Source organism: Salmo salar, chromosome 09 (genome assembly GCF_965601325.2).
Source record: "Salmo salar chromosome 09, fSalSal1, whole genome shotgun sequence".
In the NCBI taxonomy this organism is placed as follows: Eukaryota; Metazoa; Chordata; class Actinopteri; order Salmoniformes; family Salmonidae; genus Salmo; species Salmo salar.
Genome location: NC_138299.1, coordinates 29,004,867 through 29,127,814, shown reverse-complemented (window position 1 = coordinate 29,127,814; position 122,948 = coordinate 29,004,867). Strand labels below are relative to the sequence as shown.

The 122,948-nt window shown below is 42.5% G+C and overlaps 1 long non-coding RNA gene and 1 pseudogene across 1 annotated transcript; both read right to left on the bottom strand.

Annotated features, from left to right (window-relative positions):
• Positions 1–5,232: 5,232 nt before the first annotated feature.
• Positions 5,233–10,170, bottom strand: LOC145858009 (uncharacterized). The gene is made up of 2 exons (XR_014378737.1): positions 9,990–10,170; positions 5,233–6,271 (listed from the first exon to the last, which is right to left on the bottom strand). It is a non-coding gene; the product is annotated as an uncharacterized LOC145858009 (long non-coding RNA).
• Positions 10,171–11,570: 1,400 nt separating this feature from the next.
• Positions 11,571–62,851, bottom strand: LOC106611103 (CDAN1-interacting nuclease 1-like; annotated as a pseudogene).
• Positions 62,852–122,948: the final 60,097 nt, after the last annotated feature.

Below are 122,948 nucleotides of genomic sequence, written 5' to 3'. Positions count from 1 at the left end.
TTCACCACTGCCACAATATCCCAACCTGCATCCCACTGACTACACGCAGCCTAAATAGTAAATACTTAAAATGCCATTCGTAATCTATGGGTGAGAGGAAACATGCATCAGAATTATGTTGTGGAAAAGGAGAGAAAACTAACGATGGGGTTTTCTGTTTCAGGGGGAAATCACATTAATAACTAGCAGGCTAATGTTGAGGACTTTTTGCGCTTGGCCGCTTTTTTGAATCAGAGCCGATTTCTTTACACTCCAGTGGCGCTTGTCTTCTTAAAACTGAGAGACAGATTGAGCTCTCCCCCTCCTCCTCTCTAAAACTTAATGAATTACATTTTTGTAATTAGTTAAATAGCATAGCTAAAGGGGGCAGAATTGGAAATAGAAAACTGCAGTGCAATGGTCATGCAGTGCAATGGTCATTCTAGTCGGTGCGTTGGGGAAATAGAAGGGGATTTGCACGTGTGAGTGGAGAATGAATAAAGCCCAATAAAGGAAAAAAGCTGGGAGTTTAGTTAAGCCGCGAGGTGCAGCTCAAGCCTTTATATTTGAATAAGTTTACATTTAATTAAGCCAGCCTAGGGCCGGACGATCTGATATTTCCTCATTAGGTTGCCTTCCCCAACGCTGAGCGTTACATGGGCTTAAAGGTTGTCAACATTTGACCAGTTTTCCACTGAAATATTCACGGTTTGTAGCTCGAGGATTTAACTCAGCAAATAAATCTAGCCTCATTCGGCGGAACTAACAGGCGCACAAATGTTTATAATTCGTCGTCCCTAACTTGCCTTTATGTATAATTCTTACACTTATTTGAACAAAAAACCTTAGATACCTTGCGGGGAGCTTAGGGCAGCAAAGTGAGACATTTCATGAGAACTGTAAATAACAGAAGGGCTCTGGCAATGAAAGGAAGGGCGCTGCAGGAAAAAGGAGAGAGAGGGCAGTGGAGAGAGAGAGAGGGGATGAAGAGACAAGGAGAGAGGGAAAAAGGATGGAGGGCAGAGAGCAGGGACAAGCAGCAAGAGAGATTCCCCCATGTTTATCGAGTCGGCTACAAGCGGACGCCTGGGCACTGTGCTACAACATCATGGCGACCCCTTCTGGAAGAGAAAATAATGTGTTCACTTGGAATGCACTGAGCTGCGTCCTCCTTCTCCTTCCTCCCTAGACACGTATTCATTCTAACATTTTCAATTGGCCTACGCTATATTCATGCATTTAGTGATGGTATATCGAAAAGCTTACAACATATTGGAAATCCCTTGAAAATTATTTACTTGCAATTGTTTTTGCATATTCGCTCTTGAGAGTTCATAGTTTTTGCTATAGCCTAGTGGATTTTAAATTCAGGTGCTTGCTTTCATATTTTGCAGAGATCGGGAAAATAGCCTACATATAAATCACATATATCTTCCCGTGATTGATGATATATCATTAATTTGTAAAGCATTTCGATTTATGTTTGTTCCATAGTCCTCAACCACTATGCTATACGTTTTATGAAACGAATTATGAAACATTCACGAAGTTATTAGGTCTACATAACCAAAATGTCCAAAACAATGGTCAATACTGGCTTATCTGGTCTCAGCGTCCACAGCCAAGATGACCCTGTATATAGGTGACCCCTAAAGACTCTCAGCATCTATTTATACACAGGTATAGACCTCCTTATGCATGTATTAGGGGGCCATTGATGGTATAATCAATAAAAATGGATTTTAGGGTAAATATGTGAGCTCTAGGGACCCGTTGCGAGCTAGGCTTCTCGTTCCTTTGTGTATTCTAGTGAGGTTTCAAACACCATAACCAAGCCAAGCCATCTCTGCTCAGGACTGTCAGGCTTAAGAGTAAACAACACGGCTAAAGTCACACAGCAGTGAACCAGAAGCACCCTGCTCTGAGTAGCTAACGCGACGACTATTCATTTTATCCCACTTGAAGATTATGACTGAAAGAATGGAATCAGTAACCATTATCTTCTCGAATGGCAGTACAAACTGCGCCTTATTTTTCAAAACATAGTAATGGTGTATCCGAACAAGGAGAAAGGAAAAACAGATAGGAAGAGGGAGAGTCAGTGTCACTTTCAGGTGGATATGCCCAATCTGATTGATAGTTTACATGTCCTCTGCCCTTGAGGAACATATTGAAGAGGGAAACGTTAAAGGAGAGAAGGAATGTATTGATTTCAGTACTTTGTTAAATACACAACATTCAAATGAAAATAATAAACCATTATTATTATGGCTATTATTAGCTATTTTATTTGTTCTTTATTTTAATAAAAACATATATTGCAAAGCTTTAGCGTAGCGTTGAGTAAATAAAGATATTGTGCACTATGCTACTGCAGGAATTTAATTAATGGGCAATGACATTTAGTTTGATAATACATCACAGGAAAATATTAGTTTCTCCTAATTACCACAATAATTCACACTATAAACAGTGTAAACGCAGACTACACAAGGTTAGTTTGGGTATTCTTTGATGTCCAAGGTTTCTTGCTGCTCACTCTGCCGAAAAAAATGGTTAAAGAGACAGAAAATGTTAACTCAGCAGTTTATAGAACTCGATAACGAGATTTAACCCACACTTTCGAGACAAATATGGTCAAAATAGGAATGGCCACTTCGTTAACGACCCCACACAACCCCGGAAGAGAGTTAAGAAAATAATGCTTATTAATCAAATGTCCCGAAAAAGGAATGCATATTTAGAAAATACTGAGCATAAAATGTAAGATAGGCCTCATGAATTTAACATTTAATAAGATGCGTCTGATTTCAAAATTCGAAAGAAATTAAGATAACATAAAAATAGCTGCATATTACACACTGTAAAACACTATTTATTATAATCAATGCCTTAGAACTCATATTGCAGTGTATTTAATATTTGTATAATTTCAGTAATATGAAGGTTATGTCAATGAATTTATTTAGACATTTCCCACCCTAAATCAAAATGTCGACGCTGTCATTTAACTTGAGTGAGCTGGTCGCTAATTTGGGAAATCCACGTTTGTGGGTGTCTGACAAGTCGCCTCTAAACGTCAAATAATCGAAAATGCCAGGGCACGCATCCTCCCCAGCCTGCCAGGCTGTCTAATCTCAACGGAAATACTGTTACTTTGGGAGGTGGAAAAAGATATCAGCAGTAACCAGAAAAAAAAAATCCTGCACATTACTGTGTTCCCCCTCGGTGTATTTTTTTTAAACTTCCCTGGCCTGTCCATTTTCATTAATTGAACCGACTCAGTATGAATGTGCCACTATACGTCAGTCATCGATAATCAATAGCTTATTGAATCCATTCTGCAGCAGGTTAACTCTTCTCAGCCGAGAGAGCACCTGAATGAAAATGAGTATTTACACCATGTTATCACTAGTAAGCTTACTGTTAGGTCTAGTAACATCCATGTATCTAGCTACTGAAACACTTTCATGTAGGTGCTTTCCTTCATAGCTAATTCATGTCAAAGACAGAAAAACACCTAACTATGCAACAACTAACCTTTGTGTGTGTGTGTGTGTGTGTGTGTGTGTGTGTGTGTGTGTGTGTGAGAGAGTGTATGTGTGTGTGTGTGTGTGTGTGTGTGTGTGTGTGTGTGTGTGTGTGTGTGTGTGTGTGTCCACCAGTGTAGAGTGGGGGCAGAGGGAAGCAGGCAGGCGGAGGGCACAGATACACTACATTACCAAAGTATGTGGACATCTGCTCGTCGAACATCTCAATCCAAAATCATGTGCATTAATATGGAGTTGGTCCCCCCTTTGCTGCTATAACAGCCTCCAGTCTTCTGGGAAGGCTTTCCACTAGATGTTGGAATATTGCTGTGGGATCTTGGTTCCATTCAGCCACAAGAGCATTAGTGAGGTCGGGCACTGATGTTTGGCGATCAGGCCTGGCTCGCAGTCGTGTTCCAAATCATCCCAAAGGTGTTCAATGGGGTTGAGGACATGGCTCTGTGCAGGCCAGTCAAGTTCTTCCACACCGATCTCATCAAACCATTTCTGTATGGACCTCGCTTTCTGCATGGGGGCATTGTCATGTTGAAACAGGAAAGGGCCTTCCCCAAACTGTTGCCACAAAGTTGGAAGCACAGAATTGTCTAGAATGTCATGTATGCATGTATGCTGTAATGCTAAGATTTCCCTTCACTGGAACTAAGGAGCCTGAACCATGAAAAACAGCCCTATTTGGGAAGGTAGCGTTCTCCTGGCATCCACCAAATCCAGATTCGTCCATCGGACTGGCAGATGGTGAAGTGTGATTCATCACTCCAGAAAACACATTTCCACTGCTCCAGAGTCCAATGGTGGCGAGCTTTACACCACTCCAGCCGACGCTTTGCATTGCGCATGGTGATCTTAGGCTTGTGTGCTGCTGCTCGGCCATGGAAAACCATTTCATGAAGCTCCCAACAAACAAATATTGTGTAGACGTTGCTTCCAGAGGCAGTTTGGAACTCGATAGTGAGTGTTGCAACCAAGGACAGATGACACAATCGGCGGTCCCGTTCTGTGAGCTTGTGCGGCCTACCACTTTGAGGCTGAGCCGTTGCTGCTCCTAGACTTCCACTTCACAATAATAGCACTTACAGTTGATCGGGGCAGCTCTAGCAGGGCAGAAATGTGACGAACTGACTTGTTGGAAAGGTGGCATCCTACGACGGTTCCACATTGAAAGTCACTGAGCTATTCAGTAAGGCCATTCCACTGCCAATGTTTGTCTATGGAGATTGCATGACTGTGTGCTCAATTTTTATACACCTGTCAGCAACAGGTGTGGCTGAAATAGCAGAATACACTAATTTGAATGGGTGTCCACATACTTTTGTGTATATATTGTAGCAGGAGCCTGTTAGCAGTCAGAAGCTCCAGCGCTGAAAAGCAATAGTTGTAGTCAATATCTGTTTTAGCCCATCACCAGTAGCTGGTGGTAATAATTAGCAACAGTGGGATGTCCAAACTTTAATTACACAGACAATCATCCACAATGATAAAAAGCTTGATGAATGGCAAACAAGTCAGGCTTGTTTCTCAACTGCTGTCACTATCCAGATAGCTCTTATTTTTGGTGAAGAGAGAATATCTTATCTATGTCTAGGTACAGCAATACCTTGGGGACTGGGATCGTTGTGATACAGAGCGGCTGGGCCAATAGAAAGCCTGTTGTCTGGCTGTGGGGGAGGAAACGGAGGATGCCACTGGAGACAGGAAGTCTTCAGAATGTGAAAAGCACTTTATTGCAGCACACCTGAATGGCCCGGCTAGGGTTTCTCTCTAACCCACTGGGAACAGACCATTACAACTCTTTTACAACAGGGCCATGGGGTTTAAGTGAGCTGTGACATCTGAATAAGATTGCTACCGTAAAACTTTGATAAATATCCCTGGCGTTTATTTGCCTCAATCACTGAACACAAACAGCACTTATTAAAGACAGGCTTCTATTTGAGCCAGGCGTCTATTTCCTTAATGTGTTCAGCTTTTGCTCAATACAATTTTGAAAAGACTACCACACTTTTATTGTGACCAGTATGACCAGTATTAACATTATAATAACAAATCCATTGCAGATCAGACTTGCAAAGACAAGGCTGCCAATCACACACCCCAATTTCGTGCTTCAGCACTATTCTCTCACTCTTTGGCCCTTGTATCCCCCATAATTACAAGGATCACACCAGATAGACTTCAAATCAAATGAAATGTATTTATAAAGCCCTTCTTACATCAGCTGATATCTCAAAGTGCTGTACAGAAACCCAGCCTAAAACCCCAAACAGCAAGCAATGCAGGTGTAGAAGCACGGTGGCTAGGAAAAACTCCCTAGAAAGGCCAAAACCTAGGAAGAAACCTAGAGAGGAACCAGGCTATGAGGGGTGGCCAGTCCTCTTCTGGCTGTGCCAGGTGGAGATTATAACAGAACATGGCCAAGATGTTCAAATGTTCATAAATTACCAGCATGGTCAAATAATAATAATCACAGTAGTTGTCGAGGGTATAACAAGTCAGCACCTCAAGAGTAAATGTCAGTTGGCTTTTCATAGCCGATCATTGAGAGTATCTCTACCGCTCCTGCTGTCTCTAGAGAGTTGAAAACAACAGGTCTGGGACAGGTAGCACGTCCGGTGAACAGGTCAGGGTTCCATAGCCGCAGGCAGAACAGTTGAAACTGGACCAGCAGCATGGCTAGGTGGACTGGGGACAGCAAGGAGTCATCATGCCAGGTAGTCCTGGGGCATGGTCCTAGGGCTCAGGTCCTCCGAGAGAGAGAAAGAAAGAAAGAGAGAAAAAGAGAATTAGAGAGAGCATACTTAAATTCACACAGGACATAGGATAAGACAGGAGAAATACTCCAGATATAACAGACTGACCCTAGCCCCCTGACACATAAACTACTGCAGCATAAATACTGGAGGCTGAGACAGGAGGGGTAAGGAGACACTGTGCCCCATCTGATGATACCCCCGGACAGGGCCAAACAGTCAGGCTATAACCCCACCCACTTTGCCAAAGCAAAGCCCCCATACCACTAGAGGGATATCTTCAACCACCAACTTACCATCCTGAGACAAGGCCGAGTATAGCCCACAAAGATCTCCGCCACGGCACAACCCAAGGGTGGGCGCCAACCCAGACAGGAAGACCACGTCAGTGACTCAACCCACTCAATTGACGCACCCCTCCTAGGGATGGCATGGAAGAGCACCAGTAAGCCAGTGACTCAGCCCCTGTAATAGGGTTAGAGGCAGAGAATCCCAGTGGAGAGAGGGGAACCGGCCAGGCAGAGACAGCAAGGGCAGTTCGTTGCTCCAGAGCCTTTCCGTTCACCTTCACACTCCTGGGCCAGACTACACTCAATCATAGGACCTACTGAAGAGATGAGTCTTCAGTAAAGACTTAAAGGTTGAGACCGAGTCTGCGTCTCTCACATGGGTAGGCAGACCATTCCATAAAAATTGAGCTCTATAGGAGAAAGCCCTGCCTCCAGCTGTTTGCTTAGAAATTCTAGGGACAATTAGGAGGCCTGCGTCTTGTGACCGTAACGTACGTGTAGGTATGTACAGCAGGACCAAATCGGAAAGATAGGTAGGAGCAAGCCCATGTAATGCTTTGTAGGTTAGCAGTAAAACCTTGAAATCAGCCCTTGCCTTAACAGGAAGCCAGTGTAGGGAGGCTAGCACTGGAGTAATATGATGACATTTTTGGGTTCTAGTCAGGATTCTAGCAGACGTATTTAGCACTAACTGAAGTTTATTTAGTGCTTTATCCGGGTAGCTGGAAAGAAGAGCATTGCAGTAGTCCAACCTAGAAGTAACAAAAGCATGGATACATTTTTCTGCATAATTTTTGGACAGAAAGTTTCTGATTTTTGCAATGTTACGTAGATGGAAAAAAGCTGTCCTTGAAACAGTCTTGATATGTTCTTCAAAAGAGAGATCAGGGTCCAGAGCAACGCTGAGGTCCTTCACAGTTTTATTTGAGACGACTGTACAACCATCAAGATTAATTGTCAGATTCAACAGAAGATCTCTTTGTTTCTTGGGACCTAGAACAAGCATCTCTGTTTTGTCCGAGTTTAAAAGTAGAAAGTTTGCAGACATCTACTTCCTTATGTCTGAAACACAGGTTTCTAGCGAGGGCAATTTTGGGGCTTCACCATGTTTCATTGAAATGTACAGCTGTGTGTCATCCGCATAGCAGTGAAATTTAACATTATGTTTTTGAATGACATCCCCAAGAGGTAAAATATATAGTGAAAACAATAGTGGTCCTAAAACGGACCCTTGAGGAACACCAAAATGTACAGTTGATTTGTCAGAGGACAAACCATTCACGGAGACAAACTGATATCTTTCCGACAGATAAGATCTAAGCCAGGCCAGAACTTGTAAGTGTAGACCAATTTGGGTTTCCAATCTCTCCAAAAGAATGTGGTGATCGATGGTATCAAAAGCAGCACTAAGGTCTAGGAGCACGAGGACAGATGCAGAGCCTCAGTCTGACGCCATTAAAAGGTCATTTACCACTTTCACAAGTGCAGTCTCAGTGCTATAATGGGGTCTAAAACCAGACTGAAGCGCAACAGCTTTGGTACACATCTGGTGGATAGAGAGCTGTTTATTATGTTCAACATAGGAGGGCCAAGCACCGGAAGCATCTCTTTCAGTAGTTTAGTTGGAATAGGGTCCAGTATGCAGCTTGAAGGTTTAGAGGCCATGATTATTTTCATCATTGTGTCAAGAGATATAGTACTAAAACACTTTAGTGTCTCCCTTGATCCTAGGTCCTGGCAGAGTTGTGCAGACTCAGGACAACGGAGCTTTGGAGGAATACGCAGATTTAAAGAGGAGTCCATAATTTGCTTTCTAATGATCATGATCTTTTCCTCAAAGAAGTTCATGAATTTATTACTGCTGAAGTGAAAGCCATCCTCTCTTGGAGAATGCTGCTTTTTAGTTAGCTTTGCGACAGTATCAAAAATAAATTTAGGATTGTTCTTATTTTCCTCAATTAAGTTGGAAAAATAGGATGATCGAGCAGCAGTGAGGGCTCTTCGATACTGCACGGTACTGTCTTTCCAAGCTAGTCGGAAGACTTCCAGTTTGGTGTGGTGCCATTTCCGTTCCAATTTTCTGGAATCTTGCTTCAGAGCTCGTGTATTGTCTGTATAACAGGGAGCTAGTTTCTTATGACAAATCTTTTTAGTTTTTAGGGGTGCAACTGCATCTAGGGTATTGCGCAAGGTTAAATTGAGTTCTTCAGTTAGGTGGATTAACTGATTTTTGTCCCAGGAGGCCTGTAAACAGTAGCTATAAAAAGTGATTGAGTAGGCTGCATAGATTTCATGACTAGAAGCTCAGAAGACGAAAACAAGTTTTTTTTTTTTGTAAATTGAAATTTGCTATCATAAATGTTAGCAACACCTCCGCCTTTGCGGGATGCACGGGGGATATGGTCACTAGTGTAACCAGGAGGTGAGGCCTCATTTAACACAGTAAATTCATCAGGCTTAAGCCATGTTTCAGTCAGGCCAATCACATCAAGATTATGATCAGTGATTAGTTCATTGACTATAACTGCCTTTGAAGTGAGGGATCTAACATTAAGTAGCCCTATTTTGTGATGTGCGATATCACGATCTCTTTCAATAATGGCAGGAATGGAGGAGGTCTTTATTCTAGTGAGATTGCTAAAGTGAACACCGCCATGTTTAGTTTTGCCCAACCTAGGTCGGGCAAACGTAGACTTCAGTATTCCATGTTTGTCTAGGTCCCCAAGACATCGGGAGATGCCTTCAATACTGTCCACTAGTCAAGTTTATTTATCCTTAGCCATCTAGTTTTTTTCTGTTTTAACAATCTTAACCCTTACCTACTTTCCCTTCACCCACAAACGTTTGTGCCCCCCTGGACAAACGTAGAATATTTACCTACTTTCACTTCAACCCTAGACGAAATTGCCCCCATGGACAAATGTCGAATACTGAAGTGAGACCACGAGATCTTGTTGCGTGAGATCCATGCTGCTTCATCCATGGCAATGATGTTGCTATCCTTTTGTTACTTTACGCAATCTTTATGGTACTCACTGAAGTTCACTCATAAACGATTCATTTAGACCCGGGGTTTATTTGAAACAGGCGTTTATTATCTGAATTGTGTGCCGATGCCTGGTTATTAAAAGTGACAGGTGGCTATTTGAGACTGCGATTCATTGAAGTTTTACGGTACATCACGTCATTATTTGTCCATTGTTTACACGATCTGATATGTAAACAAACCAATATGTAGACATTATTAATGGTGAATCTTTTCATCTCAGCAACATGTCTTTTTAGGCCCGTAACTGTCCAACACAATCTGACATCATTGCATCTCTAAAAACGAACGCCATCATCAATGCCTCTGCAGAGTGACCTCCCATCAACTATAGTGGATCGAGGATGTGTTGGTGTGGAGGTGTATATTTACTTACCTGTCACATGGAACACAAGTACATGGCAGCCAGGTTGAATCCAGCGGTGTTGGAAGGTTCTGGGTGAAAATGAATTGTAAAAGTGACAAACTGCTCCCATTTCTCAGACGGGGAGCACAGGAGCCAACATGACGCTCACAGCCAAAGTTAATTGCTCGCCACGACCAGGCCCAACAAAATGCTCATAAAACATCACGAAAAAAACAAGTCCAACCCCTCATCCCTCCATTTCTCCACTCATCCGGCTAGCATCCTGCATAGCTCCATCGCTCCTCCATCCCTCCACCCCTGCCCTTCCACAATTTTCCAGGACAAAAATATTATGTTGCCTGTGGCAACAATTTAACAAAATAACCAATCACATCTGCCTTTTCAAACAGTTCCAAAAGAAGCAGGGGCAGTACATAATGGCGGGTCGTCTCATCTCAGTGTTGTTAGGATCTCAGGCCATGATTTATTACACACTGATAAATGATCATTGGGCTTGTTTTGACAAAAGCCGGGCAATGTATTTACGAATGAACTTGAGTGTGGTGCAGTATGCAGCATGTACAGAGAACCAGGCCCATTGCTGTCAGCAGCATTAGTGGGTTCCGATTGGGCTCCGTCTCAGGTCTGAGGCTATGCTCTGCACTCTCATCACTAATCACAGCCTGTGGTTGAGACAGCCCATAATATTACCACCCCCCTTCCCTGTCTCCATGGCCACCATCAGCATTAGCATCACTCCACCACCCCCTCCGCTCCGCCAGCTCCTAAGTACATTTATTTCATAATAACAAGCCAGTGACAGCTCTCATCAGGTCGGTGGCGCTCACAATCGGAGGGCTAGTGGGAGGGTGCACCAGCATTTGTTTTTCCTATATCAGATTCCACGCCCCCCCAAACCCCTCTCCCTCCACCTCCAATAATCACATTTTCCTACCTCTTTTAGAATGTCAGAAATACCTATACCCCACACACCCTACTTCCCCTCCCCTCCCCTCCCCATCACACCTGCTGTACCCCTGTTAGTGTTACACCCCCCTCCAGTGCATTGGCGTGGGCCGGTGGATGTCACCGAGCCTGGGCTGGACCCACGCTGGGAAGGGGAAATCACACAGTATCTGGGTCACCTCTGTCAGAGTCCAAATACCACTCAAGGGGTCTGACCTTTGAGATGGGCAATGCTGCAGCCTCCATGCAGTCTGTCTCTCTACCTCCCCTAACCCCTTCGTCTCCACCACCACCGCAAACAAACCCTCACTCCTTCCTCCACTCCACTCAAACCAACCCTCACTCCTTCTTCCACTCCACTCAAACCAACCCTCACTCCTTCTTCCACTCCACTTAAACCAACCCTCACTCCTTCCTCTACTCCACTTAAACCAACCCTCAGTCCTTCCTCCACTCCACTCAAAGACTGCTTTCTTTCTATCCTCTTCTACTTCTTTCATCAACATCAATACAATTTACAGCAAAGTGAATAAATCAAAGCCGACACGCAAATATAGCCACTGTAGATATGGCTCATGTATAGCCTATCAGCGTCACCCTGAAGAAGTTCATGGTCCTAAACGATGCCTACAGACACACAGCGTATCACGTCGCACACGGAGGAACCCCAAATATGTGCTTAGGATTTATTTGAAGCCATGGGTACACCTCAAGCACACTGTTTTTACAAATGGGCACATGAGTTAAAATGCAATACCTCACTTAGTAAGAATCCTCAGTCAACACCTTCCAACGTTCCAACATAGTATCCCCATCCCAGATATTTGGGTTTCCACCAACTGGCAGTCACTTTTAACGGGAAGTGACTTGTGTTACCAGAAGGGCTTAAACCGATACTCCATGCTGCTCATTTAAGGTCGTCACAGAATTTGGGATATTTGAGTGGCTTGCCGAGCGTTGGTAAGCCTAATGTTGAGGCGCATGCGATCTCCGGTCACGTCAGGAATCATTTTTGGAGGGCGATCAGCATCCCTCTGAAGTTCTCTCTCTCCCAAAGTTAAGGACTGCCTCTGCTTGTCCCACACTGCCAGTGAGTCATTCTACCCCCCTTTCAGTTTCAACCACTAGGCCTGGATGTGCTAGTTGTCCAGATTCCCTTCAAACACACACTGAAGCCCTTATCCTGTCAGTCAGAATTCCACCACACTGCCAATAAAAAAATCTTGCTTTTCCCATGATTCATTTTTGTTCTTTGAATCATAAACTTTGATTACTGTTACCGAACAAAAAATATGAAAAACAATGTGCTTAACATATCGGTTTCCACTTGAGGCCTGCGCAGAGAGAACCGATTCCCCTTGATGTTACTCGACCCATCTCCAAAACATGCGTTTAATCTGGGCCTGGCCAGTCTGAACTTTTATATATTTCCACCCGTCGGTGGATGTCTTCGTGGTGGGGAGAGGCTGAGCAGGCAGGGAGACTCCCATGGAAGAGAAAGATGATGCCTGGGGCAGATACAGGCCAGGGCTCCCTCACCATAAATAACCAAGACCTCTGAGAAAGTTGGTTTAGTTTTCTGAACGTCTGCTCTACTGGAAGGATCGAACTTATAGCTCTGGCATTTCATTTCATAAAAAGTGTAATAATTTCAGTATATAATACACAGCTAATGCAGAGGTGTTTACAGACCACTTTTACAAAAAAGTCCCTGAACCTCCACTCTATAGTTTTATAGATCACCAGTGTCAATGGATTGTATTTATAAACTGGATTGTATTGATATAGAGGCTTGTAATTACTCCACTCCAGACCATCCTTATTTGGAGAGCCGTTTCACTGCCCCATTGTTGTGACAAGAACAATGAATCTAAAAAGAGACAGCAGACAAGAGGAGGACAAGGAAAACACAAAATAAAGACGTCAACTTTCACAAAATCATCCGATGGAACCTTTTTCTAAATTTGCTCTCACATCACGGAAATCTCTCCAGCTGACGCATGGGTTGACCCAGAACCTTTGAAGTGGGTTTAAAAAAAATCCCTATTTGGTTTAGCATTGTGTGCAGAAAATAATTTATAAGGGTTGACCCCGGCTCCTCTATGTAAGACAGCCATCTTAGAAAACAATGGCAGGAAGGCTTGAAACCTGAGAGGAACTGAATCTGCTGTTGACACATTTTTTCTATCTTTATTCGCCACTCACTGAAATGTTCCCCCCTCTGTTCAGAAAAACCTTGTTTTTGTCTCTGAGAGGAGCCATAAAGTGATGTCTAAGCATTCCACGGCCCCAGCCATAAGGCAGTGTTTAACTGGACATTGGGGACAGTTGTTTTGTACCGGGGCTTGAGGTTGGAGCAGGGGGCTTGGTGCAGAGAGCCTGACTGACCCAGCCACGATCCCCTGGTCTCCTCATGGTGGGACCCAGGCCTAAATGGGAGCCAGCTAAAGGTTTAAGGGTAACACATGATGCAACACTTTACTGTTATCCCCCCCCCCCCTCACTCTTTCTTGTGCACACACACATATATCCCCCCAGTATGAGGGAAGTACAGGATTCTGACAAAACAGTCACCAGTAAAGTCAGTCAGGCTGAGGACCAGGTCAGGACTGGTCTGGGCATGATTAGGAGAGCAGAGAGAGAATACATTTTTTGATCTCACTCATATCCCACGGTGACCCTTCACTCAGAGGCCTGCTCCTCTCGATCTTTCAGCAGGACTGGACTTTAAGCAGTGTCAGTGGAGCTGAATCCTCAAACCTTGCACTGGCTGGTGAATTGGTGGCCATATGTATCACGTGCCTTGGTTTGATCTGCGTTCTTTGCACTGTGAAATTATATTTTAATGGGGAAATACTATGGCAAATTAAATAAAGAATACATTTAAAGGTTGTTTTATGAATGTATTTTGGGTTCAAGACTTCAAAAATAACTTTTACTCCAAGATGCTTCACGTACTGTACTGTATGCATTACTATTTTGGGTAAATGCACCCCACTCGCCACCCCCTTTTCTGTCTTCATACTCTTTTTCAGAGACGAGAAGGACCCCTTATTGGTAGTGAATATATATGCCTCTAAAAACATAATTCAACTTTACGCTGCTATCTCCACTGCTCCTGGCTCAGCTGTGTTTCTTCCATGAGGAGCTGTAAATAAAAGGATCTCTCTCAGGCTGGAAAGATGAGCAAAAGACAACGACACCTGGAGAGACTCAGCCACTCCATTGACATCAGGTGTCTGCATGTACCTAGACGTCTACACGGTTTGGTGCTGTTGCTCCAAGACCATTCTATCCCCTACAGGACATTCTGCACATGGAAGTGTGCTTTGTGTGAGTACCTGTTCTTAAACTTGGATAATATTTCATAATTCTAAATGTGTACAATCAGTGCATTCCATATGTTTTAGAATGACAAACAACAGGACTGAACATATAGTCCATAAGAGATTCAAATACACATGTTCACATTTATAAACCTGTTTGAGCGGGACAACACTCCTCCTATCAACGTGACATATCATAACATAAAGACAACATTTTCAAAACAAGAGGACAAGAGGTCAGAGAAAAGTCCCAAACCAATCAGAAGTGATCTGTTTGCCTCCTGCAGGGTGACTGTTTGCCCCCATTTTCCCCAAAACCCACCTCCCTTATCTGCCTATGGAGAGCAAAGGAGTGAGTGACGAGGGCCAGGGATCACTGTTTGGTAAGGGCATGTCCAGCCCTGGCCTAACTCTGTTCCTGTTCTCTTCCAGGGGCCTCTGGGGCCACGGTTGGGGCCACAGGCTGACCAGCACTAGGACAGACCTCCCAGCCTTGTTTTCGCACTGAGGTATGAGCCTGACTCTGGGCTGGCTGACGGAGAGAGAGAAAGGGGGAGGGGATGAGGGAGGTTCATCTGGAGTTCAGGGCAGATGTTTGCCAGTAGTCTCGCGCCGCAGGAAAGCTAAATTGCTTCCGGATCCACGTATTCACTTCTGCACTGCTCTGGGATACCCTTCCTTTCCCCCACCTCTCCCCCTGCCCTCTCCCCTCCCTCCCCTTGCTCAGGTCAGTGTCAGCCGGTCAGTCAGTCAGTTGTGACTGTGCTGGTCCCGTGGCAGAGGGTCACGATGTCAGAGGGGAAGCAGTCTTTGAGCAGAATGCCTCTGTCTTTCTGGGTGTCCAGCTCTTCAATGAAACCATGCCAGTAGATGATCAGTCCTGGACCAAACCTATGGAGGGGGAGAAGACAGAAATACATTAATGTTCATGTTATCAAAGCAAGGCAATCATCAACAGAACAGTGACATCATAGTGAGATACTAAAGTAGCTTTCAGATAGTTTTCCATCCAAATCCCATATGCTTATGGCTGTTTACTTTGGATTTGGGGAGCATGACATTTGCAGCAGAGACAGTGAATTAGAGAGTGAGAGATATAAAGGAGGAGATAAGCTCTCTGAGATGTACTCCTTTGATCCCTGTCCAGGAAACTTGTGCTGAATCAAACAAAAAGCTGCCGGTGCGATAAGATCCCACTGACACAGTGATATACACACCGGATCACCTTACAATGGCACTGAAATAACAATAATCATAGTAGGAACAAAGCCCCAGGCAGCCCCAGAAACCTATCTATCATGGGAAGGGTCCTGTACAGTGCACAGTGCCCAGCGAGAGTTCACAGGCGGCAGGTAGCCTAGCGGTTAGAGTGATGGGCCAGTAACAGAAAGGTTGCTAGTTTGAATCCCTGATCCGACAAGGAGAGAAATCTGTCGACGTGCTCCAGGGTGTCTCAGCGAGAGTGGGATATGCAAAAATGACATTTCCAATTCACACCTGCATGTTAAAACACACTTGTACACGTGTGAAATAGGACAAATATAAGAACACACAAAATTATTATTACAAACTAAACTGCACCACTAAAGCTAGCTAAGCTAGACCAGCTGTTTCATTTCCATGCTTGACTCCCCAGGTCCTGACAGAAAGACAGAAAGACACTTTGCCTTGGCTCACAGTGCTTCACTTCCCAGGCCCCGACAGACAGACAGACAGACAGACAGACAGAGACTTTGCCTTGACTCACAGTGCTTCACTCCCCAGGTCCAGACAGACAGACAGACAGACAGACAGACACTTTGCCTTGGCTCACAGTGCTTCACTCCTCAGGTCCAGACAGACAGATAGACACTTTGCCTTGGCTCACAGTGCTTCACTCCCCAGGTCCCGACAGGCAGACAGACAGCCAGACACTTTTCCTTGGCTCACAGTGCTTCACTCCCCAGGTCCCGACAGGCAGACAGACAGCCAGACACTTTTCCTTGGCTCACAGTGCTTCACTCCCCAGGTCCCGACAGGCAGACAGACAGCCAGATACTTTGCCTTGGCTCACAGTGCTTCACTCCCAAGGTCCCGACAGACAGACAGCCTGACACTTTGCCTTGGCTCACAGTGCTTCACTCCCCAGGTCCCGACAGACAGACAGACAGACAGACAGACAGACAGACAGACAGACAGACAGACAGACAGACAGACAGACACTTTGCCTTGGCTCACAGTGCTTCACTCCCCAGGTCCAGACAGACAGACAGACAGACACTTTGCCTTGGCTCACAGTCCCGACAGACAGATACTTTGCCTTGGCTCACAGTGCTTCACTCCCAAGGTCCCGACAGACAGACAGACAGCCTGACACTTTGCCTTGGCTCACAGTGCTTCACTCCCCAGGTCCCGACAGGCAGACAGACAGCCAGACACTTTTCTTGGCTCACAGTGCTTCACTCCCCAGGTCCTGACAGACAGACAGACAGCTAGACACTTTGCCTTGGCTCGCAGTGCTTCACTCTCCAGGTCCCGACAGGCAGACAGACAGCCAGATACTTTGCCTTGGCTCACAGTTATTCACTCCCAAGGTCCCGACAGACAGCCTGACACTTTGCCTTGGCTCACAGTGCTTCACTCCCCAGGTCCCGACAGACAGACAGACAGACAGACAGACAGACAGACAGACAGACAGACAGACGCAGACAGACAGACAGACAGACAGACAGACAGACAGACAGACAGACAGACAGACAGACAGACAGAGACTTTGCCTTGGCTCACAGTGCTTCACTCCCCAGGTCCCGACAGACAGACAGACAGACAGAGACTTTGCCTTGACTCACAGTGCTTCACTCCCCAGGTCCCGACAGACAGACAGACACTTTGCCTTGGCTCACAGTGCTTCACTCCCCAGGTCCCGACAGACAGACAGACAGACAGACAGACAGACAGACAGACAGACAGACAGACAGACAGACACTTTGCCTTGGCTCACAGTGCTTCACTCCCCAGGTCCAGACAGACAGACAGACAGCCACTTTGCCTTGGCTCACAGTCCCGACAGACAGATACTTTGCCTTGGCTCACAGTGCTTCACTCCCAAGGTCCCGACAGACAGACAGACAGCCTGACACTTTGCCTTGGCTCACAGTGCTTCACTACCCAGGTCCCGACAGGCAGACAGACAGCCAGACACTTTTCTTGGCTCACTGTGCTTCACTCCCCAGGTCCTGACAGACAGACAGACAGCTAGACACTTTGCCTTGACTCACAGTGCTTCACTCCCCAGGTCCCGACAGACAGACAGACACTTTGCCTTGGCTCACAGTGCTTCACTCCCAAGGTCCGGACAGACAGACAGACAGACAGACAGACAGACAGACAGACAGACAGACAGACAGACAGACAGACAGACAGACAGACAGACAGACAGACAGACAGACAGACAGACAGACAGACAGACAGACAGACAGACAGACAGACAGACAGACAGACAGACACTTTGCCTTGGCTCACAGTGTTGTTCTAAAGCAATATGAATAATAACGACTCGCCAAGCTGCCTAAGAAAAGTTAAGAAGTTCAGACAACATTCAAATGTAAGGTCTCTCTCTCTCTCTCTCTCTCTCTCTCTCTCTCTCTCTCTCTCTCTCTCTCTCTCTCTCTCTCTCTCTCTCTCTCTCTCTCTCTCTATATATATATATATATATATAGACTCCATCATATATCCTGAGCCCCATTAAAATGGCAGTTTTGCTGGAGAAGCACAGCGTTATTTCACTGCTTCTCCCTGACATGTGATAAATCATCTTTCAAGCTATTTATTACACCCCAAAGATCCGCCAGTAGCCCCCTCTGTGTAGCACAGATCATACCTATTCTTTGAACTCTAGCTGCCGTGCATAAAGTCATGTCACAGTTGAATTTCTGGGCTCGGGAGAGGAGCCCCCTTCGTGCACAAAAACAGATTGGGAGCGAACAGTGAAGTAAGGCTGTCTGGTTCCCGACACTCTATCCTCAGACAGTAAAGGGTGTTTTGGGGTCTCTGAAGACGTCTCTGAAGAGCCAGACAGGAAGCTGCACACAGGGGCTGCAGAGTGAGAACCAGGAAGTTCATAAAACCTTCATAAACTTGGAAGATTCCACGATCAATCACTAATCACAGCCTATTAGAAGTAACGACCACAACCAACACCGGTACATTAGAAGGATAGGAACATTCATGCTAAGTATAGTAGAGACTATAAGTTATGTCTGTGGTGATACTGTATGGGTTTGATCTTGGGGTTCTCTGGAGTGTTTGTGTGTGTTTTACATGTTATGTGTGTGGTGATCAGAGTTGGGATTACCGTAAATTCCGGACTATAAGCCGCAACTTTTTCCCAGGCTTTGAACATCACGGCTTAAACAATGACGCGGCTAATATATGGATTTTTCCCGCATTCAATTTTGTTTTTCTCCAAAAAAACACATTCTGTGACGTGCTCAGTTTTTTGCCGGCATGAAGCTTTCATTAGACCAATGAAATTGCCAAACGGATTAAGGTCAAACAACTTTTTTGTTTACTGTTTAGATTAAATCGAGCGCTCTCAAACTTCCCATCATTCTGATTACGGTAGTCATTTTGTCACCCTCATCATGGCAAAGACACGGAGAAATGCATATGATGCAGCTTTCAAGTTGAAGGCGATTGATCTGGCTATTGGAAAAGGAAATAGAGCTGCTGCACGGGAGCTTGGTCTTAATGAGTCGATGATAAGACGTTGGAAACAGCAGCGTGAGGAATTGACTCAGTGCAAAAAGACAACTAAAGCTTACTGCTAATTTTTTATTTTTTGTTACAAGCCGTGTTTCGTTAAAGCCTATTTATTTTTGTTACAAGCCGTGTTTCGTTAAAGCCTGTGTAAAGTTAATTTGTTTCAATGTACCGGTAGGCACCTGCGGCTTATAGACATGTGCGGCTTATTTATGTTCAAAATAATATATATTTTTTAAATTCAGGCTTATATTCAGGTGCGCTTAATAGTCCGGAAATTACGGTAGTTACTTGGAAAAGTAATAATCCTTGTTACATTTAACAAAAGTAACATGTTACTTTACAATACTACTTTGTGTGTAAAGTAACGCGTTATATTTAAGCAATAAACCAGAGGGAGTGTGGTATATGGCCAATATACTACGGCTAAGTTCTTAGGATACAGCCCTTAGCCGTGTTATATTGACCATATACTACAAACCCCTGAGGTACCTTACTGCTATTATAAACTGGTTACCAACGTAATTAGAAGAGTAAAAATACAGTTTTTGTCATACCCGTGGTATACGGTGGTATAAATCTCACCATTTGTTTGACTGTTGGAGGGAGCAAGGCGAGCCACACCCGCTCTACCAAAGACAGGCTACTTACTAACTCAGGTTGGATCACTAGTTCCTCCTTTCATCTGTGGGGGTTCTTTCCTGTGCTCGTCTACACGTGCTGCACTATATATATGAGCTGCTTAATTAGCCATATATACAGTAAGCCAGACTTTTCATTCAAAATCTTTCTCTCGAGCCGCAAGTTCTGGTTATAGACCGCACGTACACGGACCCATAAATATGTATAGAGGGCACACTTGCCACTAGACGGGAAAGCCCTCTATATGGGCTTTGCTATCTCAGAAGCGATCAATGGCAAAGATCAGAGGTGCGCCCTCTATACATTTCTATGGACAGCAGCTGTCATGACATTTCTTCGAACAGCCTTTCTCCGCTCGCTTAAGAACTAAATGAGGAAACAAGTTGAAATCGGATCATGGAAACACGCACCCGGTAGAGACATGATTCTGAAAGTAAAGCGTTGTTTGACTAAGTAAATATTACCCAACATTCCTTCTGTACCACGTTAACCCCAATACTGGTGGTGATACTGTATAGGTGTGATTATGAATCTTCTTGTTGACCTTTGACATGTGCATGACAACAAGGCATCTTGACGATGTAAATAACCACAACCTGCAGCGGTAGTCAGGTGTCATGACTTCAGCCTTCAGCTACATGTTCAAGGAATGCATGTATGATGTATCCCACCTGACATGTACAGTACAGTACACACACATACAGTACACACACACATACAGTACACACATACAGTACACACATACAGTACACACACATACAGTACACACATACAGTACACACACATACATGTACACACACATACAGTACACACACATACATGTACACACACATACATGTACACACATATACAGTACATACAGTACACACACATACAGTACACACACATACAGTACACACACATACAGTACATACAGTACACACACATACAGTACACACACATACAGTACACACACATACAGTACATACAGTACACACACATACAGTACACACACATACAGTACACACACACACCCTCCCTCTTCCTGTACCAGCCCCTAAAATCAGTACATACTCCTGCACCACCGTCCTGCATTCCCTGTTTTACAGTGTGTGATTTACGGCCTTGTATCTGTGAGCGAACAAATTGAGAAAGACCACAGATGCACACTGCAAGTTCACCGCAAAGTCACATACACAGGCCTCCATTTCCCTCTCATATCTCAACCAGCCACTGTACGGGCCACAACTCTTTTTATGGAAATGTTATGGAAACAAAACCTAAACATTTACATTAGATGACTTTGGAAAAGGGGTTATGCTCCTCTTTCCTGTACAATATGTATTCCTTGCTTGGGAAGGGGGTGGGGTGAGGGAGGAGACGGGGAACGGTTGGTAGAGGCAACCTTCTGAAAAGGTTAAAACTGTACATCAACAGATAAGGTGTACAGCGGCGAACGATACATCAAGGCCCTGGCTTGTCAGGGGAGGCCAGGCACAAATTGAAACAAGCTAAATTATAAACACAGGGGAAGTAGTGTCACCATACTGTAAAGAAAATAAATGGGCTTTGAATCCTACTCTGAATAAATAAGAGTCAATAATAGTGGGGGACCAGTAAAATCACAGAGCAAGGCCTAGTCCTAGCACATTAACACTGGTGCTGACAGAGGATAGGTGGTGAGGTAAGCAAAGGGTCAAGGGTCGTAAGGTGGGGTTGAAGTTAAGCAAGTAAGGTTGGATAGCACAAAGGGATCCAAATATTTTCATTGGACCAAATCAAAAGAAACAGAAAACTGTTGTAAACGTATAAACCATAAAAACTTCCTCTAAAAGGAGTCTGGTGATGAATTAGAAACCAATTTGAGCCTCTAGTTTTTCTGTAATTGTGGCTTATTATGTGGGCTGGTTCTCTCCTTAACCTAGCGGGTGCGTATTATACTCCGCTCAAGGGAAAGTCTGCCATCTTCCAATAAACCCCTACTGCCTAACGAGTTTGTGAAATTGTTTGTGAAATGTAGCTAATTTCAGCAAGTGGACGAGTCGGAAAAGGCGAAGATTGAGGCTGCCAGGCGCGCTGTCTGTCATTAGTGCTAACGGTTCTCTCTTAAAGCAGGTGCCATGCTGCTTAGAACGACAGCTTAATGAGAGCACGGCACTCAGGAACAAAAAAGACCAAAATGGAGGTGTACAGAGTACTATTAGCACTGCCTGCCACACACAGTTACACACACAGTTACACACACAGTTACACACACAGGCACATGCACACAGGCACATATAATAGCACGGACACATAACACACATGAATACTAACACACACACAATCGTAGCATAATTAAAATACAAATTGTAGTCCTACACAGTGTCAGTTTCAGCCTCTCCTCAGTAGCTCTAATAGAAAGTTAAAGAAATCTGTCTTTTATTTCTCAGTTCTCATCAGCACAGTGAGCACACACTCTGTGAATGTCCCTGGATGTCAGAGAGCAAGGCCTATATTTCAGCATTTAACATTCCAAAAGAAAAAAAGGTCAAGGTTCATTTGATGTGTCAAGAACAGTGAGACGGTGCTCTGAAAAATCTGGACAAGAAAACAACATTTATTCAACACTATTTTATTTATAAATTACTGCTGCAGTGTAAATGAAATGGAGACAAAATTACCCCTGACGTTACCACACCTTTACCTAATTCTACATCAAAATCGAAACCTATTCAACAAATGGCCCTGCAATGATTCTCTCCATAAAGACGTCTTTGTTCGCAGGTCCATACGTCGGGTCGCAAGGTAAACTGGTAAAGACACAGGGATTATTTTATTTTTCTCTTTCCCCTGAAATACAGGTCTAGAACCTGCTCAACCACTTCAGAGAAAGAGTGAGAGACTAACTAAGGCAAAGACAGAGAGAACAGGGGGGACAGAGGTAGAGAGAGAGAGAGAGAGAATGAGAAAGAAAGGTAGAGAGAGGTAGAGGTTGCAATAGAGAGATGGCCAGCCAGGTCCTAGCTGTCACAGCCATGGTCAGTTGTTGCTGTGGGTGGCTGATTAATAGCTGTTTATTTATAGGGCTTGAACTGGGTTGCAGGAGGTGGTGGGGGAGGGGGGGGGGGGCACTCAAGGCCTGCAAGCGAGCCGATACGGCCTGCATCTGTCTGTACATACTGCCTGCATATTTCAATGGCCCAGTTTGGAAGCCTGCCTGCGTCAGCCAGCCCGATGATAAGCACAGTACTGATAAAAAAGGCCCTTCCGCCAGCCTATCCACAGGACATTTAGGGCTGATTCTGCCAATTGAGGTGGCCTCCAACAAAGCAGGCGGTAAATAAAAAGCCCCCCCCCCCCCCACGTCCTGCTGCCCGACTGTTCATAAATAACACAAGGTGAACAGAACAGTCAGCCAACCACCAGCCTGGTTATTAACATCACTGCAACTAAGAATAGAACATAACACAACACAAATCACCTCTTCTCTCCTCTTCCTCCCTCCTTTATGCTGCTGGAAACGTTCAATTCCACCCAGGTATATAAAATACAAGGTGGCCATAGCCAACGATCAGCCTCCAAATGAACCCCACGAACTTATGCAAGCACCGCAATTAAGGCGGAATAGAGGGTAATAAAGTATAAAACATCTTCCGCCAGGTGTAACTCTCCTAGATGTTTTTATGCCTCTCTCTCCCTTGGTGTCGATGGGGTTTGGAAATGGGACGTGACACGGGTGTGGATCTTTTTCTTCTATGGCTGTTGGTGGTGGAGAGGGGGATGGAGGGATGAAAGGGTCATTTATGCCCACCGGCGCAGGATGCCAAAAGGAGCGACGGAGATTAGAGGGGATTATGGAGTTTTATCAGGAAACCACACAAACCTCTGACCCCTGCCCTGGGCCCTCTGACCCTGCCTGTCATTGGTCAAAGCTCTGCTCATGCTCTATAGCAGGGGTCTCCAACCTTTTCTAGCATTGAGATCTACGTAAAAAAAAAAAAGACATGACGTGATTTGACTATTTTTTTTCTAGCTTTCAAACAGGCCCATTCTTCTCTTCTCCCTTGTAACTCTCCCCGGGTCCTTAGTGTACCAGAGAAAGTAGAGCACCATGATCTGTCAATATACCTGGTCAAATAATGACTACTAAACAACTCTATGGGGGAACCCTATAAAATCTATCTTTTTCCAAAATGATGCTTTACATTTTCCAAATTATGTTCTCAGTTCTCTTTTTTCCTCCTTGTATATATTTTTCGTTTTTCACTCTGAAAATTACAATTGTTCATAGACAAACAACGAAATTCGATGTTCTGAGTCCATGTCAATGGTTAAATTACAACAGAGACAATTTCTTTAGGTGTGGAGGAAAACTAACAAATAGCTTTTTGAGTGCAATTCTCCTTTAATTGTGCATCTAGCCCTTTAACTTCTTTAGCATACTGGTTATTGTTCGGAATTACGGATGACTGACGTGCCCAAAGTAAACTGCCTGTTACTCAGGCCCAGAAGCTAGGATATGCATATAATTGGTAGCATTGAATAGAAAACACTCTGAAGGTTCTAAAACTGTTAACAATAATGTCTGTGAGTATAACAGAACTGATATGGCAGGCAGAAACCCAAGGAAAATCCATCTGGATTTTTTTTGGTTTGAGGTCACAGGCCATTTCAATGCTAGCCTATGGGATATAGAAATAGATAGGACCCAGATTGCAGTTCCTATGGCTTCCACTAGATGTCAAAATGAGCAAGTAGTTTTTCCAAGGTGTCTCTAATTAGAAAAGCAGTCTTGTTAGCGCGTGAATGAGGTGCACGCTCTTCGTTATTTATCTACCCTATTGAACATACTATTCTCCGTCTTAAATATGATCATTTATTTAGATATTAGAGTACCTGAGGATTAACCTGTTTAGGATAGGGGGCAGTATTTTCACGGCCGGATAAAAAACGTACCCGATTTAATCTGGTTATTAATCCTGTCCAGAAATTAGAATATGCATATAATTATTTTATTTGGATATAAAACACCCTAAAGTTTCTAAAACTGTTTGAATGGTGTCTGTGAGTATAACAGAACTCATATGGCAGGCCAAAACCTGAGAAGATTCCATACAGGAAGCGCCCTCTCTGACCATTTCTTGTCCTTCTATAGCCTCTTTATGGAAAATAGAGGATCTCTGCTGTAACGTGACATTTTCTAAGGCTCCCATAGGCTCTCAGAAGGCGCCAGAATGGGGAATGATGACTCTGCGGTCCCTGGGCGAAAAACAGTAGCGCATTTGGAAAGTGGTCGATCTGAGAACAATGACACGGGTGCGCGCGTGCATGTGAAGAATCCATTTTACATTTTCAGTGTTTGAACGAAAACAAGGTCTCCCGGTCGGAATATTATCGCTATTTTACGAGAAAATCGCATAAAAATTGATTTTAAACAGCGTTTGACATGCTTCGAAGTACGGTAATGGAATATTTTGAATTTTTTTGTCACGATATGCGCCAGTGCATCACCCTTCAGATAGTGTCTTGAACGCAAGAACAAACGCAGCTATTTGGATATAGCTATGGATTATTTGGAACCAAAACAACATTGGGTGTTGAAGTAGAAGTCCTGGGAGTGCTTTCTGACGAAGAACAGCAAAGGTAATCCAATTTTTCTTATAGTAAATCTGAGTTTGGTGAGTGCCAAACTTGGTGGGTGTCAAAATAGCTAGCCATGATGGCCGGGCTATCTACTCAGAATATTGCAAAATGTGCTTTCACCGAAAAGCTATTTTAAAATCGGACACCGCGATTGCATAAAGGAGTTCTGTATCTATAATTCTTAAAATACTTGTTATGTTTTTTGTGAACGTTTATCGTGAGTAATTTAGTAAATTCACTGGAAGTTTTCGGTGGGTATGCTAGTTCTGAACGTCACATGCTAATGTAAAAAGCTGGTTTTTGATATAAATATGAACTTGATTGAACAAAACATGCATGTATTGTATAACATAATGTCCTAGGAGTGTCATCTGATGAAGATCATCAAAGGTTAGTGCTGCATTAGCTGTGGTTTTGGTTTTTGTGACATTATATGCTAGCTTGAAAAATGGGTGTGTGATTATTTCTGGCTGGGTACTCTCCTGACATAATCTAATGTTTTGCTTTCGTTGTAAAGCCTTTTTGAAATCGGACAATGTGGTTAGATAAAGGAGAGTCTTGTCTTTAAAATGGTGTAAAATAGTCATATGTTTGAAAAATTGAAGTTTTTGGATTTTTGAGGAGTTTGTAATTCGCGCCACGCTCTATCATTGGATATTGGCGAGGTGTTCCGCTAGCGGAACATCTAGATCTAAGAGGTTAATTAGAAACATCGTTTGACTTGTTTGAACAAACTTTACCGGTAACTTTTTGGATTCGTTTGTATGCATGTTGAACGAGTGGATTACTGAGATCATTGGCGCCAACTAAACAGACGTTTTTGGATATAAAGAAGGACTTTATCGAACAAAATGACCATTCATTGTGTAGCTGGGACCCTTGGGATTGCAAACAGAGGAAGATCTTCAAAGGTAAATGATTTATTGAATCGCTATTTGTGATTAATGTGACGCCTGTGCTGGTTGAAAAAGTATTTTGATGTGGTGTGCTGTCCTCAGATAATCGCATGGTATGCTTTCGCCGTAAAGCCTTTTTGAAATCTGACAACTCGGTTGGATTAACAAGAAGTTAAACTTTTAAATGATGTATGACACTTGTATTTTCATGAATAATTAATATTACGATTTTTGTATTTTGAATTTTGCGCTCTGCAATTTCACTGGATGTTGTCGTAGGTGTCCCACTAGCAGTTCATGCACACATTGTGCGTCTAGCGCGTGAGGAATGTGCCGTCAAATGTGTTGGTCTAGCAATGGTTATGTACTGCTGCTGCTCATTTCATGGCAAATATTAAATGATAGACATAAATGATGTACTTGCTCATGGTATACTTCTGCCAGGTAAGCCTACTTTGCAGTTAACATTTAATTGAGAAGGTTTTGGGGAAAGGGTTTGTCAACCCACCAGATGGTTATCACATCAACTGGCTACACGGAGTGATGGACAAATGCAGGAGTGATAGACAAAACATTTGCACAGACGGGCAATATTGCTGGAAATTAATTGGCAGATATGGTGTTAGGTTTGGCTTTTTAAGCCAATAGTGGCTAACCAGTGGCGGGATAATGTAAATGTTTCATTGATTAGATAATATCTGGGAGCCGGATACTTATAAGATTTGTTTATAACAGTTTGCGATGGAACACATGTCAAATTGCATATACTTTCGGAGGTTCCACATAAAGTAGGTGAGCTGCCAGCTACTGGTAGCACGCGCTAGACCTTTTGGAGACCCCTGCTCTATAGCCTCAAACACATGAAACATGGTTGACCCCAAAAAACAATCATGTCCCGTAAGCAAACAACCTCATTACCTTACCACGTTCCGACAGCCAGGATCCCACTTCTGACAGAAAAAACACTCAAGACCTCCTTTTATCCTTACACAAATCTAAACCCGCTATCTGCTTTAACTCTAGAACCCCTCCCTGTCCTCTCACACTCCCACTGCACTATCACCTTCCTAAAACTGTCATCTTCCCACCAGCCCATCACCATGTTGAACCCTAGGCCACTTATAGACCCCTACCACCCCTCACAACCCTATCACCTTCCTAAAAGAATCGCACTTCTGACACCAACTAGCTGCGTGTTCTAATATGATCACCTTCCACAACCCTAAAGCCTATCAAGCAGCTGTATTGATAACCTGCTTAATACACGGAGAGTACAGAGGCTCATCTTCAGTCCACTCTGGATGTTATAATTGTATCAAACTGCTAAAGCTCATTACCCTGCTCTGGTGTATTAATCACTTGGCCTCTATGGGTGAGAGTGGGACTAAGACATGTAATGACCAGCAGGCCAGGCATGTCTGTGATAACTGAGATGGAGGGCCAGATTTAGACTTCTCATCTAGTAAAGCTGGCACGGTGCTAGCTGGGGAGAAGTGGATGGAGGTGGAGCTCCTTCAGTGGATGATCGTAATGATGATGATTCTATGAGGTTTATTAATGGATACACAGGACCTGTCTGCCTATGGATGAGAGCCCTAATGACCACTGCATGAAATCATGTGCAAAACGAACGCATATTCCTATAGATGTGTTTTCTGCAGTATGGATGGTGCAGTGGAAAACCATACTATACTGTAGCTGTACTTTCCGACCGTTTGTGAGTTGTTTCAGGAAACTAGGCGTATGTCGCACGTCACTACTTCACAGGAGCAACATACATTTTTTTTATCAAAATGCGTTTTTTGGCAGAAATGCCTTCTGGAACATGTGAATTTTCATGTGCCTTAATAACAAACTTGTATTCCATCCATAAAAATAAATTAAATTGTTAAATTATGAGCCTAGTTGGTTTAGCCATGGAAAAATACAGGAACCTTCCAACTAGCCATGATTGGCTGAGATAGTGTATGGGCTGGACATGCCGGGAGATGAGTTTGGATTGGTCTGCCATGTAGCATGCTTCTGTCTAGAATGTGAGCTGTTCAGTATGTGTTGACAGTCCTTTCTATCGCGCTGTTTTTTTTAAAGATATAACGTTAGCCATCGAGAACTACAAAAGTGTTGCTACTTTTCTCAACAACATTGTTGGTGTGAATTTAGCAGGCGCTGTCGACAGATCAGCAGGAAAAAGGGATGGGCTGCACACGCCACGGTCAGTGTGAACCTGAGTGACTTGACACAAAGCTGGCCAAACAAGATGTAGCTACAAACAAAATGGAGTTCAACGGTTCCAGTCTGCCGTGAAGTGTTCATCCATGTACACGGGTAAGAGTCTAGCTACATTTTCCAGATAAAAGTGTCTAATTTTGTAATTTTTATTGCAAGTTAAAACATACTGTTTGTTAGCCAGCAAATGTTCGCTTGCTGGCTCATTAGATAACGTTACGTGTATGATCTGTGTAGTAATATTATTTGAATCAGAAATATATTTGCATTGCTAGTTATAGCCTAATGTTAGCTAGTAAACATTGTACCTAGAATGTTTATATTAATCTACCTGCAGATTCATGCTACAGCTAGGACATTGTTTGTTTTGGTAGTAGTATGAGTTGGAGTTATGCCAGTTCATTGTTTAGGTAGCTAGCTACCTAGCTAACTACCTATCTGAACAAAAGACTCCACTTCGGCCGGATTATTGCATGACCCATCAAATTAGCAGGTGTGTCTGGGGCTGATTACGGCCATGTCTAGACATGGATAGTGGATAGTGACCCATCCACTTAGCTAGATGTGGGTGAGGGGTGGTTATAACATTTCCTTCACAACCCATCATTTTAGACAACTGTGTCGGGTAAGCGTCGTCTAATAACGATAAAATATTTATCAAATATTTGTATCTGGACACTTTCTGTTTTTGAAATTGCTACAAATCAAGTATGCAAGTACTATGACTGTACCGTTTACTGTCACATGACTTGACGCTGGAGAGACGAAGCAGGTCAAACATTTAATGAGGAACGGACATGGAACGAGACAGGAACAGCGTCAGCATACAAGAAAACAAAGACATAAAACAATCAATGCATCAGCAGGGAACAGAGCAGGGAAACTGACAAATATAGGGGAGGTAATAAACAGATGATAAGTGAGTCCAGGTGAGTCCAATATTGCTGAAGCGCGTGACGAGGGAAGGCAGGTGTGCGTAATTGATGGCAGGAGTGCGTGATGCAGGGCAGCCTGGCGCCCTCAAGAGCCAGGGGAGGGAAGAGTGGGAGCAGACGTGACAGTTTACACCTTCTGTATCCTGTGCATGTGACAAATACACTTGGATGTGTGTTTACCACATGGCCTCACATGTGAATCCTTAGAGATGGGTGGAGCTAAGGCTTAAGAGGATGTGAATGATGCTGAATGGGTGTAGACAAAGAAGAGCTCTCTAGTAGGTGTACCAAAACATTCAAGGGCCATTTTCTCAAAAGTGGGGTTACAAGTTTATCGACTTTCAAAGCAGAATTACTTTCCCATTGTTCCTCAACTGCAGTGTATGATATGCAATTTCCTAGCTCTGAGTCTCTACTTTAATCCAATGTAAAAAACACAATTTCAAATGTTGCTACATTTGGTGTGTTAGCGCAGCATATCATGCTTACCAAACATAGTCAAGAGGTCTCAGTGCATGTTTAATGCTTAGTGCGACCATTAACTCAGCACGTACTCAACCTCAAGTAGAGTCGCATATCAGGGTGACCAGTGTGTGTGTGTGTGTGTGGGTCGGATCATTCTCAGATCTGCTGCGTTACGGTCCGATGCGCTCTGACACACACTCCGCTGTTTTGGCTGCGGAGCAAAACCAAACAACTGGCGGTCTGGCCCTGGTCCTGGCTGGTTTGTGTTCAGAGCAGCAGGGCCGGCCCTAAAAACACCGTCATACAACAACCTACCATGATGTTTTCATCAACTACAAAAAAGAAAGCACAAAGCACTCAAGCTGCTGGGCTGTAGCTACAGCACAGACCTTCATCCATCCACTGTTGCTGCACCTTCATCCATCTCTTTCCCGCTCCCTCGCCCTTTCCATCTTTCTCTATTCATCTCTCTCTCGGTCTCTCTTTTCATCGCTCTGTTCTCCTCACCCTCAGTCACTGGATCAAGTGTCAGGTGACTTAGAGTTCTGATCTTTCCCAGGGATGTGTTCCCCATCACCTCTGAATGGCTCTCTACATCACCAGAATGGACCAACCCCCTCCATTATGACATGCTCAGTAGGAATTCATTAGGAGATGATGCGTTTAAATTGCATTTTATTACAGGACCTCATTTTGTTCCATGAATGGTGTCTCATGTAACAAAGCCAGGACCAATTTAATCTGTGTGCCGGAGTGTTGTTTTATTGAACACACACTTAAATTTTGTGTTGAGTGTCAGTATTTTACTTATTCATAAATTTGTAATATTCAATAACATCAAGTATGAAAACAGAAGACGAATATGCCTTTAAAAAAAGCTGTTTTCAGACAAGGCCTGTTAAGCTCCAAAACCAAACACAGACCCTTGTGCTAACTGTGAGATGTATACAGTCCCCCCTTGGCTCTTTGATGAATCCCCATGTCTCTAAGCCCCGCTCAGAGACAGGAAGTGTCCCGTGGTACAGGCTGGGGAGCGCTGCAGACAGAGAGGAGGATGACAGTGTCAGGGGAATACACACTCCTTTAACCTGTTATTGTGAACTCCCAGCAGCCCCGGACGATAATTACCACCCCTCTCTGGGGAAACCCAGTGAAAGGGCGTCCATTTTGTGTCAGCTCTGCTGTGCTCCGGCACAGCGCTAGGTCCCGGCCCTAATCCTGCCCTTAACCCTGCCTTCTAATGTGCTTTCAATTTGGGATGAGCCCCCTCTACAGCTACGGCCCTAATCAACAACAGTTTGGACTGTAACCCAATCTGGCCCTGCTGGGGCTGCCTGGGCACCACACCACTGATGGCTCCAACAGAGGAAAGTAGGTAACTGTGTGTGTGTGTCTGTGTGTGTGTGTGTGTGTGTGTGTGTGTGTGGGGGGTGCAGAGAGGGTATAGGTGTGTGTATATGAGGTTATATGGCTGTGTGCGTACTTGCATGTGTGTGTGTCCTCTACCTCCCACTAATCTGCAGAGATAAACACACAGCGTCCATGGTCTAGCCCTGGTCTGGTCTCAGAGGGCCTGACCTGACCTCGTGCTGCTGATAGGAACTCAAGACAAATCACACACATGGAATAGATCTATCCGCCTTAGCCTCACCACGCCACTCACTCAGCTTGCTTTGGATGTTTGCATTTCCTTCCTTGCCTGTGAAACAATATGCACAATACACAGAGCTTAAAGGGATACCTCGGGATTTTGGCAATAAGGCCCTTTATCTACATCCCCAGATGAACTTGTGGATACAATTTTTATGTTTCCAGTATGAAGGTAGTTTGAGGTAGTTTTGTGAGCCATTGCTTACTAGCGTAAGTGCAAAGACTGGATGTCTATGGCTATCTACTAGCATTTATTTACATTTTGTGTTGAGTAAAAAGGTCAGTATTTTACTTAATCATGCTTGAAGATTATCTATAAAAAATGGTATCCAGGAGTTCATGTGACTCTGGGGAAGTAGATAAAGGGCCTCATTGACAAAATCCCGAACTATCCCTTTAAGCCCCCTGTCAGACCAGCATCAAGGTAAGCGTGTCACATATTCAATCCCCCTCTGTTGCTTCCATGAAGGCTGAATCAATAGCAGCATATAGGGAGGTGTGAATGTTTGTTGTCTGGAGGCCCAGAGGCCTTTCCATCTCTGAGAAAGGGGAACCCAAAATTAGAGTGCAGCCCTCCTAGAGTCTCCCTGGGAGAAACCAGGCCTGGCTTTCGTCCTAGTCAGCACCTTTGGAAGTGCACAATCGCGTTACCACTACTAAATCAACATGTCAGCACTCAGCCATCTGAACTTCTCCTTCCAGCCCCTATTGCTTACAGCTATTCCACACAGCTAATGAATTGGTGCTGCGAGCAAGCCCATTTCTGAGACGAAAAAGAGAAGGAGAGAGAGAGAGAGAGAGAGAGAGAGAGAGAGAGAGAGAGAGAGAGAGAGAGAGAGAGAGAGAGAGAGAGAGAGAGAGAGAGAGAGAGAGAGAGAGAGAGAGAGAGAGAGAGAGGTAGAGGTTGCAATAGAGAGATGGCCAGCCAGGTCCTAGCTGAGAGAGAGAGAAAAGAAAAAGGGGACTTCTTCTTCAACCGTTTCTTCGACAGATATTCTAGAGTGGTATCATCCATCCACTCCTTGACAGTAAGCTTTGGAACGTGGTCTAGTCTGGCTAGCTTCGAAAGGAGTTAGCAGTCAGCCCAGATTCTGCACAGAACCACCATGCTAAGTGTCAACCCTCGTCTCTGGTTCCATGTGGGACAGGCCCGGTTTAGGTTGGGTAGCCTGGGTATTTAGAGACTGACGATGCAGGGCGAAATGTCTACAGAAAGTAGTCTGCTTACTCTGCACTGTGTTTACATTCCTGTGGGGTCATTTTAGCCCCAGGGAGAGGAGGCCAGGGGGCTACATGTCGCTGGGTCTCTCCAGCGGTCGGCGAACTGGCGGAACATGGACATGTGGGTGGCACACACACACACACACACACACACACACACACACACACACACACACACACACACACACACACACACACACACACACACACACACACACACACACAGAGGCTCAAACACACCGGGACGCACACACACACTGGCGCACACACACACACCTCCAGCAGACAAGCCACAGAAAGTACTCCAATGTCAGTGGCTTAGCCAAATCAATGATTTACCTTAAATAGCAACCTGATACATATTATCTACAATAACAAAAGTTTAAATATTACAAAGACATTCTAAGAGATAACTTCATTAAACAAATATATGTTCATGTCCACTTTGTAAAAGGATGGTGGCCACTCCATGTAGGTTAACTTTGAGCCAGTTGGACCTGAGGTCATCAGGATGGATGCAGCACTAGCCCAGAAGAGAGAGCAGGCCTGGGAGTAGTCCAAGCACAACTCTCCATTAGCGATGGGCTACATGGGATACCACCAGTGTTTTCTCTGATGATCAGGGGTGCAAATCAAATTTCATTGTAGTTTTAAAAAATTTGCTAAGAAAACAAAACAAAGATCCCTATACAAGCAACTCCAGGGGTTTCTGTCTGTGCGTCAGTCCGTGTGTGTGCTGGGATTTGCCCTTTTTATTATTCCCAGACCTGTCCCTTCAAAGGGCCACAGACAGACAGACAGAGAGAGAGAGACAGAGAGACAGAGAGAGAGAGAGAGCGTGCGCAAGGGAAGGAAAGAGGGAGGCTCCTCGACCTGGACCCAGCAAAACTAATTAGGCGAGGACTGGAAGTTAAATACTCCACTACATGTAATGAAAGATCGAGAGAGGGAGAAAGAAGGGGGACATCCAAGGGTCAGGCAGACGCCAAAACAGTGGTCCTTTGGCAATCTGGTATTGATTTTCACTGGTTTGGAGATGGTGGGGGGAGGGAGAGAGAGAGAGAGAGAGAGAGAGGAAGGTCTGAGGGTCTAGAGAGTTGTCAACCTGACAGTTTAACCCTTTTGGAAAGAAGGAAAAACAAACAGTGGGATCTCCGGGGATGACAGTGTTGATCTGTCATAGCGATGACACCACACAGCAAAGCACCCCAAACACACAATTCTCACAGAGGGGACAGGAGGGGGGCAGTTTAAGACATACAGAAGCACATTCCCTGACTGGAAGGATAGGGAGCTCTCTGGCCAAGACCTGGCAACCAAAGCTTGCTCACAGTTCATGTGTGGAAAGTCCTTCATTTCTATGGCTAAAAGACTAACATACTAAAGCAGCGCACCAAGCTTTGGTAAGTGCCAAATATGTAATCTTGTGGAATTAAATACAGGCATTGCTTTGGTGCAGTGTTCAGACATTGACATTGATATATGTTGATGATAACTTACTAGCTCCAAGAAATGATGATTGTCAGTCCTGAGACAAAGATATTGCATCCTACGTACTGCTCTATGGTCACTGTGTCCTCACTTGGTAGAGCATGGTGCATGCAACGCTAGGGTTGTGGGTTTGATTCCCATGGGGGACCAGTACCCACGGCTCCTGAGTGGTGCAGTGATCTTAGGCACTGCATCTCAGTGCAAGAGGTGTCACTATAGTCCCTGGTTTGATTCCAGGCTGTATCACATCCGGCTGTGATTAGGAGTCCCATAGGGGGGCACACAATTGGCCCAGCGTCGTCCAGGGTAGGTGTCACTGTAAATAAGAATTTGTTCTTAACTGATTTGCCTGGTTAGTAAAATAAATAAAAAGTATGAAAACATATGCACACTACTCTAAGTTGCTCTGGATTGGGTCTGCTAAATTACTAAAATGTAAATGTATGGGATCACTGGTGATATTATCTTAATGGTAGAGGACACTGCCTTTATCTCCAACCATGGGTGGCCAACCATTACCCCTACACACGAACACACACCCATTCCCCTCTCCCCTCCTCTTTCGCCTGTCTCTCTCTCTCTTTAAGGCCACTGCCCCAAGCGTCTTGACTCGTGTTCCTCAACATTTGAAAACGCTGGAGCCCTTTTCCACTTCAAATTCCCCCATCGGCCTGTCAGGATGCCAAAGGGGACTCCATTAGGCCAGCCAAGCCCAAAGCCCCTATCCCCTATCCCCCCCCCCCCCCACCGGCCACTACACGTGATAGAGGCTGTCTACATCAAATTAGAGCAGCCTCTATTGTCACTAGTACCATTTGGGAAGGCGCCATCATGAAAGATGTTACGGGGTCCCTCACTTGTCACTAGTTGTCAGACGGATGGGGAGTTTGGATACACATAGCTGACAGGTAATCTTAATGTCTTCAATTATCCCAATTAAGCCTGTCATAAACAATTCGATAAGTGCTCGACCAACACACACACATACACAAAGACACACAGACACACACAGAGGTCTGGGTGATATTTGAGAAGTGTAATGGGTATATCAGCGAGCGAGAGGACTAACAGTTGGCATGTCTTTTGTCTCACTGCAGTGTGTGTGTCCCCTACCCCTCTTTCTGGTTCAGCTGTGCACTGTTGGCTCCTACCTGGTCTCTTCAAATTGTACCATCTCCTTTCATTAGCACATAGCCGGGTGAGAATCTGAAGGGCCGTGACAACATTCATTTGAGAGGAGTGGGAGCAGATTGCCTGAAGCAGGTGCTATAAGGGAGATAAAACAAAAGTGGTCTGTGTGTGTGTGTGTGTGTGTGTGTGTGTGTGTGTGTGTGTGTGTGTGTGTGTGTGTGTGTGTGTGTGTGTGTGTGTGTGTGTGTGTGTGTGTGTGTGTGTGTGTGTGTGTGTGTGTGTACAGGGGAGGTTTTTTCTCATGGTCTTCACATTCTGTGATTTCCTTTGCTGAGCTAAATTAGTAATGACAAAAAGGTGCTTTGTAAAAACAATAGGGAGGAGAGAAACCGGCTCAGTGCACCACTTGGAGCATTTACGAAGCTCTGGCGAAATCTAAATATTGTTTCTAGCATGACTAAACAGGCCAACGCCTTCAGCCGTGGAGGACGTGCGATAGCTGGCCCTGTTTGATTTAGTCTGTTCTTCCTCTAGTACAAAATCTTATCACGACACAACGTCAACACCCACGCCATCCCAACATGTTTTCCCTTCTGTTTTTCAATCATTTATTTGTACTCCGTATCAAGTCTTTTCTATCCATCACGTGATGTGGGGCCCATTTAGTGAAGTGAGCAACGACGTTAGGTTTGAGACAGAACAATCAACAGAGGTAAGGCCAACCTCACTATTTGAACAGGACAGCCTTGATCCGATCTGCAAAGACGGACCCGGGGTGATGAAACACAACAAATCAAAGAAATACTATAATACTCCTATATATTCCTTATATATAGGAATATATAATTTATTTAATTAAATTGGACAGAAAAGACAGTATTGGTAGCGGAGAATGAGAACTAAGCTCAACCTAAAACATGAAAGTGAAAACATCAAAGCAGGTGAATGTATGATGAATAAACCAGGGAGAAACTGCTGACCGTTTTCCTTTAAGATCTGTGATGGACACCCGTCTCCACCTTCCTGACCCCTCACCTCAAGTGATGGCTGAAACTGCATTTTGCTCACGTAAAAAAGAGAGTGAAAGAAAGAGAGGACCCGTCACCAGGAAGTTGTAATAGGAAATTGCTCTTGGCAACTATTTGTTCAAGAGCACAACAATTTTTAATTTTTTTTTATTTTTTTTATGGCAACACAGCAAGCCCACATTGGAAAACAGGGCAGGTCCCCTTAATGAGTAATCTATTTCAAAGCAGTCGTGTCTGGGCTTGACAGTTTACTGAGAGGCTTGAAGAACTGGTAATTACCAGTGTTACGGGGCAATTAATGCATATTACACTGCGGCACTCATGGCGGCGACTGTCAGCTCCCCAATAAAAATGAGCACTCTTCAGCTAAAGGGTGACATTAATTGGGCCTTTAATGATTATGCAGAGGAACCAAGCCAAAGAGAAACAAAACAGGAGACTCGCTCTGACTTCAGGAGCGGGATGGAAATTGGACCTAAAATTAGATTAATTGCTGTTTTTTGTTTTTTTGTTAACGAGGAGAAGGGAAGAAAAGGGTTGAAATTATAGGGTGCAGAGTGCAAGGGCTGCTCATCTTCGAGATGACAATTCTTCGATTCATTATTTGATATATTCTGTATGTTAAGACGGGAGAGGAGGACAATGGAGGCTCATTTATGGTTTGTTTGTCTTGGGCTTGGTTTGTGGTGAAAGGCAAGAACAGGCACTGATAGGATGTGTAGGGGAATCTTTCTCTCTAGAACCATCCAGACACTACAGTAATGATAGTGCACATAAAGATTGTGAACATCAATGGAACCTGTACAGATATCCTATTTTTTATTATGAAAGAGACCATGTAATGTAATGTAATGTAATGTAAGCCTTGGACCTAAAAAGCATCTTTCATTTTAGCAGAAACTTTTATCCAGAGCGATTTACAGGAGCAATTAGAGTTAAGTGCCTTATTCAAGGGCACAGACAGATTTTTCACCTACTGTCAGAGATTCGAACCAACAACCTTTGGGTTACTGGCCCAACATTCTTAACTGCTAGGCTACCTGCCGCCTTCCACTTAACGCAGGCCATAAATACATTAACAAACCCTTTCACCAAAAGTAAATCTGCCAAATTGTTGGCTCCCTCTCAAGAAATGTTGGTTTTCATAAAGATAACAAGCACGTACAAACCACATGAACTAAATTAATGTTGTTTAAGCTCTGCATGTACTGTACACCACCTGAATATGCAAAACTCCAAATCACAAAAATATCAGCATGCAAAACATGTAGTAATTTTTTGGGATATCCTTTCCACTTAAATATACGGTTAGAAATAGTGTGGCTCTGCCTCTGGCACTGTCACGCTGCACACTCACACTGTCATTGGGCCTGATAGAACTTCCCTGGTTCAAAGGGGCTCAACGCTGGAGAGGAGAATCAACAAATATTTGAATTGCAAAAACACATCATCTTTCGAAAGGGATAAAATTTGAGACAACTTCCCAGAGTTGGGAAGACCTACATTTCCCCCCAACCAACAAGCGAACCTCAGCAAACTGTAAAAAGTTGAAGAAAAAACATAATAACATAAAAAGGCTCCATAACATATTCAGCATAAGAACCCTCCTCGCTAATTTAGCGTATCCAAATTTGTGTAATGGGATGTGACATGTTAGAGAGGCTTGAGGAAAAAATATAATGTGAGGAGAGAACCATAAAAATGCTTAAAGCTGCCCTTGTATTGAAAAGAATCCACCGTATAAATCCAGGGTTTCTCAAACTACCTGACACGGTTTTGATTATAGACTGAAGTGTAATTACTTAAATCATCTTCTGAAGGGAGAGAGTGAGTAGAGCAGCACCATAACATGTTGGCTACAAAGACATTTTTCACAAAACCAACACCAGCCATTCTCAAAAACACAAGGCATCTTCTTACAGCACTAAGAGTACAAAAAAAATACAATCGCTCCAGGAGAATCTTTGACAGCTTAAAAACTTCTGCAGAAGTTGTGGAAAATAAAATCGCAATAAATAACCTGCATGACATATTTGAAAGTATGATTTCCTAAATCGATGCCAGAGTAAATACAACATGTAAGCCAGAGGTTACAAGTCTGGCCATGAACGACAATAACAGCAATAAATACCAATCTCCAGACTAGTGAAAAAAAAAACCTTATTAAGAAAAAATACTGAACTACTGTGTTTATGAATAAGATTATTTACCATCGGGTACAAAATTATCATTGGAATTTTAATAGTGGAAAATCTGAACAGCTCAAAGATCTCAAGGCAAATATCTACCTACAGCTTTGGAGCCTTGGGAAATAAATTGTTGCAAAATTATCATAATTTACAAATATGACACATACGTGAAAAAGAAACACATTACAATTAGCTTGTTGTGAGGTATCAAGGATTATGCTAACATTGGTCTGAATGTGACTAGAGACCCTGTGGATCAGTCCAGTGTTTGGTAAATCCAACTAAACAAACACAACCTTCTCATGTTCAAACCACAATGCACAAGTCAGCCGATAAACATGTTCCTTTAAGTGCTCACTACTTGTACATCTTAAAACAGGCTGTTTGTGTAACGCCATAGAGGGATCCATACATTGCGCATTGCGCCACCCTCCCAACCCAACCCTTCACCCACTCGTCAAGCAGACTGTCTACGTGTAGACAACTTGGAGGCAGGCCTGAACAGAAATCAAACCTGGATGATGGATAGCTCTTGTGCACAATGACCTCTGTCACAGGGTACATGCCCTAAATCAATTTTGGTGATAAGGGTATCACTACTACAATGCTCACCTTGGTATGTTCGGCAACAGGACTTATCTGTGGCGGGAGGAAGTCTGACTAATAACTAAAGACAAGCCACGACAAAACCACTAATCCCACGTTGTCAAACACAATTTACAATGTATATTCCCCCCCTCTTGTGCTGTTATAACAGTAATAATGAGAGCCAAAGCGATACGGGCCGCTGTGTAGTTAAAGGCTGAGCCGAGCCCGTTGAAGGGCTTTAAAGGGAGCTCTCCCTTCGTGTGTAGCTATGGTGTGGTCATGTGGTGGCGAGTCAGCCAGGAGCCTGAGACGGACTGAGGACCGAGCCCTGAGGGACACGGCTTCAACCCCCCTCCAGCCCAGCCTTGTCAGAACAGTGTGGGACGGCTTCAGTGGCAGTGATACATGCCAGGTTTGGAGGTTGAAGTTGAGAGGAGGGCTAACAGGAAAAAGCAGCAAACACTTTGGGAAGATTACAGCGTTGACAATGTTAGTAGTTTTACATTTGCCTGTGTTTGTGTGTGTATAAGAGACAGTGTGTGTGAGGAGGAGGAGGAGGGGTGGAGGGTGAGAGTATAACTTTCCATGCAGTGGCATCAAAATGGAGAGGGAGACCAAACATGACATCAAAAACCCCTTTCTGCCAGAATCAATGGTTTAAAATGCCCAGCTTCTAAAACGCTGATTAAAATATGTTTGCTTTGTCATTCAAAATGACATTTGACAAGGTTAGTAATATTTCAACTAACTGGAAAAACATTCTCGTGGCCATGACAACTTTTTTCTATCACTTTGCAAGGGCGCAGGTAACCTCGGAGTGAGTTTCCCATGAACTCAGTGCTACAATACCAAAACAAAACTGCAAGGAAAAAAGAGCAGTTTAAGGTTTAAAGTGAGTGTGCTTAGTTTCACCCAGGCAGCTGAAGCGAAATGTTTTGCGATCATTATTCAGAGAATTTATCTAATTTAAACCACAACGATTACTCAAAACGGAGTCGGTAGTCTTTTCTCTGACCGCGACTCCCTCAAAGGGGACTCAGGGGGCTGTGGACTGTCAGCAACTCAGAGGATAGAGTTCCCCAAGCTGCTAAACCCCCTCATCGCCAAATTAGGAGAGGTGTAGTGAACTGCCCTTTCCTACGCCAATGCAATCAAGAAACCTACTTTTCAAATATGATTCAAATGAAAAGGTCAGGACAGTAAGAATGTAATAATACTCTGAGGTCAATGTCATGGGTTACCTGTGGTTTCTTCTTCATAAAATTTGATTTTTGTTTTGGATGTTTTGTCAACCCTGAAGAGAAAAACTATTGAGCCAGTGAACCAAAAAATGAACAACATTTATTTTCTGAAAAACAGTATCTTTAAATTGAGTTCATGAAAAAACAACAGTATGGTAAAACTTGCATGGCTGAGTGAGTGGGAGTTGTTGCTGGGATCAGAAACTGACGGGCGCAACTCTGTCTGAAGTTAATAGTTTTCACATTCATTCCAGTCCGAGGAGAAGAGAATATGAACCGTCGGGCTGGACAGCGAGCCAGCCTTGGCCTAGCCGCAGCTGGCTCAAATTGAAGTGGCACTTTCTATCAGAGGCCTTTCACCAGACAACTCTACTCTGCCTCCTCATTTCTAACCTTCCTGACACAGACAGCCATAATAAAAATAAGACTGGTCACTTAAAACACGCTGCCGTCATTGAAGAGACAGACTCTGGGTTTAACATGGACCAAGATCCAAGGCCTACACGCCGGCTGATAGAGATATCCCTCAAAATGAGAAATGGATTTCTTTGACGTCTCCGCGGCCGCCATTCAAAGGCGGCCCAAAGCTCAAACTCAGACAGAGTTTATGTTTTACTTGCTAAAAAATGTCCACCCCTCTTATCTTGCATCACTCCAAAGAAGAGGAGGGGATATCTGCCTCGTCCGTTTCAACCTCCCGCCTCCGATGAAATATTACATCGATGACAGTCTGGAATGTGGATCATACCACACCGTTAACCCTTTCAAGCTCCGGCCACATAGTTCTGCGCTGTGGGCCTAATTTATGGCACAGAAAATAATAAAGAACGTTACCATAATTCGCAGCTAAGGACTTCTGGTTGGAGGGCACTATTTATCATAAGAGGTTTAGGTTAGTTCCCGAATGCCTTTTCCCTAATCGTTTATATATGTACAAGGCTTTGAAGAGACAAATCTGTTGACCTGATCGATATCGTACATTAGTCCTCCACAATTGATAAGTGAAATCAGGTCAGAGCTTGGACGCCGGCTCCTCATGTGTCTTTGATTACACACCACTCCCAATGATGGCTATGAGGGCTGAGATGTTTAAGCTATCAAGCAATCAGTCTGCCGAGAGACGTGAAACTCAAACCAGAGACTAGAGAGGAGAGTGGTGGGAACAGCCACGGTCGGGGGTCGGGGGAGAACTTGGTTTCGCTAAATCTCTTCAGCAAATGCCAAGCCAGCGTGGAAATACAGACAAGAGTACTAAAGTGTATCTCTATTTATCTGACAGGCCTGTTAATATGATTTTAGAGAAATAATACAGTAATATACAGCAATGTGCATAAATCCTAACACGACATATCACTTTTTATCAGTTTCTGGACATATTGTCCTATGGTACATCCATAAAACAAAGTCAGGCTACCACTGAGACTGGTACATCCATAAAACAAAGTCAGGGCTACCACTAAGTGACACTGGTACATCCATAAAACAAAGTCAGGGCTACCACTGAGACTGGTACATCCATAAAACAAAGTCAGGGCTACCACTAAGTGACACTGGTACATCCATAAAACAAAGTCAGGCTACCACTGAGACTGGTACATCCATAAAACAAAGTCAGGGCTACCACTAAGTGAGACTGGTACATCCATAAAACAAAGTCAGGCTACCACTGAGACTGGTACATCCATAAAACAAAGTCAGGGCTACCACTAAGTGTGACCAGATATAAATCTCATACATTATGTCTACATATTTATTTATACATTTTAAATGCAGATAAGCTAAAAGAGCTTAAACAAATGTAGGTGAAGGAGGGACTATAATGAAAAACTGCACTCTTAACTATGATGACTTAAAGTATGCATACTAATTTCTGGAAAATCTTAGGTTTACATTATTCTGATGAAAGGATACTGAGCAATGGAGACAATATAACAATAACTTAATTTTCTAAAATGGTTGCAAAAACCTGAAATACATTTATTCTCCTGACATTGTTCATAAGGTTGGACATGAAGAGCGGTGTTTGGTGACATTTCTTTTCTCAGAGTTCTGTTTATAACCATCATGTTATTTACTTAGAGCAGATTCGTAGTGAAGGCTGCTTGCTAATTGTGATATATTCAAGAAGACCTTTAGGCGACCATGGGTTATTTAAAAAAACATTTTGTTGGACCCTGCATTGCCCTCAGGTTGGAGGCTCTTTTCAGGTACAAATAAGCCAAGGACCTTCATGTGTGACTCTCTGAGGTCAGTACATGCAGAGGTCACACTGTAACAGAACAGAGAGCTAGGAAAACATCACAAACCGAATTACTACACACAGTAGTGTGTGGGCGGACACAGAGGAGTGGTACGTATGACATCGTTCCAATTTTGTCCCAGATTAGGAAGAAGTGTCTATAGCTGCATTTCTCTGGTCCTCGATTACAACAGCAAGATGTGGGACTCTGAAAATGTAGAGTACAGGCACCCAGAAAGAGAAAGAGGGCTTAAGGGAAATAGAGAGCAGAAAAGTACAGGGTTGAGCAAGACAGTCAGTCTAGAAAGGGGAAGCAGTCTGGGTTATCTATGAAGAATGACTTATCACCAGCCCACAGCATCACAACACACTATGAGTGATGAGCCCCTGAAGACCACGAATGACACAACTATGTGTTAGACAGAGAGTTGCTACTTTAACACAAGAAAAAGGGAAAATATCCATGTTCTCTATATTATCAAATGTATTCAATATATGAAATAAGATTTGACTCAAACTAAATTAAATACTTGCATCTAGTATTCTGTCTATATCAGATTGATATATAAATATGTACAGTTGAAGTCGGAAGTTTACATACACTTAGGTTGGAGTCATTAAAACTGGTTTTTCAACCACTCCCCAAATTTCTTGTTAACAAACTATAGTTTTGGCAAGTCGGTTAGGACATCTACTTTGTGCACGATACAAGTCATTTTCAATTCCAGTGGGTCAGAAGTTTACATACACTAAGTTGACTGTGCCTTTAAACAGCTTGGAAAATTCCAGAAAATGATGTCATGGCTTTAGAAGCTTCTGATAGGCTAATTGACATCATTTGAGTCAAATGGAGGTGTAACTGTGGACGTATTTCAACGCCTACCTTCAAACTCAGGGTCTCTTTGCTTGACATCATGGGAAAATCAAAAGAAATCAGCCAAGACCTCAGAAAGAAATGGTAGACCTCCACAAGTCTGGTTCATCCTTGAGCAATTTCTGAATGCCTGAAGGTACCACATTCATCTGTACAAACAATAGTACACAAGTATAAACGTCATGGGAACACGCAGCCGTCATACCGCTCAGGAAGGAGACGCATTCTGTCTCCTAGAGATGAACGTACTTTGGTGCGAAAAGTGAAAATCAATCCCAGAACAACAGCAAAGGACCTTGTGAAGATGCTGGAGGAAACAGGTACAAAAGTATCTATATTCACAGTAAAACGAGTCCTATATCGACTTAACCTGAAAGGCCGCTCAGCAAGGAAGAAGCCACTGCTCCAAAACCACCATAAAAAAGCCTGACTACGGTTTGCAACTGCACATGGAGAAAAAGATTGTACTTTTTGGAGAAATGTCCTCTGGTCTGATGAAACAAAAATATAACTGCTTGGCCATAATGACCATCGTTATGTTTGGAGAAAAAAGGGGGAGGCTTGCAAGCCGAAGAACACCATCCCAACCGTGAAGCACGTGGGTGGCAGCATCATGTTGTGGGGTTGCTTTGCGCCAAGAGGGACTGCTGCACTTCACAAAATAGATGGTATCATGAGGTAGGAAAATTAGGTGGATATATTGAAGCAACATCTGAAGACATCAGTCAGGAAGTTGAATAAATAATTCTCTCTACTATTATTCTGACATTTCACATTCTTAAAATAAAGTGGTGATCCTAACTGACCTATGACAGGGCATTTTTACTAGGATTAAATAGTGAAAAACTGAGTTTAAATGTATTTGGCTAAGGTGTATGTAAACTTCCAACTTCAACTGTACCTTTGAGAGGGCAGGCACACTGACTAGACCTATAGTAGTCATGTACTATTTTGAGGAAAAGGATATACAGTGAGCCCATATCCAGTGGGTATTTAATGCCTCAACGGAAAGATGAATAAATCAGAAAAATACCAGGGGGAAAGTAATCCTCCCCAAAAGGCTGTTAAACACTTGCCATGTCATGAAGCTAGCGCAACCAGAACTAAAATATGCATTCCACTTCTCTCCATTTCATGCGGAAAGAAAGAGAGTTGAGAGGGTGGAAAAACCTCTCCCTCTGCGCCTAATGCAATTCCTTAAAACCAAATGTCACGGCATGTTGCTTGATAGAAGAACAAAAGCCCAGATTGTTTCCGTTCAATTGGGTATATTTTAGCTGTGGCGGAGGCTGTGGAGCAGGCAGGGTATGGATCCCCTTTTTTCAGCCTCCTTCATTTCCTTTTGACAGGCTTGAGGCTCATGGTCCAGCGCTCTCCTTAGCCCTCTGTGTTGAATAGAGGGATCATCTGATGACTTCTGGGCTTTTTCTGCCCTCCTCTGCACTCCTAGAGACCATAATTAAGCTGTTTAATAGGTTCTGACTTTAGGCTCCTATTAAAGCCCACTGTGGAGCTACATAAGATGAGACACTTAGAGGGGGTTTATCTGAGGGCCTTTAGAAATACATTACATTATAACAACAACTCTCTCCTAGTGTGTGTATATGTGTGTGTGTGTGTGTGTGTGTGTGTGTGTGTGTGTGTGTGTGTGTGTGTGTGTGTGTGTGTGTGTGTGTGTGTGTGTGTGTGTGTGTGTGTGTGTGTGTGTGTGTCTATAAAATGTCTTCAAACCACATTTGCCCTTCTTTACAATGGCTTGAGTCAGCAAGCTAGAATAGCATAGCCATCAAATGATAACACTCAGTCCCCCCACACCCCTGTAATTATCCTGCTATCTTCAGCCATCTCTTTGTAATGCTTTATACAGCGGACATGTCTAACAGGCCTGTGTGATGTGAGATACAGTGGATTGAGTGGTTGTTCTGTTCGGCGTGAACACTCTTTTTGTCACAAGGCTATCTTTGTGTCAGAAAAATAACAGTGCACATCTCCCGTCATGTCGGCTATAATACGGCCGGGCCCCAATGTCTTTGGGGGGTCAGGGGCCCACATCTGCTCAAAACTATTCCAGCCATCAGAATTCTCCTGTACGATTGGGTTTTACAAAGAGCCATTCTAATCCAGGCCTACTCCTCTCTGTTCTGCGCCCCTAGACAGGATCTCACAGGGATGATAAATGCTGCTGACTCCTGCCTGGAATGAAACCCGGAAGGTCAACCAAAGGAAAAAAGAAGGAAGGGTAGAACACGAAGAAAAAAAAGAAAAACAAGCATGTGCCTCTACAAGTCTTGAAGGCTGACAAAAAATATGTAAGCTCATTTTCAGACGAAGTTTCCGCAACCAAACAGGAATCTGTGGGTGAGGCATGTAGCTCGCGTTGCCTCCTCCATTTAGGCTACTGAAGGCTTTCTTTTCTATCTTAAACTGACTGTCACATGGTGAGGCCGAGGATATCCTCCTAACGCTGGGGTGCCTCTTTGTGTCCCGCTCCTCATTTATACAGTACACACCTCCTGCTTGCTGTTGCCGTTGCCCCGCACGCAGCCGCCCTCAACGTTAAGAGACAGATGTGGATAAATGTGCAGGCAGTAAAATAAATAGGTGACATGGAGGCTTAGCTTAGCGCAGAGCGACTAAATCCTGAGGCTGCTGGGGACCTGAAGTGTTGAGGATTCCCCCTTAGACTCCTTAAACAATGCACCCAAATGTGCATCCTTAAAGCATGAAATCCTTAAAACATCAAGCCTACTTGTATTTTGCATGAGTATTTCTGAGTTGCTCTTGTGCCCACGAAGCTCATCACTAAGCTAAGGACCCTGGGACTAAACACCTCCCTCCAACTGGATCCTGGACTTCCTGACGGGCCGCCCCCAGGTGGTGAGGGTAGGCACCAACACATCTGCCACGCTGATCCTCAACGCTGGGGCCCCTCAGGGGTGTGTACTTAGTCCCCTCCTGTACTCCCTGTTCACCCATGACTGCGAGGACAAACACAACTCCAACACCATCATTAAGTTTGCTGACGACACAACAGTGGTAGGCCTGATCACTGATAATGATGAGACAGCCTGTAGGGAGGTCAGAGAACTGGCAGTGTGGTGCCAGGACAACAACCTCTCCCTCAATGTAAGCAAGACAAAGGAGCTGATCCTGGACTGTAGGAAAAGGCAGGCCGAACAGGCCCCCATTAACATCGAAGGGGCTGTAGAGGAGCAGGTCGAGAGTTTCAAGTTCCTTGGTGTCCACATCACCAACAAACTATCATGGTCCCAAACACACCAAGACAGTCGTGAAGAGGGCACGACAAAACCTTTTCCCCCTCAGGAGACTGAATAGATTTGGCATGGGTCCCCAGATCCTCAAAACATATAGCTGCACCATCGAGAGCATCCTGACCGGTTGCATCACCGCCTGGTATGGCAACTGCTCGGCATCTGACTGTAAGGCGCTACAGAGGGTAGTGCATACGGCCCAGTACATCACGGGGGCCAAGCTTCCTGCCATCCAGGACCTATGGTGTCAGAGGAAAGCCCATAAAATTGTCAGAGCCTCCAATCACCCAAGTCATAGACTGTTTTCTCTGCTACCGCACGGCAAGCGGTACCGGAGTGCCAAGTCTAGGACCAAAAGGCTCCTTAACAGCTTCCACCCCTAAGCCATAAGACTGCTGAACAATTAATCAAATGGCCACCGGACTATTTACACCCCTCCCCCCCCCCCCCCCCCACATTTGATTTGTACACTGCTGCTACTCACTGTTTATTAGCTATGCATATATATAAGCCGGACTATAAGCCGCAACTTTTTTCCCAGCTTTGAACCTCGCGGCTTAAACAATGACGTGGCTAATATATGGATTTTTCCCGCTTTCAATTTTTTTTTTCCAAAAAAACACATTCTGTGACGTGCTCAGTTTTTTGGCGGCATGAAGCTTTCATTAGACCAATGAAATTGCCGAACGGGTTAAGGTCAAACAACTATTTTGTTTACTGTTTAGATTAAATCGAGCGCTCTCAAACTTCCCATCATTCGTTGGAAACAGCAGCGTGAGGAATTGACTCAGTGCAAAAAGACAACTAAAGCTTACTGCAAATTTTTTTTGTTGTTGTTACAAGCCGTGTTTCGTTAAAGCCTATTTATTTTTGTTACAAGCCGTGTTTCGTTAAAGCCTATTTATTTTTGTTACAAGCTGTGTTTCGTTAAAGCCTATTTATTTTTGTTACAAGCCGTGTTTCGTTAAAGCCTATTTATTTTTGTTACAAGCCGTGTTTCGTTAAAGCCTGTGTAAAGTTAATTTGTTTCAATGTACCGGTAGGCACCTGCGGCTTATAGACATGCGCGGCTTATTTATGTTAAAAAATATATATATACATTTAATTCAGTGGGTGCGGCTTATATTCAGGTGCGCTTAATAGTCCGGAAATTACGGTAGTCACTTCACCACTACCTACATTGACAAATTACCTCAACTAACCTGTACCCCCGCACACTAACTCGGTACCGGTACCCCCTGTATATAGCCTCGTTATTGTTATTTTATTGTGTTACTTTTTATAATTTTTTACTTTAGTTTATTTTGTAAATATTTTCTTAACTCTTCTTGAACTGCACTGTTGGTTAAGGGCTCGTAAGTAAGCATTTCACGGTAAGGTCTACACTTGTTGTATTCGGCGCATGTGACAAATGATGTTTGATTTGATTAGATTTAATTCGATTTTTGATTTGATTTGTTATACGGGAGTAGCTGTAGCTTTCCACCTCGGTGTGATGTATTACCTCTGTTGCCAAATAGACACTCTCTCTCTCTGAGCCCTGGGGGACCTCTATTGTGGATCTATTTTTCTAGCTGTGGTAGATTCTCCAGGAGGATGTTATAACAAAGGAAACAATAAAAGAAGGCACGTTCCAACTCCACATGGAGTATCAACAACATAATGAATTGAAGGAAAAGACAATGTCAGGAGGACTACGGACACTTCTACCCAGAAAAGCTGATGTCAACACTTTCCACAATGAATGGGTCAAATGAACTAATCCACACCTGGTGTTTACATAAACATTGTCCTTAAAAAAGTAGCACAATCACTTCAGTATGTCCTCTTAACGTCGGTCTATCATCCCCGAAAACTACAGCAGGCCTTGTTACTCTATGGTCTCCCAGTTCTGGAGGTAATGATGCATTTAATCCCATGCACCTCTGTGAATCCCCATCACTATCGCCACATTGTCCTCTCTGCACACGTCTCTCGTGGCGAGGTGTGGTGTAGCATGTCACAGGTCTTGTCCCTGTCACACTGTCACCCCAGAGGCGCGGGGGCTCTGTCCCTGAGGATGGCACTGTGATGTCTGGCCTCATAGGATCAGCCCTGGCTGCTGTGGCTGGGGCCCCTGGGCAACCGATTCTTAGGTGACATCCTCTATCTGCTCTGGCTCTATGATGGCCCACTTCGATTCTGCCACTGGGCCAGAAGCACACTCCACTTTAGCCATAACCTGCCTACACACACACACACACACACACACACACACACACACACACACACACACACACACACACACACACACACACACACACACACACACACACACACACACACCAAACATGCACCATACATACGCACACCACATAATCGCATTTTAAGCATGGGCACTGCATACTGTACACACCCAAAAGCACAAAGGATACTTCCCAAACCAAACACACCTTATCCTATCTCACACAGTGTCCAACCAGAACACCTTCCTACAGAGAAAAAGGTATAATCAGCTGAACTCAATAAGGCTTGCCCACAAGAGAGCAAGTCCTTACAATTTATTAATTAGACATTCCTGGCCTTGGTGTTTTAGGATGTAACGCAAAATGATGGACATATCCATTAAAAATGAATACATTATAGCAATATCTTACATCACCCTTTTAATTTGATGTCAGGGCAATCAGATAGACCAGGCTAAGACTATAACGTAATTATTATGTAATTTCTGTTGTTGAAACCATACCATGCACTACAGTGTCTGAAATAATTGGAAAAAGTTCTGAAAGTACTCAAGATTTGATTGCAGCTGTGTCAACTAATATAAAATATTACATAAAACAGCTCTGTAGCTGTCCGTTAGCCAAGCTGTCGAGAGAGAGAGAGAAAGAGAGAGTGTGTGTCCACAGAAACAACATCCAAGTGGTCAAGTGCGATGATGTATATGACGAACGCAAAAGTCTTAACCCCCATTTCATGTGAGGGAGAAATGAGCCATGTTGTCCCATTATAATGCCATAAATCATTTTTGTGTACGCCTGACAGCTTTTTATCAGATCTAATCTTTTCAAGTCTCCATTAGGAGCGCTAACATTTTCAACTCTGACACATTTGCAGTTTAAGAATTGCACAGCTGATTAACTTTGGGCAGGGGCGAGAGAGCTGGGCTGCGATCACACTCATTTCCACAAAGGCCGTCCATCGTCCTGTATGGTGTGGTGTGGAGGGGGTGGTGAAGCTGGAAACAAATGATTTAGCTCTACACTTGCCCTTTTAATCTGTACCAATATCACTGAATGAAGGGTTTTTTCATTTGTTTAGCTGATGCATTATCATTTAGAGATAAAGTGAGATGTGTTTTTACAACCAGGCTACATTAAGATTTACTTGTGTGTTTGGAATATGATTGGAAAATGTGAACTTGACGAGCATGAGTTTATTGTGGTACTTAAACATACTGTATAGGCCTAAAGAACAACTGAACCTTAAGAGTCAGATACTGCAGAGGGAAAACACGTATCAGCACAGTGCATCCTCCAGTCAGCAATGCTGCAATTAAGGAAAACCAATGTCCAGATCAGACGAGAGTGACTGGCATCCCAGACGGACATTCGCCAATCAGCCCAGTCCCCTGTTCCCTCCCCTCTCCAAGACATGACTCACACACAACATTCATTCAAAAGAGACCAAACAAGTCGGCACAAGCCTAAATCAACGAGTCAAACCCAATCATGACAACCCCTATAATACAGCACTGTATAGGATGATAAACCGCCCTCCAATTATGGACAATAACCATCAACTAAAGAAAATGATTGCCAAACTTGTCTTAATACATTCGTTTTATTTGAAGGGGGGTTTCAACTTCATATGCAAGTCGATATAGTTCCCCCAATAGCAGTATTTCATTTTTACAGGAAGTGGGTAAAGTTTGTAATCATTTTACAAGCGGAATGGCACGGTCGGGAGGAGAAGCTTCAAGCGGTCAAATCCATTTGTTTTTTTGACAGGGGTGTCACAAAAGCTGTGTTGTATTCATTAGGTACTGTATGTCATAGCTCATTTTCAAAGATGCATTATGATACATTACAAGCTCAAAAAATTATTCACCAAAAATGACAATAACTGTGACCATTTGCATGACATTTAACCGTTACCCAAAATACCATAATCGTTACAGCCCTAATTCAGATAGACAAAGGCTAATTGCCAACCAACGTCTGCATAATAAATTACTGTACGTCTAGAAGAAACACATTGATTACACAACAGAGACATATTCTCTCCTGTTATCACCACCACCCAGTATTTATTAGGGCAACTTTGCCAACAAATGATTTACATCATCATTGGGGGGCAGAGGTGGGGCAGTTCCTTGGGCAACACGGGGCCCATATTTCATTTCATGCCGTGTTCCGTTTAACCTTACCCACCTCTCCTAAAACACACAGCAGGCTCATTATGTGTTTAATATTCACCGGCAAGTGAATCGTTTTTATGCAACTCTGATAGTTGGGGGAGATGGATATCTCAATGATCTGCCCGTCTGTCAGTAGGGCTGCCTTTCCTCTCTGTCTGCCTCGGAGTCTGGAACACCACCAGCAGAGATTGATGGGTAGAGGAGACCAAAGGCTGCCGTGGAGATGTCGTGCCATCTCATCCAGGCACTGGGCCTGAACAACACTTTTTTTTTAAATTTCCAGGCAGTTCCTTCTCTGTTCTTGGAGGCGGAGCCTCAGCTCAGCATCATTACCCCTCACTCCACTAAAGAGAGGTTGAATATGAGGTTAGTGAGTTGGCAAGACTATTGTTTGGATGATGAATGCTGTTGGTGAGGGCTTTGGAGGGAAAATTAGTTATGTCGTTTTAGTTTCGAGGACACACACAGCCGTTGCTCACTTTGTAAGACTGGAGGGCAAACAAAGAACAATTAACACGAGCTCTGTGTGCTGGAGTTTGGTTAAAAGGCAGGGGGGTAAAATACATGAAAAAATAAACAAATCACTGTAAACGTCAGTCAGGAGTAGTGAAGTTATAAACAATGTGGTGGTGGTATTACAAGGTCATGTTGATGAGAAACCAAAGGGCTGGGACTGGCTCCACTGGAACCTGTCTTGGAGGAATGAAGGAATGAAGGAATGGACAAACAAAGGCCCTGAGCCCTCCAGGACCCGTCACATGAAATGATACCGCTAATGAGAAGAGAAGGGAGAATGATGTCACCCCATCATTCTCCCTCCCTCCCTCCCTCCCTCGTTTGCTCTCCCTCTCTGTGGCTTGACATGGTTGTGACTGCAAACAATGCAGTGACCCCAGATTCATTGCCTTCCTCCCTCGACACAAACACACACAAGTGCAGGGGCAGCTCATGCTTCCCAGACTCTACGATGCAGGCCTAACAATACGAGGGAGAGCATACAAAATGTCAGCAGTAAATGTCAATTAAAAATTACAAGGGTGCTGGGAAAGGTGGGGTCTGAAGGGACAGACATTTTTTTGACACGACAGCGTTTATCTGACCAGGCCTCTGGCTGACATGATGGGATCTACACTGTCAGTTCCTTAACGCACCCCGACAAGGCCGCTGCACTGAATCCCAATGAAGATTGGAATGGACAGATTTCTTAGGTTCTTAGGCTTAGAGCAGCCATCTTCCAATCAGTCTATATGCCATAACTCTAGTCTAATACAATGTGCTTTCGTTGAAGCAGGTAGATGTGCTATTTTCGTCCGTACAACAGACTAGGGTACATGGACCTCAGAGTCTCAGTCTGTTGTTATTGCTGCCGTGTCATGCTGCCTGTGGTACTAATCATAGGATCTAATAGGAATCAAACGTTGACTCGTATATGATGCTGTCTCAGTTGATTGACTGAGACAGTTCTGATTCAAGTGTTTTGTTATTAATTGCTGGTCACCCCCTCATGGTTTAGGAATGTTCTGGATCCCGGGCGAAGCTTTTTTCTGGTCAACAAACCTTCTTAAAGGTGCTTCTTTAATGTGGCCTATTAAAAATGTCAGCCATCAAAGGTGATGGTCCTTTGAATGTCACACTCCAGTGAGTGGGTTCCTGGGGTCCCCAATATTATCAAATGCCTCAGCAGAGTGCTTCCCCCCTACCCTGCATGCCATTTCCAAATAAAACTATATTAGACTGAGAAAATAAAACACATTGTTGATTATGACCTTGGCATCCTGCTAGTCTCTCTAATTTCACTGCTCAGTACTTTGTTGAATCATCCTCCCTGGAAGACAGATGTTTGGGCTAATGGCATCTGTTAAGTCAATCAGGAAGTCATTTGTCTATAAACATGCTTAACACCCCCCTGCTGTATAACAATCCATGCCGTTCACCTCAATTGCCTAATTTACGTTTTAATATAAATATCAGTAATATCATCAACATAATCCAAGTGATTATATTTGTGATAGATGTACAAAACTGACAAAGTGCTGTCAATCATAACTGTCATTATCACACTACTGGCAATCAGATAGGCCCAATCATATTACTCTGCCATTATGACCTTATGACAAAGTGACAACTGTGTCTATGTTCTCCCTGCTGCAGCCTCCCCACACAGCCGGGCTCTGCCTGTTCTCTGGTCACAGCATGGAGAATCTGGAACCTTCCGGCACTGGCCTGCCATGTCACTATGTGTCAGCCAGCCGTCACAGCTGAGGGGGGCTGGGGCTGTAGCAGCCACAGCATCAGGAGCGGGGCGGTAGGGTCGCCCTTTCAGGCTCAGTGAGTTTGGAAGCTATGGTTGAGGCCAGGATAGAGGGAGAGAGGCCACGCGCGAGCGCTTTGGTTCCTCATTTCGCTTCTTCCATGCCCTGACACAAGCACACTTGGTTGTTGTGTCGGTCGCCTAGTTACTAAACATGCAAGGTGAGGTCTCCATGGTGCCAGGCGCTACGGAAGCCATCACCAAGGTGAGGGAGTAAGAGAAGCCTCTGATGGCCACAGGGCGAGTGAGTGGGCACTCAGAGGGACGCTATGGGATATATGAGCCACAACACTGTGAATGACGCTCCGGTACACATCATCAATCATTTCACCAGTACAACCCAAGGACTAAGGATTTCTCCTTGAGCACCATTTGTACATTTGCTATATAAAATAAGAAAATACTTTTCACTTCTGAGAAAGCTGAATCCACAAACAGCTGTTTACACCCCCACATACCTCACTTCCCTTCCCCTTTACTGTCGCTACAGTTTGTTTTCAAACTTTGTATCCTCCTCGAGGGAGATGTCGTGGGCCTGGCTTCCTTCTCAGAGACTCCCTGGCAGATGCCTGGAGTGCAAGTGCTACTCAGAGACAATGACAAGAGGTCCTGTACTGCATGTATGGTGCGTTGTGGTTGAGGTCTGACAGAGGGGCCATTACATGAGACGGGCAGCACGCCTCTGTTCCTCCCCAGTGTGGGACCATCCAGCCCCCCGTCTCTCGATCCTGTCAAGGGGTTCTTATGACAACAGATGTAAGGGATTAATCACCCGTATGTAGCTCTGTTTCCAATCTTAAACAACGTGTTGTGTACTCTGGAAAAACAATCCAGCCACGGCGAGGTAGCCAGCTCTGAGAAGTTCTCAAGGACCCCCAGGACCAGGATGGATGTGACTAGTGTTGTAATGTAGTCCTACTACATGTATGTTCATTCAGACCCCAGGACCAGGATGGATGTGACTAGTGTTGTAATGTAGTCCTACTACATGTATGTTCATTCAGACCCCAGGACCAGGATGGATGTGACTAGTGTTGTAATGTAGTCCTACTACATGTATGTTCATTCAGACCCCAGGACCAGGATGGATGTGACTAGTGTTGTAATGTAGTCCTACTACATGTATGTTCATTCAGACCCCAGGACCAGGATGGATGTGACTAGTGTTGTAATGTAGTCCTACTACATGTATGTTCATTCAGACCCCAGGACCAGGATGGATGTGACTAGTGTTGTAATGTTATCCTACTACATGTATGTTCATTCAGACCCCAGGACCAGGATGGATGTGACTAGTGTTGTAATGTTGTCCTACTACATGTATGTTCATACGTTGAGCCTTTTTGGGAGGAAGTGGGTCATGTTACACTGTGTGGAGGTTTGTACTGGACATGGCCTGCATTGGAAGGAAGTTGTCTTAAACACAACTATATGACCTGCCTTCAGAAGACTTTAAAAGTGGGGAGCGGCTAATGATATGAAAAGGGAATGTTTGGGAGATGTTAGAAAGTGTATTGCAAGCATAGTATACTGCAGGTTTGGTGATGCATAATGGATTCTACTGAGAAGACACACCTTTTCCAGTAGATCCAGAACTGCTTGTTCAGGTAGGTGCAATGGCTGTGGTCATGCCCAAACAAGGCCTTGCTCTCAATCCAGTGGACGATATGGCCATCCACAGCTGAAACAAGAAAACACAAAGGTCGTAGGATAGTCAGATCTGTGCATTTACCCTGGTCTAACCTAGCATTTACAATCACGCCTAAGATGTTTCCAAATGAGAACAGTGCTTTTGAGTATCTATCGGTCCATTATAATAAAAAACACAAGCATAGTGTATAAACGTATTATATTGTAGACTGCAACAATCAGACAGTGTAGTCGGGCAAGTCACACAACTAGCATTTGGAGGAGACGTGACATTTTGGTGCTAAATTAACTTTGAAGCTTTTCAGTGATATCAACTAGAATGGCAACTAGCATGGAAGGACATGTGTACTGTTATGAGAAAGGCTTCACACCCTTGTAAATATCCAAGAGAACTGTAAAAGACTAGCTATCATAGCCAACTGACCATAGTGTTTACACATCAAAATGAAATAAAATCATTGACATTTATAATGTAAATAAATACGTACCAATTGGCACCTCCAGGATAATGTCAGGCGTCTTGTCATAACCTTTGGTTTACAGTTGGTTTTCATCTACAGCAATCACAGTCATTTTGGCATTTGACCATATCATAGAGATAAAGAAACATGGGCACTTATTTGGTGACAACCTACAGTGTATGTTTTATGCACTCACATGTTTTACCTTAGATTCTAATTTCTCCAGATTGACCCTTCAAAGCTCCAGTAGCCATTTCACACTCACCAGCATATTTTACCCAAGATGCCTTTCTTTACCACCACAGCAGTGATAACAAAAGCTCAGTTGCAAAAGCACCGAGACACAGCCTAGGACAGCAGGAAACAGTGAAACCATTAACTATATCTGACAATTACTGCGGAACCACTGCACAATGTCTATAAAGCCTGGTAGTTACTCCACTCTCCACTAGCTTCAGCAGTAGATGGGTTGGTGGAGCTTCATAAAGCATAAAGGGGACAGACAGGGTTGGCATTATAGCCGCTGTGAGCCTGACCCCTGCCTGCACGGGCCGCAGCCATTGTCCTTGACTCCTGGCGCGCTTTGGCCATTATCCGCCCAACACCTGATTTCTCCATTAAATCTCAGGCTGACCAGGTCATTCAATTCCGGAGGCCTGCCTCTTCGTAGCCAGCCAAGCTCGACTAATGGGCCAGAGAGGGGGAGAGGGAAGGTGTGGGGTGGGGGGGGGGGGGGGGGGGGGGTTGAAAGAGGAGAAGCGAAGGTCTGTGGCAGGCAGCCTCCACCCCGAGGTCCATAGTGGTGGTGGAGGGGCTGTGTGGTGTGGTCTCTCTCCTAACACTTACCGGGCTGTTGACATTGTCATGCGAGGCTGATCGCCTTTTTACACCACCTTTGATTAAAATTAATGGTCCGTCCCCACTGTCGGGGAGCTTATTTCCAATCCATTTATCAGGCCGGGTGTCGTGAGGCAGGGCTGCCTCCGTGGCCCCCAAACTCTGACAGTTTTAGAACAGTACTCCACGCAGGCCTGGAGAAAGGTCAGCACCGCCGGCCCAAATAAATAATATCTTCTTAATGACGGGGGAATGACTTGTTTTCTTCATCACTCATCTGACCGAGGGGATGGGGTGAAATTTCACACCTGGACACTCACTACCTTGACATAAAGCCTCTGGACAACACAATAGTGTAAGGGGGGAGGGCAACACTAACCTAGAAGACACGTTTGAAAAGCCTCTAGTGTTGCTGGAGGGGAAATGACCAATTCTCATGGTCAACCGCGTGATTATGGCTAAAAACTGACTAAGCTTATTAGCTATTAGAACATTAAAACCACGTTACAAGAGATGAATTCAGCAACGTGTTGGTGTTAAATAAGCAAACATTTTATTGGATTAATAATCTGTTCATGAGACTACAACTGACTACTTTTTAAGACTATAATGTCTTCCTACTGCAGATGACCATTTAAACAGCAACAATATTAAAATAACAGATACATCTCCATGTTCCTCCTCTCTCATTCAGGAGGCAGGAGGTGAAGGTAATCAATTGTAAAATCTATCTGGGCAGAAAGGGACCATTTTGTAGAATGTTGTAATTGAAAAGGGTTGAGTGGGGAAACCTGGGAGGATCAAACATTAGGCCTGTATATTTGAAGCTCTTATTTGATCAAATATTCATACTGGGTGAGTGCATGAATTAAACATACAGGGTATTAGATAACATAGCTCCTGGTTGTTAGTAAATCAATGGGAGATACCACCCACTACATCAATCATGTCCACGTTTCCTTTCTAACTCTCCCCCTGAGAACAGAATCAATGCAAGGACAGATTACCTTAGCTAACTGTTGTGGTGTGTGAGAGACTGTGTGTGAGGGAGGTGTAGTTTTACCTAAGGACAGGTTTCTCTCCTTCAGTTTGTCACGTTGGAGCACGTCGGCCTCCTGGCCAATAGCACTATGGGTGAAAGGTTACGGAAACCCACCAACACTCAGTAACTTTCATTCACTTTTCAAAGGACAAACACTGATGTCCCTCTAGTCTAGATAAAATCAAGCACATAGTATTGTAGTCTTAAGCTCATTTTGAAGTATGACTCACAACCTGAAGCATTGTATTTATACAGCATTCACCGCTCATTAATGATACATGAAACGGCATTCGAGGGTGAATAAAGCTTCCCTCCAAATCTATCAAATTCTACTGCAAAAGGGACTTTTTTACCTGCCAATTGGGTTGCTATAGAAACGGCAAGCCTTGCTTAAAGGGTTGCTGTGGCAACAATGTGAGTGTGTGCGGGAGTTAACATTTACATTTACATTTAAGTCATTTAGCAGACGCTCTTATCCAGAGCGACTTACAAATTGGTGCATTCACCTTATGATATCCAGTGGAACAACCACTTTACAATAGTGCATCTAAATCTTTTAAGGGGGGGGGGGGGGTTAGAAGGATTACTTTATCCTATCCTAGGTATTCCTTAAAGAGGTGGGGTTTCGGGTGTCTACGGAAGGTGGTGATTGACTCCGCTGTCCTGGCGTCGTGAGGGAGCTTGTTCCACCATTGGGGTGCCAGAGCAGCGAACAGTTTTGACTGGGCTGAGCGGGAACTGTGCTTCCTCAGAGGTAGGGGGGCCAGCAGGCCAGAGGTGGATGAACACAGTGCCCTTGTTTGGGTGTAGGGCCTGATCAGAGCCTGAAGGTATGGAGGTGCCGTTCCCTTCACAGCTCCGTAGGCAATCACCATGGTCTTGTAGCGGATGCGAGCTTCAACTGGAAGCCAGTGGAGAGAGCGGAGGAGCGGGGTGACGTGAGAGAACTTGGGAAGGTTGAACACCAGACGGGCTGCGGCGTTCTGGATGAGTTGTAGGGGTTTAATGGCACAGGCAGGGAGCCCAGCCAACAGCGAGTTGCAGTAATCCAGACGGGAGATGACAAGTGCCTGGATTAGGACCTGCGCCGCTTCCTGTGTGAGGCAGGGTCGTACTCTGCGAATGTTGTAGAGCAAGAACCTACAGGATCGGGTCACCGCCTTGATGTTAGTGGAGAACGACAGGGTGTTGTCCAGGATCACGCCAAGGTTCTTAGCACTCTGGGAGGAGGACACAATGGAGTTGTCAACCGTGATGGTGAGATCATGGAACGGGCAGTCCTTCCCCGGGAGGAAAGGCAGCTCCGTCTTGCCGAGGTTCAGCTTGAGGTGGTGATCCGTCATCCACACTGATATGTCTGACAGACATGCAGAGATGCGATTCGCCGCCTGGTTATCAGAAGGGGGAAAGGAGAAGATTAATTGTGTGTCGTCTGCATAGCAATGATAGGAGAGACCATGTGAGGATATGACAGAGCCAAGTGACTTGGTGTATAGCGAGAATAGGAGAGGGCCTAGAACAGAGCCCTGGGGGACACCAGTGGTGAGAGCGCATGGTGCGGAGACAGATTCTCGCCACGCCACCTGGTAGGAGCGACCTGTCAGGTAGGACGCAATCCAAGCGTGCGCACGCGTGTATGTGTCTGTGTGGGGTACAGTAACGAAAGTTACCCATCACATGACAGATCAGACAGCTAATATCAGGTCTCTCCTGCTAAGCTCTGTGCTTGATATGCATATCATATGCTCCTGCCATCACAATATTAGCCTGTACATAATCTGAGCAGGGGTTTTAAGGTCATTCATCAAAGTTCAACTGTAACAACAAATCTTCATATTCAAACACAACAACAAGAGACAGAACTTTCAGCGAAAACAAAAATCTAGAACAAATGCTAATTTAGCCAATTTGTCAAAATGCATACAGCCCCTGAACTGTGTTGCTAATTTCCCTAAAGGAAAAAAACCTAAAAACAATAATGTGCCTTGAGAATAAATGCCATTGTGAATCAAGGGAAACTGTGGTAGACACCGTGGAAAGCATTCTGCATTCATTAAGGGGCAGATAACATGCATCATTTGCTTTTTGGAAAACTGATAAAACTCCTTCAGGCATTAAACCACCCCACACACACAAATCACTCCAAAAAAACCTAGCGATTAATACATGTATACTCTGAGCGGCACACACATCAGAGCCAATCTTCTGATGTCCACATGGAGCCGTTCCAAAAGCACATAGGAGTGGGGCGGTTTTCATGAACTGGCCGTGGCAGACTGAATGAATGTGAGTTGACACTGGAGGGAGGATTGTGAAAGGTAAAGAGGGGGATGAGGATGGAGGCCAAGGTAGGACAGGGTTGACTGCCCGTGAACAGAGAACTACCCCTCCCTTCTCACCCAACCCCATTTATGCCCCCCAGCTAACATAGCAGTCCCCAGCTGCTTGCCCCTAAATAGGCAAATAGACCCCCGCTCCGACTGCTTGCTGCCCCAACCCAAGCTCTCCTATCTGGGAGAGAGGGAAAGAGAGAAGAAGTGCTGGTGGTGATGACCTGGCATTGACAGCCTATGACTTCCCATCTCCAGCCCTCTGATCACTAGGTCTGCACTGCTAGACCGACCGACAGAGAGAGAGAAAGAGAGAGAGAGAGAGACCTGCTAGAAAAGAGAGTGACCAAGCGAGAAAGAGTAAGAGTAGAGAGAGTAGTAGCTATGAGGGCTGTATTTCATGTGGCAGTGACATGCCAAGAACTCTCCATGGTGCTGATAACTCTCAGACTGGTCTCTTCACTGAGCAGACAGGCTAACAGGGAAATGGTCAACTGAGCATAATGGCAGTAGAGTACGTCTTACTAATGCCAGACAGTAATATTTTCCTAAACCATATTAAATGTAGTCCGTTGCTGCTCATTCATACACTCACATTTTCAGGGGACCAAAACAATTCTAACTTTGCTTAAAGACATTTAACGGGATCTTAAGCACTTCCAAATTCGTTACATATTGTACAAATTGGAATTCGTAACTTAATATACAATTCTTTGTTGTTTGGAGAATGCAACATATCATACGAAATGGGTGACGTTGTACACAATTGTGCATCATTTTTGGGGACATGTTTTGGCTTGTGAGCGGTACTTTCAAAACTACTGGCTGAAATTACACAAAACCTTTATAAGGCATCTTAAACTTAGACTTAAAAAACAGCAACCCCCTGTCTATCCCTTTGTTTTATTGTGATTGGAGTTGCCATATTTTAAGAGCCACATAACCCACCTGAAGAAAATAAAAATGGCTGTGAATAACATGCCTATCCCCTTCCTGTGGCATTGAACATTGGGCCTGATTCACTCTGTGAACAAGAGAGATACATTTGCATCAGCCTCATCCTCTCCTCCACCCCCTGCAACGAGGATGGCAGGGTGCAGGCAGGATGAAACACCTCCCCTCAGAAGCAGAACTTTTATGTCAGGTGAAGCCAGACATCTCATCCCCTTCAATAGCTCCTCGTCAATTTCAGGCTTAACATTTTATGGGAAAGGATACCGTTTGATGCAGTCTACCAGTGGTCCATAACAGCAGTCATTTATTGTGCACTGAAAAGAGGGGGAATAAATATTACAGCACGCAGGCAGTGGGAGGGAAAAAACCCACACACCCGTTAAACAGTGTCGGGGAATCTGGGATGGGGAGAAAACACGGGAGACACACAGTGGCGGATTGGCAGGCGTGACCGGCGGCTCTGACGTGACTTTATTAGTAAACGTGAGCTTGATGCTTAGTCTGCAGGCCAGTGGTAAACTGCAAACATTCAGGAGCCAACTATGAATGAACAGCTTACAACCTGGGAGTACAAGGCAAGGTCAAACTAAATAATACAAATAATGAGTCATGTTTAATATTTCAAAGTTTTTACCCACACATGCAAAACTTGGCTGCAATAGCTCAGTAGTCATGAGAAAGGTACTGTATGGATTAATTTCCAATAACACATTTTTACACTGAACAAAAATAAACGTAACATGTAAAGTGTTGGTCCCATGTTACATGAGCTGAAATAAAAGATCACAGAAACGTTTCATACGCACAAATTTGTTTGCATCCCTTTTAGTGACCATTTCTCCTTTGCCAAGATAATCTATCCACCTGACAGGTGTGGCATATCAAGAAGGTGATTAAACAGCATGATCATTACACAGGTGCACCTTGTGCTGGGGACAATAAAAGTCCTCACTAAAATGTGCAGTTTTGTCACACAACACAATGCCACAGATGTCTCAAGTTGAGGGAGCATGCAATTGGCATGCTGTCCACCAGAGCTGTCCACCAGAGGTGGCTTATGTTCATTACCATAAGCCACCACCAACGTTTTAGAGGATTTGGCAGTACGTCCAACCAGCCTCACAACTGCAAACCATGTGTAACCACACCTCCACATCCGGCTTCTTCACCTGCAGGATCGTCTGTGACCAGCCACCAGGACAACCGATGAAAATGTGGGTTTGCACAACCAAAGAATGTCTGCACAAATCGTCTTAGGGAAGCTCATCTGCGTGCTCGTAGCCCCGGACAAGCACACCTGATTCGACTTGTTAACTAAACAACAAGTCCTCAATGAGTTGAATCAGATACGTTTGTTATGGACTACAACAAAAATGTGTGCTGTTGGGGGTACTTGAGGACAGGAGTTGGGAACCACTGCTGTACACAATTCCTGGAAGCTGAAAATGTCCTAGTTCTTCCATGGCCTGCATACTCACCAGAAATGTCACCCATTGAGCATGTTTGGGATGCTCTGGATCTACTTGTACAACAGCGTGTGCCAGTTCACGCCAATATCCAGCAACTTTGCACAGCCATTGAAGCGGATTGGGACAACATTCCACAAGCCACAATCAACAGCCTGATCAACTCTATGCGAAGGAGATGTGCCGCACTGCAAGAGGCAAATGGTGGTCACACCAGATACTAACTGGTTTTCTGATCCACGGCCATACCTTTTTTTTAAGGTATCTGTGCCCAACAGACGCATATCTGTATTCCCAGTCATGCTAAATCTATAGATTAGGGCCTAATGAATTTATTTCAATTGGCTGATTTCCTTTTCCTCTTTCAAATTGTTGCGTTTACATTTTTATATTACAGTGAGTAATTATATTGTAATCTGCTATACAAACGTGTACCTCACCCAATACCTGGTAGACGTGAGTGGCTAAAGTCTGGTCTGGAATCAAAGATGACTCCTGTAGCATGCTGTTGAGGACATGCTTGGAGGCTGTGAGTAGGGCAGAGAGAAAGAGTGGACAGAACACAACACACAAGCTATGGTAAGTCATCCCAGTCCCAGCAATGTTCCAATCCAAATATCCATCACAAACCTTTCAGAAATGTAACATTGACTGGGGAGATACAAAGATGGAGGATCAACAGAGTATATAGACACCAAGAACAGGTTTTCCATAAATGACCATGCTGCTGCCAGTGTTACTGCAGTATTTCTAGCCTATGGTAGTTTAATATATTTGATATTCGTTTTATAGATTTGATGGTAGTTTTATAGATTTGAAGGTAGTTTTATAGATTTAATGGTCGTTTTAGAGATTTGATGGTAGTTTTATAGATTTGATAATGCTTCTAATTGTAGTTGTAAAGATTTCATGGTTATTTTATAGATTTGATGCTGCTTCTAATCATAGTTTTATGGATTTGATGGTAGTTAAATAGATTTGATGATGTTTTTGTAGATTTAATGGTAGTTTTACAGATTTGTTGGTAGTTTTATAGATTTGACGGTAATTCAATAGATGTAATGGTAGTTTTATAGATTTGATGGTAGTTTTATAGGCGTAATGGTCGTTTTATAGATTTGATGGTAGTTTTACAGATGTAATGGTAGTTTTACAGATGTAATGGTGGTTTTATAGATTTGATGATGTTTCTAATGGTAGTTTTATAGATGTAATGGTAGATCTATAGATTTGATGCATCTTCGATTGGTAGTTTTATAGATGAAATGGTCGTTTTATAGATTTGATGCTAGTTTTATAGATTTGATGGTAGTTGTATAGATATAATGGTAGTTTTATAGATTTGATGCTGCTTCTAATGGTAGTTTAATAGATTTGATATTCGTTTTATAGATTTAATGGTAGTTTAATAAATGTGATGGTATTTTTGTAGATTGATGGTAGTTTAATAGATTTGATGATAGTTTTACAGAAATTATGATTTGATGGTAGTTTTTTTAGATTTGATGGTAGTTTTATAGATTTGATGCTGTTTCTAATGGTGGTTTTATAGATGAAATGGTAGTTCTACAGATTTATTGGTAGTTTATAGATTTCATGCAGCTTCTAATGGTAGTTTTAAAGATTTGATGGTAGTTTAATTGATTTGATGCTGCTTATAATGGTAGTTTTATAGATTTTATGATCATTCGGATGAAAGTTTTATAGATTTAATGGTAGTTTTGTAGATTTGATGGTAGTTTCATAGATTTGATGGTCGTTTTTTAGGTTTAATTGTAGTTTTAAAGATTTGATGGTAGTTTTATAGATTGGATGTTAGTATTATAGATTTGATGGTAGTTTTACAGATGTAATTGTAGTTTTATAGATTTGATGGTAGTTTTATAGATTTGATGCTGCTTCAACATTTACATTTTAGTCATTTAGCAGACGCTCTTATCCAGAGCGACTTACAGTAGTGAATGCATACATTTTCATTTAATTTCATACATTTTTTTTCTTTTTTCTTTTCGTACTAGCCCCCCGTGGGAATTGAACCCACAACCCTGGCGTTGCAAACACCATGCTGGCGTTGCAAACACCATGCTCCACCAACTGAGCCACAGGGAAGACCAAATGTAGTTTTATGGATTTGATGGTAGTTTCATAGATTCGATGATGGTTTCTTAAATTTAATGGTAGTTTTATTGATGTTTTGGTAGTTTTATAGATTTGATGGTAGTTTTATAGGTGTAATGGTCGTTTTATAGATTTGATGGTAGTTTTACAGATGTAATGGTAGTTTTACAGATTTGACACTGCTTCTATTGGTTGTTTTATAGATGTAATGGTAGTTTTATAGATTTAATGGTAGATTTATAGATTTGATGCTGCTTCTAATGGTAGTTTTATAGATGTAATGGTAGTTTTATAGATTTGATTCTAGTTTTATACATTTGATGCTAGTTTTATAGATTTGATGGTAGTTGCATAGATATAATGGTAGTTTTATAGATTTGATGCTGCTTCTAATGGCAGTTGTATAGATTTGATGGTAGTTTTATAGATTTGATGGTGCTTCCAATGGTTGCTTATAGATTTGATTCTGCATCTAATGTTAGTTTTATAAATTTGATGGTAGTTTTATAGATTGATGGTAGTTTTAAAGATTTGATGGTAGTTTTATAGATTTGATGGTAGTTTTACAGATGTAATGGTAGTTTTATAGATTTAATAGTAGTTTTATAGATTTGATGCTAGTTTTATACATTTGATGGTAGTTTTATAGAATTGATGGTAGTTTTAAAGATTTGATGATAGTTTTATAGATTTGATGGTAGTTTTACAGATGTAATGGTGGTTTTATAGATTTGATGGTAGTTTTATAGATTTGATGGTAGTTGCTTCTAATGGTTGCTTATAGATTTTATGCTGCATCTAATGTTAGTTTTGTAGATTTGATGGTAGTTTAATAGATTTGATTTTCGCTTTGTAGATTTGATGGTAGTTTAATAAATGTAATGGTAGTTATATATTTGATGGTAGTTTCATAGGTGTTATGGTAGTTTTATAGATTTGATGGTAGTTTTACAGATGTAATGGTCGTTTTATAGATTTGATGTTAGTTGTATAGATTTCATGGTAGTTTTACAGATTTGATGCAGCTTCTAATTGTAGTTTTATGGATTTGATGGTAGTTAAATAGATTTGATGATGGTTCTTTAGATTTAATGGTAGTTTTATAGATTTGTTGTTAGTTTTAATGATTTGATGGTAGTTTTATAGATGTTATGGTAGTTTTATAGATTTGATGGTAGTTTTAAAGATTTAATGGTAGTTTCATAGATATGATGGTGATTCAAATGGTAGTTTATAGATTTGATGCTGCTTCTATTGGTAGTTTAAGAGATTTTATGGTAGTTTTACAGATGTAATGGTAGTTTTATAGATTTCATGGTAGTTTTATAGATGAAATGGTAGTTTTAGAGATTTGTTGGTTGTTTTACAGATTTGATGCTGCTTCTAATGGTAGTTTTAAAGATTTGATGCTGCTTCTAATGGTAGTATTATAGAATTATGATGCTTCTAATGGTCATTTATAGATTTGATTGTAGATTTATAGATTTTATGGTAGTAATATAGATTTAATATTAGTTTTATAGATTTGATGGTAGTTTTATAGATTTGATGCTGCTTGTAATTGTAGTTTTATAGATTTGATGGTAGTTTAATAGATTAGATGATGGTTTTATAGATTTAACGGTAGTTTTATAGATTTGTTGGTAGTTTACAGATTTGATTGCAGTTTTATAGATTTGATGGCGCTTCTAATGTTTACTTATAGAATTGATGCTGCATCTAATGTTCATTTTGTAGATTTGATGGTAGTTTGATAGATTTGATATTCGTTTTATAGATTTAATGGTGGTTTTATAAATTTGATGTAGTTTTATAGATTGATGGTAGTTTAATAGATATGATGATAGTTTTATAGATTTTATGGTAGTAATATAGATTTAATTGTAGTTTTATAGATTTGATGCTGCTTCTAATTGTAGTTTTATAAATTTGATGGTAGTTTAACAGATTTAATGGTAGTTTTATTGATTTGATGCTAGTTTTATACATTTGATGCTAGTTTTGTAGATTCGATGGTAGTTGTACAGATATAATGGTAGTTTTATAGATTTGATGCTCATTCTAATGGCAGTTGTATAGATTTGATGGTAGTTTTATAGATTTGATGTTAGTTTTATACGTTTGATGTTAGTTTTATAGATTTGATGGTAGTTGTATAGATTTAATGGTAGTTTTATAGATTTGATGCTTCTTCTAATTGTAGTTTTGTAGATGTAATGGTAGTTTTATAGATTAAGTGGTAGATTTATAGATTTGATTCTGCTTCTATTGGTAGTTTTATAAATGCAATTGTAGCTTTATAGATTTAATGGTAGTTTTATTGATTTGATGCTAGTTTTATACATTTGATGCTAGGTTTATAGATTTGATGGCAGTTGTACAGATATAATGGTAGTTTTACAGATTTGATGCTGCTTCTAATGGTCGTTTTATAGAATTATGATGCTTCTAATGGTCATTTATAGATGTGATGATAGTTTTATAGATTTTATGGTAGCAATATAGATATAACGGTCGTTTTATAGATTTAATTGTAGTTTTATAGATTTGATGCTGCTTCTAATTGTAGTTTTATAAATTTGATGGTAGTTTAACAGATTTAATGGTAGTTTTATTGATTTGATGCTAGTTTTATACATTTGATGCTAGTTTTATAGATTTGCTGGTAGTTGTACAGATATAATGGTAGTTTTACAGATTTGATGCTGCTTCTAATGGCAGCTGTAGAGATTTGATGGTAGTTTTATAGATTTGATGCTAGTTTTATACACTGCTCAAAAAAATAAAGGGAACACTAAAATAACACATCCTAGATCTGAATGAATGAAATAATCTTATTAAATACTTTTTTCTTTACATAGTTGAATGTGCTGACAACAAAATCACACAAAAAGAATCAATGGAAATCCAATTTATCAACCCATGGAGGTCTGGATTTGGAGTCACACTCAAAATTTAAGTGGAAAACCACACTACAGGCTGATCCAACTTTGATGAAATGTCCTTAAAACAAGTCAAAATGAGGCTCAGTAGTGTGTGTGGCCTCCACGTGCCTGTATGACCTCCCTACAATGCCTGGGCATGCTCCTGATGAGGTGGCGGATGGTCTCCTGAGGGATCTCCTCCCAGACCTGGACTAAAGCATACGCCAACTCCTGGACAGTCTGTGGTGCAACGTGGCGTTGGTGGATGGAGCGAGACATGATGTCCCAGATGTGCTCAATTGGATTCAGGTCTGGGGAACGGGTGGGCCAGTCCATAGCATCAATGCCTTCCTCTTGCAGGAACTGCAGACACACTCCAGCCACATGAGGTCTAGCATTGTCTTGCATTAGGAGGAACCCAGGGCCAACCGCACCAGCATATGGTCTCACAAGGGGTCTGAGGATCTCATCTCGGTACCTAATGGCAGTCAGGCTACCTCTGGTGAGCACATGGAGGGCTGTGCGGCCCCCCAAAGAAATGCCACCCCACACCATGACTGACCCACCGCCAAACCGGTCATGCTGGAGGATGTTGCAGGCAGCAGAACGTTCTCCACGGCGTCTCCAGACTGTCACGTCTGTCACATGTGCTCAGTGTGAACCTGCTTTCAATCTTGTTGTTCTCTGGCAAATGCCAAACGTCCTGCACGGTGTTGGGCTGTAAGCACAACCCCCACCTGTGGACGTTGGGCCCTCATACCACCCTCATGGAGTCTGTTTCTGACCATTTGAGCAGACACATGCACATTTGTGGACTGCTGGAGGTAATTTTGCAGGGCTCTGGCAGTGCTCCTCCTGCTCCTCCTTGCACAAAGGCGGAGGTAGCGGTCCTGCTGCTGGGTTGTTGCCCTCCTACGGCCTCCTCCACGTCTCCTGATGTACTGGCCTGTCTCCTGGTAGCGCCTCCATGCTCTGGACACTACGCTGACAGACACAGCAAACCTTCTTGCCACAGCTCGCATTGATGTGCCATCCTGGATGAGCTGCACTACCTGAGCCACTTGTGTGGGTTGTAGACTCCGTCTCATGCTACCACTAGAGTGAAAGCACCGCCAGCATTCAAAAGTGACCAAAACATCAGCCAGGAAGCATAGGAATTGAGAAGTGGTCTGTGGTTACCACCTGCAGAACCACTCCTTTATTGGGGGTGTCTTGCTAATTGCCTATAATTTCCACCTGTTGTCTATTCCATTTGCACAACAGCATGTGAAATGTATTGTCAATCAGTGTTGCTTCCTAAGTGGACAGTTTGATTTCACAGAAGTGTGATTGACTTGGAGTTACATTGTGTTGTTTTGTGTGTTCCCTTTATTTTTTTGAGCAGTATACATTTGATACGAGTTTTATAGATTTGATGGTAGTTGTATAGATTTAATGGTAGTTTTAAAGTTTTGACGGTAGTTTTATAGATTTGATGGTGGTTTTATTGATGTAATGGTTGTTTGACATATTTGATGGTAGTTTTATAGATTTGATGGTAATTTTATAGATTTGATGGTAGTTTTATAGATGTAATGGTAGTTTTAAAGATTTGACGATAGTTTGATAGATTTGGTGCTGCTTCTAATGGCAGTTTTATAGACTTATGACGCTTCTAATGGTCGTTTTATAGATTTTATGGTAGTTTTATAGATTTTATGCTAGTATTATAGATTTAATGGTAGTTTTATTGATTTGATGGTAGTTTAATAGATTTGATGCTGCTTCTACTTGTAGTTTAATAGATTTGATGGTAGTTTAATAGATTTGATGGTAGTTTAATAGATTTGATGGTGTTTTATAGCTATAATGGTAGTTTTATAGATTTGATGGTAGTTTTATAGATGTAATGGTAGTTTTATATATTTGATGGTAGTTTTATGGATGAAATGGTAGTTTAATAGATTTGATGGTAGTTTTATAGATTTGATGATGTTTTCAATGGTAGTTCTATAGATTTGATGCTGCTTCTAATCGTAGTTTTATAGATGTAATGGTAGTTTTACAGGTTTAATTGTAGTTTTATTGATTTGATGTTAGTTTTATACATTTGATGTTAGTTTTACAGATGTAATGGTAGTTTTTTCAATTTGATGGTAGTTTTTGATGGTAGTTTTATAGATTTCATGGTAGTTTTATAGATTTAATGGTAGTTTTGTTAGATTTGATGCTACTTCGGATGGTTGTTTTGTAGATGTAATGGTAGTTTTATAGATTTGATGTTAGTTTTATAGATTTAAGGGTAGTTTTATAGATTTGATGTTGCTTCTAATTGTAGTTTTATAGATTTGATGGTTGTTTTATAGATTTGATGCTGCTTTTAATTGTAGTTTAATAGATTTATTCTGCTTCTAATGGTCATTTTATAGATTTGATGGTAGTTTTATAGATTTGATGGTAGTTTTGTAGATTTGATGGTAGTTGTATAGATTTGATGGTAGTGTTATAGATTTGATGGTAGATTAATAGATTAGATGATGGTTTTATAGTTTTAACGGTAGTTTTATAGATTTTATGGTAGTTTTTCAGATTTGATGGTAGTTTTATAGATGTAATGGTAGTTTTATATATTTGATGGAAGTTTTATAGATGAATTGGTAGTTTTATAAATTTGATGGTAGTTTTATAGATTTTATGCTGTTTTCAATGGTAGTTCTATAGATTTGATGCTGCTTCTAATGGTAGTTTTATAGATGTAATGGTAGTTTTACAGGTTTTATTGTAATGTTATTGATTTTATGTTAGTTTTATAGATTTGATGTTATTTTTACAGATGTAATGGTAGTTTTTTCAATTTGATGGTAGTTTTATAGATTTCATGGTAGTTTTATAGATTTGATGGTAGATTTACTGATGTAATAGTTGTTTTTCAGATTTGATATTAGTTTTAAAGATTTGATGGTAATTTAATATATTTGATGCTGCTTCTAATGGATAGTTTAATAGATGTAATGGTAGTTTTATAGATTTAATGGTAGTTTTAGAGATTTGATGCTACTTCTGATGTAATAGTTGTTTTATAGATTTGATATTATTTTTAAAGATTTGATGGTCATTTTATATACTTGAAGCTGCTTCTAATTGTAGTTTAATAGATGTAATGGTAGTTTTATAGATTTAATGGTAGTTTTGTTAGATTTGATGCTACTTCTGATGGTTGTTTTGTAGATGTAATGGTAGTTTTATAGATTTGATGTTAGTTTTATAGATTTAATGGTAGTTTTATAGATTTGATGTTGCTTCTAATTGTAGTTTTATAGATTTTATGGTAGTTTTATAGATTTGATGCTGCTTTTAATTGTAGTTTAATAGATTTATTCTGCTTCTAATGGTCATTTTATAGATTTGATGGTAGTTTTATAGATTTGATGGTAGTTTTCTAGATTTGATGATAGTTGTATAGATTTCATGGTAGTGTTATAGATTTGATGCTGCTTCTAATTGTAGTTTTATAGATTTGATGGTAGTTTAATAGATTAGATGATGGTTTTATAGATTTAATGGTAGTTTTATAGATTTTATGGTAGTTTTATAGATTTTATGGTAGTTTTAAATATGTAATGGTAGTTTTATATATTTGATGGAAGTTTTATAGATGAATTGGTCGTTTTATAAATTTGATGGTAGTTTTATAGATTTGATGCTGTTTTCAATGGTAGTTCTACAGATTTGATGCTGCTTATAATGGTAGTTTTATAGATGTAATGGTAGTTTTACAGGTTTAATTGTAGTTTTATTGATTTGATGTTAGTTTTATAGATTTGATGTTAGTTTTACAGATGTAATTGTCGTTTTTTCAATTTGATGGTAGTTTTATAGATTTCATGGTAGTTTTATAGATTTGATGGTAGATTTACTGATGTAATAGTTGTTTTTCAGATTTGATATTAGTTTTAAAGATTTGATATTAGTTTTGAAGATTTGATGGTAATTTAATATATTTGATGCTGCTTCTAATGGATAGTTTAATAGATGTAATGGTAGTTTTATAGATTTAATGGTAGTTTTATAGATTTGATGCTACTTCTGATGATAGTTTTGTAGATGTAATGGTAGTTTTATAGATTTGATGTTAGTTTTATAGATTTAATGGTCGTTTTATAGATTTGATGGTAGTTTAATAGATTTATGCTGCTTCTAATGGTCATTTTATAGATTTGGTGGTAGTTTTACAGATTTGATGGTAGTTTTGAAGATTTGATGGTAGTTGTATAGATTTCATGGTAGTGTTATATATTTGATGCTGCTTCTAATTGTAGTTTTATAGATTTGATGGTAGTTGAATAGATTAGATGAAGGTTTTATAGATTTAACAGTAGTTTTATAGATTTGTTGGTAGTTTTATAGAAGCAATGGTAGTTTTATAGTTTTCATGGTAGTTATATATATGTAATGGTATTTTTATAGATTTTATGGTAGTTTTATAGATGTAATGTTAGTTTTATAGATTTGATGCTGCTTCTAATGGTAGTTTTACAGATGTAATGGTAGATTTATAGATTTGATGCTGCTTCTATTGGTAGTTTTATAGATCTAATGGTAGTTTTGTAGATTTAATGGTAGTTTTATAGATTTGATGGTAGTTTTATAGATGTAATGGTAGTTTTATAGATTTGATGGTAGTTTTATAGATTTGATGCTGCTTATAATGTTAGTTTTATAGATTTAATGTTAATTTTATAGATTTAATGGTAGTTTTATTGATTTGTTGGTAGTTTTCTAGTTTTGATGCTGCTTCTAATGGTAGTTTTATAGATTTTATGGTATTTGTATTTATTTGATGGAAGGCTAATAGATTTGATGCTGCTTCTAATGGTAGTTTTGCAGATTTGGTGGTAGTTTTATAGATTTGATGGTCGTTTTTAGATTATGGTAGTTTTAAAGAAGCAATGGTAGTTTTATTGATTTGATGCTGCTTCTAATGGTATTTTTTTTTAGATTTGATTGTAGTCTTTTAGATTACATGGTAGTTTTATAGATTTGATGGTCGTTTTATAGATTTGATGCGGCTTCTGCAAACAGTAGTGTGTAATAAACCTGACATTAAGCAGCGTCAATTAAGCTTGTCTTACTAGCGCTCATAATTGGAGGTTGACTACCACCACATTCTGGTCTCTCACATAACACGACACTAACACGTGTACAGTTTAGCTTGAGCCTCGAACGGACTAGTACGCTCTCTCCCTCCATCTTGTTGTTTATTCTATATTATTTAGAGTCGCCATGATAAGCGCAAAGGTTTTTTTCTTGGCCTTTTCTCACGTGACCTTGGAGCTGACATTGTGGAGTTTAGCCAATCATTGACCTGATGAAAATGGAAGACCAGGCCGCTAATAAATCAGGCTGCCTTTAAAATGACTTTACCCTAATGCTCATTCATCACAGGCCCTAATGCCATTTGTAGGCCGGGAATCGCCTGCCACACGGCAGTAAATAACAACATGGCACAGCATCCCTGGCTCTCTGCCTCGCGTCGCTGCAGCCTTCCTCTAACATCAGCATGCTATTAAAGACGCCCCTGCCTCACAATGCACTCCACTGTGCACTGCACTGGACGAGCGAGCGAGAGAGACACACACAAATTCATACACTACACACTCTCAAACACAATGTTCCAGCCTCACATGCAGAGAACAAAGCCCTGCAGCATGCCTTTGCACCATGTAAATATACACCAAATGTATTGTAATTGTCCCATGTTGGCATACATTCTGACTGAGGTATCATATCGTCAACATCTGAGGAGCAGGAGAGAAGAAGAGAATTTAGAAGCAAACGCTTCACCTCCCATTGGGATTTGCTAAAGAAAACAGCTAGTGTTAACAAACAACACACCATCCCTTTTAATAGAGCTTCAAACACACAACAAAAAGCTCAATGCTACCAGGAAAGTAGATCGGTGCTGTAAACACAACAACGTAACCTTGCTTGATTTCTCTTTCCTTACTCTCATGTCATTGTATCGTCGCTCCCCCTTGTTTCCAGTAGGGTGAAAAAGTCATTAATTGCAGTAAAGCTCATTAGAAGGCAACATTTGTTGAGGGAGGACCGTAATACACAATAACCAATGACGATCGTTATTGCCCCCGACACTGATGAGTTCCTCGGTAAGTTTGTTTATTAATGAAAAAAAAAAAAATATTCCATGGGAGATGGGAGACGCATGACGACCCAGCCCTGCATATCCCCCCACCTTCATCCAAACCCCCCTTCATCGTTCCCATGCACAAGCCATTGAGCTGTGGAGGGGCTCTCATTTATCAAACTTCATGGAGCAGGGGAGAGACGGGTCCTGATAATGTGCACTGCTAAAGCTGATTTTCCATGATGAATCTCGGAGCATATAAATTGGCTAATATCTGAAAACATTTACAGATACTAGAGGAATTGACTACTTGTGGGACATGATGGATGAGCCTCCTAGACACCGGCGGACAGCTCTGCAAATCTCCACGGTTGCCTAAAGCCCTCATTTGATTTTCCAATTTACTCCTTTTAAATTTATCCTCCCGCTTTAAAAATAAGACGAGAGACAGAGAGAGAGAGGGAGAGAGAGAAAAATCAGTTTTTTTCTTAAATTGTTTCTTTCCTCCTGCTGTTAGTATGGTGGTGCTGTGTGGTGAGGAGCAGAGCTCCAAAAGGGGTTACTGGGGCAGAACTGATCCGCTTCCACCTGATAGCAGTGAAATTAGTGTGTGTGTGTGTGTGTGTGTGTGTGTGTGTGTGTGTGTGTGTGTGTGTGTGTGTGTGTGTGTGTGTGTGTGTGTGTGTGTGTGTGTGTGTGTGTGTGTGTGTGTGTGTGTGTGTGTGTGTGTGAAAGTGTGTGTATTGGGGCCAGGCTGGCTCTACAATACAGAGATCTCCATGGGTCAGCCCATTAGACTGCAGCAGGGTCTGACTCCAGATCCTCTGCTGAACAGGAGTAATTAGTATACTTGTCAAGCGAAGTGCCACGTGCCTGCTTACCTCACCCACAACCCCCCCCCCCCTGCCTCCTCCTCTCCTTACTTCTTCCTTACTAATGAAGTGCCGTGACTCTTACTATTCAAAACAAAAAGGCTGAATAGAAAGAAGGGATGAAGAGAGAGATGGAAAGAGGAGGAACTTCCTCAGTGTCCCTTTTTAAGCGGCTGCTAAGAGGATCATTATCATCATCAATTGGCTCTGGGACACTCTCATACATACATGTCAAAAAAGTAATATCTAGGAAGTTCTGAAGGTGACCAATAAAAAAAATCTATATTTTTATATTAGTGTGCATGGATGTAGGTTTGTAAAACTACATAAAAACAGACATCTTCAAAACGTGATGAAGAAATGTATTGGGGAAAAAGATAATTACAGGGGAATATTATTGTCTCAAAGTGCTGGTGTCTCTCTAGGAATAAAGGAGTGGCTACAACAGTATTACATGCCCCTCCCCACCAGCCAGTCTGTCTTCATGAGATGAGGAGCATTTTGGATGTTGATGTCATATTCAATACGTGATGACACTGCTTTGAATCTATTGATTTATTTACATGCGCCACCAAATAGCCTTGCTATGGTCCTGCCTGAGTGATACTCCTTCCAGTCCTTTAACAGGAAGAGGAAGGAGAAGATAAGGAAGAGGAGGAGGGGAGGTAGAGGAGGAAGAGGACAAACCACCAGTAAAACAATGAAAAGTACAGAGAACTATTTAAGTCTGTATCGATCTGTCTGTAGTAATATGTACATATATTCCACAGTCCCAAAGGCCCCATTTCTGTGTCTCTTAAATGCAAAGGAAAGAGGGGAGAATGGGAATTTAAAAAAAGGATGGTGATAGGCAAAGGCAAGTCTCTCACCCAGTTGGGGGTAATGTCCCTTATATAGAAGTATATTGATCTTTGCAGACCGCTCGCTCTCCTGCCACACGCTCACAGTGTGTCCGGCGGGGGGTGGGGGGCAATGATGCCTGCCAATAGCCCTGAACAAACCTGTTAGTTAAATGCCAGCAAAGACAATTATACTAGCATTGTTTCATAATGGAAACACATTAAAGACGTCTAATATACACACAGAGAGATTCCAGGATTTGACCATGGAGCCTGTGTGTGCAGCGCTTCATTGCCAAAGGCCAGGCAGGTCACTGCTGAGAGGGGAGGCGAAGGAGAGAGAGAGGCTGTGTCAAATAAGTCACCCTCACACAGGTTGGCTAGCTGGCTAGCAGCAGACAACCATCTATCTGCATGGGGAAGCTGCATAGATGCTACAGCCTAACTATATTGTGCTTGAAGACAGGCTATAACTGCGTGCATGTATGCATTTTGTGTAGCCAACACATCATTTAGAATTTTATGATCTATAGATTGAAAAAATCCACATTTTCATTTTCAAATAATTTGTCTTTGTCATTACTATTTGGATTTTGTTGTTGTTGTGGTCTCAATCACAAAGCTACATATTTCATGTGCAAATTAATATTGAAATTGTTTGTCCAGACCGGTGTGGAAGAACTTAACTGGCCTGCGCAGAGCCCTGACCTCAACCCCATCGAACACCTTTGGGATGAATTGGAATGCTGACTGTGCGGCAGGCTTAATTGTCCAACATCAGTGCCTGCCCTCACTAAAAATTGTATTTTTTATTTAACTAGGCAAGTCAGTTAAGAACAAATTCTTATTTACAATGACTGCCTACCCCAGCCAATTGTGCACCACCCTATGGGACTCTCAGTCACATGTGATACAGCCTGGATTTGAACCAGGGACTGTAGTGACACCTCTTATACTGCAATGCAGTGCCTTAGACCGCTGCACCACTTGGGAGCCCATGATGTTAGGGCTGAATGGAAGCCATAGTCCCGGCAGCAATGTTCCAACGTTTAGTGGAAAGAAGACTGGAGGCTGTAATAGCAGCAAAGGGGGACCAACTCCCTATTAATGCCCATGATTTTAGAATGAGACGTTCGACGAGCAGGTGTCCACATACTTTTTGGTTATGTAGTGTAAGTATGTACCGAGCATTTGGGAAGTATTCAGACCCCTTCATTTTTTCCACATTTTGTTACATTACAGCGTTATTCTAAAATGTATTAAATAGTTTTTCTTTCCATGACAGATTTACCAGGTGAATGCTATGATCCCTTGTTGATGTCACCTGTTAAATCCAAATCAGTGTAGATGAAAGAGAAGAAGACAGGTTAGAGAAGTACTTTTAAGCCTTGAGACAATTCAGAGGGTGAATGGGCAAGACAAAAGATTGAAGTGCCTTTGAACGGGGTATGGTAGTAGGTGCCAGGCGCACCGGTTTGAGTGTGTCAAAAACTGCAACGCTGCTGGGTTTTTCACACTCAACAGTTTCCCGTGTGTATCAAAATTGGTCCACCACCCAAAGGACATCCAGCCAACTTGACACTATGGGAACAATTGGAGTCAACATGGGCCAGCGTCCCTGTGGAACACTTTCGGCACCTTGTAGAGTCCATACCCTGAAGAATTGAAGCTGTTCTGAGTGCAAAAGGGGGTGCAACACAATATTAGGAAGTTGTTCCTAATGATTTGTACCCTCAGTGTATACTGTACACTAGGGATGGGTACTGTTATTTGAATATCCGAACGGACGTTAGTATTTGATCACTTGTGTTAGTATGCATTTTCAACTATGTTGGATATCTGAAAAAATGATATGATATTATTTGAAAAGTGAAATAATTTCAAATGACCCTCACTAGTACTGTATAACGTTCAAGAAGTTAATCTCAGATAGTTCCAGTGTGTGGGTTTTGCAGACAGTCTCCCAGGCAGCATCTCAGAGAGAGACTGCCTCTGTCTGCTGGAAGACTGCCTTGTTCAACACAATGCTCTGACTACTATTTTGAAAGGGAGCGGATAACGGTGGGTCCAAAGCAATAACAGACTTGACTTTGACAAATGGCTGTGCTGTGGAGAAGTTGAAAATAACACACATCCACTTTAATCTCTTTCTTGATTAAATTTAAGGCGCTGCGTTTTGACACCATGTGATTCACTCATAAAGCATCCCACTTGCACACGCTTTCCAGGATGCTTCAATTGAAATGATATGGGATCTCTCTCTCTCTCTCTCTCTCTCTGTGTGTATGTGAGTTGTATGAGTGTCTGTGTAAGAGTGCGTGTGTGACATAGAGAGAAGAGAGAGAGAGAGAAAAAGAGAGAGAGTCAATGACAGAAATGAGAAGGAAATGAACACCGAACACTCATCTGAATGAATTAGGTGAGGGAAAGGATCGCAGAATCAAACAGTGGGAAAAATACCATCAAACCACACGAGAAAGTAGATATACTCCAGAAAAATAACCCTGCTAAACACGTAGGCTACAGTATGTCCTGAATGTTTTGCATTGCAGGTCGTGTTTTCCTCTGCATCAATGAAAGGGAGATTTTTTTGCAGACTGTCAGCCAGCAAAGGTAAACATTACACAGGGGGTGAAGTAGTGAAAAACGATGAAATACAGACAGCCATATTTTACCCTATCTTCAAAATAACAACGCAAATATACAGAGGTCTGGCCGGGTGGGTTGATGTGTTGCGCTTGGTGGAGCAGAGATGGACGGAGAGCAATTACTGTGGTGTTCACGGCTCACTCATTTCAGTGAATATTAGGGGAGTGTGGGGTAAGTTGAGCCTTTTTTACATTAAGCATCACTCCATCAAGGGAAATATAGTATTCTTTCTAACAAAGATATCTACATCTAAACATCCCTTTTCAGGACCCTGTCTTTCAAAGATAATTCGTAAAAATCCAAATAACTTCACAGATCTTCATTGTAAAGGGTTTAAACACTGTTTCCCATGCTTGTTCAATGAATTATAAACAATTAATGAACATGCACCTGTGGAACGGTCGTTAAGACACTAACAGCTTACAGACGGTAGGCAATTAAGGTCACAGTTATGAAAACTTAGGACACCAAAGTTTACTAATGTGGCCAGGGCAATAAATTGCAATGTCCGTACTGTGAGATGCCTAAGACAGCGCTACAGGGAGACAGGACGGACAGCTGATCGTCCTCGCAGTGGCAGACCACGTGTAACAACACCTGCACAGGATCGGTACATCCGAACATCACAGCTGCAGGACAGGTACAGGATGGCAACCACAACTGCCTGAGTTACACCAGGAACGCACAATCCCTCCATCAGTGCTCAGACGGTCCGCAATAGGCTGAGAGAGGCTGGACTGAGGGCTTGTAGGCCTGTTGTAAGGCAGGTCCTAAACAGATATCACCGGCAACAACGTCGCCTATGGGCACAAACCCACCGTCGCTGGACCAGACAGGATTGACAAAAAGTGCTGTTCACTGACTAGTTGCGGTTTTGTCTCTCCAGTGGTGATTGTCGATTCGCGTTTATCGTCGAAGGAATGAGCGTTACACCGAGGCCTGTACTCTGGCGCGGGATTGATTTGGAGGTGGAGAGTCCGTCATGGTCTTGTGCGGTGTGTCACAGCATCATCGGACTGAGCTTGTTGTCATTGCAGGCAATCTCAACACTCTGCGTTACAGGGAAGACATCCTCCTCCCTCATTTGGTACCATTCCTGCAGGTTCATCCTGACATGACCCTCCGCATGACAATGCCACCAGGCATACTGCTCGTTCTGTGCATGATTTCCTGCAAGACAGGAATGTCAGTGTTCTGCCATGGCCAGCGAAGAGCCCGGATCTCAATCCCATTGAGCACGTCTGGGACCTGTTGGATCGGAGGGTGAGGGCTTGGGCCATTCCCCCCAGAAATGTCAGAGAACTTACAGGTGCCTTGGTGGAAGAGTGGGGTAACATCTCACAGCAAGAACTGGCAAATCTGGTGCAGTCCATGAGGAGGAGATGCACTGCAGTACTTAATGCAGCTGGCCACACCAGATACTGACTGTTACTTTTGACCCCCCCTTTGGTTCAGGGACACATTATTCCATTTCTGTTAGTCACATGTCTGTGGAACTTGTTCAGTTCATGTGTCAGTTGTTGAATCTTATGTTCATACAAATATCTACACATGTTAAATTTGATGAAAATAAACGCAGTTGACAGTGAGAGGACGTTTCTTTTTTGCTGAATTTATTTTAGGATGTTGTGTATCACTGGAAATAATCTGAATTCATGTTTGTCCAAAAATAGTGGTCTCGGCACAACTTACCCTGGGAATGGGGTAAGTTGAACAGCAGGACAGGGTAAGTTAAGCCAATTACAAATGTCTGTACTGAATGAAATATTATCACTACCTTTTTAAAACCATGCATGTCTTTATTTCCCAAACATCATTTATTTTGTCTTTTAATCATTTTAAGGACCTTTAACACAGGCTTAAAGGGAAAATGAAGCATCTCCAGCACCATCCCAACGACAGCATATGTGAAAATGGCGCATTTTGTGGAAAAAAAGATTGAGGGATATAAGTGTTTCCAATAACATCATCGGTTGTGCATTGTGATTTTAACCAATTATTAGCAGGCATTGCCTACTAAATGGTTGATGTAATTGGAAACACTTATCTTTTTACTACAAAACATAGAAACACCATTTTCACATATGTTGATGTTGGGGTGCTGGAGATGATGAATGTAAAGTTTAGAATTTGTGAAATCTCCCTTTAAAAAAAGTGCAAAGTCTTAACACTTAACATAGGCCAGGCCCTATTGTTACAAAGAAGAAAACACTTGCCATTGGCCCAGCTATTGGCTCAATTTACCCAATGTCCGTTGGCTCTATTTACCCCACGGCACACTTTGACTGTATTAGCCCACGCAGCTACAAAGATGCACATTCCTGCTAAGTTTAGGACCTCATAATGAAGTTTCTAGAGGTGCCAACTGTGTAGAACAAGCTAAAAATGTATCTACTTTGGTTTAGATACAAGCCTCATGAAACCTCTAACACAAGAAATGAATTTGACTTGGTGAAAATCATTTTTTTTTTTACTTAACTTGGTTACCACTTTTACCATGTGTTTTCTTTCTTCACAGACTCCATGAAATGATGATCTCTCGCTAAATATTTGGTAAACTGACACATTTTTTGTGTGGTTCCCTTGAAACAAGGGTCGCTCAACTTACCCCTTTGGCTCAACTTACCCCAGTCTCCCCTACTCATCAACCCTTTACAGGCACATCCCCTGAGTTCACTTAATAGCCCATTTAATCATTCAGTTGACACTTGGAAAATAACTAAAGGATTTTTCGTTATCCAGTGGCAAATTAACTCCTGGTTCCCTCCATCCTGTTGCTCTTTGTAACGTTATTGTGGGTGCACAAGGTACGTGGACAACTGCTACTGTATGGATGGGCAAAGGAGGAGCATTATAGACTGTGCTAAAAAAATGATCACACAGTTTGCTATTACCTATATTGGTGTGATGATTTGTGCAACTCTTCATACAATATTATTTTATTTAGTATATATACATGAGTGATATTAGTATAATTTTGAAGGATTCTAGATTATCAAATGTTTAAAAGGGTTGAATATTTCATGACACCATTAGCATATAAGTGTTTTAAATAGGAACTAATTATGCCATTATATAAAAAAAAAATACATGATTGGATTTTAAAATCTATAATAACTATACACATTCCATGACTCCAGTGATGTCAAGCCATGAGAGAAAACAGACTAACCATGATGCACCAGGACTGTTTTTCAAGCAGTCTTTTGGGACACTTTCTGTACATTCAAGAAAAAATATTTTTATCTATATTTTCACTCTCCCTTTGTGTCCATCAGCTGCGCTATGCAGCAACCATTTGCTTTTTCTGCCACACTTTCCCCTCAATTCCATTTCCTTAGTGGAAATGGGAGGGAGGGAGGGAGGGTGGGTGGGTGTAAGGTGGAGTAGAAGGGGGAGAGGGGGTGATCAGGGGGGTTATAAATAACACTGATGAAATGAACTAGCATTGATCTAAACAGCAGTTAAGTGGTGGGTGGTCTTCCGAGTGCTTAATTGTCAGTCATCTACCCCAGGTAGTAGCAGTGGCAGGGGCCCATCTCTCATTAAGACTGTGTGGGCTGAACAACATCAGCAGCAGCACTGTGGTGCAAACTTCTCTCTGGAAGGGAATTAAGACTGAGAGAACGATTGAAAGAAAGGTCCTACTCACACAATTCGCCCTCCTGATCCAGAAGGAACCTGTCCACAATGACACAAGCCATGAGTGCGGGGGAGAGGTTCACTGGTGAAGGGGTTAAAAGAACAAGGAGAGAATGGATGAGTATTATGTGTGGTAAGAGGATCTAGAGAGTTCAAATCAAAACAGAGCAGGGTGGGGGGGACTCTGCTATTCTCCCTCCATAGAGAATGGCACAATTGTGAGACTTTCAAGGACATTCCCAGAATTTTGGATCATTTGGATGTGTCAAAGTTTTTTTTAAAGAAGACTCCATTGGAATAACATTGGCTGTCCATGTTGGGTTGATGTCACAGATATAATGACATTTTCTAATGGCGCTAAATTGCAGTAGGCCTATATTGTCCTGTTTTACATCCTTGACCCAAATTTCGACAGCAGGCTTCAAATCATTTTGTTTTTTGCAAACCTTCTGTCGACCTAACATTTCTTTAATAAGCAACAATACGCCCAACCAACCTAGAGACAGAGCTTTAACCATATGATGATTACCAAGGTGAAAAAACAGGACAGGACACACCAGAGGGACTGGAGCTAGTAACTACAGTACAATGCCTAATATCACAGGCACTGGAAGAGGAAGAGTGGCGGACCTATGGCAGAGGCAGTCTGAAGGGAAGGAAAGGAAAACACCTTGAGAAGTGAGAAGGCCGCAGTAGGATGGAGATCAAGGGTAAGCCTGACAGGTAGAGGAACTCTAATGACTAATTTGGAGGCCTGATTACCAGTGTGAATCTGGCCCTGACAACAAGCCCACCAGCCCACTCCCTCATTCCATCTCGCTACTTATTTTGTTCAGTAGCCCCATATTCTGTATTACTCTGGGAGGGTCAAGACAGGTTAGGAATAAGGACAGGTGCACCAACTGATTATCTGTCGTGGAGGCTAAAGAAAAAAACTTCTACAAACAGGCACCTTGAAATGCAATGATTTGAGGAAAGAAAGGTGTTTTCTTTTCTTATTCACACAGAGTGTAACAAAATGTTAGGAAATGAATAGAAAAACAAGCAGTATGGACAAAAGTTAATACTGCACAATATCAAAATGGAAAACACCTGAAATGATAAACTACCTAATAACAAGACACCCTGATGAAGGCGTTAGCCGATATGCGCTAGTGTATTTTAATCATGACTTAACCCACACATTAAAGACTTTTTAACTTTCAAACCCACACAAGTGCCTGGACTTGGATTTTTTTATGCCACTTAGCATACATTTGTGGTTATAATTTTAATTTTTTCTTTTCAATACGTAATAACACCATTGCCACAGTAATACACAAAGATGGCTAGTTAAATGTGTGCCATTTTCAATGACTTCTTTAGGAAACCGAATGTTCTTACTGCCGGGGAACATTTTTCTCTCGTTAGCGTAATTGGGGACCAAAAGTGAATTTGCCCTCAGCTTGTAGTGAGATTGTAGTGTTTCATCTGTGTGATCCTTCCTGGTGGAAGCAGAGAGAGAGAGAGAGAGAGAGAGAGAGAGAGAGAGTACTCCACGCTGCACGAAGACTTTAACCATCGCCGGTAGTATTTGTTAACATCTCCATAATTCTGCAAACAAAAGGCTTAAGACCAAACATGTCTAGAATTATAACAGAGGTTAGGAGACAACCAAATCTTTATTAGTGAGGGAGCTTCTTAGTCTGTGTAGCCTACAGGTCTCTCTCCAAATCGCTCTCTCTTCCCCCTCCCCCTCTTTCTCTTTCGCCATCTCTTCCCCTCTTCCAAGATTCATCCCTCTCTTCCATCCACATAAACCCTGGGATAACAAGAGAGGGTTGCATCCCCAGTAACCCACATCAGCTCTGACACATGAAAAATGGCAACATTACCCACGCTGGCCCAGCTTGCATAAGGACCAGCTGATTAGTTCAGGTACTTGCATCTCCCTAATTTTCATATTAATCATCAGTCCATCTCCCAGCTTCTCAAATCACAGCACTTCATGAGTTTAACATGTGACTAAGATTCACAGGCCCTTGAATGCCTGCTGAAAAGAATTACAGTTATAAAGAAACTCTCCATTCTTGGTTTTATTAGCCTGATGCTAAAGGGTGTTACACTCACAGACAGCCTAATGCAGTCTAATGCCTGTAGCCTAAAGCATGTACAAAAAACTACTTTTAAATGTAAAAATATTTCACGTGGAAAAATAATAGTTCATCAATGTTAATCATTTCCCCCTGTAGGAGATATAATGTCACATAAATGGCTGAGACTACATCAATTAGCTGTCTGCAAGAGCATGTGCTTGGTTTAAATGTTAAGTAGTGTATTAAAATGACAGTTAAATGGTTCATAGACAGTTATCTTCGAGTTTAATCATTTGAAAAAAAATCATATGTCAATTAAATGGAGAATGAATAATGACAGTTAGCTTTGAGGTGCCCCTGATGCATGTGAACTATTCAGATTTTTCTATTTCGAAAAATAAGCATGGAATCTCACTGCTTGGTTTTAAGGGGCTGCAGTAAACATTTTGAAAGTCATTTAAAAAGATTAAAGAGGACACACATGACCCCAGGACACACACGACCCCAGGACACACACGACCCCAGGACAACAGAAAGAGGTGTGAGTGAACCAAATAAATAAATGTGTTTAGTCATACTTTTTTAGCCTTCCAGCTTAAAAAAGCCTATGCTTTGAAATTGAATAGGTCACGCACAGAGAAAAAATGTAGATATGTAAGGTTTAGTGATAGGCTACATTTTATTTAAAAATTACATTACCTAGATACCTATGGCTGCACCAACCCATGTGAACAGAGATGATCATTATTGGAAGGGGATATTAAAACCTAATCTCTGCTAGTATCTGGGTAAACATCTATTTCCAGGCTTTCTGTTTCAACGAGTCCGTTAGCTCCATTTCCCCCATGGAACAGTACTAAGGATGTGGAGGGTGTGAAAGGAGCTACCCTAATAGCATAGCATCTTACAGCTACTGTACCACACACCTTTTCACTACCCATTAAACCTTGAGACTAACAAAATGTTAATTGTTAATTTGCTGACTGGCTGCAATGCACAGGAAACACCAGCTAGCGCAAAGCACATTCATTCTTATTAATGTGATATGTCGGAGCTTGGCCGTGTGCAACAATTTAATACTCATAGCACCAAGCAAGTTTTTAATACAAACACCCAGCGCTCTCACACACTGAAACAACAACAAAAATCCTCACAGTAACCTAGGCTAGTTTCTAAACACTGACGTTTGACCTGACAGGTAGATGTTCAATTAGCTTTACATATTTTGAGTAGTGTGAAAATGTATATTATTCCAAACCCCAAACATGAAGCCTTAGAGTTGCGTATTTCTTTCTGTGGTGTAATTGGGAAGTGTGGTGCCTGATTAAAACAATATTGTGATGAATGGAAGAGTGAACCAGTGACCTGCCTGCACCTCACCTGTCTGAAGTTTGAAGTAACTGTGGCAGTTTTGAATGTCAATTATAAAATGGACATAATAAAGTTGTGATAAAACAAGCTATTTTCACATCTGTCTTAAATGGGTTAAGGACTTAATACCAATTATAATTGGTCCATAGACCGGACCATTTGTCAAATTTCCATAATCCTTAACAGACAGGGAAAAACAATTCTTTAAAACGCATTCAGGGTTATTCAGGGGATAATTATGTTTGTACCTAGATTTGGTGCAAACTTGCTTGTGTGCACTTCAAATGGAAAATAAAAGTACAAATAAAGTGTGTTGGGGGGGTAGAGAAAGAGAGAAATAGAGGTTATATGCTATTACCTCATTGACCAGCTCCAACAGGGCTTCACTCACGTACCTTCATTATAACAAAGAAACAACAGACAGCACTGAAAAAAAGAACAGCCCACAAAGGCAGACGGAAGGGGAGAGGGGACGAGACCAGGCCAGCCAAGACATGTTAATGTCCCTGATGACTTTGGCCTCAGTGGCATATGGCAGGCTTGCTGTGGTTAAAACGGCAGTGCTTGGAAGACTCAGATTTCTTTAAAGCCAGACAAGCATGATAGTTAGTTAGTTAACACCCCAGCCTGCCCAAAAAAGCTTTTTTTCCCCTTGCAACTGAAATCTGCAAAGCTCCCTCATGACTAACCCAGATCATCAGAGGTTTGTTGTTATGTAAGTGGATTAGAAGTGCATTATCCTGGCCTCATTTCCAACAGCACAATAAACTAGATAAAGGCCAATTGTGATATGCAAAGAAGCTTTTTCTGACCCCCCTTCAGCCTGTCTTTTATAGTTTTTTCTTATTTGTTTAACATTTAATAGAATTAGGGATAATCAGCCAATCAAAAGCCTGTGTGAGGTAAATGTCCAACTGCTGTTTTGCCTTTTCTTCAGGGGAGGAATGAGAGCCTGTGTGATAGGAAAGGCTCAGCAGGTGCCTTGTGGATGTCTGGAATGAATCCTGAAGGTGGTGATTTTTGTGGAGGAGATTATATCTATCATGGAGGCCCTGTCTACTTCATATCGCGCGACTTGAATGATTCCCTTCCTGAGAGAGAGGAGAGAGGGGGCGAGAGAGTGAGGGAAGGGGGGGAGTGGGAGAAAGCAGGGCCATACTTTGGTAGTAGCTTCAATGATGTCCAGGGTATGATGCCTTGATATGGTTCTTTTGGTTATTTTCTGGAACAAAGAGTACAATGTTATTCATATTAAATGCATTACATTTTATTTTTGTAATGGAACAATTAGTAATAGGAACATTTGAATAAACATGCTTGCAAGAAAGACATTATACACATGCTTCAGCTGATATCCATATGGTAAACTTGCTATCCATGCAATGCAATACAAAGACAAAAAACATATAGCTTTTCTTTCCACGAATCAAAAAAACAGAATCACTCAGCCTTGGGGGCTCTATGGTATTGTGTATGAACAGGCTATGAGAGAGGGGTCATAGTAATTGAATCTCAATAAGTTTGCCCTGGGTCTCACAGCGAGTCAAGGCAAGGCCTCGATCAAACAGCAACCTATTCCACAGCCTGCCACCCCAACATAACGCATTTCCATCATGCAATTTGAACCCATCTTAACCAGGGGGATAGGAGAGAAAGAGCATTGCTCTAAAAATGACTTATTTAAAAACTACTACACCAAAAAATGTAATTCCCTGGAGATGGGCGGCGTGACTGACATCTGTCAGGGGGATGATAAATGACTCCATTTTCTGCCTGTGCTGCCTTCTGCCACTCGCGGCAGCGGTCATTTATCATCATCCCCTGTCAGCTGTGGAAAGCGGCAGTGACAGTGCGAGTCAGCAAACATTTAGCACACGCAGCCGCACTACACAGGGAAATTATTATTGTCAGAATAATAATGGTTTAGCATAATTTATTACAGGTCCACCAAATAAGCAGCGGCTAGATGTTATTAGACAGATGGATGGGAAGGCTTGGCAGACATCCACCGAGACTCAGGCAAGCAGGGCCCTCCACGTGAAAGAGCGGACAACGAGGGAGGGGGCATCCTCCAAACCAATCAGAGTGCTGGCAGTTCAATTACAAAGATATAAAGGGACATTCATCATTCAATTAGGCACCTGTCAGGGCTCACAAAGGTAGAAAACGTCTAACCTGGTACTCCAGGGAGAATATGCTCAGAAGAGTGGACTGCGAGTGACTGGAACAAATAAAAGAAGGACGAAGTTAATTACCAGAGTGCATTGCACAGAGACAAAGGGAGCGAGAGAGTAGCTTCAAAGCCAGGGCTGGCTCGGCTGCCCTGTAATCTAAAAGAACATGAAAACAAGTGTGGCAAAGTTGTTCCAGATGAACACCTCGGACAAAGGATTCCTGCAGAGATGGTCCAGCAGCAGGGAGAGAGGCGAGGAGGGGCAGGTTGGTGTGTGTGGCATGAGATGAGAGAAAATAATGTCTAGCTGGTGATTTTTGTTTTTTTATTGCTCACAAAATCTTTTCCTGCCCCTCGAACACAGACACAATAGACCAGTCCATCGTCGTATCGTCGTTGTTATTTTGACTGTATCCTGGTGGTGTAAAAAATCGCTGAGACAGTATTATTAGCTTGTAACCAAGCTCAAAGGCACAAACATGAGGGAGAAACAAAGCAAATCCATGTAAATAATTGATGGGGTTCAATTCCATTAGCAGTACAGGGAACACAGTGCCCAGTGGCAACATATTGAAATACATTTTGTTAGCGATTAGGGAGCCCTCATTCTTTCTAATTCCAAAAGGGGTGGGGGTGGGGGGTGTAGGCAGGGGGTGTTTGGGGTGGCAGAAAGTTTGCCTCACTGTCAGTGCTGGCATATGGGACGTTCTGGAACATGCCCAGTGCAACTGATGTGCTTTGAAAATGGAATCTTCACGGCAGGAAGCAGGGACTCCCAGGAGTCGGTCAGTTCCATGGATTGCCATAAGCTACATTCATCTCCAACTCCAGTCAATGTCAAACACCTGGCAGTAGGGGAAAACCTGGTGCTCCGACGGGGATTCACAGCCGCTCCGATGCTACACTTCTCTCTCTCCCACCCACCTAAACCTCCTCCCTTTGAATCCAAAATATTTAAAGCAGTGACAGATTTTTTTCCTAATTGGACGGTACAAACTTCCCCCCAAACATCATGCACGTACAGTACACATACACACCAACTGCAGAGAGCAATGGTCTCCTGAGATTTTGTGTCTCCATATACTGCTCTCAGTACATTTCATTGTTAAATTTTATGGATTTTTCTTTACAAGTCACCTGAGAATGGTATGTAAATACTGACTAGAAGCCCTAGTTTCCTAGCTGCATTGAAATATTGAGTCCATATAGCCCTCTGCCATCAATCACTGCAGACCATGAAATGACCACATGTGACATGTAAACAAAGCCGGAGGAATCGGAGGCATTGATAAAAGGACTACAGCACTGGAATAGTTTAGTAGTTTATGATGACTACAGGCCTAAACCCTGCAAAAGCCTCAGTGTTAACTTCTCCAGATGTCAGTTGTAAACAGTTTTACCACTGTGGCTAATGCTAGTGTCTAGTGTTTAATGTTACTGTCATGTGGACAACCATCAACTACTATTTCTCAAAATGTTTCAAGTCAAGAAAGAAAGAAAGTAACATAAAAAAATTAAAAAAGGTCTCGGAGAGAAAACACGGCGGCGGCCCCGACGTTAATTCACAATGATACGTAGGGACCAACGGGCCACTGCAATTAAGTGGGCCATTAAACGGTCAACTGTCAACATGTGGACACTTATGGAAAAGAAAATATAACTCTTCCCCACCTTGCACCTGAGCATTTCAACAACATTACAGCACTATTCTCTGAGCGGGACAACCTCTTTCCCTCTGCTGAAACAGACATCTGTTAGGTTTTAAATGGATTACTCTTTATAATGAGCGTGATTACTGCCTAATTGCTACATTTTTACCCTGTTAAGTTTAAAGGGACACAAACTGCTCATAATATCTGTAAAAGCATATGTTCCAAACAGCGCGGTTAAGAATGTTTGGTTTTTGTTTTTCGCTTCTGTCTGCGATGCTTTAATCCCACCTGGAAATCCAGTGAAAACACTGAACAGAAGAAAAAAAACATTTTGTTCCATTCTTCCAAGTTACAAAAGCTGGACATGGAGAGACAAATTACAAGATGGAGAGCAGGGAGCTTGAGCACTCCATAACTGGACACAAACCAAGGCTTGTCCTGCGTTTACAGAGTCGGTCAAGGTTTTACACTGAAGCAATCCCCCTATCCATTGAATAGACATTAATAGTAAGTTATTGCACGCTTTACATTAATGTATATTCAACCTGTGCACTCCTGGGTGCACTACGCTCAATTCATGCAAAAAAAACATAGAGCCAAGAGTATAGCCTTACAATAGAGGTCTGATCTCCCAGCCCACTCAACAGTAGCATTACATTCCCATTTCCACATTCATTCACCACTCTCTCTGCTTCATAATGAGAGGATTTCTGACTCTTTTGTAAACACAGTAATTTCACAACAAAACAAAACCCAACTGAACCAGATTTTATTTCCTTTTTGAGTGGAAAGTTATTAAGACTCCAATATGCGTGTGTGCACCCATTCAATGCATCCTAATGCAGGCTAAGATTAATAATCCTATTCTAGATAAGAGGTGCATCGCGACAGGAGATAACAATAACTATGCACATTAGTGTACTATATTACCTCATATTTCATGCATCAGTGTGTAGCTAGTAAACAAGTCAACAAAAAGTAACAAACAGGATAAGGTAAATAAGACAAGGAGGAGTTTATCTGCAGATCAAATGAATTCTTTCCCATGGAAGACCTGGGGTAATTCACAATGTCCAGTGCCTGGGATGACCATCCTGACCATATCATCCTGATACTGATGCTATGTCAATCTGAAGAGTTAACCCTTGCATTGTGTAAGGTGAGAGAGCCAGTGACCCAGATACTGACCAACTGAGTCAACATTTGGTCAGACTTGCTGCAGGAGACATTTGGGTTGTATTATGACTGTTGTATTATCTAGCCAATATGATAACTGTCACGGCTGTCTGAAGGATCGGACCAAAATGCAGTGTGTTCGTAGTTCCACATATTTTATTTATTGTGAAACTAAAATACAAAGACACTAAATACTTGAAACACAAAAAACAACAAACCGTGACGCAGAGAGGAAAACACACTACTCAAAATATAATCACCCACAAACACAGGTGGGACAAACATCAACATAAATATGACCTCCAATTAGAGGTAACGAGAATCAGCTGCCTCCAATTGGAGATCAACCCAAACAACACCAACATAGAAATACAAAACTAGAAACTGAACATAGAAATACAAAAACAGACAAACACCCCCTGTCACGCCCTGACCTACTCTACCATAGAAAATAACAACTTACTATGGTCAGGACGTGACAATAACAGTATGTAAATATATATAAAATATTGGCAAACTTTACTTGACACCCAGCATCAAAACACATTATGGCACGGTCATAAACATGTCATAATATGTCATAACAGCTAACATAACTTGTCATAACCATAATCATAATATGGCCATAACACTGTCATGACCCCTATATTTACACCTGTTGTGACATGTTTTGCTTTATTTTATGGATGGTTATGACACCTACATAAGAATTTCAAAACATTCACATTTATTTTTTCCCTGTCAAGAAGTTTCATTTTGTTTGGAAGTTTGTTTCTTAAGTCCTTTGTTTTTGTAATGAATTCTTTACAGTCATGTTTCTTTCATTGTATTTTAATTAACTTTGACACTTAATGGCTAACGTGCAATCATTGGAAAACAAACTGGATGATCTATGATTAACACTATCCTACCAACGGGACATTCAAAACTGTAATATCTTATGTTTCACCGAGACGTGGCAGAACGACGACACAGATAATATAGAGCTAGCTGGCTTCTCCGTGCATTGGCAGGACAGGGTAGCTACGTCTGGTAAGACAAGAGGACGGGTTGTGTGTCTATTTGTCAATAACTGCTGGTGCGCGATATCTAATATTAAGGAAGTCTCGAGATTTTGTTCGCCTGAGGTAAAGTATCTCATGATAAGCTGTAGACCACACTATTTACCAAGAGAGTTTTCATCTATATTTTTCATAGCTGTCTATTTACCACCACAAACCGATGCTGTCACTAAGATCGCACTCAATGCTCTGTATAAGGCCATAAGCAAACAAGAAAATGCTCATCCAGAAGCGGTGCTCCTTGTGGCCGGAGACTTTAATGCAGGCAAACTTAAATCCGTTTTACCTAATTTCTACCAGCATGTCACATATGCAACCAGAGGAAAAAAAACTCTCGACCATCTTAACTCCACACACAGAGAAGCATACAAAGCTCTCCCACGCCCTCCATTTGGCAAAACCTGACCATAATTCTATCCTGATTTCTGCTTACAAGAAAAAACTAAAGCTAGAAGTACCAGTGACTCACTCAATACGGAAGTGGTCAGATGACGCGGATGCTACACTACAGGACTGTTTTGCTTGCACCGTTGGAATATGTTCCGGGATTCATCCAATGGCATTGAGGAGTATACCACCTCAGTCACCAGCTTCATCAATAAGTGCATCGACGACGTCATCCCCACAGTGACCGTATGTACATTTCTCAACTAGAAGCCATGGATTACAGGCAACGTCCGCACCGAGCTAAAGGCTAGAGCTGCCGCTTTCATGGAGTTGGACACTAATCCGGATGCTTACAAGAAATCCCGCTATGCCTCAGACGAACCATCAAACAGGCAAAGAGACAATACAGGACTAAGATTGAATCCTACTACACCGGCTTGAAAAATACAACAAAAGCTTGAAAAATATTAAGCACTACAAAAGGGAAACCCAGTCACGAGCTTCCAAGTGACGTGAGCCTACCAGATGAGCATAATGCCTTTTATGTTCGCTTCGAGGCAAGCAACACTGAACCATGCATGAGAGCATCAGCTGTTCCATACGACTGCTCTCCGTAGCCAATGTGAGCAAGATGGATTACCAGGACGTGTCCTCAAAGCATTTTCAACCTCTCCCTGACCGAGTGTAATACCTAAGGTTTCAAACAGACCACCATAGTCCCTGTGACCAAGAAAGCAAAGGTAACACGCCTAAATGATTACTGCCATGTAGCACTGACGTTGGTAGCCATGAAGTGCTTTGAAAGGCTGGTCATGGCTCACATCAACACCATCATGCCGGAAATCTTAGACCCACGCCAATTTGCATACCGCCCAACAGATTCACAGATTTACTCAATCTCAATCGTACTCCACACTGCCCTTTCCCACCTGGAGAAAAGGAACATACATGTGAGAATGCTGTTTATTGACTACAGCTCAGCGTTCAACACCATAGTGCCCACAAAGCTCATCACTAAGCTAAGGACCCTGGGACTAAACACCTCCCTCTGCAACTGGATCTTGGACTTCCTGGCGGGCCGGCCCCAGGTGGTAAGGGTAGGCAACAACACATCTGCCACGTTGATCCTCCATACTGGGGCCCCTCAGGGGTGCGTGCTTAGTCCCCTCCTGTACTCCCTGTTCACCCATGACTGTGTGGCCAAGCACAACTCCAACATCATCATTAGGTTTATGAGACAGCCTATAGGGAGGTCAGAGACCTAGCAGTGTGGTGCCAGTACAACAATCTCTCCCTCAACGTGAGCAAAACAAAGGAGCTAATTGTGGACTATAGGAAAAGGATGGCCGAACAGTTCCCCAGTAACATCAACGAGGCTAAAATGGAGCGGGTCGAGGGTTTCAAGTTCCTTGGTGTCCACATCACCAACGATCTATCATGGTCCAAATACACCAGTACAGTTGTGAAGAGGGCACGACAACACCTTTTCCCCTCAGGAGACTGAAAAGATTTGGCATGGGTCCCCAGATCCTCAAAAAGTTATACAGCTGCAACATTGAGAGCATCCTCACCACCTGGTATGGCAACTGCTCGGCATCTGACCGTAAGGCGCTACAGAGGGTAGTGCGTACGGCCCAGTACATCACTGGGGCCAAGCTTCCTGTCAGAGGACGGGCCAAAAATTGTCAAAGACTCCAGTCACCCAAGTCATATTAGAATGTTCTCTCTAATACCACACGGCAAGTGGTACCGGAGCGCCAAGTCTTGGACCAAAAGGCTCCTTAACAGCTTCCACCCCCAAGCTGTAAGACTACTGAACAATTCATCAAATTGCCAAAAGGACTATTTACGTTGACCATCCCCCCCCTCTGTTTTTACACTGCTGCTACACACTGTTTGTTATCTAAGCATAGTCACTTTACAAATGACCTCGACTAACCTGTACCTCTGCACATTGACTCGGCACCAGTACCCCCTTTATATAGCCTCGTCATTGTTATGTCATTTTCTTGTGTTACTTTTTGATTAGATTTTTTAAACTTTAGTTTATTTAGTAAATATTTTCTTAACTATTTCTTGAACTGCATTGTTGGTTAAGGGCCTGTAAGTAAGCATTTCACTGTTGTAATCGGCGCATGTGAAGCATTATGACCATCCTGTGTCACTTTACTTAGACTATGAAAATGCACTTTATGACACTGTCAAGAAGCCTTATGACCATCATAATCATATAAGCCAGATAGGCCTATCACGTTAATGCCCTTATGTCAGTCATCAGTAAAAAAAGAGGGTGTCTTGTCCTGCTCCTGAAATCTGCTCCTGTATTCATTCCCTTCATTAGTAACAGAGCATCTGGGTAGGTGCATGTCTGACGTCAATGTGTGCGCAATTACAATGATCATTTAATATGGTTAATGTCAGGCATTTTTATATAACAAACATACTGTTGACAGGCTAAGGTGTAATGGAATGATTTGCCTGGTGTGGTAGGTTTTGTGGGTTTTGACACTTATGCCGGTGTCATAACCAGCCATAAAATAATGCAATATGTCACAACAGGTCCAAATATGTCATGACAGTGTTATGACCTTATGACAGGTTATGACAAGTTATGTCAGCTATTACGACATTATGCCGTGGTTATGACTGTGTCATAATGTGTTATGAAGCCGAGTGTCAAGTAAAGTGTTACCAAATAATGCATATATGATCTATATAATCTAGTTTGGCCTATTCATAGCTATCTTAAAATTGTTTGCAACTTGAGTGTTTTAGGAAAAACATGTCATTATGAAGTTGCAAAGGGTCAAATTGCCACACACATAATGACCTTTCTACAAAATGAAAACAGAATCCAATCCTTCCCAGCGGCCTCGAATTGTGAACGTGGAAAGACAGAAGGTTAGGAAACAGAAGAGTGGTTAGGGAATCATTCTCTCTCTGTGTAATTACCCTTACCCAGCCCCACAACCCTAGACAGCCACATTAATATGCATGGAGCCCAAAATAGTAGGGCCTCAGATTTGAATAAAACAATTAGGACGTTCACTTTGTTACTACGCTGCTAGGACAGTCTGTTCACTTCTAGAATTCACCATGGGATATATTACATATCGCCATGTGTTTAACACTTTAAGCCTGTTCGGAGTAAGACACTGAAGAGTATATTGGATTGTAAATAACAAATTGAGTTCGTGTACATGTATACTGGTTCTGGATGGCATATGTTATCAATGCTGTATGGTCCCCCAACCCCCTCGAGGATGAAACTAGTCCCACCCGGTTTCTCTTATGAAATCATTTTAATGTGAATAGGGTTAATTTTTTCCTTCTTTAGTTGTCCAAAAATGCACCATCATAATACTACCATTGAAAAGGCAGAAGTGCTTTTTAATCACAAACAATAAAAACGACCAACGGTGAATAGATTACCACCAGATTGTCTCACTAGCTAATTAATTGAGGGGCTATACTACAAGCTATCAATTATTCTCAGAATCTTCCTATTTACAAATAATTAATTATAAACAATAGCAGTAATTTCCCTAATGAAAGCCACCTGGCTAATGGCGTGGGTATCATATGCTGCGACAGTACTTAGCATTTGGAGGATCTATATGTAGAGAGCAGTGTGTGTCGTGACTCTTCAGGGCACGAAGCTCACTGAGGCATAGCACATTTCCTACTAATGACTCCAACGTTTGGGGGGGTGAAAACGAAAAGGAAAGTCAGTATGAGTGTCGGTGTCAGCATTTTAATGGTTGACAGTTTATCCAGGTCTGATTAAGCTACTGTACCTTCATCTGCTATACAGTTGGTCTAGCTAAGTGTTGATATTACGACCTTCTCTCAGTGATATGGCCGAGAGTGGAATGTCTAAAAACAATTAACAGCCCATTATCTGATCCATATGTTTTAAATATTTAGTTATCCCTGTGAAAATAGATTGAATATATGAGTATAGCATAATTCTGAAATGTTATTTCAAACACATTATCATTCCCTTAAAATTATCTATTTTGTACTGAAAGGAATATAGCTGGATGTGCTTTGGTTAAATACACGGCATATGCAAATCCTTCTAATGACACATGCTGATAAGAGGCCTAACATATGTTGCTTACCAAAGTCTACCATCATCAGCAAGACAGAATCGGGGAGGGGGGGGTGTAGTTCTTAATGTATAACTGTGATACATTTACACAAAACACAAAAACAAATAGATATCTCCGAGTAATGGCATTCCAAACAAATAGTTGTTAACTGAACAAAAATATTTACCATAAACATTTTTTTTCTTCATTACAATTGCCCTATCTAGAATGGGAATGTGCATGTAAAGAGTCACGACACCAACTTAACCAAAATGTAATCTTGTTAACAGAAATGTGTTCCTTTTCTTGTGAAGACATCTTCAAGGTTACCACGTACACACATAAATCATCATTGTGGTTACATTGTGGCAAATGCTCCTTAAAAGCAATGAAGAGCAATGAACAAAGACCTATATTGAAAACCAAGTCAAATATTTCATTGACAGGAGAACAATAAAATTGTAATCTGTGGCTTCAGAGTGATTCAGATTAGAACCCCCAGGAATGAACCACAACTCCCATCAGCACCAGGGAGGATCAAACTAGGACAGGATCTCCCTCCCTCCTTCCCTCCCAGGAAGCCATAGCCCACTGCAGCTCCCTTCGGAGTAGTGTGACTGTGTCGACAAAGATGGCTTTAACAGAAGCACATAACAGGGTATCTCTCTAGAGCTGTCCTAAAATAGGAATATATTACCCCACTCACTTCATTATTATCATCTTTTAAATCAAGTGTCTTCAGAGGTGTCCAATATGTCAGGGCTTTCATGCAACTGTGGTAAAAATAGTGTCCCATAAGACCATCACAGACATAATTATGAATAGTCATGAAAGGTAGCGGCCTCTCCATATGTGTTTCGTGACAAACGACGTTCCAGCTATTATGGCGCGTTACTATTGTTACAGTGCAATTATTATCATAGCTGTCTTTGAAAACTCGTGGACATTTTTTTTAAATGAGACCTTGGTTGTCCATCATATACAGCAAGGGTCACCTGGTCTGGCAAGAAAACAAATTACGCTGACCAACTGCCTGCCTACTCCCTCAAGCACGGTTACGCCACCATTCTGGGCAATTTGTTCCATTCTCCTTTTTGCAATTGATCCCAGTATGCAAACAGATCCTGAGGCTACAGCTGTCCAGCTGTACTGTACACTGCACTACATATGTCTTCCCCCGTGTGTGTCCTGTGTGTTGTTTATCATCTTTGAAAGTCATGCCCATTTTATTGGAGAAATTTGTCAGAGTTTGCTATGGAAATCAGTGAATGTTGTCCACTTTCATTTATTTTTAAACTCCTAATCTTTACTTAATAAGTGACTTCCACAATACAGAAAATGACTGAAAATTAACTAGTGTCCTGCTATCATTGACAACACATTCCGGCAATTGGAAGCAGCTTATTGGAGTACTTTTTAGCCCAATGAGGCGATACATTACAATTTGGGGAGCTTGCTGAAGCCAGAGTAGGACATCCCTGTGAGGAAGCATATTATTCCACTGCTTCCTAATCAACTAATTGATCACATCTATTATTCATGAGTTCCTCAGCCTGACATCAAGTTGTAAACTCAGCATAGTCTCACTGCTCCTTCCCTCGTTTCCTCCCTCCATTCTTTCTGATTACATAAACCTGTCCAGTTCTGTGATTAGTCCTCCCAGCCAGCGACAGCATCCCAGCCTGCTCCAGACAGCACTCCTACTGAATGGGTGGTTTTCACCCATAAGCCCTAGCTGCCAGCTTGTGTTTAGGTCTGAGCTGAGAGCCAGAGGCATGTGGAGTGGTCATCCAGGCCACGGGAGGCTGTTAGGCTAGCCCTCAATACTGACCTGTCTTGCAGCCTCTGGGCTAGACCCAGCCCTGGCTAAGGTCATCCCCACATCCAGGCTCAGACACCCCCAGTTAAAATCCAATGGTACAGTAGGACACATTCTTGGGGTACAGTGAAAACACTATTCAGATGAACAAAATAATGGTACAATGAAATCTTGCCTAAATAAACTACATTTTACGGTAAAAGTGAAAAGAAAGATGTGATTCTAAGTTCTTCCAAGTGTTTGAGTTTTCAGAGATATTTAGCAACGAATGTTTTCGTTTTTCTGTTGCTATGTGTGTTAGTGTGAACTATTCTGTTCCAAGATATGCAGTAGTTTAATTAGCTAGCCTAGTCTCAAGTCTCCAAATGTTTGAAGTGAAAATCACCCACAGAGCTCTCAACAATGACTTCAGTACATTCAATAAACAGTATAAAGACATGGCACATATTTTGCAAAATAAACTTTAAACTGAAAATAGGGCAAAACATGGAAAAGGAAATAAACAGGACAACTTTTGTCAACAATTCGACCAAAAACAACATGATTTTCCATCCTCTTTGTGCAAAGCTGAAAATGTTAAATCAGCACGAGCACAGAAGTTAGTTAAAGAATAATGTGACATCCTTGGGATTAACTGGCATGTAATAGAGAGAAACACCATAGCCGCAATAAATAATCAATGAGCAAGTCCCACAGCTTCCTCCTCAGCCTGAATACTACCATCAAAAACAAAGTGTCTCTAGCCAAGAAATCACCATATCAATGGCACATGCCACAACAACGCTTTCCTCCCCAGATCACGCTAGATAAACCCCAAATAACAGAGAAATTAACAAATGCTTGACATTTGCTCAACATCCATTATTCTGACACTTCTTCAGAATTTCAAAAGGCTGAACGCATGCTTAATCAACATTCATATTCCCCCAGCACCATATTGCAGCCCGCCTCACTGCTGATGAAAACGGCACATTAGGGCCTGATTCGAAAACATTCAGGGACTACGGGCCGGGGGACTACTGTGTGTTTGTGTTGGTGGGTGAACTTCACACTTTTTCATTTTAAACATATCCAAAACAAAAGCATCTGCCGCATTCTTTTCCCCCACATCACACACCCATCCACACCCTTCTCTAACTCAGAAGAGCCATGCAGAATGAGCTGAACGGGGTGTTAAAGAGGGGAGTAATCATTGCATCCAAATTCATTCATAAGGTAGCACAGAGGGCCAGAGGAGTCCCCCCCACACTCTCTCTCTCCCCCTCCCTCTCCCTGGGGACAAAGAGAGTGGAGGCACAGTGGTCCCCTCTGGACTGGGGGAAGCCAGGCGAGGCCTCAGAGCAGCAGCCCATCATTTCCAATTCTAATATGTTGTTGAGAGAAAGGCCTGATGTCACATTGGCTGTGTTGAGCCCTCTCCCGCCCCCGTGCTGCTGCCTCCCTGGTTCTCATTGTGACTGGGGCTCAGGCAGCCAGACACTAGGCAGGAACAGGGACAGCCTGGAAGGAGGGGGGTGACGGTGGGATTCATTTGCATGTCCCTTCATTGTGAGGGGGGGTAAAAGTGACAGCACTGTGTCCAATTCTTTTCCCCTCAGAACAGCCCGGGCTCTGCAGGAAAGGCCATGCTCACAGATGACTCCCAACATCTGTGTTATGCAGGCGATACAGCCGAGGGACAGCGGCTGGCACATCCCTCCCTTTCTCTACCTTTCTCTTTTACTCCCTCCCTACTCATATCCCAGCAGAAAGACTGACAGACGCCCTGTGGAAATTACCTTGAAATGGCCTATCACAATCATTATCGTTTGGGATTTTGATCCTCTTCCCATTGAGTCTCCTATCAAAAGCAATGACTGCTAAATGCTATTGTGCATAAACACTTAGAACCGTGAAATATATTTTCCAATTAATTGTGCTGTAAGTGCAACTCAAAGTTAGGTCAAATGCATTTATTTTTACCATATGACATAGCATGAACTGCGTTCCCAGCCAGAACTGACATAATAAAATATTTATGAAATAAGCTATCCATGTTTATGACATAGGCCTACATCACCAGTTCCATATTAAGATTAGGATAACTTTACTCACAGTCAATAGTTCCTGCATCTAGCTTGTCATTGATCTGCATTGAGACAGTTTTGTTATTAACATGACCGTCATGAAACCACTGATTGTAAGGTAGCCTAGTCATTATACTAGCTACTTTTATATCTATCCCTGCTACCCCCCTGTATGGGCCAGTCCACCATCTCCCACCCTCCCAACCACCCACCTGCCTACATCCGGCCTGGCCAGTATTTACGCAGTGGCAGGGCTCCCACACAGTCAGAGGAGAGGGAGGGGGGGGGGGGGGGGGGGGGTTGCCTGCCTGTCTGCCTGCCGTGCCTGAACGCATGCTAAGAGATGATGGATGGCCTAGTCGATATGTTATGTCTTGAGAGCCTGATTTCCTGCCAGTCCAATCACTAACCCTCCAGAGCCAGGCTCAGCTGATTGGACAAGCAGAATAATTTTGCAGGCTGTGAAAACACTGCTGCCGCGCCTGTCTGTCAGGCCCGGTGACAAGACTCAGGGTTTTTAAAGAGCAGGGGCCTCCCCGTGATCGGTTACACCGAAGGAAATAATAACAATAACTGCTAAGACTAAACAAAAGAGCCAGCAGTGCTGGGAGGACCAGCCATACAGAAATATTGGAATGAAAATGTTTGTTTTCGTTTAATTATCACCCCCAAAAAACGGTTCTTACTGGAGGGATATTGGTAGTTAGAGGTTTGGTTGAGAAACAGAAACACTAATGTAAAAGATCACATTCAGAACCAAAATAAACATTACAAAAATGTTTGCCAATATGGACAAAAAGGTAGTACATATGTAGCTGAAACACACTTTGCACATAACATATTCTGTAAAATGCTGACACGGAGAACAAAGGCAGGTAGGCTGTGTGCCACCCCCCCCCCCATGCCCCCCCCCCCCCCGGGGACCCCGGTACCTTCTTCTGGCGGTGATTAGGGCACAATGCTTGTAGGAAGCTCCAAATTCATTCGACTTTGTAAGTGACCTCGGCAGAATCTAGCAGTGTCCTGGTGGCCTTGGGGGATTACATGTGTTACATTCAATAAAGAGCTGCCCCTCAGTGTCAAGGAGAAACGCAAACACAGCCATTAACCCCCGCTTATATTTCTGAACATGCAGCCAGCTACATAAGTGGACCAGAGGAGACGCTGGCTGATGTAATGAAATTCAATGCAGAAACATTGAACAGTACTGTCTATAGATGATTTCTTACTGAGGCTGAATTTAGTAGGACATTATGGACAAAATATTTTGAAATAAATGCACACTTTTTTGCACCTTAAATTATAGCCTACGTAATGGAAGATACATATATTGCTTAATTAATTCAGTCAGTCAATCAATGCAAAAAAATATGAGTTTAAACACTACTATGCATGAAAACTGCACATTTTCATTGTGTTTATATTTTCCCAATAAGCATGTTCTTTAACAGAATATTAGCTATTGACCTTGTCTGGACATACAGTACACTGCCTACTGGTGTGGGAGTCAACAGCATGTTATGTTGCAGAGGCAGAACCTCTACTGTAATTTAAAGAACCACTGAAAAAGCAGATTGGCACGTGTGTTTTTCTGTTGCTCATTAGAAAGTCTCGGAGCTGTGTTTCCTGACCAATTCCGCATTTGGATGTTTGTCCCCCATGAGACACTGTAGACCCGGAAGCATATTTCACTTCCTCAAAATCCCCAGAATGTATCTAAGATAACTCAAGAAATCTGTAATAAATGTTGACGTTTTTGCATAGGATGTTTTAGTTGCATAATTTTACATCTAACTTGGTGCAGTATTTCTGTCTGTCTCACTGCGTTCTATCCAATCGCATAGACAATCACCGCAGCTGTTCACCCAATGTTAGTGGGCAAATAAATGTACATTGTTAAATCAAAACCCAACCTTAATTTACCCATAGTGACTCACGGATGTTCCAAACTCTGTTTTAGACGAGACTGACTTTATGACCAACATGATCCTATTTACACTTCGTAGTACATTTTGACACTAGAATAACTGTTTCTGACTCATATCGATGCCACATAGGCCCTTTTCAAAGGGATTCGTTGCTTTAAATAGGCTAATATCAGAGTTTTCAAACCTATAGAATCTCTGCTAATATCTTTCTCAACAGTGGCCACGGGTAATAGTGGAGTCAATGGGATGAGATTTGGAAGGCTTGACTCGCGAGACTAGTAGCCTACCCAGGTAACAACACCTGAGCAAAAGCACCCAACAGCCTCCAGCTACAAAATTATGCAGGAATAGCCTCTAGCTCTCGAGAACCCAAAGGAGCTTACAACAGGCCCATAGGGGCTTACAGCTTCCCCCCCTTGGGTTCTCAGCTGAAGGTATGGATCACAGTTGGCTTCATGTGAACTGCAATCCCGGAACTTAACATTTATACCAGCGTTTAAGAATCTTTTAAAAAAAGATACACTTATGGTACACAGTTTAGCAAAGTTGCAACCGGCTGTAACACAGCCTCAAGCCAGGGTAAGACATCCTCTCACTGTGCGCTCACATTTCCTCCATTGGACCACTCCATTCCACCTTTTCGTTACTCAAAACACAGCCGGGTGCGACTTTGCTAAACTGTGTGCAGCAGGCCTAAGTTAATCTTTTGTATTTGAAAATGTTTCTCGCTCATATGAAAGTTAACTATTCGAAGGCTGAAACATCCGTTATGAAGCATCATCACTCACGTTGGAAATATTTCCCTCTATATCTTCATACACTGACATGTGAGTCTCAGATGTTCGGCTCGTTTAACTATCTCCTTGTATTCAGCTCGAGACAATTTTTTTTAAATCTGCGTGTCTAGACAAACAAAACAATCAATAACGTTGTTGTGATATCATCTGGCAAGATCGGCTGTGAAATTGTTTGCTAGTGTGTTTTTAGCTAACCATCTTGTTCAGTGTATCAAACTCTTTCATTCAAGACCAGTGCATGGTACTTTATTTCATTATAGTAGCCTAAAAATAAATTCAGCCCTACAGCAAAACACAAAATGCATTTCTGATTTTTTTTAAAACTCAGTATTTACCTAAAATGTTTACTTGATAGCCTACAATCGCTGCATTGAAAGGGAGAGCATACTTAAAACATTTAAATAAACTACTGAACAATACATTCACTTTGAATGTGTTTCACCAAAATGACAACCTGAATCATTTGACATTTTTATAATGAAATGGAAATATGAAATTATAGATTACAAAAGTGATATGGCTATTATAAACTGGTGTCAGTTTTTCCCGCTCAATCATATATCAACACTTTCAGAAACCCTGAAATCTTCTTTTTGCTGCCAAAGGATATTTTAAAGGGATTTTGTATTAAAGAGACAAGACCTGGATGTTCTTCTAGGCATTAATACAAAGTAGCTTCTTTTTAATTCCAAAACCCCAGTGACATCCCAAGATGCCCCTCGCCACTGACTCCAGATCAGTTTCCATATGGGAGTAGTTTAGAAAATGTTGCCCTTTAAAAGTAGTCGTTGGTCAGGGCCCACTTTGGCTCTTATGAAGTATGAAAGGAAAGTGTAACAAGTTAAAGTAGCTAGCCTGCTATGAGGCTGGAAGGCATCCTTTTTGATGTGTTATATCTCATTTCATTGGAGCTCTTGATAGTTTATACTCTGGGTGCCTGTGGCAGGAACACATATACAACATTGTGGTTAATAGTAGACAAAGCTCAGAAGATTTGTAAAAGCTGGGTTATTGAGCTTAGTGCATAAGTGTGTGCCTTAAGTGAAATACTCTTCATTATTTGGTGGCATAGGTCTACATAAAGAGTAAAGTATTTAGACTTGTATTTTACTGTCAACATACTCAGTGTAATATATGAGTACAGACCAGTGGAGGCTGCTGAGGGGAGGACGGCTCATAATAACGGCTGGAATGGAGTGAATGGAATGGCATCAACCACATGGAAACCACGTGTTTAATTCCATTCCATTGACTCCATTCCAGCCGTTATTATGAGCTGTCCTCCCCTCAGCAGCCTCCAGTGGTACAGACATTATTTATTTAAAACCTGAATCTAGTGAAATTGTGGGTAATTGTATTTGCCTATGTTGTATGATGCAGGTATTGAGTGCTCTCTTTTGACATTTTTTATGTACTATGTCATATATTTCCTGTCAGATCAATATATAATATATATTTTTACAATGGTCTTATTGTATAGGCACAATTACTCTCTGAGCAGTGCTAAACCACAGTTTGGACCAATAGAATGTCTCTCTCACACACACTTCATTTACAGGTACCTGATGGAAGGAAAGCAGCATAATCAAGTAATTTCTACGGTGAGTTTGACTATTTATTTATTTTTGTACAATAAGCCAATGTTAGATTTTTAGTTACCCTAGAATAGTCTGGAGCTTAAAAGATAATAATAATTAACTTAAATTAAATCTCTCAATCACAATAAATGATCAAAGAAAACAAATTGACCTGCCTATTTTTCTTTGATATTGTCTCCAATTCTTTGATTATATCTATACTTTTGTCATAATGTGTCATTTTGTATCATAACATCACAACACCACCTGGCAGTGGTACATTGTATGAATGAACATGGTTTTCCCTTTATGGTGAAAACAAAGGTGTCGCGGGCCTGCCAGACTCACTGTGACCTGACCTGCGGTGTATCAAAATAAAGCTGTATTGTTGTGGGGCAGTGTAGTATGATGGCTGTGATGAGCCCAGGTCTGAAGGTTGTATGAACCAGCCTGGTCTCGGGAACTAAAAGGGCTCAGTGTACCGTGATGTGCTACAAAAGGGAGCAGTGTACTGGGATCAGTATGAGGAGATAAAATCAGGGCCTCTGAGGCAGTCTCATCTAATTGGTATAAAAGGCTGAGGTCAGGGCGGCTGGAGCAGTTTACCCGTCTAGGTATCAAAGGATCAGGGGTTTTTGGTGGGGAGCAGAGTTTGTAATAGGCAGTATAAAGGATCAATGTGATGGTATAAAAATATAAAAATCAGTAAGGCAGCGTACTGTAATGGCTCCAAAGGCTGGTATCAGAGGTTACAGGGGAGGTGGGGGAGGTGGGGGAGCACTGAGCAGTTCTGTGTGCTTGGATGCAAGTAGTGTCTGAGTCTGTGTGTTCATGTGTGTGCGTGTGTGTGTCTCACACTGAGTCTGTGTGTTCATGTGTGTGTGTGTGTGTCTCACACATAGTGAGAGCCACAGCAGGCTGCAAAGGCACTGTAGCTGGAAGAGGAAAGAGATAGAGGGGTGAGGATAGAGAGAAGAAGGAGGGGAAGAAAGGAGAGGAGAGGAGTGCTTTGGAGGCGGCATGTAAACAGGATAGCGGTACACACAGTGCCGTTAACCAGCTGTGAAGCCTGCTCACAGTGGGAGATAAATTTACAAAGGATGTTTCCCTCTGATATCCAGAAGACGCTGCACTGATCTCTGCTCCACAGCTCTGGGCACACAATTGTAGTGCTAAGCGCCGTGGTACTAATGGCACTTATATACCTTAATGCCTGGTAAACATTTGCATTCTGCTATCAGCGGAGGGAGAGCATGGCTCTGTGTGTGTGTGTGTGTGTGTGTGTGTGTGTGTGTGTGTGTGTGTGTGTGTGTGTGTGTGTGTGTGTGTGTGTGTGTATGTGTGTGTGTGTGTGTGTGTGTGTGTGTGTGTGTGTGTGTGTGTGTGTGTGCGTGTGTGCGTGTGTGACAGAGAGAAACATCGAGAGAAAGTAATCATTGTTTTTTTATTGATTCTTTCAGTTCATAACTGTTTTATCCTGAGGATTTGTAACCTTGATTCATTTCCCTTACACATCACGCTATGTTTAAGGAAATTGCACTCTCGCCACATTGGACCTTACCATCTTCAAGGATATCATATCACTCACCATATAACAAGGTACACTTTTGTAATAGAATACAAGCAGCCGTGTTGTCATAATTTTTCATTTTTCCCCCAGTGTTTGCACATTCAGTGACATCACCTCTCCACCACAGAATTGCTCTCCAATCATCAGGGAGACTAGGTTCTCAGCTCTAAAAAATAACAGTTTAAACTTGAGGCAAGCCATAACCAGGAAATGCCTGTAGTATTAGCAAGGTATTAGATTCGTCCGTTTGTACAAAACGTCCCCCCTAACAGCATGACTGCCCCTGAAAATCCCACATCCATATTTTACATCAAGGAAGAAAAGAAGTGTGTTTTGCTGGAGCTTTCAAAGCTGTTGCTTTCATTTAATTAGGGGGCAAGTAATTAAATGCAATAGTGCTCACAAAACTCTTCCCCTCTCATTCTCCTTGTAAATTGCTCTAAACAACATGTGTGGTGTGAACAAATTTACTGCATTAATAGGGGATAGATAATATTTTGGGATTGTGTTTCACACTAAACGGCTGCACGCGGAAACAAAGGCTGTAGCCCAGGCTCATTAATCATAGTCAACGGGCTGCCCGGATGCAATTTGCATGACGGAGGTGGCGACACATGCTGCAGTTGGGCCCAGGTTGCTGGATCTGCCTCGATTTGGCCAAACCGTTAACGTCACGTCAATCAAGGATAACCAAGTAATACCCTGTCTGAGGAAAGGGAAAGGGAAGAGAGGCCCTGACACACACACACACACACACACACACACACACACACACACACACACACACACACACACACACACACACACACACACACACACACACACACACACACACACACACACACACACACACACACACACACACATCGGCCCCCCAACTACTGATTTCAGCTAAACTCTAATTAAACTGACACCGAGAAGTCTTAAAATGAAACCAATAGAGTATGGATTTATTATCAGCTGAAAAACAAAAATATATCATGCCTACTTAGTCTTTCTATATTAGGAATAATGCTGTCTGCACTATATAACAGCACAGTGAGTTTTCAAAGTATATAGATATGCGATGTGGTGTATTTGTACAAATGTCTACAGCAATTTGTGGGTATATTTTGTTCAATGAATACCATATGTATAGTCAGTACAGTAAAATATGAACACAACTCAAGCCTGTAGCCATGCATATACCGTAGAATAAATGGAAATATTTATTTTTTTACCCGGCGAAAATAAATCCTATCCAACCTTATTTTTTAATCTTTGTCTTAATTTTTTTAATCTCCTTTGGATCTTTGTCAGTGTGAGCTTTACTGTTCTGGCCCTCACAAAGCCATTTTAACTGCAGATAATTGGGTTCAATTGTGATGCAGTGAGGTTCAAAATGAAACACATTTCCACAAAGCTCTAATCTCACCACCGGCTCCACTCGCTGAATTCTAATTATCTCATCATGAACTTTAATAAAAGAGACAATGTTTAATGGCTTTTTAACTCCATAAGAACCGTTGGCGTGTGTTTGCGTGTGGATGAGTGTGTGCTTTTTGTCCCCCACTCAAGTGTGGCTGGGGGAAGTTACACACACTCACAGTGCGGCGTGCGAATGCGGCTTGTGTCTGGTGTGCTTCTCTACCTCTGCAGCGAGGATCATGCTGTGTTCTCTCTCCCCCATTCCTAATATCCTGGAGGCATTTCTCTCATTATCAAATATTGTTTGATGTCTTTGTTTCTTGATGATTAACCGTGGTCACCAAACACCGGTCTGGATTGTTTAGAATGTAATGTTCAGCTCTGAAGTGCCTGCAGAGTGGCTGGCTGGTGGGGACACCCATATATTATGGATGATATTTTTCATTGTTAAAATGCTAAATGATACATTCAAAAACACTGTGAATTCTCCTGGAAGATCATTAGAGTGGTGCAGCATTATTTTTTTGCACAGATGCAGGGTGGCGGTGAAGTAAATGAATCATCACTGTGTTGTTTACCATTAAAGATGGATGCAGGAAGATTCTTCAAGCCTATTCTCAGCATCATTATTATTTCTCATAAAAGGTGTCCTGTAATGCCATGAAAATGTTACTCTTACTACAGATGGACTTAGTTTGATTATGGTGAGTTATGTCCCCTGTTTTGTGTCAGAATACGCCATTAGAACTTGAACATGTCCACAGTATAAATTGTAAGAATACCTACATACATGTAAATATAGTGGTCATTTGAAAATACGAGGGGGACAAATAGCTTGTTTAAAGGAATATATGATTTATGATATTATTGGCATTGTAAGCAAACAAATATGAAAACAACAGTCTGCTCTAATGTCAGCATGTCAAAACTAGATGGAATAGTTGACATATCTTTGTATCCGGGGCTGAATAGAAGCTATTGTGTCTGTCTAATGACATTAGCCTCTGAAATTTGGAATGAAAGAGAAATGGCAGAAATCAACAGTACTATTGTCTGCAATCTTATTTCAACAAATTGAAAGATCAGGGAGAGAGAAGAGAGAGAGAGGGAGATGGGGAGAGAGAGAGGATATATAGCAAGAGAGAGCAGGGAGAGAGAGGGGAAGAGAGAGATAAGATAGAGAAAAAGAGGTTATGGTTATGCTTTGCCCCGTGTGTTTGTATTGTCAATAACTGGAGAAGGCTGTCAAGAAAGTGGAGAGATAAAGGTCAATAACTCTGACAAATATGTTTGTATTTGTACACTCCCGCTGATAGCACGTTAGGCAAACGTCTGGGGCCGCTGCTGACACTCCACAACAATAACACAAATACTCAGCCTAGCACAAGAATAGTCATTATTTCTGCTCAATATGTGAGGGAATGAGAGGGAATGAGAGGGAAAGCGAGCACATGGTTCAAACACACCAGCCACATTGTCAGTCAAACTTGTCACATGGAAATTAAACACTAGGAGGATATTTGAAAAGGCGACAATGAAGTGCAAACAGCAGAAGTATTATGCTGTTGGATGATTGTCATATTTGTATTTCCATAGTTGAAAAAATCTAGTTGTTAATATATTGCTTTAAGGAGTTTTTGAGAGAAAATGCAAATGTGTTTTTTTTTACTCTAATTTAGGTATAAATTGTGGACTAAATCTCTAGACTTTTCCATGGACTGTTTCCTCCAATGTTTTATACCTACACAGACGTTGAATGCTATATTTACTGAAGCCTAAGTTTCCTATTTATGAGTGTAATAACAAATACATTTAATGTTCAGGTGGGGTAAGATTATAATTCCTTCGTACTAAGAATGAAGAGTACAGCATATTTATTTGTTTAATTTTTGCCTTGCCAAAGGTTAAGTTCAAATTTCTCAATTAATTTATAACTCTGTTATTGAAGTGCAATGTTTTTTTCCTCAGCCATTTAGTGTATCTCTCTGAGGTCTTGAGTGCAATAAATGTGCAATTAACAGATGTTACTAATTCACGAGGAGCATTGTGAAACTAACGAAGGCTATAACTATGCATGTCACTGGCGAATATTGCTCTGCCTTTAATTGCTAGAGGAGGAGGCATGTTTATGTGCTTGGTTGCTATAGCAAAGGCGATACACTGGCTTTTCTTGACAGTTTTATCTGGTGATGGAGGTAAATGGAGGTGTTAACGCTCATAGTTAACCCAGTTACAGACAGGACAATGTTCACTTTTTAAGACACACAGAAAATGGACAACTCAGACAGTGTGGTTTATGCCAATAGTCTACCAGTGAGACTGTGTGTACGGTATAAGTGTGGGTGATTGTATGGGGTGCATTTATCTTAGTTAATGTTTATAGTGCAAGAGTATGTATTTCAGTGTCAAGTTTCTACTAGGACTGTGACAGTACCAGTATTGCAATATGTTTTCTATGGCAAAAATGAAAACCCGAAGAAGATCCAACATTTTGTTCCTTTAAAAAGCTGCTGTATGTAAAATATTGTGTGCTGTAGCTTTGAAAATAAATGCATGTGACCCTGGATGAAAACATAATGATGTTTGTTTCCAACATTACGGCTGTTTTCCTAAAGAAGTTTAATCCGCTTCGTGTTTTGTTTCTTTGCCACGATATTAACGTGTATCACGATATTGGAATCGTCCTGGCCCTAGTTTCTACCTATCCCAGTGAGGATTTTGTTTCTTTTTTACATTCTAGAATAACATGGGAGTCTTTGTGGGATATGTATATTACATCAAGGCAGGTCTGTTTCTAGAGGAAATTGTATTAATAAAAGTTATAAATCATTCCTGTAGTAAGTAAGTATTATCTCATCTGCACTACAGTGTAACATAAGGCTTGTATAGAGTATTCATTACAGAAAGCTGTGAAGCTTTTCTGACAGAGCCTTTCTGACAGAGCTTTCAGACAGAGCGAAACTCCACATTTGCAAATGTTTTCCCATTGTTGTGAGCAGGTACATAATGTAAAAATGTACTTTTAGTGGGTATATTAATTCCATTGGTGAAAGTCAATCCTTTTCCCTCTCCCTTGTCTGTTTGTTTGTTGGCCATAGTGGTCTGTGGTTTACATTTCATGTGATTATGTAAATGTGGAGCTGTTCCTGTGCATTATGGGCCAACGCATTGTCAAGATCTTTTGTAAAGCAGTCAAGTAGCTATTTCTGAATTATTTTATTATCTGAGAGTGCAACAAAGAAAGCCTTTTGTTCAGTGTTGCCTGCTGCACACACCACTCCACCCGTTTGTGACTTACTAGTGTCCCCTAGTGGTTGTGGACTCCCTCTCTCCTTCCATCCCTATCTTTCTCTCTCTCCCTCCTTCAGTTCTATCAGCCTATACGCTATTCAAATCAAATCAAAATCAAATCAGCCGAATACAACAGGTGTATTCACCTGCTTCTCGCTCTCTCCCTCTGTGTGCATTCTCCCTGGCGTATCATACTCAAACATTTAAAGCGCTTAGTTGTTGTATTGTATGACAGAGGGCTCCAATTATGCATGGCTGTGTCCACAGTGGCTTGGCTTTCAATGGCGGGATTAAACAGTGTCAACAAAAACAGGAACCCTGATGTTGTGTGGCGGCCATTGTGAGGCTGGAACTCATGTCAATAAGGCATTGTTTCCCCTGAGTGCCACACCGAAACTGTGGTGAGAATGTTATCAGACCTGTGGAATAGGATGTGCTGATAGTTGTGCTAAAATGTAAGTACGATTGTTTGGACAAGCCCAGTGCAAATGTATACATGGGGAACGACCCAAGAAACCACCTCGCTCACCTCCTTTGATGGAAACATACAAGAGTAAAGAAAATAATGCATGAATTTTGCAATGTTACTGCAGTTGTATTGTGTTTGCTTCTCTGATTATTGTTATTATTTGGAAAATCCAAGAGACATTTCTTTGTTAGAGAGTACAGGTGTAGGATCTTAATTTCATCCCCCTGTTGCAAGATATCTTTCCTGCAATGCAGGAAATGTAAAACTTTAGTGCATTTTATGTTTAAAAAGGCTTCTAAAGTTTGTAATTTCAACTTTGAAATTTCTGACTTGATTTTCCCTTCTGAAAAATGTATGAACCCGTACAAAAATATCCATTAATTATAAAACACATTCATCCTGATGTAGCAAACTGGCTCAAATTAAGAAACTACATCTGTACATGTGTGAATGTTTTCTATTCTCCCTATCAGATATGTAGGCTAAGATACTCCCACTACCTCCACTAATGGTGTGCATTTTTATACTCTTTGTTTTTGTTTCCCTGATCACTGCTATTCTACCCATAGTTGGAGTGATTACCTGGGATTCGTGTAATAAATGGTGTGGTTAAAGGGTCAGTCTCCACTGGCAGGACAGCCACGGACACACAGAGTCAAGTCACTCATGTTAAATGACCAATTATACAGGTTATAGAGGATGGCATCCTTGTCTTCAGTGCCCCGCGCCTCCAGGGACGGCCGTCCAACCAGAGGTCTATCACTCAAACCCTAACCACATTAATTCATTTGCCTGTTAAGACACCATTCAATTATTCATAAAGAAGGTGGCCACTGGATTATTTCTCTTATTTTGGAGTTACGTATCAAAGAGTGATTAGGTTCTCTGAGATTATGGTGTGTTTTATTGATGAAGTGTAAATTGTAGCACAGGTGAAAAAATATAATTTTGTGCTGAAAACATTATTTTAATTATTTGTATTTACAGTACTTTTCATGCGTTTGAATTTGTAATTATCTTTTTTTAGATGAGTTATTAAAATAAATTACTAGGGAAGATATTATTAGTATTATTTAATTAAATATAAACAATTTCATGAGGATGCTTATGAAAAGAAATGTCTTTGCTCGGCAACACCCCTAAAATCCACACAAGCCACTCTGTAAAATAATTGTATTGGAATGTTAAACTGAGGGAATGGCTGGCATTGGCCGAGTTAGTGTACACAAATCCATACCAACATGTTGGTATATACACAATCCCATACCAACCTGTTGGTAGCTACACAATCCCATACCAACCTGTTGGTAGCTACACAAACCCATACCAACCTGTTGGTAGCTACACAATCCCATACCAACCTGTTGGTAGCTACACAAACCCATACCAACCTATTGGTAGCTACACAATCCCATACCAACCTGTTGGTAGCTACACAAACCCATACCAACCTATTGGTAGCTACACAATCCCATACCAACCTGTTGGTAGCTACACAATCCCATACCAACCTGTTGGTAGCTACACAAACCCATACCAACCTGCTGGTAGCTACACAAACCCATACCAACCTGTTGGTAGATACACAAACCCATACCAACCTATTGGTATATACACAATCCCATACCAACCTGTTGGTAGCTACACAAACCCATACCAACCTATTGGTAGCTACACAATCCCATAACAAACCCATACCAACCTGCTGGTAGATACACAATCCCATACCGACCTGTTGGTAGATACACAATCCCATACCAACCTGTTGGTAGCTACACAATCCCATACCAACCTGTTGGTAGCTACACAAACCCATACCAACCTGTTGGTAGATACACAATCCCATACAAACCTGTTGGTAGCTACACAAACCCATACCAACCTGCTGGTAGCTACACAAACCCATACCAACCTGTTGGTAGATACACTATCCCATAACAATCCCATACCAACCTGTTGGTAGCTACACAATCCCATACCAACCTGTTGGTAGCTACACAATCCCATACCAACCTGTTGGTAGCTACACAATCCCATACCAACCTGTTGGTAGCTACACAAACCCATACCAACCTGTTGGTAGCTACACAAACCCATACCAACCTGTTGGTAGCTACACAATCCCATACCAACCTGCTGGTAGCTACACAAACCCATACCAACCTATTGGTAGCTACACAATCCCATACCAACCTGTTGGTAGCTACACAAACCCATACCAACCTATTGGTAGCTACACAATCCCATACCAACCTGTTGGTAGCTACACAATCCCATACCAACCTGTTGGTAGCTACACAATCCCATACCAACCTGTTGGTAGCTACACAATCCCATACCAACCTATTGGTAGCTACACAATCCCATACCAACCTATTGGTAGCTACACAAACCCATACCAACCTGTTGGTAGCTACACAAACCCATACCAACCTGTTGGTAGCTACAAAACCCATACCAACCTGTTGGTAGCTACAAAACCCATACCAAGCTGTTGGTAGCTACAAAACCCATACCAACCTGTTGGTAGCTACAAAACCCATACCAAGCTGTTGGTAGCTACAAAACCCATACCAAGCTGTTGGTAGCTACAAAACCCATACCAAGCTGTTGGTAGCTACAAAACCCATACCAACCCGTTGGTAGCTACAAACCCATACCAAGCTGTTGATAGCTACAAAACCCATACCAAGCTGTTGGTAGCTACAAAACCCATACCAAGCTGTTGGTAGCTACACAATCCCATACCAACCTGTTGGTAGCTACAAAACCCATACCAAGCTGTTGGTAGCTACAAAACCCATACCAAGCTGTTGGTAGCTACACAAACCCATACCAACCTGTTGGTAGCTACACAAACCCATACCAACCTGTTGGTAGCTACAAACCCATACCAAGCTGTTGGTAGCTACAAAACCCATACCAAGCTGTTGGTAGCTACAAAACCCATACCAAGCTGTTGGTAGCTACAAAACCCATACCAAGCTGTTGGTAGCTACACAAACCCATACCAAGCTGTTGGTAGCTACACAAACCCATACCAACCTGTTGGTAGCTACACAATCCCATACCAACCTGTTGGTAGCTACAAAACCCATACCAAGCTGTTGGTAGCTACAAAACCCATACCAAGCTGTTGGTAGCTACACAATCCCATACCAACCTGCTGGTAGATACACAATCCCATACCAACCTGTTGGTAGCTACACAATCCCATACCAACCTGTTGGTAGCTACACAAACCCATACCAACCTGTTGGTAGCTACACAAACCCATACCAACCTGTTGGTAGCTACAAAACCCATACCAACCTGTTGGTAGCTACAAAACCCATACCAAGCTGTTGGTAGCTACACAAACCCATACCAAGCTGTTGGTAGCTACACAAACCCATACCGACCTGCTGGTAGATACACAATCCCATACCGACCTGTTGGTAGATACACAATCCCATACCGACCTGTTGGTAGCTACACAATCCCATACCAACCTGTTGGTAGCTACACAAACCCATACCAACCTGTTGGTAGCTACACAATCCCATACCAACCTGCTGGTAGCTACACAAACCCATACCAACCTGTTGGTAGCTACACAAACCCATACCAACCTGTTGGTAGCTACAAAACCCATACCAACCTGTTGGTAGCTACAAAACCCATACCAAGCTGTTGGTAGCTACACAAACCCATACCAAGCTGTTGGTAGCTACACAAACCCATACCGACCTGCTGGTAGATACACAATCCCATACCGACCTGTTGGTAGATACACAATCCCATACCAACCTGTTGGTAGCTACACAATCCCATACCAACCTGTTGGTAGCTACACAATCCCATACCAACCTGTTGGTAGCTACACAATCCCATACCAACCTGTTGGTAGCTACACAAACCCATACCAACCTGTTGGTAGCTACACAATCCCATACCAACCTGCTGGTAGATACACAATCCCATAACAAACCCATACCAACCTGTTGGTAGCTACACAATCCCATACCAACCTGTTGGTAGATACACAATCCCATAACAATCCCATACCAACCTGTTGGTAGCTACACAAACCCATACCAACCTGCTGGTAGATACACAATCCCATACCGACCTGTTGGTAGATACACAATCCCATACCAACCTGTTGGTAGATACACAATCCCATACCAACCTGTTGGTAGCTACACAAACCCATACTAACCTGTTGGTAGCTACACAATCCCATACCAACCTGCTGGTAGATACACAATCCCATAACAATCCCATACCAAGCTGTTGGTAGATACACAAACCCATACCAACCTGTTGGTAGCTACACAAACCCATACCAACCTATTGGTAGATACACAAACCCATATCCAAACCAACCTGTTAGTAGTGATACAAACCCATATCCAAACCCATACCAACCTGTTAGTAGTGATACAAACCCATATCCAAACCCATACCAACCTGTTAGTAGTGATACAAACCCATATCCAAACCCATACCAACCTGTTGGTAGATACACAAACCCATATCCAAACCCATACCAACCTGTTAGTAGTGATACAAACCCATATCCAAACCCATACCAACCTGTTAGTAGTGATACAAACCCATATCCAAACCCATACCAACCTGTTAGTAGTGATACAAACCCATATCCAAACCCATACCAACCTGTTGGCAGATACACAAACCCATATCCAAACCCATACCAACCTGTTAGTAGTGATACAAACCCATATCCAAACCCATACCAACCTGTTAGTAGTGATACAAACCCATATCCAAACCCATACCAACCTGTTAGTAGTGATACAAACCCATATCTAAACCCATACCAACCTGTTAGTAGTGATACAAACCCATATCCAAACCCATACCAACCTGTTGGTAGATACACAAACCCATACACAAACCCATACCAACCTGTTGGTAGATACACAAACCCATACCAACCTGTTGGTAGCTACACAAACCCATACCAACCTATTGGTAGATACACAAACCCATATCCAAACCAACCTGTTAGTAGTGATACAAACCCATATCCAAACCCATACCAACCTGTTAGTAGTGATACAAACCCATATCCAAACCCATACCAACCTGTTAGTAGTGATACAAACCCAAATCCAAACCCATACCAACCTGTTAGTAGTGATACAAACCCAAATCCAAACCCATACCAACCTGTTAGTAGTGATACAAACCCAAATCCAAACCCATACCAACCTGCTATTTTTCTCCCCTATTAGAGCCCTACACGCACACTTAATTATAGGCAATTAAAACCTGCTTCACGTTTGTGATACCCTTGATTGATAAACTTAACGTAATGATTCATTTATTTCCTATTTTCTTAATTTGTGGAGCCTTCAGGGTAATATTGGTGTTACCTAACTCTTGTCATTAATTATCAATTATATAATTGCATTTCTAGAAAGCTCATCAGTGCTCTTGTTCTAAATAGCTGGAGGAGATGGTCCTGACCTATTTAATTGTCTTTAATATAAAAAAAGCTCCAGACTTTCATTGTGACAGCTCATTGATATGCTCTTGATAGAAAGGTGATATCCAGCAATTATAGAAATAATGATTACTACATAATACCTTGGATGTTACCCCTATGTCAGTCACCTGTTACCGACTGAAGGGTTGGGGGATTCTGTGAGGACTTAGGCTATGCATTAGCAAACATAGATTGTTGTTAAAGGGGCAGTGCAATCTAAAATGTGATGTTCCTGTGTTTTATATATATTTCCACACTATGAGGTTAGAATAATATATTGAAATTGTGAAAAATATGATAATGCACTTTTAGTATAAGAGCTGTTTGAAAAGACTGCCTGAAATTTCAGCCTGTTTGACTGGGTGGGGTTTTTGGACCGGCTGTTGACCTCACTAGGCGTTATAATTGAATAGACCAATAACAAAGACAGTTTGCCCTTCTCTCTGCCAATAACTGCTAGTTTTCAGGTTACATATCTCTCCCATTAGGCTCCTCCAATTAGGCCACTCTCTCGGAACACTCCCAGACAGTCCTAGCTAAATTCTTGCTTGAGAAATTGCATTTACCATTTTAATTGAAAACAAACCACAGTAAGTTACTTAAATGTTACCCAGAAATAATTTGATATTGAGATAAAAATGGTTGCATTGAACCTTTAGGGAGATTAGCATATTTCCACAGACATGTGCACACACACACGCATGAGAGACCACTTCTTGGCTGTGTTTTTAGGACCATTGGATGACAGAGCTTACCTCCAACATCTAAGCGCTGTTCATAGCAAAACCTATCATTCAGCCATGGTGATAGGCTGCATGAATACATCCTGTAGACATTTCAACCCACCCTTTTCTAGGAACGTTTGATGTAATAATTCATTGTTTTATATTTACTTGGAACCTGGAACCTGCTGTTTTCAACTCTCTAGAGACAGCAGGAGCGGTAGAGATACTCTCAATTATCGGCTATGAAAAACCAACTGACATTTACTCTTGAGGTGCTGACTTGTTGCACCCTCGACAACTACTGTGATTATTATTATTTGACCATGCAGGTCATTTATGAACATTTGAACATCTTGGCCATGTTCTGTTATAATCTCCACCAGGCACAGCCAGAAGAGGACTGGCCACCCCTCATAGCCTGGTTCCTCTCTAGGTTTCTTCCAAGGTTTTGACCTTTCTAGGGAGTTTTTCCTAGCCACTGTGCTTCTACACCTGCATTGCTTGCTGTTTGTGTAACGGCTGTCGTAGAGAGGGGACCAAAGCGCAGCGTGTTGATTGCTCATGATGAATATTTATTTTTAACTCAAAACACTAAAGAAAAAATAACAAAGAGAAAACAAAAGCACACAGTTCTGTCAGGTACATAAACTGAACAAAAGACAACTACCCACAAACACAGGTGGAAAAAAAAAGCCTACTTAAGTATGATCTCCAATTAGAGACAACGAGGACCAGCTGCCTCTAATTGGAGATCATCCCAAAAAACAACAACATAGAAATAGAAAAACTAGAACCTAAACATAGATATACAAAACATAGAAAAACATAAAACACCCCCTGTCATGCCCTGACCTACTCTACAATAGAAAATAACATCTTACTATGGTCAGGACGTGACAGTTTGGGGTTTTAGGCTGGGTTTCTGTACAGCACTTTGAGATATCAGCTGATGTAAGAAGCACTATATAAAAACATTTGATTTGATTTGATTTGAACTGGAACTGAGTTGGAAATGAAGTGGTCCTCACAATAATGATAAACCAAGGAAAATTCAGAAAAGTGAGGATTTTTGTCCAGTCTAAAAAGGCTATTAGGGGTTAGGTTTAGGGTTATGGTTAGAATTAGGGTTTAAGGTAAAAAGCTCTTACAAGTATAGTATTACAAAGCTGTGTGTGTGTGTGTGTGTGTGTGTGTGTGTGTGTGTGTGTGTGTGTGTGTGTGTAGGACCACATTTTTAATTTCCATTTATTTTTATTTCCATTATACAAGCCTCTGCGAGATGTACAAGCCTCTACGAGATGTACAAGCCTCTACGAGATGTACTTACTGTAGCTCCGCTGTGTTTAAAACTCTGCCCTTGACAAGAAAGTATCACACATCACTAAAGTATATATGCACATAACACAGTGATCTGAATAAAGCACTCTGGCACACTGTCGCAAGTCTCAAATAGAGATTTGATTGGCCCAAAACTTACCATATGCCTATTTACGTAAACTAACACCTGCAGGTGTAAGAGCAATATGCAAGTGTCGTCAAGTGTTGTCATCCGTTCACGAATTATAGAGTTTCAATGAAAATATTGATGCACACAACAAGTCATATTGAAGGATAAATATTATGACGGGTTGACAGAAACCAGGCCTTAGTCTAGCACTTCACCTTTGAGCCAACACAGACAGTCACACGTGATGCAATGACTGCTCTCAGAGATGATGAGGGGAAATGCATAATTTCACCATGTGAAGGGTCTATTCATTCAGTAACATGTTTATATTGAAACATCCTCACATATTTGTTTTGGATTAAAGTAACCCACATCTAGTCAAATCATCCAATAGTAACTCATGGAAATACATTTACGCTTCATTTCACAATTCTGCAAACAATCCCTCTTTTTTTCCTGGGGTGTATGCTGCATTTGCAGAGCAAACTCTCCCAAGAATGTGCCTAATTTATTAGCGTAAGGAGGAGATTTATATCTGTGCTAGTTATGGAGAAGTCGGGTCCTTTGGGAGGCCAAATTACTGTTTACGGTCGGCCTGAGAATGCCTGAGCAGATGATGAAGCACCTGCCAACGTTTCCCCCTGTCTGTTCCATTCCATTCTGTTCTGTCTGTCTGCTCCCCTCCCTCCCTCCCTCCCTCCCTCCCTCCCTCCCTCCCTCCCTCCCTCCCTCCCTCCCTCCCTCTTCTCACCAGTGTCATATCTCCAGTCACTGTGGAGCTCAGCATTTAACAACCATTCCAACTCCCTTTCCCCTGAGTGTATCTACTTCTTCTATCTACCACTGAGTGCCATGGTTTTTCTGCAGGGCGGATAGATGAGCGTACGATGCACTGGAGAACAGAACTCTGGTCGGGTTTTGTTAATGATGGGGAAAGGCAATATCAAGACTGTTTCGGAGTGGTGTCATCACATGAAATGTATAGCTGTCACTGGAATGTTTTATACGTCTGGGCCCTGAGCTGAAGCCATTTTAGGAAACAGAAAATATCATATTGTATGACCTCCACTGATATAAAAGTAAACTATGGGTTGTAAATCCATTGCACAGCCACAGCACCGGGTGCTGCTTGTAATGAACACGAGGGAGACAGAGAGCTGGTTTCAAGTGCAGAGCACAGCAGGTGTTTAATGAAAGGGACCATTGGAGGAGGCAGGTAGGTAGGTCCAGGGGCAGGCAGAAGGTCATACACGGTAGGTCAAAAAATGGAAACAGTACAGATAGGGAATAGGCAAAAGGCGTCGTGAATGAGGCAGGCAAAAACTATCATACATAGGAGGAGAGAAGGACGGGAAAAAACAGAGCTCCGAAAAAGTGTTTCTCAAAACAAACAACCATGATGGGGTGCAAGGAACTGAACTAAATAGTATAGGATGTCATTCAGGTGTGGGAACAGGTGATTAGAATTCCGGTGATTGGGATCCGGAGAGTGAGCTGGAAAGTGGACAGCGTTCTAGGGATCTAAGTGTTTGGGAGTGTGAATGGACGCAGACATTACAGTACCCACCCCCTCCACGGGTGGCTCTTGACGGCCTAAGAAGCTGAGCAGGGGGCGTGGAGCTGGGCGGTCAGGACGGTTACAGTTAAAAGCCAGGATCATGGCTGGGTCGAGGATGTTCTGAGCGGGAACCCAGGACCGTTCTTTGGATCCGTACCCCACCCAATCCACCAGGTAGTGTATGCGACCACCCAGGCACTTTGAGTCAAGGAGGGCTTGGATGGAATAAGCTGGTGCACCACCGACGTCAAACGGGTGGGGTGGGGTGGGGGGGGGTGCGCCAAGGTGTGCCACAGGAGGATGGAAGCCTGTACCTCAGGCTTGAGGAGGGACACATGGAAGGATGAGGAGATCCGGTAATGGCGGGGCAACTGGAGATGGTAGGTGACAGGATTGATGTGGTGTGTTATTTTGAAGGGACCAATGATCCGAGGACTGAACTTTTTGCAGGGGTCACGGAGCCGGATGTCCCGGGTAGAGAGCCACACACGTTTCCCAGGGTGAAAGAGTGGAGTAGGTCGGCGACGCCGGTGTCAGCAAAACGTTTCTGGGAGAGGGATGCTTGATGGAGGTGCCGATGTGCGGTCTCCCAAACCTGCTCGCTTTGTCGAAACCACTCATTGATGGCAGGCACAGTTCCAGGCCCCATGGGAACACCGGGGGTTGGTACCTGAGGACACACTGAAAAGGAGTGAGATGGAGTGAGTAATGCACCAGGAAGTTCTGTACCTATTTGGCCCAGTCTAGATAGCAACTGCACTCGTGTGGCTGGTGGGTGCAGTTTTGGCAAAGGTACTTCCCTATTTCCTGATTCAGATGTTCCATCTGCCCATTGGTTTGGGGATGGTATCCGGAGGATAGGCTGATGGAGACCCCCAGTCGGTCGCAGAAGGCTCGCCACACCCTGGAGATTAACTGGGGTACCCAATCCGAAACAATGTCTTCCGGGATCCCATACAGACGAAAAACACCTGTTGGAACATGCACTCGGCCATTTCCATGGCATTAGGTAGATGCGGAAGGGGGATGAGCCGGCACATCTTGGAGAACCAGTCCACTACAACTAAAATTGTCATGAAGATCCGTGATGAAATCCATGGTGATGTGAGACCATGGTCTGTGTGGTGTAGGTAAAGGCTCGAGCTTACCGGTAGGTAGTTGGCATGGGTTCTTTGCCCATGCACAGACGGGACAGGAGAGAACGTAATCTCGGACATCTGCTGTTAGGGATGACCACCAGAACTTGCGTGTCAGTAGCTCTGTGGTTCAGGTGATTCCGGGATGGCCAGAACTCAGCGAGGTATGGCGCCACTGCATTAGTTGGGGTCTGACGGATGCCAGAACTTAGGTCTTGCCTGCAGGGGTGTCAGGAGGTGCTGGGTCGTGGCGTAGGGCCTCTTGGACGGATGATTGGATTTCCCACTGTATGGGTCCCACGACGCAAGGTGGAGGCAGGATGGGCTCGGGAGCTGGGTTAGAGGAAGGCGAGTCAAATAGATGGGATAAGGAATCAGCCTTTTTCTTGCCAGGCAGATAGGTGACGGTGAAGTTGAAGCGGGTGAAGAAGAGTGCCCAGCAAGCCTGTCTGGGGTTGAGCCCCTTAGCACTTCTTAAGTACTCCAAGTTGCGGTGGTCGGTTAGGACAAAGAATGGGTGATGAGCTCCCTCTAACCAGTGGCGCCACTCTTTGATAGCCAACTTCATGGCGAGAAGCTCTCGGATTCCCGACATCATAGTTCATCTCAGAGGGTGACAGTTTCTTGGAAAAGAAGCCACATGGGTGTAATTTGGGAGGTGTCCCGGCCCGCTGAGAGAGAACCGCTCCTATGCCCACCTCGGAAGCATCCACCTCCAGAACAAAAGGAAGGGTAGGATCTGGCTGACTAAGGATGGGTGCAGAGGTGAAGAGGCGTTTTCATGTCAGAAATGCATTAAGGGCAGTGTCATTCCATTGGAGGGTACGGGTTTTTTTGGCTGGTGAGAGCTGAGTAGAGGAGCGGTTGTGCTGCTGCAGTTTCGGATGAACCGGCGGTAGTAGTTGGAGAACCATAGGAACCGTTGTAGTTCCTTTACGGTGGTAGGTTTGGGCCAGATAAGCACGGCCATGACTTTGCCTTCGTCCATGTTGACTCCTCCTGGTGTCAGCACATACCCTAGGAAGGTTACCGTAGTAATGTGAAAGGTGCTCTTCTCAGCCTTAACATAAAGATGGTGGTCCTGTAGTCGTTGAAGGACCTGTTGCACATGCTGTACGTGTTCTGCAAGGGAGTGAAAGTAGATCAAGATATCGTCAATGTACATGATGAGGAACTGGTTGATCATGTCCTGGAAAACTTCATTCATGAAGGACTGGAAGACTGCGGGAGCTTTGGTGAGACCAGATTTTCGTAGTGACCCCTAGCGGTGATGAACGCCGTCTTCCAATCATCCCCACTTCGGATACGGACCAGGTTGTAAGCACTACGTAGGTCCAGTTTGGAGTAGATGTTAGCCTGTCCAACTTGTTCTAGTGCGGTCTGAATCAGAGGAAGAGGGAAGAGATTCTTGATGGTAAGGTCATTGAGGGATCGGTAATCTATGCATGGACGGAGACTACCATCCTTTTTCTTAGAAAAAAATAAACTGGATGCAGCCGGAGACGTAGATGGACAGATGAATCCCATGTCGAGGGCCTCTTCTATATAGGTGTCCATAGCCTCATTCTCTGGGATGGACAAGGGGTAGATCTGACCCTTAGGGGGCGATGCCCCATGTAGGAGGTCTATCGCACGATGAGGGGGCAGAATGGACGCCTTTCTTGCTGAAGATACTCAGAAACTGGGCATATACAGGTGGGATGTGGGTTGGAATGGCAGACTCTGATCCTTCTATAGAGGTGGCTCGACAGGGTAGACTGAAGCAGTTATTAAAACAGGCGGGAGACCATGACAGCAGTTCCCCTTGTCGCCATGAGATGGCAGGTGTGTGAAGGCTTAGCCAGGGGTGACCGAGGATGAGGGGTTCTTTAGGTGAAGACAACACCATTAACTGAATGACAGTGAAGAAGGCCAATCTGAAGGGTGATACTCCCTAAAGGGAGGATTAACAGGGATTAGTTTGACTCTTAACTGTTGTGCCAATTGTTTGTCAATGAAATTTCCTGCGGCCCCCCGAGTCGACTAGTCCCTCCACACACTGAGTGACCCCATTAGCAGAAAGAAGAGCCGAGATACCAAACTGCCTTTTGGTAACATTCAAAAACGTAGAGGTGCTTACCCGGGTGGAAGTGGAGGGGTTGTGGTCACCCCCTCGTGGGGGGTGAATCGGACAGCTAGTGAGTAGGTGGTTACTCTCTCCACAATAGAGGCATAGGTTTTCATGTAACCGCCGTTGTCTCTCGGCCGGCGTGAGAGGGGCGCGGCCGAGTTGCATGGGCTCGGGGCCATTGGACCGTGGTGGATGAGAAAAGGGCGTGGAAGACTCACATGCAATGGGCGACTGTATAGGTCTGCGGTCCACTAGTAG